The following is a 144,179-nucleotide window of genomic DNA, read 5'->3' as shown; positions in this document are numbered from 1 at the left end:
TAACTGCGTCCTGACGGTCACAATAAAAGCTATAGTGAAGCGCACTGTAGGGGCAAAGATGAGGTACAAACTAAGACCCTCTAAAAGCTCTAGTGAAGCTACAGAACAGACGGTGGAGATGAGGACTCAGTCGGTGGGGTAGAGAAGGAATCCGGTGAAGATGTTGAGGTGTCTGTTGGAGTCGCACATCTTGCAGCCGGCGGGCAGTAACACGTACACCTGGTACCCAGCATAGAGGTGCATGGCCAGCACTGAGGTGGTGCTGTCTTCCTGGTCCTGGAAAACAAGTAGTTAGGGAAAGTTAGCCGAGTCTGGAGAACAGACTTTACTATACACAGCCACAGAGTGTATAGTAAAGTCAATGAGACGCCAACTTTGATTGGCTCCCACAAAGTTTCCCAAAGGGAGACAAATAAGAATCAAGCATTCAACCAAGCTGTGTAATAACCACACACACACACACACACACACACACACACACACACACACACACACACACACACACACACACACACACACACACACACACACACACACACACACACACAAACTAGAAAAGCAGTTCCTGCAGAAACTGCGTGGGCTAGCTGAAAACACGCACAAAGTATAATACGTAGCCTATCCATTGTATATGGAAATATGGACATATTGGTTGGATCGGCGGTTCTACAAAAATAAAGTTGTTTTGTACATTGTGCAAGTACAGTAATGGCAGGGGAAGCAGCTAAGAACAGGCAAAAATCTGAGCTAACCGTGTGCAAAAGTTGGAGTCTGTAGAACCAACCGTGTGCTGTGAGACCCCCGACATGCTTACTCAGTTATGTGAAAGTCCTGGATGGAATACCTTTTATGCCCATATATGGAGATCCCTATCTGTAGAACTAGCCACACTGGTTAGACTGACATGTAATTAGTTGTGTTTCCATAAAGCCTGTTAATGCGCATTAAGAGTTTTGCGCAAAAATCTTTTTATGGAAACACTTCAAAATTCGAATGAACTTTCATTATCCGCAAAAACTTTATCCGCTTGGAGGAGGTGGATTTTGAGGATTTATCGAATAAACCAAATGCGCATTAGTGAATGGAAACGGGTCAAACCGTCTGAACTCCGTCTGTAAATTTCTCCCGTTTTCACAACGTGCCAGCTCAGCTCAGTCTTTACAGACTGTAGTGCAAAGACAACCTCCGACAGAACTTAAAACGAAGATTTGTTCAAGCTTTGTTCATGACACCCGCAGATGGAAACAGGCTAAATTAGCTTTGTCTTGATGGGTATTTCTGATAATTTGCTTCCTATTTTCGAATAAGTTTATGGAAACCCAATTATAGTCTATACTATAGACTATACGTCAGTCTATTAGCTCTATATACTGTTCTTGTTTGTTATTCCTTCCAGTGGAAGGTATTTTGCACATCTTGCTGTCTTCAATAGGCAACAGGGTTATGAAGAAAGCTGTACGTAAGATTTGTATTAAAAAAAAAAAAAAAATTAACGTTTAGCTTTCTAGTCTTGATGAATTCTTGTTTCACAGATATGGGCTTAATATTGATGACATCGGGGATCTCCATATATGGGCATAAAAGGGATTCTGTTAGTGTGGTTCCCCTGACATCACAGTGATGTCAGAGCAAATCTTCATGTTTTTTCAAAAATAGCTAAAGTATAAAATAATTCCAGGCCTAAATGGCTCAAAATAGCCAAGGAGTGTCGTGGCTGGCATGCGGACAGACCTGTCTGTAATTCTCGCTGGGGTTGATCACGGCCACCCCGTTGACCATCAGCTTGGCACAGAGGTGCAGCTTGGTGAAAGGCTCGCCCGTGTTGCTGTAGACGGTGAGCGACAGGAAGTAGACGCCCGAGATGGCCACGGTGAACACGCCCGTCACCGTGCTGTAGTCGTCGCCCAGGTTGATGAACACGTACTTGTAGACCACCACAATATCATTCGTCTTGTTAACCAGGCACTCCAGGTGCTCCGCGTCGTTCAGCGACACTGAGAAGGCACTGCGACTGGCTGCGTGGAGGCAGGGAGGTGCAGAGAATGAATGAATGAATGATCAGCTAACACAGGGATTGATGACAGAACCCTCGCTAAACACCCCAGGACAAAAATCCACTCGTCCTAGACTCTTCTCGCTCCTGGTCCCCAAACTGTGGATTCTAAAACGGCTATTTCCATTCCTTGATTCTGATTGGCTGGTTTCCCTTAATTGATGTGGTATATGAGACTATAACCCACACCTTGAATCCGTTTATATCAAACCCAGGTGCGTTATTTCTTAAACTCATCTCTGTCATGGTTGTATTAATAAACTCCCCTCTATCAGGTTGTTACATTAATAAACTCCCCTCTATCAGGTTGTTACATTAATAAACTCCCCTCTATCAGGTTGTTACATTAATAAACTCAGCTCTATCAGGTTGTTACATTAATAAACTCACCTCTAAGAGGTTGTAACATTAATAAACTCACCTTTCTCGTGGTGTAGATAATTCCACACGCTGGTCAGGTTGGTCTGCAGGTCGGTCAGGCTGTGGTTGAAGGACCTCGCCATGGCTCTCCGCGCTGTCCCCCAAAAACACCACCAAAAAGGTTAACAGGGTTCACACACATTTTTAACAATGAATTTTCAAAACTTTTCCTTAGTGTTTCCGAAATATTTCAGCCCATTACCGGGCCAATAGCAATCGTACGGCTCAATAATGAGACTCTTAAACCAGTGTGTTATTAATGCAGTGAGCGAAGTTGTCATGTGACAAAAAGAATGTACATTCTACACACTGCATTTTACCATTTTACACATTTCACCTAATGTTGGACAAAAGGAAAAAAAGAATATTTGGTTGCTGTCGGGCAGAAACCTCTTATCTCCATATAGTACGCTTCTACATTATCACACTACAGCGTCTCACAAAACAATCTAAAGTGCAGTCAGTTGTTTGCTTGTGCCTGCGGTAAAATAATACTATCCACGGATAGTAATCATCATCATCATGCCTGTTGCTAAGGTATGGCAACATGACCTTAGCTTTTGCTGAACCGACGCTACTGATCCCGAACAGTAACGATTTAGCCATTATGAGGTTTCCATCTGACAGAGACGATATTCTAACGTCCAAAACATTTGATCAATTCCAAACCTTTTCCGGGCCTGGAAAACATTTTTTCTAATTTCTAAATAATTCCAGGGATTTCACGACCTTGGGAAACTCGTGGGAGTTAAAAATATGGAGACTAAAAACAAAATACATTTTCACAACTGAAAAAGTCATATTATGTGATCTGTGAAACAGTGTGAAAGGAGCTTTCTTTTGGAGCGGCGCTAACTGCTCCTACGTATGGCTTTGTGTATATGTACTTACCTACAGTATGTCCCTATGTCCGCATGAGCACGAGACTAATGTCATAGAAAGTACGCAGAGACCGACATCACTGGACAGAACGGCCCATAAAAGGAGATATCGTCACGGTCGGGTAGAAACCTCCTATCTCCAAGTTTCAAATGTGTAATTTTTTTTTCCGTAAAGTAAAGCATCGCATCATCATACAAAAACTGTCGCACAAAACTAGTGAAGATAACCGATCTACAAGCACACAACGCGGCTTGTAGATCGTCTATTTTCACTACTTTAAAATTGTTTTTGAAATAACAACAAGGAAAGGTTTTAATTTTATTCTTCTTAAAGTTTATGTGAGATGAATTCACCGTCAGTGCTCTGTGTCCTCAGGGCTGACAGCTCCTTCTGCAAGTCTGGAAACACAATGAATGGAGACTTAGACATTCACTTAAATCAAACCAAATCTTTAAAACAGTATTCATATCAAATAGATCATGCAGCATGTCAAAAAAGACTGGATAAACAATGTTATTCTCAGCAGAACCATCTGTTAAAGTTTAAGTGACGTGAATCAGGTTATTCTCATCAGAATCATCAGAAAGTTTTTGTGCGCTGAATTCACCTGCGGTCGTGGCTTGCAGCACCCACACGTCATTGTGAATTGCTGTAATGACACGAATTAAAAACATTTGCGTTAGTCATTGTTTTATAGTAATAAATATAAACACACGGCAGATGTGATCAAGCAGATGAAGAACGATTGAATGGCCATTAAAAGTTCACCCGCCAAAATGTTTTATTTTTTTCCTATTGATTACTCACCGCATGGAGACTTGAATTCATGGATATTTTTTGGCTTTTTTGTCGCATTCCTAAGCTGATAATTTGCTGATAATATAATATTAAAGAACCTCTTCTATCCGGTAGGCGACACAAAGAGGCTCCTTTTTGTGACGAGGGTCTTTAATATTATCATCAGATTATTGGCTTAGGAATGCAACAAGAACAAAATAATATCCATGAATTCAAGTCTCCAAAACGATGGAAATGGTTCCCATGCAGATTCTTTAGACCCAAACTAGCAGATGCTATCTTCACTAGCAGTGAAAATGCTAAGCAGTTCTACAAGCACACAACATTTCTGTTCGTGCCACATTCTGAGCTTGTAGATCAGCTATTTTCAAAACGTCTTAAACATTTGTTTTCTAATTTATGGAATTTCTTTGATTCTTTTTTCTTTCATTTCTTCATGAAATTATAAAAAAAAAGATAATCCTGGGAATTTTGTTTTTAATTCATTATGTTTTTTTTAATTTGTTTAGTAGCTTTTTTGGTAATGTTTTTTGAAAATGTTTTGAAATTAAATAACAATCAGTGATGTTACTAGGTTTTCAATGTAATGGGTCCCGGGACCCACAGGTGGTCATTCAAATGGGTCCCAGAAAAGTTGTATGAGTCCTCAATACAATGTTTTCGAGCACTGTGAGCTTGTAGATCGGCTATTTTCAAAATGTTTGCCTATTTCTTATATTTATTTTACAATTTGGCTAATGTTTGAACTTAGAACTAGGATTTCTAAATACACTATATGCTACAGACACCCATTTAATTATATTTATATCACTGGGACCCCAATTTATATTAAATGTTAAAATACTAGAGTACAAATGGAACAGGTCCATTTGGTTCCATTTGTTCACCGAGTTACAGACCCATAAAGTTCTATTTGGTTCCTAACTATCATTTATCTGGGGACCCCCTGGAACTCCCTCAAGGACCCAGGACCCCACTTTGAGAACCACTAGTGAAAATAGTTTTTAGCTGTTCCAGGTTCAACTGATAATAAATCTTTACAGTGTTTATCTTACACAATACATTAAAAAACGAATTAAACTATCTAAACTAATATAGCAACTTAAGTAGAAGAAATAAATTATTTTAACATGGACTCCAATGGAGGCGCATCCCCGGGACCCCAGGACCATGACATGAATGAGTCCCTGGGCGACTTGAATGAGTTTTTGATGCGGGATGCGCACGTAATGACATCACTGAACAATTCAAAACTAAATGTATAGAAAAAAAAACAAAAAAACAGGACCCATAAAAATGTGTCCACGACCCAAACAAATATTTGAATGTTTACCGGCGCTCCTGCTCTCCAGCCGATCAACCAGGGCTGTCCAGAGATCACCGGTGGACACGGGCTGATCCATGCGGTCGGCGGCCGCGGGTCCGTCCACGGTCCTCGGTCCGTCCACGGGGCCGGCCGTGGTGGTCACCGGTCCGTCCACGGGGCCGGCCGTGGTGGTCACCGGTCCGTCCACGGGGCCGGCCGTGGTGGGGTTCCACTTGTAGGTCCCACCCTGTCCCCGGACCACCGCTGTCCCGGACAGACACAACAGCACCACCAGGTGGAACAGCAGGGTAACAGCAGCCTTCATCCTCTCTCTCGTGGTGGATGTGAATGCAGCACTACAGGCAGGATGGTTCAGCTTTATATACTGCATAAGGTCATGAATATTTAATTTTTCTACCAACGTGTATCAGTGTTTGGGGGAAAGGCCTGCCTCTCTGCCTCCTCCAATTGGCTTTAGTGAACACTTTGCTCTGAAAAGCTGCCACGTAATCCATGGCTCTTCAAAAGGTGCCCTAGGGAATCCCCTAGGGAATGGTTTCTCAAAGTGGGTGCCGTGATGCCAGTCCAGGGATGCCGCAGAATAATTTGATAATATTTGGAATTCATCATCACTTCAGTAAGTTTAACCAGTTAGGCCCTCTATATGCTTTAGTAAAACAGACCTGATTTGCTCTGTAGGCCTACTTGATGAGTTCTTTTTCCATCTACCCAATCTCTTTTCACCAAAAATAGATGATCTATTAGATTTGGTGAACCTTCTCCCCAGGATAGGGATGCTGGGGTTCGAGTTGTTAGATAGATAGATAGATACCTTTATTATCCCACGGGAGAAATTCAGTTGCCTAGAGGCAGCACAGCAGTTTAAGGTTACAAGTTACAGAGAAGTACGAAAAAGAAAAAGAGTACTGTAGTGTACAGTCCAAAAGAACAAGCACAAAAAAAGAAAAATATAAACATAAGGTGTCGAAAAGCTATTGCAAAAAAAAGAAGAATATACATAAAGTGACCACGAAACATTCAACGCTCATAAGTGACACAAAAAAAGCTATTGCAAAGAAGAAGAAAATATACATAAAGTGACCACGAAACATTCAACGCTCATAAGTGACACGTCGCACATACAAAAAAAGCTATACTCAAAGCATAACTTAACAAACAGTGCCAAAAAAAGAAAGTGCACACAACAGTCAATGCTAGTCAATGCAACACAAGTATCACACCGCCATATCAACAAAGCAATAGTACACAGTGCAACCAACACAACCCAATAGTGCAGGGCCAGAAAAAAGTGTCAAAAAAAGTGACCAAAAGTCGGCCCAGCGTCTAGTCGGCGACCTGGCCAACTCGGAACAATGTAAATAGGGAATGAATGCCCCGCCCTTTAATGCAAACCCCATTATACCTGTTTTCATAGGACCCGTTTTGACCATCTGTCTGCCTGTGTCCATTTATGCCCATATATGGAGATATCTGTATCTGTCTGTCTGTCGGCGTCCATTTTATGTCCATATATGGAGATCACTGCAGTTATAGTTCTGGGTCCATTTTATGCCCATATATGGAGATATCTGTCTATCTGCGTCCATTTTATGCCCATATATGGAGATCTCTGTATCTGTCTGTCTGTGTCCCTTTTATGCCCGTATATGGAGATCTTTGTGATTCTGCGTCCATTGTATGCCCATATATGCCATATATGGAGATATCTGTTTATCTGCGTCCATTTTATGGCCAATTATGAGATCTCTGTCGCTTTTTCAAACAGATGGTCAAAACGGGTGCTATGACAACAGGTATAATGGGGTTTGCATTAAAGGGGGAACCGGCACTGTGTCTGCAACACAGTCGGAGGCACAGACAGATACAGAGATCTCCATAATGGGAATAAAGGGACACAGACAAACAGATGGAGGAGGAGACAAACTTAATGCAAACCCCATTATACCTATTGTCATAGGATCCGTTTTGACCATCTGTTTGCCTGTGTCCATTTATGCCCATATATGGAGATATCTGTATCTGTCTGTCTGCGTCCACTTTATGCCCATATATGGAGATCTTTGACCATCTCTTTGCCTGTGTCCATTTATGCCCATATATGGAGATATCTGTATCTGTCTGTCTGCATCCATTTTATGCCCATATATGGAGATCTATGCAGACACAGTGCCAGTTCCGGAAAATCCTGATGTCAGACATCAGAATCCGAACCTTTCGTGCTGGTTCCAGAAAAACGTGTATCGGGTCGGGTCGAGGCCGAGCACTGCACTACCTGCTGCGGTGGGGAACGCGCGTGCCGAATTTGAAATAGGGAATGAATGCCCCACCCTTTAATGCAAACCCCATGAATGCCCCACCCTTTAATGCAAACCCCAATATACCTGTTGTCATAGGACCCGTTTTGACCATCTGTTTGTCTTTGTCCACGTATGCCCATATATGAAGATCTCTGCACACTTGCGGAAAACTCTGATGTCAGACATCAGCTCCGCATACGGGCATTCATTTTATTCCCATATATGGAGAACGCGCGTGCCGGTGGGACGAACGAGAGATTTTTTGTTGACTCATGTACGTACGTGATGTCAGAGCCTTTTATGAAGTGATGTCACAATGAGTCAGCGCTTGCGCCGATTTCCTCCGGAACAGCCTGATGTCAACAATCAGACCGCATAAGGAGATTCCGAACGTTTCGTGCCGGTTCGGGAAAACCGCGCGTTGGGTCGGGTCGAGGCCCGGCACTGCACTCCGTGCCGCGGCGGGGAGCGCGCGTGCCGAATCTGAAGCCGGTGGGACGAACGGTTCTCGAGATACGCGGATTACAGACATGCAGAGACTTCTCGCATTTATAGATAGATAACAAACAACAGACATAGATATACACAAGTTACACAACACAATTCATTCAAGCCATTGGTCGACGCCAAGGATTTGAAGACTCTCCGGGGGATGGAATTGGTTTGTCTTCAAAGTTGGGAATCAATGAAGTATAAAAGTTATACTTTATTGATTCCCAAAGGGAAATCTGGCGAATGCATTTTGTAGCTATTAGCCGCAATAGGCACTGGCAGACACATTTTCTTTCTTGCTGTGTATTAAAGGGATATTTCACTTTGGTAATTTTATCGTCTAATTAGGCTTTTATGAACACCCTGAACAGTTTTTAATTTGCTTGATTCAATATTTAGATATTTGATGTAAATGTTATCAGGCCCTCCAGGCCCAGGGCCTCTCCCCACACACACCCATTGTAACGTCAAACTTCATTTTAACCGTGATAGATTAATTAAAAACACCCATTATTTTTTCTGGTGACTCATACACTACCCTCCTAATACGTGAGCAGGCCGTGTTTTATACATAACGTTTTTCATTTATTTTTAATAATATTTTTTTGTATTTCATTGTTTCCATTTCCCCAAATCATTATTACAAATAAATGAAGAAAGTTATCGATAAAACACGGCCTGCTTACGTTTTAGGAGGGTAAAATTGAGCCACCGGAAAAAATAATAGGTGTTTTTATTCTTTTTAATGAATCTATCATGGTTAAAATGGAGTTTGAAGTTACAATGGGTGTGTGTGTGGAGAAAAGCCCATAAGCTGTTTCCCTGTTGAAAGTGGAATATCCCTTTAAAGAGACGGTGCCATAGTTTTGTACTTTTTCTAGTTTTCATGTGTCTAGGAGGTTGACAGTACTTCATTAGACCCCCTGGTGTCGTTGATATGAGCAATTAAGTATTGCCTTTCTATTTGGGTTTTAGCTGTAGGCTGCTACCTTGTGGGGTCAAACGTGCCGGTCCAAAAACACAGATACTTATTACATCACAGAATCAACCCCTCCCCTAATTCACCGTTTGTCAGCCTTCTGATTGGTCCATGAGACTCCCTGACTGGCCAACCAGAAAAATACATTCACTTTTTGCAAGCGGGGGTGGAGTTCTGCAGTCGGAGAAAGTGGGAGCCGTCTTTCACCGGCTGTCCGCACTGCGGAGCACGGCCAGGCCGCTCGCGACCATAGCGTTTGCGATCATTGTAATGAATAAGCTTCAACAGACTAGTTCACCTGGACCTTATCAATGGTCTAACTTGTTACGTTTGGGTACATATATTTTAAATGGGCAGAATTACGAAAAGCCAGCCTATTATGTGAGGAGATGTTGGAGGAGAACAGATTATAGTTCTCCTCTTCCTACCCAAGATGCAATGCGCGATTTCTATTCTCTCTCTGATCCAGAGGATTAAACTAATTAAAACATATTTTCGGGGGAAAATTACTGTTTTGCTATGTAATTACTGTACCTTTTTCTTCCCTTTTTATTAATATCACGTAGATGTGTTTTTTTTTGGTTCTTTATATAGCTGTAATGAGGCTATGAAGGAAAAAAAAATCCCATCCACTTCCACTATAAAAGAATCTGCAATAGTGATTCTGTCCCACTGGGATTAAACAAATTAAAACATATATTTTCGGGGAAACCCCCTGTTTTGCAATGTAACTACTGTACCTTTGTCTTCCCTTTTTATTAATATCACCTAGATGTTTTCCTTTGGTACTTTATATAGCTGTAATGAGGCTATGAAAAAATAAAAAATCCCATTCACTGCCACTATAAAAACAATCTGCCCAGGGTTAATGTCCCAGCCTAGTAACAGGGCAGAATGGGGCGGGATTTGCAAACTAGTGAATTACCATTCACCCAACATACGTGGGTGTTGCTAACTTCAGCTGGGTCACCACCCACCATTACAACCACGCATACCAATGAACTGGTGGGTGTGGCCACATAAAAACATAATTTTAACTCTTTCTGTACACTTTTTTGGGAAAAATCTTCCTCCTAGTATAATCATAATAGTAGATAATCATGTTTTATAGGGGGGAAAAATCATGGCACCCCATCTTTAAGTATAATTACCGGTATATTATTATTATTATGTGTTTGTTTCATTATAAAGGAAATACACATACATGATTGAAATGAGTTTCCCCCCCTTTATTGTACAGGTGAATAGCTTCTATTTTACATGCTAAAAAAAGGGTGGAAATGTCTGTAAACAACAGGGACATAAAACATGTTTTGACTCAATAAAGTATTCCAAAAACATAACCAAAATAGGCTGCCCACTGATCCCCTCTATATTAAGAGTTGCACATTGTGCGTCCATTAATGCTATCTCTGCACGAGATATGCGAGCACACATTCGCACAAACGCCCTGTTCGCCGAACAGAAGAAAGAGCACACATCAGTCGCACAAGAGGCTGGATTTGGCAGCTCCGAGGCATCACAACACAACACAGCAACAAATGTGAGAAGGAAGGCACTGGAGCAACTCAGATAAACTTACTGCCTATTAGGGATCAAAGAACTCAGATAAGGGACTGCCTGTGTCTTGTCTTTGTACTGTGCATCTTAGAAGAAGGAGGATGCAAGTTAATTGGAATCGCTTCAGTGCCTTCTTTGTTGCCTGTTGTTCACTCACTTTCTTGTAAACGTTGACTGCTAGGATCAGATAAGATCACCTTGGCTGTGGTACAGTATTCCCATGAAAAGTTGAAATATCACCCCAGCCTTTTTTTTGCCACTAAGTATTTAATAACCTCAACACACCGCTGAATTCAGCGATTGACAAATCAGAATCAAGCATTCAACCAAGCCGTGTAATAATAATTTATATATATACCAGTGATTATTGTGGGCTCGCCTGGAAGGCGAGCACACGTATGTTATCTTCATTATTTATCTATCAGTCAGTCAGTATCCTCAAAACTTTGGCGCGATTCATCTCTTAAACGCTTACACCTTTCAACACCATTCAAATTTTTATGTGTTCAGCTTACTGAGGACACGTGTGCTTGTATTTTTGGTTTTGAAATGTTTTGTAGTATAAATATAAAAAAATAAAAATGTTTAACTTTAAGCACCCAATGCATTTCCAATGGGTTTAGTGAGTGGAGAGAAGGATAATAGACCCATGTTTATGTTAAGGCGCTGTGGCTGCAGTGTTCACACTTCAGATATGCTATCTATATCATTGCGTTCACACAGGTCTGCTCTCTGATTTGATCCAAATGTCTAAGCTGTGTGATGTATAAAACTATAGTTATAGTTAAAACTATAAATAAATGTCCCTCTCCACTCTACTGATTACACAGCTGTGATCAAGAATCAAGTCCGGGCGATGGGATGTAAATCCCATAGCCATATATCCTAGAGCCCGCAGGGACAGTCAGCCATATTAGTGGTTGTTGTTGGTTGTCAGGGAGATATCAAAACCAATGCATTTCCAAGTCAGATCCACAAACACAATAAAAGCCATGCTCCACTCCTCAGTCTGGAGTGGCCACATAGAAGAACGCCTTGGTTATAGACATAGTGGAGGACAGATGTGATCTGGGATTGTTAGCCTACAGTATATGCACTCAATATACTCCACTACAGTTGGAGTCCATTTGACAGTTGCTGGTTCCCAAACACAGAATCAAAAATGTAGATCTAGAACACATAGAATATGTACAGTACAGTAAGGTTCAGTAGAGTACAGTAAAAGTACAGTAAGGTTCAGTAGAGTACAGTAAAGTACAGTAAGGTACAGAAAGGTACAGTACAGAAAGGTACAGTAGAGTACAGTACAGTACAGTAAGGTACAGTAAAGTACAATACAGTACAGTAAGGTACAGTAGAGTACAGTAAAGTACAATAAAGTACAGTAAAGTAGAATAAAGTACAGTAAGGTACAGTGGAGTACAGTAAAGTACAGTAGAGTACAGTAAAGTACAGTATAGTAAGGTACAGTAGAGTACAGTACAGTAAGGTACAGTACGGTACAGTAGAGTACAGTATAGTATAGTACAGTAAGGTACAGTACAGTACAGTACAGTAAGGTACAGTAGAGTACAGTACAGTAAGGTACAGTAGAGTACAGTAAAGTACAGTAAGTTACAGTAGAATACAGTAAAGTACAGTACAGTAGAGTACAGTAAAGTACAGTAAGTTACAGTACAGTACAGTACAGTACAGTACAGTACAGTACAGTACAGTACAGTAAGGTGCAGTACAGTATAGTAAGGTACAGTACAATACTGTAAGGTACTGTACCTTACAGTACCTTAAAGTATCCTATTTGTTGGGTTGGAATCGAGCCCACACTGTTTCGAAGGAACAGTATTTCTAGTTAGGGTTAGGGTTTGTCCTCAAATCAACAACAATACAAACTCAAAAGGCCACTGAGGCCCCCCACACACACACACACACCAGGGAATTAGTGCATTGTCCAGTCAGGAAGTGAAGGTTAGTGGCATTTTATTTGAAAAGTGAAAGTTTTATTTTTGACTTAAGTAAAAGTATCAATGCAATGCCGAAATACCCTGTTACAAGTAAAAGTCCGGAATTCAAAAATGTACTTGAGCAAAAGTTCAAAAGTATTGGTATGAACATGTACTTAAAGTACCAAAAGTAAAAGTATCCTTAATAAAACGTATCATGCATAACTGTATGAAATGTATATTTTGCAGATTGTAGTTGTAGATTTTTAAATGGCCGAAATGTATATGTAAGTGGTTAATGTATGTTTTGTAATAATAATCAAAATTCTACAAAGTAAATAGTAACTAAACATGTCAAATGAATGTAGTGGATTACAAAGTACAACATTTGCCTCTGAGATGTATTGGATTAAAATTCAAAGTATAACAAATTGGAAATACGCCAGTAACGTTAAAAAAGTACAGACACTATAAAAGCTATAGTGAAGCCATATGTGGTGCAAAGCACAGACCCTACAAGAAGCCCTAAGGTCAAGAAGCGACCGCCAGTGCACAGACTGCGTGTTGAGAATCTGTGAAAGCCACAGCCATCCATGTGAATGAGTGTTACACCTGCCTTCAATGCTTTAGTGCCCCCACGTGGACTGTGTGTGTGTGTGTGTGTGTGTGTGTGTGTGTGTGTGTGTGTGTGTGTGTGTGTGTGTGTGTGTGTGTGTGTGTGTGTGTGTGTGTGTGTGTGTGTGTGTGTGTGTAGCCTATGTATTTGTGTGACTCACTGACTCACAGACATGAGCTGGACGCTTTCACATTAACTGCGTCCTGACGGTCACAATAAAAGCTATAGTGAAGCGCACTGTAGGGGCAAAGATGAGGTACAAACTAAGACCCTCTAAAAGCTCTAGTGAAGCTACAGAACAGACGGTGGAGATGAGGACTCAGTCGGTGTAGTAGAGAAGGAATCCGGTGAAGATGTTGAGGTGTCTGTTGGAGTCGCACATTACGCAGCCGGCGGGCAGTAACACATACACCCTATCCCCAGCATTGAGGTGCATGGCCAGCACTGAGGTGGTGCTGTCTTCCTGGTCCTGGAAAACAAGTAGTTAGGGAAAGTTAGCCGAGTAGAACAGACTTTACTATACACAGCCACAGAGTGTATAGTAAAGTCAATGAGACGCCAACTTTGATTGGCTCCCACAAAGTTTCCCAAGGGAGATGAATAAGAATCAAGCATTCAACCAAGCCGTGTAATAACCACACACACACACACACACACACACACACACACACACACACACACACACACACACACACACACACACACACACACACACTCGAAAACTAGAAAAGCAGTTCCTGCTGAACTACGTGGGCTAGCTGAAAACACGCACAAAGTATAATACGTAGCCTATCCATGTATAAGGAAATATGGACATATTGGTTGGATCGGCGGTTCTACAAAAATAAAGTTGTTTTGTACATTGTGCAAGTACAGTAATAAGCAGCTAAGAACAGGCAAAAATATGAGCTATCCGTGTGCAAAAGTTGGAGTCTGTAGAACCAACCGTGTGCTGTGAGACCCCCGACATGCTTACTCAGTTATGTGAAAGTCCTATGACGTCCATGACGTCTGACATCAAACATACAATACCTTTTATGCCCATATATGGAGATCCCCATCTGTAGAACCAGCCACACTGGTTAGACTGACATGTAATTAGTTGTGTTTCCATAAAGCCTGTTAATGCGCATTAAGAGTTTTGCGCACAAATCTTTTTATGGAAACACTTCAAAATTCGAATGAACTTTCATTATCCGCAAAAACCTTTATCCGTTTGGAGGAGGTGGATTTTGAGACTTTATCGAATAAACCACTAAGACTCCCTAATCGGGAGATAAGCGACCGTCAGGTCGCAGCGTGATTTTAGGGCAAAATGTGTAGGAGCAGTGTACAAAAATGTGTTTGAAAAAATCTGCCTTATGGTGGCGCTATATGGGACAGATCCAAGTTGATGACATGAGTGTAGATATACTGTGTACCGATTTGCGTGATTTTAGGGCAAAATCTGTTGGGGCAGTGTCCAAAAATGTGTTTAAAAAAATCTGCCTGATGGTGGCGCTATATGGGACAGATCCATGTTGATGGCATGAGTGTAGACAAACTGAGTACTGATTTGCGTGATTTTAGGGCAAAATCTGTAGGAGCAGTGTCCAAAAATGTCGAAATGCCAGATGGTGGCGCTATATGGGACAGATCCATTTTGAAGACAAGAGTGTAGACATACTGTGTACCGATTTGCGTGATTTTTGTGCAAAATCTGTTGGAGCAGTGTACAAAAATGTGTTTGAAAAAATGGGACTGATGGTGGCGCTATATGGGACAGATTCATGTTGACGGCTCTCTTGGCACGGCCGAGGCGGACGTGTGGGTACCGGCCGCAGCTCTCCTGGTCGCTCCTAGCCCAAGTTACGGCATTTTATGTTCGCTGCAGTGGCGGGGGTCCTCCACTAGGGGTGCGACCAATTTTGCATCCATTCTGGAGCACCAGGAGTTGGTGGTCCCCGGGAATTCCCTGTGTACAGCCGCGTTAGGGTGGTCATTTGGTCATTTTTGCACTTTTTGGTGGCGGTGGAAGGGGGTCCCTGGGGGTCCCTGGAGCTCCGGGGGTCCCTGTAGGTTGTGGAGGTTGTGGATTGGCAGGCAAGGAGTGTGTGTGCAAGGTTTGGCATGGATTGGGGCAACGGTGGCGGAGATATGAGTTGGTGAAAAGTGTGACGTGACGGACAGAAAATGCGCATTAGTGAATGGAAATGGGTCTGCCAATAAATGTGAATAAATGATGACGTTCTGGTCCATTGTATTAGCATTAACCCACAAAACAAACCGTCTGAACTCCGTGTGTAAATTTCTCCCGTTTTCACAACGTGCCAGCTCAGCTCAGCTCAGTCTTTACAGACTGTAGTGCAAAGACAACCTCCGACAGAACTTAAAACGAAGATTTGTTCAAGCTTTGTTTATGACACCCGCAGATGGAAACAGGCTAAATTAGCTTTGTCTTGATGGGTATTTCTGATAATTTGCTTCCTATTTTCGAATAAGTTTATGGAATTGCAACTATAGTCTATACTATAGACTATATATGTCAGTCTATAGACTCTATATACTGTTGTTGTTTGTTATTCCTTCCATTCAAAGGTATTTTGCACATCTTGCTGTCTTTAATAGGTTATGAAGAAAGCTGTACATAAGATCTTTATTTAAAAAAAAAGAAAATGAACGTTTAGCTTTTTAGGCTTGATGAATTCTTGTTTCACAGATATGGGCTTAATATTGATTACATCGGGGATCTCCATATATTGGCATAAAAGGGATTCTGTTCCCCTGACATCACAGTGATGTCAGAGCAAATCTTCATGATTTTTCAAAAATAGCTAAAGTATAACATAATTCCAGGCCTAAATGGCTCAAAATAGCCAAGGAGTGTCGTGGCTGGCACGTGGACAGACCTGCTTGTAATTCTCGCCGGGGAAGGTCACCTCCGACCCGTTGACCATCAGCTTGGCACAGAGGTGCAGCATCATGAAAGGCCCGCCCGCGTTGCTGTAGACGGTGAGCGACAGGCCGTAGACGCCCGAGATGGCCACGGTGAACACGCCCGTCTCCGTGCTGTAGCCGTCGCCCAGGTTGATGAACACGTGCTGGTAGGCCACCACGATATCCTTCGCCTCGGGACCCAGGCACATCAGCTGCTCTGCGTCGTTCAGCGACACTGAGAAGGCGCTGCGACTGGCTGCGTGGAGGCAGGGAGGTGCATAGAATGAATTAATGAATGATCAGCTAACACAGGGATTGATGACAGAACCCTCGCTAAAAACCCCAGGACAAAAATCCACTCGTCCTAGACTCTTCTCCCTCCTGGCCCCCAAACTGTGGATTCTAAAACGGCTAGCTCCATTCCTTGATTCTGATTGTCTGGTTTCCCTTAATTGATGTGTTATATGAGACTATAACCCACACCTTGAATCAGTTTATATCAAACCCAGGTGCGTTATTTCGTTCCACAGCTAGTGCACCAATTATCTGCACCTGTGTTGTTGACAAAAGGCTGGGAACTACTTTCTTGTAGCTGGGGACTACTTTCTTGCAGAGCAGACCTTATAGTGAATTATTAGTGAAATAGAACAGTTTTAATTGGTACATTTCTATTATTTTTCATGTTGCCATATTGTAACCGTTTTAGAAAAGCAATAAGCCACGCAAGGCTTGTGGTTACCTGTATTTTACACCGGCTGAGAGGTTTGGAGACACTCGGCTACGCCTCGTATCTCCCTACGCCTCTCAGCCGGTGTAAAATACCAGGTAACCACTCACCTCTTGTGGCTTATTGCATCATTCTAAAACAGCTAGTTCCATTTCTTGATGCTGATTGACTGGTTTCCCTTATTTGCTGTGATATATGAGACTATAACCCACACCTTGAATCCGTTCATATCAAACCCGGGTGCGTTATTTCTTTCCACAGTGTTCCACAGCTAGTGCACCAATTATCTGCACCTGTGTTGTTGGCAAAAAAGCTGGGAACTACTTTCTTGTAGCTGGGAACATTCCTGCAAGAAGGTTCCCAGCTAGTTCACCTTGTAGTGAATTATTAGTGAAATTGGTACATGTCTATGATTTTTCATGTTGCCATATTGTAACCGTTTTAGAAAAGCAATAAGCCACGTGAGGCATGTGGTTACCTGTATTTTATAACGGCTGAGAGGGTTGGAGACACTCGGCTGCGCCTTGTGTCACACCACACCTCTGAGCTGTTAAAAAAACAGGTAACCAACCACATGCCTCTTGTGGCTTATTGCTTCAATAAACTCCCTGTCACACTTAAAACAACAGACTCACTCCCAAGCTTCCGCCGTGGCCCTAAGACCCACCTCTTCAGACTCCACCTTAACCCATAGCATTTACCATAGCACTCACCTACCCCAAAGACCATACATGAAAGCTACATGGCTTTTTATTTATTTTTTGTTCATATAAAGCTTTTTTACTGGAGTATTATTGACTTGTACTGTTCTCCATTTTTGTCTAATAAAATATTCAATCAATCAATCAATCAATCAATCAAGTGAAAACTCCTTCCAGGGTGGAAAGCTTTGAGAACGCTCTCCTCAAACCAAAAGACAACTAGACAAGTCATTCCAAACTCCCCTCTGTCAGGTTGTTCTATTAATAAACTCCCCTCTGTCTTGGTTGTATTAATAAACTCCCCTCTATCTGGTTGTTACATTGATAAACTCCCCTCTATCTGGTTGTTACATTGATAAACTCCCCTCTATCAGGTTGTTACATTAATAAACTCACCTTTCTCGTGGTTCAGGTAGGTCCACACGCTGGTCAGGTTGGTCTGCAGGTCGGTCAGGCTGTGGTTGAAGGACCTCGCCATGGCTCTCCGCGCTGTCCCCCAAAAACACCACCAAAAAGGTTAACAGGGTTCACACACATTTTTAACAATGAATTTTCAAAACTTTTCCATAGTGTTTCCGAAATATTTCAGCCCATTACCGGGCCAATAGCAATCGTACGGCTCAATAATGAGACTCTTAAACCAGTGTTTTATCAATGCAGTGAGCGAAGTTTTCATGTGACAAAAAGAATGTACATTCTACACACTGCATTTTACCATTTTACACATTTCACCTAATGTTGGACAAAAGGAAAAAAAGAATATTTGGTTGCTGTCGGGCAGAAGAACCTCTTATCTCCATATAGTACGCTTCTACATTATCACACTACAGCGTCTCACAAAACAATCTAAAGTAGCATTTAGGACTAGTAGCTTTGCTGTTTTATTTTTAATTTTTATTATAATTATTTGAATCCTGAACAAGCGTCAAATGGGTATGGTATGGAAGCTGCCATACCATGGCTCCAGGGGGGAAACAATTTAATGTAGGCCTACACATTACTTTAAACTAAACTACAATGCAAATTAGAATAAAATGATTGCTTTCACAAGATATTATATTCTCCAGAACACTTGTATCCCCCTCTATCTTGACAAATGGTTTATTCCCTGGTTCAGAAGATCAGCACAGGTGCATTGTATTATTGTTAATTAGCAGCAGCAGCAGCACATTATTTTCAAGTGCAGTCAGTTGTTTTCTTGTGCCTGTAAAATAATACTATCCACTGATAGTAATCATCATCATCATGCCTGTTGCTAAGGTATGGCAACATGACGATTTGGACATTATGAGGTTTCCAGTCGACAGATGATATTCAAACGTTGTTCAAAACATTTGATCAATTCCAAACCTTTTCCGGGTCTGGAAAACATTTTTTTTTTCTTCTAATTTCTAAGTAAAAAATATGGAGACTACATTTTCACAACTGAAAAAGTCATATTATGCGATCTGTGAAACTGTGAAAGGAGCTTTCTTTTGGAGCGGCGCTAACTGCTCCTACGTCTGGCTTTGTGTATATGTACCTTACCTACAGTATGTCCCTATGTCCCCATGAGCACGAGACTAATGTCATAGAAAGTACGCAGAGACCGACATCACTGGACAGAACGGCCCATAAAAGGAGATATCGTCACTGTCGGGTAGAAACCTCCTATATCTCCAAGTTTCAAATGTGTAATTTTTTTCGTAAAGTAAAGCATCGCATCTTCATACAAAAACTGTCGCACAAAACTAGTGAAGATAACCGATCTACAAGCACACAACGCCACTTGTAGATCGTCTATTTTCACTACTTTAAAATTGATTTTGAAATAACAACAAGGGAAGGTTTTAATTGTATTTTTCTTAAAGTTTATGTGAGATGAATTCACCGTCAGTGCTCTGTGTCCTCAGGGCTGACAGCCCACTCTGCAAGGCTGTAAACACAATGAATGGAGACTTAGACATTCACGTAAATCAAATCAAATCTTTAAAACCGTAAACATATCAAATAGATCATGCAGCATGTCAAAAAAGACTGGATAAACAATGTTATTCTCAGCAGAACCATCTGTTAAAGTTTAAGTGAGCTGAATTCACCTGCGGTCTTTGCTTGCAGCACCCACACGTCATTGTGAATTGCTGTAATGACAGGAATTAAAAACATTTGCGTTAATTTAAATAATCATTGTTTTATAGAATACAAACACATGACAGATGTGATCAAGCAGATGAAGAATGATTGAATGGCCATTAAAAGTTCACCCCCCAAAATGTTTTATTTTTTTCCTATTGATTACTCACCGCATGGAGACTTGAATTCATGGATATTTTTGGGCTTTTTTGTCGCATTCCTAAGCTGATCATTTGTGACTGAGCATGACACTGGGGCAGTCATTTCGGAAGCCACTACTTTAGACCACAGCTGAAATTACTTTTTTCTTTTTTTTTTCTAAAATGTGATAAAGTCACAAAAGCATGTCATAAATATCAGGCTACATTTCACTTAAACGCCAGAGCTTAACTCTGCATGTCAATAAGACTTTTTTTTAATTAATGTGAGAGATCGGGACATAATTCTGTTGGTCCTCCCAAATTTAGAACTTGAATATCTCAAAAGTAGTATTTCAGCATGGCATCATTCTATAAGCCATATCTTCAAAACTGTTGGGTCAATCTCCACAACCAATATATCATTTTGTAGCTATGACATTTTTAGCCGCGCTGGGACACATTTGATGATAATATAATATTAAAGAACCTCTTCTATCCGGTAGGCGACACAAAGAGTCTCCTTTTTGTGACGAGGGTCTTTAATATCATCAGATTATTGGTTTAGGAATGCAACAAAAACTAAACAATATCCATGAATTCAAGTCTCCATGCGGTGAGTAAACGATGGAAATGGTTCCCATGCTGATTTTTTTTAGCTCAAAGACGAAAATGTGATGTTCGCCCGAGACCCAAACTAGTGAAAATAGCAGATCTACAAGCACACAACATTTCTGTTCGTGCCACATTCTGAGCTTGTAGATCAGCTATTTTCAAAACTTCTTAAACATTTGTTTTCTAATTTATGGAATTTCTTTGATTATTTTTTTCTTTCATTTCCTTATGAAATTATTTTAAAAAGATAATCCTGTGAATTTAGTTTTTAAAATTCATTAAGTTTTTTTTCATTATGTTTTTTTTGTGCTTTTTTGGTAATGTTTTTTGAAAATGTTTTGAAATTAAATAACAATTCAAAACTAAATTTATAGAAAAAAAAAAAAAAAAAAAAAAAAAACAGGACCCATAAAAATGTGTCCACGACCCAAACAAATATTTGAATGTTTACCGGCGCTCCTGCTCTCCAGCCGATCAACCAGGGCTGTCCAGAGATCACCGGTGGACAAGGGCTGATCCATGCGGCCGGCGTCCACGGGTCCGTCGTCCAGCGGGCCGGCCGCGGGGCCGGCCGTGGTCGTGGTGGTCTGACTGGTCTCGGGGTTCCACAGGTACTTGTAGGTCCCACCCTGTCCCCGGACCACCGCCGTCCCGGACAGACACAACAGCACCACCAGGTGGAACAGCAGAGTAACAGCAGCCTTCATCCTCTCTTGTGGTGGATGTGAATGTTGCACTACAGGCAGGATGGTTCAGCTTTATATACAGCACAAGGTCATGAATATTTAATTTCTCTACCAACGTGTATCACTGTTTGGGGGAAAGGCCTGCCTCCTCCAGTAGGCTTTAGTGAACACTTTGTTCTGAAAAGCTGCCACGTAATCCATGGCTCTTCAAAAGGTGGCCTAGGGATACCCCTAGGGAAGGGTTTCCCAAAGTGGGTGCCGTGATGCCATCCAGGGGTGCCGCTGAATAATTTGATAATATTTGGAATTCATCATCACTTCAGTAAGTTTAACCACTTGGGCCCTTTATATGCTCTAGTAAAACAGACCTGATTTGCACTGTAGGCCTACTTGATGAGTTCTTTTTCCACCCAAACTCGTTTCACCAAAAATAGACGATCTATTAGTTTTGGTGAACCTTCCCCCCAGGATAGGGATGCTGGGGTTCGAGTTGTTAAACATCAAGTATTACGTTATTTTCAGTCACTTCTGATGGAAACAGATATATCTCAGTATACTGTATCTTAGGGAGAAATATTTTCATATTTATGTAACGTAATATGATATAAGATTCTAAAAAGTAACAAAAGTAATTCTAAAAGTAATTCAAGGGGTGCTGTGGATTAAAAGGTTATTTAGAAGAATGACCTGAGTCTGAAAACCCCTGCCCTAGGGGGTCCTCGAAGTTACAACAGGGGTCCTCAGAGTCACCACCCAGTCTATAGTTTGACATAATTTCATTTTCTTCAAGTTAGCGTAAATGTAAAAATTCAACATTTTAATATAGCAATGATAATTCTTATACATAACAAACAACAGACATAGATATACACAAGTTACACAACACAATTCATTCAAGCCATTGGTCGACGCCAAGGATTTGAAGACTCTCCGGGGGATGGAATTGGTTTGTCTTTTAAGTTGGGAATCAATGAAGTATAAAAGTTATACTTTATTGATTCCCAAAGGGATATCTGGCGAATGCATTTTGTAGCCATTAGTATTAGTATTATTATTATGTGTTTGTTTCATTATAAAGGAAATACACATGTATATGATTGAAATGAATTTAGAAATGAGTCCCCCCCCCCCCCCCCCCCTTTATTGTACAGGTGAATAGCTTCTATTTTACATGCAAAAAAAAAAAAAAAGGGTTGAAATGTCTGTAAACAACAGGGACATAAAACATGTAAAAAAAAAGGGATTGTCATAACATGTTTTGACTCAATAAAGTATTCCAAAAACATAACCAAAATAGGCTGCCCACTGATCCCCTCTATATTAAGAGTTGCACATTGTGCGTCCATGAATGCTATCTCTGCACGAGATATGCCAGCACACATTCGCACACTCGCCAAACAGAAGAAAGAGCACACATCAGTCGCACAAAAGAGTCTGGATTTGGCAGCTCTGAGTCATCACAACACAACACAACAGCAGCACAAAGGCAACGAAGGTGAGAAGGAAGGCACTGGAGCAACTCAGATAAACTTACTGCCTTTTTATTAGGGATCAAAGAACTCAGACAAGGGACTGCCTGTGTCTTGTCTTTGTACTGTGCGTCTTAGAAGAAGGAGGATGCAAGTTAATTGGAATCGCTTCAGTGCCTTCCTTGTTGCCTGTTGTTCACTCAATTTCTTGTAAACGTTGACGGCTAGGATCAGATAAGATCACCTTGGCTGTGGTACAGTATTCCCATGAAAAGTTGAAATATCACCCCAGCCTTTTTTTGTCACTGTAGGGATTTAATAACCTAGAATATTTAGTTTATCATTGTTTATCACCGGGCCGCTGTAGCCAACTGGACAGGGAAAAGAGGGCCTTTGGAGCTCAGTGATGGCACAGAGGAGGGTCAGGGCTAGGGCAGCGCACCCTCTGTTACCTCCTGAAGGAAATATCCACAAGTTTCCAACGTCCCATCATGCATTGCGCAGAGGTAAGTGTGTGGCAGCTCCGGTGTCGCAGCCGAGTGTGATCTACAAGCTCACAAAGGTTGCATCAGCGACGCGACGTGAGCTTGTACCGGTATGTCTGTTCTCCGGCTGTGTCCCACACATAATCCTACAGTAAATTCTCGCGGAAACAGGTGGATATATGAACATATATTTTTTATATAGGCCTATGCAATATGTTTATCAATATCATATATGTAACATATTATTTGAAATTGTCCAACTGCATATACTGTATGTCTCTATCTCTACATATTCTGTATGTACAGTATGTCCTATAAGTATATAACACAGTTTGGGATTCCCTGGGTCAGGGTGTTTAGGGACTTGCTGAATGTAGCAATATACTGTACGAGATGTCCCCTCAATACTAACACTAAAGCCGCTTCTCCACTCCAGGGCCGAACCAGAACTAGAACCAGAGAACCGAGAACTTTCAAAATGTTCCGGGACCAAGTTCTGCTTACGTTTCCATATATACTGATTTCTTGAGCGCTGCCCCGTGCCGCCATGACTGTGATTTCAACCCTATGTACAACCAGGGAAACCAATACAAAACACGCATGGCTTCCTGAGGCTGCATGCGAACATTAGGAGTGAGTAGCTATTACTAAAAGTTCCCAAAACCTACTGTGCTGTTCTTTGTGGGAACAAAGTCCTTTAGGTTGATAGTTTTTATCCACTTCTGGCGAACATCTTTGTAACTCCTCACTGAGCACATCGGCAGACTAGAGTTGCAGACTAGAGTCACAAAAAAGAGCAGCAGTAACACTAACACTAACCCTGACCCCAAGCCTAATCCTAAGGGAACACAGGCAGAGGACAGAATGCTACAGGGCAGAAACTCAAGGCTGGGCAGGAAGATTACAGTGGGAAGAGCTCAACGAGTACATGGAGACAGAGGCTGAGCCGGAGTCCATGGAGTCCCTGACACCACAGCAGAGCAGAGCGGAGCAGGGACGGCAGTGGCTCAAGGTTAGAGAAACCGTCATTAGAACAAAGAGGGTTTCCGAAGGGTTACCAGTTCGATCCCGAGCTCCTCCACAGTTGGTGTTGAAGTGTCCTTGAGCAAGTAAAATAAATGCACATTTACCATTTATCCACCATTCACAGCGCCTCACACTGCGAGGTGTTGTGAGCTTGTAGATCGGCTATTTTCATAATGATTGCCTCTTTCATTATGTAATATTTGCCAATTTGGTATTAAAAAGATCTTAAAGATCATTAAATTGTAACTTTAGGAATGTTGTGATACCCTGTATACTCTTATACTGCATGCATGTAAAGTTGTCCGAGTGGCCAAGGCTCCAAGAACAGTCCAGGATTGTCTTTAAGGGTTTTTATTTCTCCCAATATCTTCACCAATCTCCCATGCAGCTTTTTACACAAACAATTTTGGTGCAAACAACATTTTCAGGCTGAGGACCCCTTAGTTGAGAGAGAGATGAAGCAGGGACCCCCACAACCTTTTCATAGATTCCATACAGTTTCATGGTTTAACAGCAACAATCATCAGTGTATTTTGGGTTCATCTCCATATGCTGTTGGAACAACAAAAGTTCAGGAGCATATAGACCACACCGGAGAACTATCTCCCCACTATGTTATTGCCTTCAATCTGGCTGACTTCCACTCCTCCCAAGCTCACCTGCTTGTGATCCCACTGATTACAACTCCTCCCCTATCTCCTCCCCCAAACCAACCAAGAGTTGTATTTATACACGACCACCTCCACCTACTACCCTCCGATCCGTTCTCGCATGGACACACACAAGCTCAGGCTCACCAACGCGTCCCTGGGTCAACCGAACCGATTAAATAATATTAACTACAAACTTAGGCCTACAATTCCTCCTCCTACAACCCACAACAGATGCCAGCTCGTACTACTACAGCGATGCCATCACTTCTATCCAGCACCAGCTAGCGAGATCAAACACCAACCTCACAGTCCTGTTTTCATTCCGTGGCCACTAACTTTAACATGTTTCGCCAGCGGCCCGGTTCCACACGCCGTCTCGAGGCAGTCCCGGTTCGGCACATCACAACACCACACCAGTCCTATCCTCACACAACCAGTCAGTCCAGTCCCGACCGCCACGGTGTTCAAGACACCTCCGCGGCTAGCGAAATAGCCTATTTCTCCCACGCCGCCATTCAAAGCCGGCTCGCTCCACGGGACGCGAGTTTCTAAATTCTAGGAGAGCTAAGGCAAGGAGCGCTCGTTTTCAACTACGGGACCTCCGCTACAACTCACAGCGATGACGTCACTCCCAGATCCAGAGTTGCTCAGCCCTGCCTATGATTTTCTGTCCAACACTCAAAGCTAAGTATCTTTCCACACACCCGACTCCCATACCCACAGCATATCCTCACCTACCCATTCGTCAACCTCCACCATTCTACATTGATTCACCGAATACTATCAGTCCCAACAACAATACAGGCTAGAGCAATGGTACTTTACAATGATCATTTCTACCAGAGCTAGATCATTTCCTTGCAGCCCTACATTCACTGTAATCCAACAAAGCGGCTGAACCATATTCATCCATTCATCTATCTGTCCATAGTCACCACTCCTCCCCCATCGTCCTCACCAGCCCACCATCTTGTTCTACATCTAAACGGTGCTTAAAAGCTAACACCGTATGATCCTAAACAGCCTACCTAATCATCCGTACATCCACCCATCCCTTCGGGTTATTAACCACTTCCCACACTATGCTCCCATCAGCGTCCCATTGCTCTTTTGATTAAAACGTGACGTTTTACCTCAAGGCATGGAACATCATCCATTTGCAAAGCAACCCTCACCTCCCCACATTCTCCACCACCTAACCTTCATGCATCCATTTTTATGCATGGCTCTGCCACCTCCACGTGTTAATTGTCTTGCAAACGTAGGTCACAGTTAACTATGAAAACTGTCACACCTTGTCCACATGCATGTCTGAGTGAGTAATGCCTCAATGTCTATAGCTGATAACCCGTCATGACATCCATTGTCGTGACATCTCATTGTGACACCATATTCTGCCTGTGTCCCTTGCATGCCCTTGTATGCTATACCGCATGTCTAGAGCTGACCCATGACATCACATTGTTGCGACATCACACCATTGTGGAATTATTCTGCTAATGTCCCTCGTATGCCCATTGAATGCTATGCCGCATGTCTATAGCCGACCCATGACAACACATTGTTGTGACATCTCATTGTGACATCACATTCTGCCTGCGTCCCTCGTATGCCCTCGTATGCTATTAGAGGTTCGCGGCCCTTCGGGCCGCTCACATCTAGAGATCGTGCCGGCGATCCACATCCATCCATCCACATCCATCCATCCATCCCAACACATTGTCGCGACATCACATCGTCGCATTACATTCTGTCCCTATCCTCGTATGTCCAGGCAGAATTCCACAGTAACCATTGCACCATTTAAGGCAAGCTCAGCATTTATTCCAAACTACATCTACCAACATTGCATCCATAGCTGGTCTAGGCCTCTAGCCACAGCCAGCGATTGCCCGCCTGGCTTCCAGTGCTAACCATTACAACATCCCCCTCTAGCCATTCCTCCACGTCTGCTTCAGCCCAGTAACCATAGCCAGCGACTGCCTACTTGGCTTCGAGTGCTAAACCATTATAACTAGTCACTTACCATTCACTCCAGTATTCACTCCCGTATCCATTCCATAATTCACTCCAGTATTCATTCATTCCAGTATTCATTCATCCGTTAATCACGGCTCTTTTGGGGTCTCGGTCCAGGCCCAGCCAATCGAGGGCCAGAGCCACACAACCCAGGGCTCATGCCCCGAGCACCCTGCCTCCCCCCCCTCCTCCCCGCTCTGTGCAGCACCGCCCTCCCAGACCCTCCAGGGCCCGTGCGCCAGGCACCCCACTCCCCCTCCCCCCCCCCCCCGCTCCATTCACTGCCGCCCCCCTACTCCCCGCCATATACCGGCACTAATGTCCCTCCGGTTCCCTTACCCTCCTCCCACGTCACGCCCTCCCACGCCACACCGACGCCGCCGTCGTGGCTCCCGCCGTCCCCACCCTTACCTGCCACCCCACCTGTCATCCATCTCCATCCCCGTACGGCCTCCATCCTACTACACCTCCCACCCAACGTCCGTCCCCGTCGTCCCCGTTAAACTCCCCCATCACTAACATTTTCTCCCCCTGCTAACCAAGCCAGTCACTTACCATTCACTCCAGTATTCACTCCCGCATCCATTCCATAATTCACTCCAGTATTCATTCACTCCAGTATTCACCCCTACTCCCACTTCAGTCCTCATTCCATTATTCACTTCACTATCCATCCGCCTCCTAAGGCACAGCCTTCAGTCACCAAGGCACTGCCCCCTCTCCCAATGCATTCCATGCCACAACGTTTTCTCTGCCACAACGTTCAATAAATGCAACTGCTATACCACTACAACATCCCCTCCTAGCCTTTACTATCACGGCTGCCTTTAAGCCTAGCAGCCATAGCCTGCAACTGCCTACCTGGCTTCCAGTGCTAAACCATTACAACATCCCCTCCCACCCACAGCTGCCTTCAGTCCAGCAGCGATACAGCCAGTGACAGCTACTCGGCTTCCAGTGCTAACCACATTCACAACTGTTCCCTTGTTTGTTTTGTCATACAATTTCCAGGTATGAAGTGCCTCCTCCTCCCTCCGACCGGCACAGCGTGCCTCCCCCAACCGGCACAGCGTGCCTCCTCCAACCGGCACAGCGTGCCTCCTCCTCCCTCCGACCAGTCCTCCCTCCGACCAGCACAGCGTGCCTCCTCCTCCCTCTGACCGGCACAGCGTGCCTCCTCCTCCCTCCGACCGGCACAGCGTGCCTCCTCCAACCGGCACAGCGTGCCCTCCTCCAACCGGCACAGCGTGCCTCCTCCAACCGGCACAGCGTGCCCTCCTCCAACCGGCACAGCGTGCCTCCTCCTCCCTCCGACCAGTCCTCCTCTGACCGGCACAGCGTGCCTCCTCCAACCGGCACAGCGTGCCTCCTCCAACCGGCACAGCGTGCCTCCTCCAACCGGCACAGCGTGCCCTCCTCCAACCGGCACAGCGTGCCCTCCTCCAACCGGCACAGCATGCCTCCTCCTCCCTCCGACCAGTCCTCCTCTGACCGGCACAGCGTGCCTCCTCCTCCCTCCGACCGGCACAGCGTGCCTCCCCCAACCGGCACAGCGTGCCTCCTCCAACCGGCACAGCGTGCCTCCTCTAACCGGCACAGCGTGCCTCCTCCCCCCTCCTCCCTCACCAGCACGCTGGCAGGTGTGGCAAGAACACCCCGCCCAACCCCGCACACCCTCAGCAACCAGCTCGCTGCCACCCTCCCGTCTCATCTCCCCTCAGGTCGCCACGTAGGCGAATGTCCCCCTGCTCCTCATCCTCATCCCCTTCGCCTCAGCGCCAAGTACGGCGCAGGGTCCGTGACGCCCCTCCCCCGACTGCTCAGGCAGCTTCGTCCCAGCGACGCACACGTCGCCGGGACCACAACATTTCCCCCTCCCCTTTACCCTGCTTGTGCAGTATCTCCCCGGCGCCAAGCGCAGCACAGGGACCACCACGTCCCTCCTCCTTCCCCACCACCTGCTCCAGCAGGTCCCCTCCAGCCACCGGCACACCGCTGCCCGCCCCCCCCCCCCCAGTCTCCATCATCCTCCAAGTCGCCTCGTCGGCGCTCGCCCCCTTCTCATCCTCGACCACCTGCTCTAGCAGGTCCCGGTCCCCCCCCAGCGACCGTTACGTCGCTGCCCACCCCCTCAGTCTCCATCACCCTCCAAGTCGCCTCGTCGGCACTAGCCCCCCAACCCCTCGTCTCCTTCCCCCGCCCGCCGCCAAGCTCGGCACAGGGACCATCGCACTCCTCCCCCACCCCCACCACCTGCTCACGCAGTTCCGTCCCCGCTAACCGCCCGTCCCCGTCAACCGCCCCCATTTCTAACCTACATTCCCCCCGTCAACCCACGCCGGTTAACTCCAGCATTCACTCCAGCATTCACTCCAGCATTCACTCCAGTATTCACTCCAGTATTCACTCCAGTATTCACTCCAGTATTCATTCCAACACCTGGTCCGTCGCACCCGTGCCATCCGAGATCCACCAGATCTCGTCGCGGCTTCTTTTGGGCCCCTGTACCGTCCAGCCGCTACTTCCTCATACACCCGTACAACCAAGAGAGAGATGAAGATTTGGAGTTCTTGCCCATACAAGCAACCCCAGTACAGAACTCCACCCACGTGCCTGTTCGCCACGACGACTCCACCCACGTGCCTGTTCGCCACGACGACTCCACCTGCGTGACAGTTCGCCACGACGACTCCACCTACGTGCCTGTTCGCCACGACGACTCCACCTGCGTGACAGTTCGCCACGACGACTCCACCTACGTGCCTGTTCGCCACGACGACTCCACCTGCGTGGCAGTTCGCCACGACGACTCCACCTACGTGCCTGTTCGCCACGACGACTCCACCCACGTGCCTGTTCGCCACGACGACTCCACCCACGTGCCAGCTCGCCACGACGACTCCACCTACGTGCCTGTTCGCCACGACGACTCCACCTACGTGCCTGTTCACCACGACGACTCCACCTACGTGCCCGTTCGCCACGACGACTCCACCCACGTGCCTGTTCGCCACGACGACTCCACCTACGTGACAGTTCGCCACGACGACTCCACCTGCGTGACAGTTCGCCACGACGACTCCACCCACGTGCCTGTTCGCCACGACGACTCCACCTGCGTGACAGTTCGCCACGACGACTCCACCTACGTGCCGGCTCGCCACGACGACTCCACCTACGTGCCAGCTCGCCACTGGGACACCACCTGCCTGCCTGCTCTCCACTGGGACACCACCTACCCGCCTGCTCTCCACGGGGACACCCTGCTCTCCACGGGGACACCACCTACCCGCCTGCTCTCCACGGGGACACCCTGCTCTCCACGGGGACACCACCTACCCGCCTGCTCTCCACGGGGACATCACACACAAACCTGTTCAGCGTGATGACGTCACCCATCAGCAAAGTCACCAGGACCACATCCGTTCCAGTGGTCCAACCCTGCCCATGCCATGTGTTCGTGACAAAGCAAGCACCACTTTTGGGGCCTTAAAGCGGAAATCGGCACCACTCCAGATCCATGGACCTCGGTGCCACTCCAGGTCCATGGACCACGGCGCCACTCCAGATCCGAGGACCCCAAAGCCAAACACCCAGGGTTCATCGCCCCCTGGAACCACTAACTGCTACCTGCTAGCACTCAGATCAACAAGCACCCATGCCTCTTCAACCCATCTACACCACACAACTCATCTACACCACACCATCCTCAGTACATCCCTCAATCAGTCTTCATCCATACACACCGTATCCATTCAATAAATACAACTCAACTGGTTATCTGTTTGATGGTGTGGTCTTTGCTAGTGAAATGCTGTTGGAACAACAAAAGTTCAGGAGCATATAGACCACACCGGAGAACTATCTCCCCACTATGTTATTGCCTTCAATCTGGCTGACTTCCACTCCTCCCAAGCTCACCTGCTTGTGATCCCACTGATTACAACTCCTCCCCTATCTCCTCCCCCAAACCAACCAAGAGTTGTATTTATACACGACCACCTCCACCTACTACCCTCCGATCCGTTCTCGCATCCCTCCACCACCCCAATCTCCACACTTTTCTCATGCGCTCCACTAACATTTCCTCATCCTTTCCTTCAGGTTCCAGGGGGGGCCTTAAAGCGGAAATCGGCACCACTCCAGATCCATGGACCTCGGTGCCACTCCAGGTCCATGGACCACGGCGCCACTCCAGATCCGAGGACCCCAAAGCCAAACACCCAGGGTTCATCGCCCCCTGGAACCACTAACTGCTACCTGCTAGCACTCAGATCAACAAGCACCCATGCCTCTTCAACCCATCTACACCACACAACTCATCTACACCACACCATCCTCAGTACATCCCTCAATCAGTCTTCATCCATACACACCGTATCCATTCAATAAATACAACTCAACTGGTTATCTGTTTGATGGTGTGGTCTTTGCTAGTGAATTGTGTTTTCAGATATTTAACCACTCGAACCGTCAATACTTAATAAACTTGACCTTTCACTATGTACTAAGCTTTTTGCCAAGAATTTTTGCTATTTTTGGCTAAAGTCCTCCTGGAGTACTGTTAGATATGAATTATGATACATAATTGTATGATTCATGTATGAGGACCATATGACCATAAAGGTTATATTCTGTGAACTACTGTCTGAACTTACAGTACAGGTTACCCTGAGACCATGTTTTGGTTGTACTGTAAATTCTGGTTAGTGGAAAGTCACCAGGACCCTACGTATCTCTGTATTCTTGTTATGATCTGTGAACCAATCAACGAGTCCCACGGATATTGTACTTCATATACTGTAAGTCTAAACCTTCATTTTAGGAGAGAGAGACTAGAAAGCTGCCACTAGGATGGCAGCTCACTGTTTTGTCCTCTTTGTCTGATTCTCTTCAAATACAACAATGTATTGATATAGTCTTTTAGCTGTCTTTGAGTCTTATTTGGTTATGGATTTATAGATCCATATTTAAGTTATTTAACAGGGACCCCCCAAAATCATTTGAGGGTCCACCTGGGTACCGACCCCCAGTTTGAGAACCAGTGCTTTAGGATATACAGTAGATATTTATCTATCTGTGTCCCGTTCATCTTTTCTCTTTTCTCTGAATTTAGACGCCAGTTCCAAATTTTTTCCCAGAGGAACATGTTTGTCTTTGTGAGGGGGAGGTATTCTATTACATGTCCTTTCTGAGTCAAGGACTGTAAGTAAGGTGGTTTGGGTTTTCAATCTTCACATTGATAAGATCTTCATAAAAGAAAAAGGTGTGACAGCAGCAGGTTGGTCAAATAATCTATCCTAAAAAAAAAAAAAAAAAGTCAATGAGACCACCTGGGTGCAATGAAAAGTAGGTGGTTGGATGACACCATGTTTGGTGTAACATCTTACAATGGCCAGTCACGGCTATTAGAGTTACAATTTATATTCCTTTTTAGGCTATTGATCTATCAATTATTGATATAAAGAAGGCTAGAAAACACAATGCACCCTAAGGACTACAAACCATGGAATGACATCTAGACCATCTGCACAGTATGAAACAGAGCTGCTACCTTTAAATGCATTTTGAGAAAAAAAATAATGCTGCTATTTGTTCCAAAAGCTTTATATAAAATATATAAAATGTGACATAGCTCTGTTTACACAATGCTGTACCCCCTCCATCTGTATGTATGTTCCCCATTTTCAACTGTTTTTATATATTTTTGTGACACTTGCTTTGGCAATGTAAACCTATGTTTTCTCATGCCAATAAAGCTCCTTTGAATTGAATTGAATTGATATAGTAACAATATATTTAATATTCCTCTTACTTTGGTTATATTAATATATGACTGTATGCTTATGTGTCTGAATATATTGTCCTAGCAAGGGAAGTAAATGAGTAGTTAATGTCATGTTTAGTACACCCTCAGTGTACTGTGTTATGAAGCAGCAGGCTCATTCAGCAAGGTCAAGTGCACTAGCTATTCCCCTGTAGGCAAGCGGCAGACCCAGACAGCAAGACGACAAGTTCTAAGGTGTTATGAACGCAAGGAGAATGCTTCTTATATCAGACGTCAGTATTCTGGCTAGGGCAGTGACAATGGCCTCGGCTTATAGCAGTGGGCCTTCCATTATCAGTTGATAAGAATGGAACACATTAGTTAGTAGTTGGTCAGGGTAGTGTCGCCTCTCTTGGCCACCGAGCGTGGAGCAGCACATTTCATAGTCAGGCATAATTGACCTTCCATACTCAAGTGCCGAGAGAACACATCTTTTGGTCAGACAGAAGGAATGTCAGTCCTCAGAATTATCTTAACAATATTGTGTATGTATCATTGCAAAATATAGATCGGTGTCCGATTCCCGTTGCCTTCCGAGACAACTGGACCCTGTCCACCTTTCCTTCTCTCATCTCTTTTTCCTTTCTCCTTTTCTATTCTTTACTATTATGTTCTCATTATATTACATAGGAATTAATGTCATATTATTGTCATCTGTTGTATTGAATAAATCATCAAGACATATCAGTGTCTAACTATTGATTCTCTCAACAGGTAGTGGTAATAGGCTGTATTGCCTAAAGAGAAAAAGTTATTAGATTGATTTCGTTCCCACATCTGGGCACTACTTGTTCAATGCATTTTTGCATAGCCAATACCCTTGTGGACTTAGGGTTAAAATATCTCCGTAAAACACCTGTCCGATTTTTGTCACCAGTCAGAATTGTATATGAAAGTGAATAACAAAAAAAAAAAACGAAACTCAAAATCTTTCTCAAATGTCATATATACATCTACCTAACATCTGAAACAAGTATTGGTGCCTTAGTATGCATGTGAATTTAGATCATGATTGAAATGTAGCACATTTGAAGAAAATGCTTCAACGTAATTGATTGGCCCCCAGAACAATGAAACATACACATAGTCAATTTTGCTAAAAGCTTATGTTTTATACATAAACAATTTCACAACCTACTGTGTAATGAAAGGTAGGAAAAAAGGAACCGCACACCTTGGCCAAAAATGGCTGAAAATCAATGAAATGGCTACCACACCTCCTAAATTGGAATAATGCCACAAATGGACAAAACTAAAATAAATACACTAAAATGTCAGAATCATTACAACATATCGTATACAACATTTATTTAAGTACCACAGTGTGCACAGCATCTGTCATTTGTACATCAACTCCCTCAGAATATGAACACACAGACCAAAACAAAAACGCATAGATGCATCACAAAAAAAGAAAAATCATCATCATCATACCAACATATAACTTTCTTCTGCTTCCTTTGAAACATTCTCACAGTTCTGGCTCCGACATAAAATGTCCTAATCTACTCTGCAGTGACAGAACATTATGAACCTGTTAAAAGGCAAAAAGTCAGTCCAAGACACAATGACTTTAAACACCCATCATTTTTTGACTTTGGGAAGAAAGTGATTGCTTCGTATCAAGCGTTCTGAGAGGCCGAGGACATTGGCAATAAGGCAGGATGAAACATCAGTGTTAGGAGAGTAGAGTCGGGTAGATATAAATAAAGGCAGATAAACATGACTTACAGAAACATGTCTTATGAATGATATGAAATGAATCTGAATGGTTCTCCTGATGAGCCGATGATGTGGATCTAGCGACCCCCAGTGGAGAGGTTCTGTCACTGATTGACAGATTTTATAAGAGAAATCAGCAAACCAGGTCTCTGAAGCCCAAAAGAAATAAAGAAGTGACTAGCCTACTATGAGCTCTTTAAACCTGTACACATTGGCAATTTGGAAATAGACGATCTACAAGCTCACAGCTTGAGGTGTCCGTGGACAAACACATATTCATTTGGTGGTTTGCATCTTAGATCCACTAGTTTGGGTCCCAGGCAAACGTTTGATTTCTCTTTATGGACCTTGAGCTGTTTGGGAACCTCTGGACGAGACGACTGGTGCCTCAGTGACCTTCGAGTTTTCATAGTTGTTGAAAAAAATACACTTTCCCCCATTAATTTCTGTACTTTTAAGGCCTAATCTCTCTGCACATGCTACACAACCTGTGTATTCACTCATATATAAATACAAAATAAAAACAGATCTACAATAGCAGATCTATTCAAGTGTTGTGAGCTTGTAGATACTCAAAACATTTACTGTCCACCACTGGTCACTTCGGGCCGATAGGTGGAGACTCTTTTGGTCATCAAATTATTAGGAATTTAGGAGTGTGTGGTTAATTGATAACAAATAAATAGCCATTCTTACGGTATGTAGACTATATACACAAACATTACAATATAAATTTCTTTGCATGGAAGCTTGCCTACATTTAAAAGATAATTATTGTACTGCTGCTGAGAATGTGACAATAGAGAGGATTCGGACAGCATTGAGACACTTTGACAGTGGTTTAATGTACAACACCGCCTCTCTGTGGTCTGCGTTGGCTACAGCAGCTCGGCAGCCCTGAATCATAACTGACATATCTTCATGACAGTCATGGATCCACCATAACCTGGTGTTGAGACATTTTACCAATTTGCCACTAACGTAGATAAAAGCATTAACATTTCAAAAATAAAGTGTTTAACGAAGGCTCACACATATCACAATATAGTACGCTTAAGCAGAATTACCCTTATTCTCTGTATTGTTTAATAAAAAGCATTTTGATCCGATCGGAAGCCATTTTCTCGAATCTTTCTCACGTGACCCTATTGGTCAAGAGGTGTACTGCACTCTGATACATTACAACTTCTTTAGAAAATGGTAACCAATAAGATTGAAATGCTTCTTATTAAGCAATGGTGACAATACGGTTAATTCTGATTAAGCGTAATATATTGGGACATCAATACACTTTTAATATGCACCTTATTTTTGAAATATAAACGTTTATGTAGACGTACGTCAAAAATTAGCTAGATTGCTCCACAGCAAATTGAGGTGCATCCATGACTGTAATATTACGCACGGCTATCGCGGACCAATCAGACGACACGCTTTCACGGCGTGCGTCGTCGACGTTGCGTGACGTAAGCGCGTCTCGCTGCGTGGCTTGTGTTGTGGAAGAAGAAGAAAAGATGAAAGCCAGCAGCTAACTTTAAACTTTAACACCAGAAAACACGCAAATAAGGCGTCCAAAGAGGCCGTTCTCAACACTAAGGTAACCATTCTGACCTCCTAACGACTTGACGTGACAATGTAAAGTGTTGTCGTGTGTTTTGGTTTGGTTTTAAATGGTGTTTTTATAGTTTTATTGGTGGCTAAAGTGGTGACAGACAGCTATGTTGTTAATGTTAGCTTTGATTAACAGCTCAGCCATGAAACTACACTCTGTTTACACTAGTAGATATAGTGTTCATTTAACTTTGACCGTGTTCATTTAACTCTGACAGTGTTACAAATGCAGTTTACATTAGTTGTTAGTATTAATTTAGCTCTGTCAGTGCGGTTCCATTTGTAACACTGTCTGAGTTTAAGGGTTGCTTTTTGACGTTGAACTTGAGAAAAAGCTGTAAGTAAGTAAATTGAAGGTTGTCATTTTTGAAGTGAACCCCCATATAGAGCTAGCCATAAATTATAACTCCGGAGAGGATGCTAATATGCGGAGGTTATGTCAGTTATAATTTATGGCTAATATAGAGCAGTGGTTTAATACCACACTTTTATTTTAAAATGTTATATATTATTTCAAGGACCCTCCAGTTTGATAAGAATTAGGTAGGTCACCCCCTTCTGATACTGTATATAATATATTTCTGATATTCATACTATTATGGGACCCTAATCGAACCTCTGGAGTTATAACACTCAATATTTTGTCAACTTGAACTTGGGCTCTGTACTTGGTCTGCTCTTTTCCCCTCAACTCCCAACTATCAGAGAATAGCCAATCTAGTTACTCTCAGGACCCCCTAGGGGTCCCGGACCCCCTGTTGAAGACCCCTGCTGTAAAGTCCTCAGTGATAATTTAACTGAGAGTGTAGGGGTATTGGTGGAAGAGAGGAGATGTATGTCTATATAGTGTGATGTGTGTGGGTGTACATGGTCTGGATATACTGTATGTATTTATTTACTGTACATGTGTACAGTACCCTCAGGGCTCCTCGAGGGGACCCAAAATGTGCCCTTACATGTCTCTAACTCTGAGAGATCTAAGTTCCAGAGATATGGGGGTCCTTGAATAAATAAATGCCATTCACATTCACAACCATTAAAGTGTTGTACAATAATAATGAAAATAGTCCATAGATTAAACGGCAATTCAACATCAACTGAAGCAAGCATTAAAAAAAGAGATACTGTACATGAAATATCATATTGTGATAAATGATTTGGTATTGGATTAGCATAGACTGGAGCATATTCACCATTATCAATACCAGGGTTTCCATAGTCACAAAATTCCTGGAAATTTTCTCTTTTTTTCAGACCTGGAAAAGGTTTGAATTTATTAATTAAATGTTTTGGAAAATGTTTGGATATAATTTACATAGTTTTACTTTTTGGCTTTTGATTTTGTTTTTGTAAAATAAAAAAAATAAAAATAAAAATAGTTCTCGAAGCTAGAAATGTGCCGATTGATCGGTGAGTGATCGTGATTGGCCTTTAATGCCTCTGTCGGCTTTGATCGGTATCGGCTTTGCCGATCTACAAGCTAGTTCAGCTATTTTCACAATATTTATCTGTGGGACTGAATGTAACCTCAGCTTCAACTCCTACAAGTTGATTTGGAAGGTCCTCAGCCTGCAATCTCCTAATGTTTATACTTAATATACAATGTCAATGTTCTGTAAGAAAAATCACTAAATATATAGATGCTGCTACAGTAACACAATAAAAATAATAATTTATGGATTTGACGCTGTGATCGGGAATTTCGGTATCGGCAGATACTGATTCCAGGTGATCGGTATCGGCCCCAAAAATCACAATCGGAGCATCTCTACTCGAAGCAACATATCACGTTGCACTGTGACACATTGTTTGCTTGTAGATCTGTCATTTTTGTCACGTGAGTGTCTAGGGCCGGGGAACTGATAGCACACATGTTTAAGAGCCTCATTATGGCAACATTGCTATAGGCCTGGAAATGGGGTAAAGAAAAATATATAGGCTACTTAAGTTACGAAAAGGTTTTTAAATTCATTGTTAAAACCCCTGTAGGGCAGTCTGTGCAGCTTTACAGATACTAGTATCGGTATCGGAAAGACTCCGCGCCTGATGTCATGCAGAGAAAAGAATAGAATCGTCTTCAATTTCCTCAAGAATCCAACCCAATGTTTAGCACAATTTAACACAAACAAACTGGATGCTATCTTCATCCGCAAGCCATTCACATAGAGGATGGGTGCCTAATATAATAACTGACCTCAATCAGTGTATTTATTTCATTGTGGGCTGAACTGCTCTGACATGCTTCATAATAATACCACCAGTAAGACTCCCTAATCGGCATACACAAACTTTAGAAGGCAATCGTAGCCAATCGGGAGGGAATATGGGAAATGGGACAGATCCATGTTGATGACATGACTTTAGAGATACTGTGTACCGCTTTCCGTGATTTTAGGCCAAAATCTGTAGGAGTAGTGTCCAAAAATGTGTATTGCACAAATCGACCTGATGGTGGAGCTAAAAGATGGCCATGTGAGGAATCAGGGGTGGAGGTAGTCAGGTCCCTTATACTTTTGTTGGATTTTTGTGAAGATTTGCAAAACTATACATTTTTGGAAAGGTTATTGTCTAAGGAATCAGAAAATCAATGTTTCCATTTGCCCAGATGTGTTTATGGTGGCCATATTGGAAGTTACAAAATGGCCACCATAAAATTACGGTTTGTAATATCTCAGCCTCTAAATAAGCTGGAACATTGATTTTAACTGCTAAACCTACATTTTCAGGGTCAAGGAATCCAATGGTGGTAGTTATAAAGCTCAAATAATTACAACATTAACCCTTAGATGCATGACTGGGTCCAAAACGGCCTGGCGTGGTTGTTTTCTTGCAATATTATTATTATTATTATTTCTGAAGATTTGCAATATACATTTTTGGAAAGGATATTGTCTAAGGAATCAGAAAATAAATGTCCCCATTTGCCCAGATGTCTGCGGCGGCCATATTGGTATTGACAAAATGGCCGTTGTAAAATTTATGTTTTGTAATATCTTGACTTAAATAACATGGAACATTGATTTCAATGGCTAAACCTACAGTTTCAGGGTCAAGGAATCCAATGGTTCAAGTTATCATTCATTATTTTGTAACATCCCATTGAAATGCATAATCCACCATATGGGTAAAAAATGGCACAGCTCAGGCAGTAAGTCAGATAACTCTATCTTGAGTTATTTTTATTGAGATGTATTTTAGTAGTGAACTTTGGATGTTTGTGTGACCATTTTGAACATCATGACATGTGTAATCATATACAATTTCTATCATCATCATAATAATTTTCATCACTTCAGATTTACACTTGTATTGGACCATCTCAAGGATGGCCTTTGGGGCTGGGAGGACCTCTGTGGTCGTTGGTTTCAGCATGCCAATCAAGTGTTTGAAATACCCATTTCGCAGGGGATCTAGCTGTGGATCCTTCAGTGCAATGGCTGCTTGTGTCCATGCCCTTGTTTGGACATGGACCCTGAAGATGCTCTGCTTCAGAGCTCCAGGTGTTTGCAGAACAGATGCCATGGCATTGCAGGGATTGTCTTGATGTTGATGCATATACAAAGGACTCCAGTGTTGACAGCATTTCTTCCATAATTTCAGCTTCATCCAGTCTGCAGAGCATTGTTAACATCGTCATGTGTTTTGAGGTAGACAGGGAAATCTTGCTCTTTCGACAACGCAACATTTCGACAACGGAGCGTCGGCAGGATATTGCCTCACCCCACGGAGGTTAGGGTTTGGGTTAGGTTTGGTTGTCGAAAATATGACATGTAGAAACAGCGACATATGCTCCCAAGGTAGACTCTGCAGCTAGGTTGCCTTGCCTATACAGGAGAACCTCCCTGTGTGACAGGGAGCGTGTCGCTATTTCTACAAGTCATCTTTTCAACAACCAAACGTAACCTCCGTGGGGTGAGTAGCGATACCTGCCGACTCCGCTGTTGAAATGATGTGCGTTCGAAAAAGCGAGATTCCACCTGTGTGACAAGAGAAGATATGCCCCATGAAGACCAGCCACCTCAAGCTGGAGATTCTACCCACCAAGATGCAACAGATACAGGGTTTACAGTCATTAGACAGCACTAGTGGATGGCATGGTGTTTGTGCAGAAGCTGAGCAAAAAAAATTGCGACTGTAGTGACAGTCAAGGATCTGAGTGGCTTATTCAACGACAGACTGATGCAACTAACACAAGATTATGACAAAAGATTCTCTGAAGAGTGCAACCAGAGATAAACCAAGACAAGTAGAAGCTTCTATTCAAGTCTCAAGTCAGAGATGACACCAACATCAAACACATATGTGTTATGTGTCTGAGGTTGGTGTCAGACTAAGGCTGATCTATCTTGCTGCCAACACTCTAGAGTACAACAGGGGATCTTCCAAGCTGATCATCACATCTGCTTCTAGATACATTTATACCTGGTCTTTGAAGAAAATAACCACGAAGAAGGAAAACCAAACAAAATGCACAGATCTAGCTCAAAACAGATGAAGACGTTATCAATGCTCTGTAGATGCTTTTGGATGAAGCAAAAGTGACAGAAGGAATGCTGTCAACACTGGAGTCCTTGTATGTGCAGCTTACTCATCCAAAAGAAACAACATCAAGACCATTCCTGAACTGCGATGGCATACTGTTCTGCAAACATAGAGCAGAAAGTGACAAGCTCCCTCCAACACCTGGAGCTCTGAAGCAGCACAATCATGAGAGTCCATGTCTGAACAAGGGCATGGACACAAGCAGCCATTGCTCTGAAGGATCCACAGCTGGATCCCCTGCAAAATGGGTACTTCAAACACTTTATTGGCATGCTGAAACCAACGACTACATAAGTCCTCCCAGACCCAAAGGCCATCCTTGAGATGGTCCAATGCAAGTGTAAATCTGACTGTTCTTCTAGCAGATGTTCCTACAAAGCTAAGCCTGTATTGACATGTATCATTGCAGCAGCCAGTTCCAGAACGATGATGATTCCCAAGCTCTGATGCACAAAAGTGATGATTGTTGTTGCGACCGAAGGTCGCAGTATACCATGAGAAATGTTGCAGCTTGTCTCCCTCTGTGTCAGTGCTTCCTTCAGTCAGTCAGTATCATCATGCTCTGATGTCACTGTGATGTAGAGGAACCACTCTTAACTGAATGGGTTTGCTGCTCTGACATCACACTCCTGGCTTCATGTCCCTTTTATGCCCATATATTTTATACCCATATACATGCCCATATATGGGCATGTTCTGACATATGGGCATTCCCATATCACACTTGCACATTAATTACGTCCTTGTCGGGTCTATGCCCATATATGGAGATCCCTGCCCCGATGTCATCAATATTAAGGGCATATCTGGCAATGCCCATATACAGTATGGGCATGTTCTGCCAATTTCAACAGGCACTGTTGAGATTGGGTAACTGGTCCGATATAGATCACTGGCCAGATAGCCAAGAATTGGCCTTTAGGGCAAGGTCGCATGTCGCCCTGAGGCGTCTTACTAGTAATGATTATGATGATGCATAGAGACTGTCTATGATTTTACACGTCATGGTGTTTAAGATGGTTACACAAACATTTAAAGTTTACAGTTAAATATAAAAGAACTCTGAGTTGGTGTCTGACTTACTGCCTGGGCTGTGTCGGTTTTTTACTCATATGGTGGATTATGTATTTCAATGGGATGATACAAAAATGAAATAATTGGACCATTTGATTCCTTGACCCTAAAAATATACAGTAGGTTTAGCCATTAAAATCAATGTTCCGTCTTATTTAGAAGCCAAGATATGACAAAACATATTCCAATATGGCCGCCATAAACACCTCTGCATGGGCAAATGGAAACATTGATTTTCTGATTCCTTAGATAATAATCTTTCCAAAAAAAATATAGTTTTGGTAAATCTTCAAAATAATCTGACAAAATTACTTGGCCGTTTTTACTAGGCCGTTTTGGACTCAGTCATGCATCTAAGGGTTATTTTGTAATTATTTGAGATTTATAACTACCACCATTGGATTCCTTGACCCTGAAAATGTAGGTTTAGCAGTTGAAATCAATGTTCCAGCTTATTTAGAGGCCAAGATATTACAAAAAGTAATTTTATGGTGGCCATTTTGTAAATTCCAATATGGCCGCCATAAACACACCTGGGCAAATGGAAACATTGATTTTCTGATTCCTTAGACAATAACCTTTCCAAAAATGTATAGTTTTACAAATCTTCACAAAAATCCAACAAAAATAGATAAGGGACCTGACTAGGTTCTGATTTGCCATCCAAGGAGTGTGTGTGCAAAGTTTGGCATGGATATGGGCAACGGTAGCAGAGATAAGAGTAAGGAAAAGGTGTGACGTGACGTGACGGACAGACGGAGGGACTGACTGACGGAGGGACAGACGGTGGAGCTTTTCATAGTAACTTGCACAACAATGTGCATCGGCCCAAAGGGACTATTTATTTTTTCCTTCTTTTTTCCCCAAGGTTTCTTCATTGGTATTTTCACATAATCAATAACACAAAAAGCATACACATGGGTTCTAACTACTAAGGGACTACTTCTCCCAGAATTGTGCACCCGACAAACGTTTTCTATTTATTAAACCCACAGAGTAAAAAAGAAAAGAAAGAAAATACTACTTTTGTGTGACACTGTAGTGTGACGAAATAGAAGGGCATCACGAGTTGGTTGGCATTTTTGAGATACGAGACCACAACCAAACCAGTTCAGTAGCCAGCAGGGCTGTGGTGGTGACATTTACATGGAACCAGTTTGTTTGTCTCATGCACGCTCGCACGCGTGCGTGCACACACACACGCACACACACGCGCACGCACGTGCACGCACACACGCACACACACACACACAACAAAAGCCTTGTCATAACAATCATTGTGTGTGTGTGTGTGTGTGTGTGAGTGAGTGAGTATGTGTGTGTGTGTGTGTAACATGAGTGATCATCCTCACACCCATGCTGTTCTTCTCTCATCACATGGCTCTGGGCTGCAGGTTGGTGTCATTTCACACGACTGTGACGGACAGAAAATATGTGTCACCTTTGTAGATCAGAGGTCTTCAACTTTTTTTTGTCTTTGTAGGCCGAGGACCCCCTTATAATTAGCTGAGCGAGAGATGAAGCATATTGTATAAAATTGTGTTGCAGATTTAAACTTTTCATATAATTTCACACAATTCACAGGTGGCTTTAGACTATCACTGTTGTGTTTTTTTGTTTGTTTCAGACATTTAACTTGACCTTTCACTCTGTACTTGATCTGCTCTTTTTTCCCTCTACGGCTACCCCGAACCTCTTTGCCGAAGATAGTACCTGATGTTGCGAGGCATTCGTAGAACTTATTGATCTGATATTTTCAACTAATGTTCCCCCCAGAATAATAACGAATCTAGAGTTGAAATGGTTGAAACGATAAAATCCATATCCCCTGTAGTAACTCTTGTTGAAGACCCCTGTTGCAGAGGCTGGAACGTCAAGCTGCAATAATTCATAACTTAATTGAACTTTATGCGCTGTTATCTTGACTTTGTGCAGCTGTGGTATCCTTTTACATTGGAGACTTGTGGTTAGAGTGTCTGCCCTGAGTGAGCATCATGGGATGTCCGGTTCAATCCCTGGCCGGGTCATACCAATTAAAGACTCCGAAAAATGGGACCAAGTGCCTTTCTGGAGTCCCTGCTTGGCACTCGGCATACAAGGGTTGGGGTCTACTTGTACATCAAGCTGCTTCACGCTACAGAAACAGGAGATTGGCTCCTGCCCTATGGGACTCATACTTACTTATGTATAAGCTGGAAACAGCACTGCCCTGTGATAACCTCTTCACATTAGTATGTAGTCCTGAGTAATGAAGTATGAATTAAGTGATAATGGAGCATGTACAGTTAATTTCACTCTTTGTGACAGCCGGTCACAACTCCTCACTGAAGTTACTGTACGCTGTGTTCACACACACTGGCAGCTTCAAAAGACCCGTAATAACGAAGCAATGCAGAATATCTGTCTGTCGCTGAGTTGCTGTTTTAGGGTGTTTTGCAAAACACGCTCGTTAATATTTCTATGACTAGGATTTAAACCCAAGAAAGCACTATGGCTTGTTCCTGGCTTTGTACTCAATTCATTGAGACATGAAATGACAGACAAATGTTACTATGCAAAACATCATATAACACTCAGAAATCAGGAAATGAAAAAGTACAGTAAACATGTCAGGGGGGGGGGGGGTCGGCTCTGTCTTTTGTTTTTTTAAATGGGCCTGTTTCAGTTTAACAGTGTCATTAAGTGAGCGTCCCAATGAGCGAGGAAAGATATAAGGAAAAATATAAAGGCTTTAAAAAGAACAGGCAGCTGATGGAAATCACATGGATTCAAGTTCTCGTCACCACTCGTCATTTAGATTCCATAGAAGCCAGCATGTCCTCTATAGCAGTGGTTCTCAACCTTTTCAGGCCGTGACCCCCAAAATAATCATATTTTAACTGGGGACCCCCACTCTGAGCACTAAAAGTCTAGGCATTATATTTGGTATAACACGGTTCCATTGTGAAAATAGCAGATCTACATGCTCACAACGCCTCGCAATGCGAGGCGTTGTGAGCATGTAGATCGGCTATTTTCACAATTTCTGCCTCAAATATTTGACAGTTTGACCAATGTTTAAGGTATTGTTTTAAGGTAATGTTTTAGGTATTAAAAAGTCCTTAAATTGTCACTTTAGAAATGTGCATATATCCTCTACACAATTAAACTTTATGTGGGTTTGTTTATAGTTGATTGAGGAAAACAATTTTGGACATTAAGCTAATCATCTGGGGACCCCCCACAATAATGTGTGTGGGAGGGTCCCGACCCACTGCTGAGAACCACTGCTCTATAGAAGCATGTTGCACACTGAAACTGTCCGATCTACAAGATCACTTTGAGAGCATGTACAGATGGTTGTTCGGTTGGCCAAACTAGCAGCACCAGCAAGCTGACAGTTATCCCACTTATTACATGGATACTTAATAAATAAATGTAATACAGTATAAACAGAGCTGCTACCTTTATAAACATGTTTTAAATTTGAGTTTTTTTTTCTTTTCCTTCTTTTCCATGCTATTGAAATTGTATCGAGAAAAAATAAATGCTGATATCTGTTCCAAAAAGCTTCATACCCTGCCTTTATATACATAACGACACAATGTGACATAGCTCTGTTTACACAATGCTGTTCCCCCTCCAACTGTAAATATGTTCCCCATTTTCAACTGTTTTTATTGTTTTGAAACTTGCTTTGGCAATGTCAACGTATTTTTTCTCATGCCAATAAAGCTCCTTTGAACTGAATTGTAATACATTGACCTGTAAAAGTAACAACAAAGCGGCTACTTGTCTTGCGCTGGCCGCTCGCCCAGCACAACACGGTTGCGACTGGTCAACCACCTTGAGAGCAACGTTTGCTGTAAATGATATTGAGTGTTTGACACTCTAAAAACACGGCCTGCGCAGTGCGCACGTATGAGTCACCAGAAAAAAATAATGGGTGTTTTTATTGAATCTGGTTAAAATTGAGTTTGAAGCTACAATGGGTACAATTGGCTCCTGGGCCTGGAGGGCCTGATAACATTTACATCAAATAACTAAATATTGAATCAAGCTACTTAAAATCTGTTCAGGGTGTCCGGTGTTCATAAAAGCCTGATTAGACGATAACATGACCAAAAGTTCTTTTTTAAAGTGAAATATTCCTTTTCCATGCATATTGTGATTGATGGTGTCCCATCATATCTTCCAGATAACTCTACTGCTCCTTATGAAGACCGCTCAGCTCCTCTGCGTTGACACCACCTCCTCCTCCTCCTCTCCACCTCCTCCTCCTCTGCAATGACACCTCCTTACCTCTCCTCCTTCCTGGTCCTCCTGCTCCTCTCCCTGGTGGCTCTGCTCCTTCTCACCCGGCTCCCCGCCGCAACGCCCTCTCTCCCCTCCTCCTCCTCCTCCTCCTCCTCCCTCAGCCCTAGCGGTGGCTCCTGCGGTCCCGGTCAGTCCTGGGCGGTTCGAATCCACGCTGCAGCAGCGCGCCAGGAGGAAGGTCTGGGTGATGATGATGAGGAGGAGGAGAGTGGACCGGTGGACCTGGATGTGATCGCGGACAGGGTGAGGCCTTTTCATCACTGCTCTCTGTTTGAATACTTTAATTAGTTAGAGATGTAAAACGGCACAAGGTACAGTCAGACATTAAAGCTAAAAGTTTAACACTAAAAAGTGTTTCCATATTGGTCCTACAGCATGTATCCAATCAACATAGCATACAAATCAACGCGATAAAACATACAAATTCAAAACACAAATGGCATTGTTGAATGCACTGATTATTGATTTTGTTGTTGTTGTTATTCTACTGTTAGACTGACAACGAGCTCTGAGGTTACTGCTAGTGTCCTCACAGTATCCCACCCAAAACAAAATAAAAAGTGTGGTAAAACTTTCTATGAAGCCCACACTAATAATGCATTATGAGGGCGTTCATAATGCATTATAATGCATTCATAATGCTTCATTACTACACTCATAAACACACATAATGCGTGTGGTGATTGCCTCTGAGATCTTGGGGCACTTTTAATTACACAAGTACGAATTGCTCTGACTCCGCTAAACTAAACTATTGATACGGCGATATTGAGATTTCGATTTTTTTTTTTGCTGTAAATATGCATTTTGCGTGAATTGGTGCGTTGTCATGTAAACACACCAACCCTACGGACAATACGATTATACAATTGGGTTGAGGTCTGGACTCACGGCAGGTCATTCCATCCTCTCCACTCCCAAATTCTGGAGATACTCTGATGATTCTGGTGCTGTGGAGGTGAGCGTTGTCATCCTGGAGGATAGCATTGGGTCCCAAATTATGGCAGAACCCATGCTCAGGTGCTCCTGCTAGGCACACACCTGTGACTGGCACACACCTGCCAGCACTTGGAGCCCAAAACGAAAGTGAATGCCAGCAGAACAGCATTAAAGGTAGTCGGTGCTACCCTACACATTTGGCCGGGTGTCGCTCTCCATTCCAACATGTTGCTACTCCGAAATTGACTTCTTATTGTCGGAGTGGCGACACTTCCATAGGGGTTAAGTTTTGGGTAAGGGTTAGAGATAGGGTTAGTGTCGGAATGGAGACATGTCGTAGTGGCGGGGCGGGGTGTAACCGCTCTAGCCTGGCTTGGCTACTAATGCAGCTAACTAACTGCAGTACATATACATCCCCACCTTGTTTTTAACATGGGTGGATTGTTTAGCTGTGCTAGGCTGGTGTTGCTCATTCCACGAATACCCGATTCTTGCAAGGTGACTAACCAACGATACAGATTATATAAAACACAATACCAATTGGTATTATTAAAGGGGAGATATAATGGACCGAAATCAAGTCTTGGCTTATGTTGTATTTTTATTGTTGTTAACTCTATAGTGTCTGCTCTCCACCAGGTGGCAGCACAGGCGGGGCTGGAGAACCAGGGTCAGATCGGCCAGCTGGAGGGACACTACCTGCTGTGCTCCGCTAGCAGCAGCAGGCCGGGCTCCAGGCCTGGGGCCGGAGTAGGAGCCTCAGCCTGGAGGAGGAGGGTGCAGCCTGGGGACGTGCTGGCCGCCCACCCCCACGTCCTCTGGCACTCCCAGGAGAGGCTGCTCAGCAGGTCCAAGAGATCCATGGCCTTCAACGACCCCCGATACCCTAACCAGTGGCACCTGGTCAGTCTCTGTCTGTCCTTTGGTCTCTATGTCAGTGGTTCTCAACCTGTGGGTCGGGACCCCCAGAGGGGTCCCCAAATTATTTTGGGGGGGGTCCCCAGATGTTTAGCTAAATTTTAACGCAGTTTTCTCACTCAACTGTAAACATACCTTGTAGTGTATACAGGGTATCTGCACATTTCTAAAGTGAGAATTTAAGGACTTTGAAGACAATTTCAGTACCTCTGGTCAAACATTGGTAAAACTATCACATATTAGAGGCCGAAATTGTGAAAATAGCCGATCTACATGTATGTATGTACATGTATGTAGATCGGCTATTTTCCCAATTGGAATAGATCGAGTAAAACTAAATGTAATGCCAACTCCTACAATTCCTTGTTCAAGTGCTTGTCAGGGTGGGTGGTCCCCTCTTCAAATATGATTATTTTGGGGGTCACACCTGAAAAGGTTGAGAACCACTTCTCTATGTCAGTCTCACTCTTGGTCCTTTGGCTTCTTTAACTTCACGTAGCCAGGCTTACTCATCTGCCAAGAGAAAAGCCTGGTCACGACATAAGGCAGAGAGTAGTTAGAAAGGGCCTTTCTGTGTGGAGTTTGCATGTTCTCCCCGTGTCTCCTAGGGTCGGCTCCCTCACAAAAACATGCAGTTATCTTGGTCTTTATACTGCTTCCCCCTGGCCAGCTGGGGTGCCTGATGGAGGGGAAAGGAACTGGTTGGAATAACGTGTTCCTTACTTCCTTCCACGCACTATGTCCAGCCAGGGAAACTCCCCCCGTGTCACGTGAAAAGAAGCGACGACTCATGCATAGAAGGAAGCATGAGGTCAGTCCGTTGCTCTCCCCAGGTTGGCAGAGGGAGTGTAGCGCCCAGGATTACATAAAGTTTGGATATTTGTATACCTTTTATTCCCTTTTTAAATTGTGCCCCATTTGCATTTGTGGGAAGAGCAGCACAGCTGAACTAAAGCCAAACAAGGCAATTTTCACAAGAAATTTGTACTCTCTTTATTTTCTATTCTTTAATCTAATTCTCTTTTTACTCCTTGAACTGCAAACTTGAAAGCCTGCATAAACATCCCACGTTCACCAGTTTCATCCTACTGTTTTATGACGATAAAGTTCATTGATTGATTGAAAAGATTTTTCAAGTGTGCAACAACCCACATACTCTTTCCACCAATGCATATTCCTTGAAAATATTTTTCAAGTGCGCAACAACCCACATACTCTTTCCACAAATGCATATTACTTTAAAAGAGGACTAAACAGGCTTTCCAACGGTATGAACGTTATTGCCAAGAAGCACTGTATTACAACAGAGAATTCATTTCTAAACTGTTCAAGGTTTATTATCTAATGTCGTTTCCGGTCTGCGTGTTCTCTCTGAAATGTTGACACTTGTTGACACTAGAGGTGTGGGTGGTTTCTAAGGAAGACGGAAACAGTGACGCGCACGCACACACACACACACACACACACACACACACACACACACACACACACACACACACACACACACACACACACACACACAGCTGTGATGATGTGTGGAAGAACAATAAAAGACTGCCATAAAAGAGCACCTCACTTAATCAAATTCAACATTTTTACCTGCAGTTTAGACAATTTTAGTTGTCTTTACTTTGTTTTTACACATTTTTGTTTTTCCTCTTACTAATTTACTGTATAAACCCCAAAACATTGTCCAATGTCCTTGTTGCGGACCTGCCGCCTGGGGAGAACATCCTGTCTGTCTGAGGCTGTGCTGTCAGACCATTATTGTCACTCAAATAATTGCGATTAACGATTTAATTGTTTTGTTGAACGTTGGAGCATTTTGAATAAAAAATTTAATTTCTGTTTGGCTTTGAACAAAAGGTGTACTAGACAGATATGACAAACACCTTAAATAATAGAATAATTTAACACTTTATATGAATATGAATAGTGGAAATAGCCAATCTACAAGTTAAAAACGCGTTAGTCATTTGGATTCTGTAGGTGTGTCATTCACTGAATATAGGCTATCTACAAGCTTGTAGATGGCTGTGTAATAAGGATGATTTATTTTAAACCCTCTATTATTGGTAAAAGGTACTTATATAATGTACATCGTCTTTTGTATGTCTTTGCCAAAAACAGTCAAATGTCTTTGCCAAAAAAATAGCTGATCTACAAGCGTTGTGATCTTGTAGATCTGCTATTTTTTTGCAAATGTTCCGCCCCAGGACAATGGATTTTGATTATCACGATAATATCGTAATTCACGATTTATTTTGTCACAATAATCGTGATATGACATTTTCACATCGTCCCATCCCTAGTCGGGGGCTATTTTCCAGAGTAACGACCAGCGTGTTGACGATTATCCCTTGCTTTAATCCATGTACTGTTCTCCTGGGTCTCTGTTGTCTTTGACTTGCTCCTTGTCTCTGTGTCTCCTGTCCTGTCTGTCCATGCAGCACAACGAGGTCAACGTGGGCATGGACATCAACGTGACGGGGCTGTGGGAGAGGAACATCACTGGACAGGGAGTCACTGTGGTGGTGGTGGACGATGGAGTGGAGCACACGCTGGAGGACATCCAACCCAACTATGTGAGTCACACGCACTCTGCAAGACATCCAACCCAACTATGTGAGTCACACGCACTCTGCAAGACATCCAACCCAACTATGTGAGTCACACGCACTCTGCAAGACATCCAACCCAACTATGTGAGTCAAACCAGGGGTGGGCGATATGGAAAAATACAATATCACAATATTTTCCCAAGCTGTATCACGATACACGATTTTATCACAATTATTTTTTATGGTTATTTTTCAAGTTACTTGACAAAAACTAGACTCTCTGGGTTCCTTTTGGGAGGTCTAAATTGAACTTTACAAGTATGTAACTCTGGCAGTATACAAATGAAACCAAATGGATTTGGTTCCATTTGTATACTGTCAGAGTTAAGTGGAGACCTTGACATTTTAAAGTTTGAGAACTACTGATTTAGACCAAAATGCAGGTTTAAATTGAATTCTGCAATGAATCTCTGTATTAACGTAACAGATTAGTATGTAAACGGTCACATCTCATCCGTATGTCTGTCTGTCTGTCTGTCTGTCTGTCTGTCTGTAACGCCTGACATTGTGTTTTTCGCTCTGACATCATGCTCTGATGTCAGGGGAACCACTCTAACAGAACTGGGCTGTCCTCACTTGCTGCTTTGATCGTGCTACGATTTTATACTGTTAAACAACAATATTCTGTAGAACTAGTCCCCTTGTAGTGGTCTAGTGCAGTGGTTCTCAACCTTTTCAGGCCGCGACCCCCCAAATAATCATATTTGAACTGGGGACCCCCCCACCCTGCACAAGCACTTGGAATAGTAGGAGTTGGCATTACATTTAGTTTGACTCGATCTATTCCATTGTGAAAATAGCAGATCTATACGCTCACAACGCATATAGATCTCAATAACCCTTTTCATTTATTTTTAAAAATTAAATAAAAAACAAAATTATTACAAAATAAAAGAAGAATATTACCGAAAAAACACGTGGAATATCCCTTTAACTAACATTTAGCTAAACATCTGGGGACCCCCCAAAATAATTTGGGGACCCCTCTGGGGGTCCCGACCCACGGGTTGAGAACCACTGGTCTAGTGGACAACGACTCACTGCTGTGTGCAGACACGGACTTTCACACTTTGGGTGAACTCTGGGTGAACTCAACTGTCTTTGGGATTATTAACCCACGGTAGGGAGATGCTGCTAGATGTGTGTGTGACTGGATAATAATATTCAGTTTATAATGGTTGTTAAAAATAAAACAATAACTATAATCGAATTGAAATTAGTTCATTAGGCCTTCATTTAAAAAAAAAAGAAAAAATGCTTTTTTTCTTAACGACTTTTCGACTAGTTCCTACAAGATCGACTAGTGGTTATACGAGTCAACTAGTCGACTAGTTGGTGAAAGCCCTAGTAGAGAGTTATGTCTTAAATTCCTCTAGTAAGGGTCTTTATAAGGGTAAGAAAAAGGAGCATAGCATAAAACCTGGATGGACTGAGCATGTGGCTGAGCTACAGACTGCTGCTAGAGATGCTTTTAAAGTTGGCCAGAATCAGGAAGGCAGAGAAAGGGGCCCTTATTTGAACAAAAACAAACCTTGAATGCCAAATTTAAATATGCTGTCCACTTCATAAAAAAACAAAAAACAAGACGATAATATGAGAGCTGACTCACTTGCCAGAAAGCTGCGCAACAACAGCTGTGTTGATTTCTGGCAAGAGGTCAAGTTGTTAAATAAAAAAAATGTCATGTCACGATTATTCTGACCAAAAACATTGCAATTTACGATATCATCGTATATCATCGTGATAATCAAAATATTCCCAACATCCATTATCCTGGGGCGGAACATTTGCCAAAAGAATAGAAGCTCACAACGTGTCGTGCTTGTTGCATCTCTCTGCTCTATTTGGTAGAGAGTGAAAAAAAGACTGTATCAAGTACATTATTTCCAGGCCTGTTTTACCAAGAGGGTTTTAATGGTACTGGATTTACAGCTCGGCAATATAAATAAAATAATAATATAAAAAGGCTGTGACCCCCAAAATAATTCCAGTTAAACATTTATTAACTGGGGACCCCCCCCCCCCCTCCCCCCCCCCCCCCCACTATGACGAGCACTAAGAGTTGAGGCAGTACATTTTGTATAACACGGTTCTATTATCGGCTATTTTCACAATTTCTGCCTCTAAAATGTTACAATTTGGCCAATGTTTAATTTGTAATTTTAGAGGTATTAACAAGTCCTTAAATTGCCACTTTAGTAACGTGCATAAACCCTCTATACACTTATACTTTATGTTGGTTTATTTACTGTTGAGAGTAAAAACAATGTTGCACATTAAGTTATTCATCTGTGGACCCCCCAAAATAATTTGGGGACCCCCCCCCTCCCCCACTGACCCATAGGCTGGCGAACAGCATAGTGATATGGATTATCGAGCCAGCCATGACTTTAGGAGATTTCTTCCCTTTTTGTTTTTTTCCAGAGTCCAGAGGGCAGCTACGACCTGAACAGCAACGACCCCGACCCCATGCCCCACCCTGACAGCCGCAGTGACAACCACCACGGCACGCGCTGCGCCGGAGAGATCGCTGCTGTGCCCAACAACAGCTTCTGTGCTGTGGGCGTGGCCTATGGCAGCAAGGTGGCAGGTGAGTCCACGCCATCTGATTGATTGATTGATTGATTGATTGATTGATTGATTAACTTAACCCATTTAGGCCTAGAATTATTGAATGCTTTAACTATTGAAAAATAGTGGAAATCGTGAAAATGTGTGCACATTTTTCAATATATATTTTTCAAAGCAAACTTTTGTAACTGAAATCTCTGCTTCTGGGGGTCCCTGGAACAACATATTTTGAGATGGGGGTCCGTGGCCAAATAAATTAAATTTTGGGGGTCCTTGACATGAGAAGGTTTGAAAACCACCGACTTAGAAGAAGGATTTAGAAGTCGGGTCAAAGATATTTAAGACTTGCACAAATGTTCACAATTTTTCAAAAATAGCAGATCTACAAGCTCGCAGCGCGGCACTCGGTGCCGCGCAGTGAGCTTGTATATCTGCTATTTTTTAATAGTTGAAGCATAAAATAATGGTTAAAGTGGTTCAAATCTAAAGTGACACAGATTTGCATTTAGGCCTAATTAACACAGTCTCTGCCATAAATCAAGATCGTCTTTTGGATTTGACTGTCATACTTTCCTTACCTTTTAACGTGGGCGTGAGCGTGTCCATCGTGCACGATCGTGCACGGATCATGCACCGGGCAGGGATGCTGACAGAACCCTCGCTAAAAACCCCAGGACAAAAATCCACTCGTCCTAGACCTAGACAATTTGCCCTCCTGGCCCCCAAACTGTGGAATAAACTCCCTGAACTACAGACTCACTCCCTAGCTTCCGCCATGGACTGAAAAAACTCACCTCTTCAGACTCCACCTAAACCCATAGCACTACTGTAAGGCCCTCCCCTCGATGACCACACATGAAGCTAGATGGCTTTTCTCTTTTTTTGGGGAGTTTTTTTTAGATGTTTTTTAGAAGATTAGGTTTGTGGTCTACCTATGTTATTAATACTTTTTTCTAGATTAATATTCCTATGTATTTGTTGTATTGTTGTTGATGTACTGACATATTATCATGCTTATTATAGTGATGTATTACCCGCTTATTGTAAGTCGCTTTGGATTAAAAGTGTCTGCTAAATGCCTAAACTGTAAACTGCACATGAACATTAACTATACACACTATAGGATGCCAGGCGGATCGTCATGTTGGCTTGTGGTGGACATTTTGGGGCAAATTCCTTTGTCACAGACATACAAAATGAGCAGATAATGTTACCAAAAACACATAGAGCTCTAGCCCTGAATAACCATAACAGTTCTGTGACTCTGAGTGTACAAACTGATTGTTCTTGAGTACAAGTTCTCTCTGCTGGTCCTTGCAAATAAAACGTTTGAGAAGCAGTACTAGTGGACTCATAATGTGTCCATAGTGTCATAGTAAATCAGTGTCATACATATTCTGAAGAAGACCTGGATACTTCTTTGTAAATGTATGTCTTAGCTGTACACATTCCAAGTTTAATTCTGTTCTGTTACTCAATGAGGCCACTAGATGGCAGTGCAGGACTTATATAGTCATTTATTTGATACACTACACTGTCCTGTCACTAATGTATATCTGACTGTGATACTACATTTAGATTTCCAACAGTTAATCAAACTAATCATTTTAATTGATTATAGCAATAATGATTGATAAACTCTATTGAATCAAATGATCGATTTACAATAGATCCCTATTTTGGGCATATCATTTCAAGGATCAGAAATTTAAAACAAAATATCTTATCCATGACCGTGGCCAAATTCATATCATTTTTGATATGAAAAAGATTTGACTGTTTTTAACTGTTAGGATTTAGAAGACATTCGTAAACTGAGCCGCAGGTCTTTATAGGTAACCCCCAAAATGACTTTTCTTCTATTGATTACTCACGCTATGGAGACTTTATTTCAATAATATTTTTTGGTTTTTGTTGCATTCCTAGGACAACAATTTGATTGCAAGAAATGTACCCTCATTGATTCCGGATAGTCGGGTCCCCATCCGGAATCAACGGGGGTAAATGTACTATAATCACATGTTTGTCTTAGGAATGCAACAAATACAAAAAAAAAAAACATTATTGAACAGCAGTCTCCATGGCGTGAGTAATCAATAGAAGAAAAGTCATTTTGGGGGTGAACTACTCCTTTAAGTGGTTAATTCATAATGTATTCTTATACGTTTGTCCCGGGAAGACACCAAATTGATATTTTTCGGGGTCTGCAGTCGATATAAAAAGGTTTAGGGAACTGCTACCAATAACCCAATATTATAGTATAAACATAGAGAAGCATAGGGCTGGCGTTGAATCAAGGGATGGGACGATATGAAAATTTCATATCATGCTTATTGTGACCAAATAAATCACGATTTACAATATTAAATAATAGCTTGTAGATCGGCTGTTTTTTGGCAAAGACATTTGATAGAGAGTGAAAAAAAAAGACTGTATCGAGTACGTATATTATAAGTACCTTTTACCAATTATAGAGGGTTTAAGTGGTACTGGATATGCAGCTCGGCAAATAAAAGGTGAATTGATCCCAGTGCATGACGGAGGACGATATCACGATAAATTCAATCTCCACGATACGATTATCGTGAGTATTTTTTAATCACGCTAAACGATAATATCGTCCCATCCCTAGTTGAATCAGAGTCCAAGGCACTCTTCATCGTTAAAAAACCTTTTTAATGTCAGTCAGGCTAGTTCCTAATGGAACCAGTTTTAAAAGTGCCTTTTTATGTGGAAAGGCTTTTTTAGTTTATGATTGGTTCCCTCCTGACATCCTGACGTTACATTTACAATGTCGGCATTTAACAGAAGCTCTTAATCCAGGGAGATTTACAGTAAGCAAAGGACAACAAGAGGTAATACATCAAATGTATGGAAACAGCCTAGTAATCTAAGCAAACCAAGAACCTACTGTATCATCAGTCTAAACAGTAGAATAATAATACCTGTAAGACTCCCTAATCGGGAGATAAGCGACCGTCAGGTTGCATACACAAACTTTAGAAGGGAATGGTAGCCAATCAGGAGGGAATATGGGAAATGGGACAGATCCATGTTGATGACATGACTTTAGAGATACTGTGTACCACTTTGTGTGATTTTAGGGCAACATCTGTAGGAGCAGTGTTCAAAAAAGTGTTTAGCAAAAATCACCCCTATGGTGGCGCTAAATGGGACAGATCCATGTTGATGACATGACTCTAGACATACTGTGTACCGCTTTGTGTGATTTTAGGGCAAAATATATAGGAGCAGTGCCCAAACATGTGTTTTGCAAGAATCGGGCTCATGGAGGGCCATGTGGGAAATGAGTGGAGGTTGTGGTTTGGCAGCCAAGGAATGTGTGTGCAAAGTTTGGCATGGATAGGGGCAACGGTGGCGGAGATATGAGTAGGGCAAACGTTTGACGGACAGACTGACAGACACACTGACTGACAGCCGGTGTAGGTTTTGATAGTAACTGCGACCTGACGGTTGCAATACAATAATAATAATAAAAAAATCTATACGTGTACGTATATTGAAACGATACACACTATAGGATGTCAGGTATAGAAATGACCTGGCATCGGTCTACCTCTCCAGTTTTTGACTGGAGTGGGCTGTTAAGACAAATTAATTTTGTTGTTGTGAAGTTCACTTCAATAATAATAATAAGTGTTACTTCATCATCATCATACCCAGAAGTTATGCGGGAAAAAAACTACTTTCTGACCTTGACAGCCCCATACATCCAAACAGAAAATTCCTATCTGATTGCATTAAACAATGTTAGACTACGTTAAACTCGCTTTGACACTCGATTTGCCATTCACTTCATGCATGCGCATGCGCATACCCTCTATAGTAATACAAACGTGTGTGTGTGTGTGTGTGTGTGTGTGTGTGTGTGTGTGTGTGTGTGTGTGTGTGCGTGTGCGTGTGCGTGTGTGTAGGTATCAGAGTTCTGGACGGTCCTCTAACAGACAGCATGGAAGCCATAGCCTTCAACAAGCACTACCAGATCAACGACGTCTACAGCTGCAGGTCAGTCTCATACAGGGATAATAGGTTTCTGCCCCACAGTATTATGCATAGTGGCCCCCCTGGAGTGAGTGTGGAAATATAGTGGTCCTCTGGAGTGAGTGTGGAAATATAGTGGTCCTCTGGAGTGAGTGTGGAAATATAGTGGCCCTCTGGAGTGAGTGTGGAAATATAGTGGCCTCTCCATCGTCAAAGTTGCCCACCTCTGATCTATGCCATCTTAGATTTACGTACAGACCTGTAAGGGGCCGTGTCCTCAGAGAACACCTTTGGTTTTGGCAACGCCAGTCAGTCTTCTGTGCAGTATTTCTATAGAGTAGTGAAGTGTGACGTAATTTACACATCCTACCTGGTTCGCGGTTTTCTTCCCCCATTCTGAATTCCCATAGACCTTTTTCATATCGCGTCATATAAGAACTGTGTTCCAATTATAAACAAACTATCTCAGCGGTTTGACTCATATGGATATGAAGAATCAACTGATGGTGAGAAAACGCTAATGTTACTGTCGCCGAATTAGTTACATTTTCGCTTGAAACAGGCTTTATCAAATATGAGTGACTGACTATCATAAAACACACAGAGCCACCTCGCCGACAATATCGCAAAGACCGTTTGTTTATTTTTGGACCCAATGCTTATATGAAACGATTTTAAGACGACTCAATGTTATTCTCCATAGAGAATTACTTCCTTGGAACCGGGGGATGAGCGAGTCACGTCATGACTTTGTTACTCTATGGTGAAGACACACTGTGTGTGCGCTCCTCTTCCCAGCGCAGAGCATTCAGGGTTTTAAAAGTAAAATACCCCAAGTGAAAGTGATGATCTTCGCCTGCTAGCAAAGTGCCTAGAATCAGAAAAGACATAAAAGGAAATATAACCCCGCCCCCCCCAAGAAATACCCAACGTTTGGGTGCACACAAGTCCATGTGTTTGTTGTGTGGAGATAGCATCATAAAGTATGTGTTCCTTTTAAATCAGACTGTGGTCTCTTTCCAGCTGGGGTCCAGATGATGACGGACACACCGTGGACGGACCTCATCCCCTGGGCAAGGTGAGAGGGAGGGAGGGCCTCTAATGAGGGCCCAGCACTGGTGGAAGAAGTACTCTAAGTTTTAAATAAAAATATCAATACTGCAATGTAGAAATACTCCTACTTAAGTAGGAAGTAATTTGTTTTGGCATCAAAATGTACTTAAAAGTAGAAAAAAGTATAAAGTGCTCATTATGCAGAATGTCCCATTTCACAAGTTTTCAAATATATAAAATGTATACACGAAAATAGCCGATCTGCAAGCCCACAATGTGAGCTTGTAGATTTGCCTATTTTCAAATGGCCGAAATTTATATTGGGCTGATGTGGTTGATGTTTTGAAATAATAATCGACATCTACAAAGTAACCAGTTAAGTAACAAAAAAGGAGAAATACCTACACATTGTACAGTAGAAAAGAAGTACAGCACTTGAGTAAATGTATTTTGTTTTGCCACTATTTAGTGCCAAGCCACATGGGGTGCATTCAATGCTAAAATAAATGTTCATAACATGTGCACATCAATAGACAATCTTTGAATACATTTTTCATACATTTTATTTCCTCTCCCAAATGTTATAATAAAAAATATAAACAGCCTATTTAATTCAAGCTCTCACACTGCTTGTTCCTGGTCCAGCTGTCGGCATTTGAAAAGGCCGGCTAGAAGATTATAGAGAAATTAAATTAAATTGGGTGTAATACATCCTCTCCCCTGCAGGCGGCACTGCAGCACGGCGTGATCGCTGGCAGACGAGGCTTTGGCAGCATCTTTGTGGTTGCCAGCGGCAACGGAGGCCAGTACAACGACAACTGTAACTACGACGGCTACGCCAACTCCATCTACACCATCACCATAGGTAACTACTCCATCTACACCATCACCGTATGATATGATATGATATGATATAGTACTTTATTGTCAGCTCACACTGAAATTTGTCTTGCGACACAGCAGCGACACAGAAGCGACAACATATACAGATCCTTCTCGAAAAATTTGAATATTGTGTGAAAAAGCATCATAACTGACTTCGGAAACTTCCCACTGTTTTCAAACAACTCTTCAGACTTCAGATGGTTGACATTTTGCTATTATAAATCCTTGTTTTGAGTGGTCTCGTGTAATAGTGTAATATTTTGAAATATGGACTTTTGAAATTCATGTTCAATGAGATGTATGCCATAAAAATTCAAAATTTGAACAAAAAAAGGGTTGGAATAATTCACCGAATGTCCAATGTATCTAGAATATATGAAAGTTTCAAGAAATATGACAGTTTCAAATTTTTCGAGAAGTATCTGTATACAAACAATTGACACAATGAGGATTACATACATAAGGATAATACAGGAGCAAGAGCAATGTCCACACCTAGCCTACCGGCCAAACTCCTGATTAAGCCTTAAAGTCGACTGATGGACAAATTACCTTTTTAGCCTGACCTTATTGTATGCTGGAACACCGTATCTCCTTCCTGAAGGCAGCAACCTATATTCTCTATTTTCCACCTGAGTTCCTTTCCCCTCTTATCAGGCGGCCCGGCTGGCCAGGGGGAGGCAGTAGAGACCAGGATCACTGCATGTTTTTTGTGAGGGTACATGCCCTAGCCTAGGGGACACGGGGAGAACATGCAAACTCCACACAGAAAGGCCCTTTCGCCAAACCCCACCTAGGGTGTGGGCACTGATGACGCAGAGGAGAGAACACGCCCTCAGCCTCCCCCGGTGGGAATTGAACCCTGGACCTTCTAGCTGTGAAGTGATAGAGCCACCGTGCCCCTTGATTGATTGATTGATGGGTCATGTGTTTCAGGTGCGGTGGATGAGAAGGGCAGGATGCCGTTCTATGCAGAGGAGTGTGCCTCCATGCTGGCTGTCACCTTCAGCAGCGGAGGAACCAAACTGAGGAGCATAGTAAGGGGGTCATTACATGAGGTCGATTTTTTTGTAGACGATAGTTTTTACTATTGATTCGGCCATTTTGACACACGGAGACGCGGTTTCATGACCCTAACCGATACTTTTCGGAATTCGGCTCTGAAAGTGCATTTCTGCGGTTTCGCATCAGTTTCGCAACGGTGTAATATCGGAATTCGGCCGTGAGGGAGAGTGCGATGATGTCATAGCACCCCCTCCTCTGCTCCCCTTCCCCTGCTGCATATAGTGTCAGTCTGTCAGACAAACCGAAAAAACCCAGAAAATAGCCCAGTGATCTATTAGCACAAACCTCATTTGAAAAATGTCAGGAGTAGTCTATATGAAAGCCTTTTAAAAATGTCTAATTACGCACAAGTCGTCGCACCTGGGCTGGTACCCTAGCTGGCCTGTCGGAGTTGCAACAGCTCTCCTCTCCGCAAAGTTAAATTAAACCATTAGGCTATGGTATTCCATTCTAAGCAAAGCAAACCAATGAATAATGACTATTTTGCGTTCCCCTTTTTCAACTTCTCACCAAAAAATACTGGATTAATTCTTCATGCACCGCGCCACATCACAGACGCAGCGGACTTCAGGTAATGAGTGAGTTATTGTAATATGCTGAGTCTTGCTGACAGACAGACAGACAGACAGACAGACAGACAGACAGACAGACAGACAGACACACACAGACAGACAGACAGACAGACAGACAGACAGACAGACAGACAGACAGACAACATAACTGTCCAGTCAGTCAGAGACTCATCACAAAAACTTCCTCCATATATCCTCGCTCCCTCTCCTCCAGTCAAAGAAATCATGTCGCTTTTTCTCTCCAGTGCGTCTAGCCTCCTCTAAAGGCACGCATGTTGCTTCCAAAGTAGGCAATTTACTTAAAGCCATAACGGAAGGCTATGATTGTGACTTCCAGTGAAATAACAGACTGCCAGTGGCGTATGGCGTCAGTTCATTAATTTATTCCGTTAGTTTATTTTGCGACGGCGACGGCACATCATCCTCCATTGCGCCGCATCTCAGTGCAGTGCGTCAGTTCAGTAAGAGCTAAGGTATGGCAACATGACTGTTGTCTGGTCTTGCACGTGCAAGGCACGCATGCAAGACAGTCATGTTGCCAATACTTAGCAACAGGCATGATGAATTTATTTTAAGAAGTACATTTTATTATTTTCCCTTGTAATCAAGGTGGTAGACTACCATACCCATATGTGCCTCTGTAGGCTATACTCCGTTAGCTGCCTCGCATGGTGCGTTATACTTCTGTGTTGCAGATAGAAGACAGAACTCACTTTATATAGCCCATCCCCGTAGATAATGTCCAGAAATATGCTCCATAGGCTATAAATGTTCCGACCTTCATCTTCCAGGTGACTTTTGTTGGTGTTTCACTTCACCTCGCTAAAAACCTCCTTTTGCGGGACTCATTGAATATGCGAACAGACGATAATAATATGGATTTGGGAGCATAGCCTAAACAATATATATTTTATAGTTGAAGGGTAAATACACAGTATAGGCCTATGTAGGCTGGGAACATGACACATTTTGCTTGAATTCATGCGTTGTCAACTTGTAGTATAAACACAGAAAAACGAACCAACAACAAGGTGTAAACGTGACGTTTTTTGGGTAATAAATCCAAAACGAGACCGGCAGCGTTTCCAATCGTCCTGGTATAAAGACCCCCTAAGAGACACACACACACACACACACACACACACACACACACACACACACACACACACACACAGAACATAAAGGAGAATCATTTAGGATCTGGATATCTTTGCTGACAGGTGTGTGTGTGTGTGTGTGTGTGTGAGAGAGAGAATGGGTGAATGTGTACTGAATGTGAATGTGTAATCGAATTGGGATTTTCTTTTCAGGGCGGACGGTCATTTATTGACGTCACGTGCACGCGCGTGCGCGCACCTCTAGAGGCTATTTAGAAAGAAAGGATGTCAGCAGATCTAATGGTGGGAAAACAATAGTTTTCTAGTCTTAATTACATTTGCATTGTTACTTAAGATTTTATGTTCTACTTTCTTTTAATTCATTTAGAAAATACAGCGCTGCAGTAGGCTAGAGAAACAAAGTTTGCCTTGAACGAATCTCAAACACTAAATATCACAGTAATGGAGCCATGTATGAGAGGACACACACACACACATCGACACATGCACATGCAGTCACAGCTGGAAACCTATGTGTTAAAGTAGGCTATATATCCATTTGAATAGAGGGGGCTTGAGGACGCTCACACATTCACCAGTCACCACTAGAAACCTGTTATGCAAAGTAGTAGCCACTGATTAAAGTATAGCTTGTAGTTATCGCGGATTCACGGGGTGGGGGGTTGTCGCGGCTCTCACGGGGGGTGTGCACGCGTTTACACGCTCGTGCACCGTTTATTGACCACACGGCGTCCGGTCGTGTCCGGCCTCCAAAGCACTACTGTGTATGAACAGTTTGGCAAAAGTACAGCGGTACAGTTAAACAATAATGTTAAAAGGATGACAAATCCCAGAGTTAGGGCTTGTTTCTATTGTGGTCCTGTGTATTCAATTCATCAGTACATATAAAGACAATACTATACAAGAGATCATCAATACTAGGAGCAGTAAAAGTGTATTTACAGATAAAAACAGTGTGTGTGTGTGGGGGGGGGGGGAGGGGGGGTTATTCATTTTGGCAAGCTTGAAGACTAGAAGTCGAGGTCCAGTTTCAAACTGCAGACAGGTGCTCTTTTATGGCTGTTTTCAAGGAGGGTAGGGATGGCTGGTGGTATGGGGGCATTCCACAGTAGAGGTGGCATAACACTAGAATGAATTCATCACCGTGTTTGTGCCGAATCTCTACATGCATTCCATGTATACACATTAGGCAGGTACAGTGTGCAAAAAGTACTGTAAGTGAAAAGTTACCAAAGTTTAATTACTTGCGGCATAGGAGTGCGCAAGTACTGCATTTGGCTACGTATGTAGGTAGGTAGGTAGCTGTGTGTGTTTAAGCCTGTAGCCCAATAAGGGACCAGCATATCTGTCAACAACGTCATAATTAACAGCCAATGAGGGACCAGCATTCCTGGTGATGCCGGTGGTGATGTCACCGGCATCGCCAGTGGTGATGCCAGTGGTGAGCGCACCTCATGGAGCGCTCTGCTGGCTTGGCAGCAGTTCTAGTTCTACAGAATTGGATAAAGTTTTATATATATGTATATATATATATATATATATATATATATATACACACAGTATATCGTCGTTGTCGGGTGAAAACCCTGTATGTCCAAAACCGTTCGTTTTGTGTTTATCATTTTAAAAATGATCTAAAATAGTGAAAATAGCTGATCTACAAGCATCGCGAGGCGTTGTGCTGATCTCTTGCTGATCCTTGAGCCCCGGGCTTTGAGACACTTCAGGCGCTCTGCCTGACCGCATCACAATGTGACATTTGTACCTTTTTTTTTAATCCTTTTCCTGGTGTGTGCGTCCTGAATGGAGCTCCCTGTGGGTTGGTTCAGCTGAGGGGAGCACCAGCTTCCCCTCTCTGCTCACCAGGCACATAGACATCAAAGGGGGGCTTGAGCCCCTACCCTTTTACCTGTCTGTAAAAAGTGCCCTCTCCAGACCATGAATGCAGTTTTTACTATGGTGAAAGAAATGCAAATGCCCTCTTTCCAAATCCATGCCATACCTGAAGGCAGCACTCAAGAGAATTGCCTTGTCCAAACTCTCCTGAACTTGAATGCAGCGTGTTATGTTGAAAGAATTACCCTCTCTGTGTAGAAATCCATGCCGTTACACCACATCTCCAGTATTAACTTACTCATCCTTAGTTCAGTCTGGTATCAAGCACCGACCGCTGCGACGCGTTGTGAGATTGGAGGTCGGCTATTTTCGATATTTTCACCAAAAGGCCCTTTTAGAAAGACCCTGCCTCTCTTAACATTCTCTGCACGTCCCTGGTGCTCACACACACACACAGGTCCCATGGCAGCAAGTGGAAATGAGTCAGCCATGATAACAGCTCCCACCGGTCTGTCTCGTCACACTATGCAGGCCTCTCACCAGTCTCTCTGACGTGACATCATGCAGGCTTGACATGCTTTGATCCCTCGCATCAATCTCCTGGACTAGGGATGGGGACAATAAACGATATTATCGTTTATCGTGATAAAAAAACACAACACAATAATCGTATCGTAGAGATTTAATTCATCGTGAAATCGTCCTCCATCATGCACTGGGATCAATTCGCGTTTTATTTGCCGAGCTGCATATCCGGTACGATTAAACCCTCTATAATTGGTAAAACGTACTTATAATATACATACTTACAGTCTTGTTTTTTAACTCTCTACTTAATCTCTTTGCCAAAAAATAGCTGATCAACAAGCTCACAACACGTTGCGTTGTGAGCTTGTAGATCTGCAATTTTTTGGCAAATGTTCCGCCCCAGGATAATGGCCGGATGTTGAAGATATTTTGATAATCGCGATATCGCAAATTGCGATTTCTTTGTTCAAAATAATCGTGATATGACATTTTCATATCGTCCCATCCCTAACCTGGACAAGAGTGTAGTCCCTCAGCTGTGACACGCTGGCCCTTCTGATAGTGATGTTATCTGGTTCCGATGTCTAGGGCTGTCACAGTATGACATTTTACATGATGATTAATTGTCACTCAAATAATTGCGATTAACGATTTAATTGTGTTTTTGTCGTTGACAATTACATTTCTGTTTGGCTTTTAGGCTTTGAAGTTGCACATGGTAGATATGACACAACCTGAATATACAAAGAAATTACTATTACTATATTTGACAACTTTATACTTGAAAAGAACATTGATAGTGGATATAGCCGATCTACAAGCTCACAACGCGTCATATCGTGACGCGCTGTGAGCTTTTAGATCGGCTATTTCCACGATGATTATGAAAAATAATCGCGAATTTGTCAAATAATTGCGATTAGACGATTATGTTATAATTGTGACAGCCCTACCGATGCCGTGTTCACCGTTTACACTGGCAGCTTCAAAAGCTGCGGTATAGACTAGAGGCTACCATTCATTTTCAAAGGAAGCCAATGTGACATGAAGATATTATACTACGGATGCAAGCTACATGTGATTTATGAGTGAGTTTAACACAGATTCATAATCTTTCAATATCATTCACCGTTCTAAACATCAGTCCAACTTGGTGGCCTTGTGGTTAGCGTGACCGCCTTGTGATTGGGAGGTCGAGGTTCGGGTCACACCAAAGACTGTAAAAATGGGACCCAATGCCTCCCTGCTTGGCACACACTCTGGGCGGCAGGGCATACAAGCAGAGTGGAGCGCGAGCGGTGCGTGGAGCGGAGCGTGACGTTTTTTAGTTGAGCGTGAGCGCGCAACTTTTATAATGGGTCTGAGCACCGACCCTCCTCCGCTTCGAGCCGATCCTGTTGGGGCCGTGCGCCTAATGTTTCCAACAAAACAGTGGCAAGTGGACGGCTCTCCAAGTCTCCATCAAGCCAAGGCTCATTTGTGTTGGGAACACACTGGCAAAGGAGAAAGTGTTTCGGACATGGTAGCAAACTACGTTTTTGACTCTGATTGACGACCCTGAGCGGAGCGTGGAGCTAGCGTGGAGCGAGCGCGGAGCGAGAGATGCGGAAATAAAGTTGAGCGACGGAGCGGCGGGGAGCGGAGCGGCCCGGTGGCCGACCAGAGTGACGAGCGAGTGGGACAAGAGCCCTCTGGAGCGCGGAGCGGCTTTTGTCACCGCTCCACTCCGCTCGTGTGCCCTGCTGGGCGGTAGTGGCTTAGAACACAGAAGGTTCCTGAAGCGTTTCCAGGTCAATCCCTGGCTCCCCCAGAGATATTGTCCAAGAGTCCTTGAGCAAGACTCTGAACCCATAGTTGCTTTCAGTGAGCAGGTTGGTGCCTTGCATGGTTTCCTCTGCCATCGGTGTGTTTGTGAATGGGTGAATGTACGTAATGCACAATCTCTGTATAGTTCCTTGGATAAAGGCGCTATATAAATGCACCCTTTAACATTTACTCATCGTGGACATACTAGCGTCACGTCCAGGGGTTAGGACTTGTACATCAAGCTGCCTCACGCTACAGAAACAGGAGACGGGCTCCTGCCCTTTGAGGCACGTGGCTTACATAAACATTCAGCGAGCTGAGATCAGCATGCCAATATGAAAACAATGCATAACTAACGCCATCTATAATGCATTACCGCAGTAAAACAAAGTGCAGTTATTTCTCACCTTGAGTTCCGGGTATTCTAATGAAGTGAGACTGTGGTTTTATGGCCAAGAGATTAGTGAGAGCAAAGCCCCCTTCATTACATTTAATTACAGTTGATGTTGTAAAACAATGGGGCAGAGCAGCTGTTCAGGACATCTCACACCCATGAGGGAAGCAGAGAGAATAGACGCGGAACATTTGCCAAAAAATAGCAGATCGGCTTTCCAAAGAGATTTGATAGAGTGAAAAAAAAAAATCTGTCCATTTTACCAATTGAGTACCTGAGACGAATAACAGTATAAGTCCATATTAGATTTTTTTTTAATATAGATATTTTTTGATTTACCAGACTGTAAACCACAAACTAGTAATTTTTAATCTGTTAAATTGTTAATGCACTCCCCCCCTCATTTTGTTCAGTTGTCTGTTTTAATGTTATCTGCTCCCTTTGTCTGCTGAATATTGCTTGTACGGACTTATACTGTTGTTCCACAAACTGTTGGAGATATACTGTTTTTGAGCGGTGGTCCCGCCGCTCCTGTGATTCGCTTTCAATATGTTACTGGCTGGCTGGCTGGCTGGCTGGCTGGCCGGCCGTGTATGTCTGTCGCCTGCAGTAACCTCTCCTGACCACACACACAGACCACACACACACACACGTTAAAGGAGGGGCGCTAGTGAGCAGGGCAGGCAGACAACACACTCTCTCTCTCTCTCTCACACACACGCGCACACACACACACACACACACACACACACACACACACACACGGGTAGCAATGAGGGCGCGCACGCGCACACACACACACACACAAACAATGGCGACCGAGTATTTCCCGGTGAACCTAAGCGCAACGGTGTTTATTAAGTTTGCTGGCTGAGTTAGTTATGCAACACACATCCTCACCGGAGCCCCCGATCGCTCGCGTGGTTCCACCGATGGGATTTTATAGTAACGTTCCCACAGTGTTAGTAGTTCGGTCTGGTATCGACACGCCGCGCGACAGTGAATTACCAGCAAGAGACACACACACGGACGGAAATAAGCTTAGTCTTTTCAGGATCTCCTTTTAGTAGACCTTGTACCAGTGAACTGTACCGTCATGAAACTGTACCCTTTCCTATGCAAACTTCTAATAAAGCCTTCAATCGGTGACGGACCCAAGCGGGCGACGATTGCCGTGCGCAACTCGCTCTCAAGGAGTAGCAGCAGCAGCGCACCGCCTTCGGCTCGTCGACACTCAGACACACACGGAAGACAACCACGGTTCGTCCCCGGACCGGCACGCGATGGCCGTGCGTGGAATCCGTAAGAGAGGACGCCGCTACGAGCCTGACGTTGGTCGGGGCTTAAGCTCCACTCGGCCACCGACCGGGTCCTCCTTCCTCCATGGTGCTCTAACACTAAACATGTGGGCCATTGTGGAAGTCCCCCCCCCGTGGGGGGGGACTTGGAAATACGAGGTTTCTGCCCGACAGTGACAATATTTTAGTGATTATGTTATGAGGAAAACGTTGAGATAATAGCCATTTTGGTTAGAACTGACTGAAAACAACTTTTTACAAGTTTAAAATGATACTAAATATATATCAAATACATTTCAAATATTATCAATGTATCTCGAGGCACAACTGGACTGCCGTCACGGCACCCCAGGGTGCCCCGTCACCCACTTTGAAAACCCCTGATATAGAGTACTAGTCTCTCTCCGCTTCTTCCCTCTCTCTCTCTCTCTCTCTCTCTCTCTCTCTCTCTCTCTCTCTCTCTCTCTCTCTCTCTCTCTCTCTCTCTCTCTCTCTCTCTCTCTCTCTCTCTCTCTCCCTCTCTCTCTGCCCCCTCTCAATCTGCCTGTCCCTCTATTTATTTGTTGGGATATGCTGTAGTTTTATGATCTCCACTACATTTCTGGGAAAAGTACAATATTTGTCTTTGGAATGCAGTGGAGTGAAAGTCAAGTATCCAAAAACTAACACAAATACTCAAGTAAAGGGCAGACCCTCAAAAACAAAAGTACTTAAGTAATGTACTCCAGTAAATGTCTTTACCATCGACCACACACATATTAAAGACTTTGATGATGGAGATCAACTCGCTCTCAAACCAATCGGCTTGTGTCGGTGTGTGTGTGTGTGTGGGTGTGGGTGTGGGTGTGTGTGTGTGTGTGTTTGTCGTCGTTTACTGCCGTCGCCGTGGCAATGCCTCTCCGGGCCGTGGGATGCCACAGCCTGGCACAGTGGGGATTGGTTGGTGGCCTTTTGGAGGAGAAGCCCTGCCCTCCCCTCCCTCCTCCCCGCCCCCCCAACCAGAAACCACAGCATGCCTTGCTTAAAAGCCTGGTGGTTTCCACACTGCTAGCCTGCTGGCATTTCCTCTGTGTTGAACCCGGTGGTGGAAAGTAGCTATGTTAGGAAAGGAAACCTCGTATGTCCCAGCAGAGTCCCTCTGAAAGTAGCTACGTTAGGAAAGGAAACCTTGTATGTCCCTCCAGAGTCCCTCTGAAAGTAGCTACGTTAGGAAAGGAAACCTCGTATGTCTCTGCAGAGTCCCTCTGAAAGTAGCTACGTTAGGAAAGGAAACCTCGTATGTCTCTGCAGAGTCCCTCTGAAAGTAGCTACGTTAGGAAATGAAACCTTGTATGTCCCTCCAGAGTCCCTCTGAAAGTAGCTACGTTAGGAAAGGAAACCTCGTATGTCCCTCCAGAGTCCCTCTGAAAGTAGCTATGTTAGGAAAGGAAATCTCATATGTAGGGCTGTCACAATTATTACATATAATCGTCTATTCGCAATTATTTGAGGTAATCGCAATTATTTTGCATAATCGTCATAATCGTCTCCATGTTGAGAAATGTTAATTTATAGTTTCAAACACTTTCAAAAAGTAGTGGAAATGGCAGATCTACAAGCTCACAACGCGTCGCATCATCAATGTTCTTTTTAAAGTGTAAAGTTGTGAAATATGTCCTTCATTTCTTTGTATATTTAGGTTACGTGTCACATTTGCCATGTGCAATTTCAAAGCCTACAAGCCAAACAGAAATGTAATTGTCAACGACAAATACACAATTAAATCGTTAATCGCAATTATTTGACTGACAATTAATCGTCATCTAAAATGTCATAATCGTGACAGCCCTACTCATTATGTCCATCCAGAGTCTCTCTTTTTCTTTTCCTCCGTGTTGATCTGTGACAGATCTGATCTGGTCACTTGACAGTGCAGTGTGAACAGTCGGGCCAAAAGATCAGATTTGAGAAACAAATCAGATTTGACTGCAGTCTAAACTGGGTCTTTGACACACAGGGGCCAGGAGTCAAAGCGGTGACTGCCAGACAGTCTTCTCTACAGCAGGGGTCTTCAACGTTTTCAGGCCAAGGACCCCTTAGTTGAGAGAGAGATGAAGCAGGGACCCCCACAACCTTTTCACAGATTCCATATAGTTTAATCGTTCGACAGCATGATCATCAGTGTATTTTGGATTCATGTCAATTAATGTTTTCAGATATTTAACCGCTTGAACCGTCAATACTTAATAAACTTGATCTTTCATTCTGTACTTAGTCTGCTCTTTTTCCCCTCCACACCAAACCTCTTTGTCAAAAATAGCCGAGCTACAAGTTCGAGCTTGTAGATCTGCTATGTTTGGCTAAAGTTATCAAAATATGGACACTAGGGTTCAAGTGGTTAATATAAAAAAGGGGAAAATTGTTTCTATCACACAAAGATTTGGAGGACCCCCTGTAGTAACTCTGAGGACCCCCTAGGGGTCCCGGACCCCCTGTTGAAGAACCCTGCACTACAGTCTCTACTGGTCTACGGTCACTCCTGTTCTGGTGTTAGTTATTCACAGTAACTGGACACCAAAACCCTGACGCACTTCACATGAAAGTTAGAATTTATGGCAAGCTGTCTGTCTTAACCATGACGGTGAATGATTTTTTCTTTGCAAAAGTGCTGCGTCATTCTTTATGGAGATGTATTACATCTGCACGCACGCACGCACGCACGCACGCACGCACGCACGCACGCACGCACACACACACACACACACACACACACACACACACAGCGAAAGTAGCAGTTAAAATATGGAGAAAAGAGGTTTCTGCCTGACTGTAACTGTTATCTTATGAGGTTGTCCCCAGAGACAGCTGGGTCACTGTCACATAGAAACCTGGTATCTCCAGTATGTCACACCTTTTACGGTTTCATTTTTCTTTGCATGACGATGGCCAAAGTGGCGGGAATGAATGCTGTTACTGTATTATGTTATGGGTTAACGGAGTAACCCAACCAGTTAGTTTTGCACGCACATGATCACTCGTACATGATCACACTACAACAGTGGTTCACAACCTTTTCAGGCCACGACCCCCACAATAATCATATTTTAACTGGGGACCCCCATCCTGTCAAGCACTTGAAATTGTATGAGTTGGCATTACATTTAGTTTGACTCGATCTGTTCCATTGTGAACGACACCTCGCGTTATGAGGCGTTGTGAGGTTGTAGATCTGCTATTTTCACAATTTCTGCCTCTAATATTTGTCAATTTTGCCAATGTACAAAAAATGTCTTAAAAGTCCTTAAATTGTCACTTTAGAAATGTCACTTTAGAAATGTGCAGATTAAACTTTATGTTGATTTGTTTACTGTTGAGTGAGAAAACAATGTTGCACATTAAGCCAATCATCTGGGGACCCCCTGGGGGTCCCGACCCACAGGTTGAGAACCACTGCACTACACTACAATGTCGCACAAAATCAGCAAAAGTAGGGATGCACCGATATGGAAATTCTTGGCCGATACCGATGTTTAAAATAACAAGTTTTGTTGGTGTTATTATTTCCCCTTTTGGGCCAGGGAAACAAATCAACATTATCAGAAATAACTCTTCAGAATCTACTCTCTTGGTAGGCTGCAAGAAACCTACACACCAATATGGCCAGCGCAAAATGTATGCTTATCAACAACAGATCAAACATCAGCTACTGCCATCGGTTAATGTCAGCTTGTGTGCGTATGTGCGTGCGTGCGTAACATTACACATTGTTCTTTGAACTGACGCTGCGTTCCTGACTCAGTGATCCAGACAGAACGATGCTGATAGACTGAATAAGACTCTAGTGTTTTTCCTCCCCTCTCTGTAAAGTTCAGGTCCCCCGTAAATATGTCCTCCTCTCCTATAATCTCTCCTCACCCCTCTCCTCTCCTCCTCTCCCTCCCCGCACCTTATTCTCACCGCCTGTCTGTCTGCGTCTGTCTCTCTCTCTGATGTTATCATCACATCAAGCCCCTTAATTCTCTCCCTGCATCTCATTCTGTGTGTGCGTGTGTTTGCGCGAGAGAGAGAGAGTTTGTCCTAAAATTCTTGAACCGTACCATAGGTCGTACCCCTAAATACTTCCCCAGATTCTTTCCTTGGATCATGATGCAACTCCTGATTTTCTGTGACCATTTTTGGCCCATTTGCTGGCATTTGCACCAGACTAGATGTTTTGCGATTTCGTCAAAGCCCACTTTTTGCGGTGCCATGGCATTGGTCCCAAATCTCATTGCTCCTACATCCCATTAGTCAGAATCTGGTGATGTTAACCTGGTGAAAAATACTATGCCTAAACCTAAACCTAACCTCAGTAAAACTATGCCTAAACCTAACCCAAACCCTAACCTCAGTAAAACGATGCCAAAAACCTAACCCTAACTAAATTCGGACTAAAACTTAGCCTCTATTCCCTCCTGTTCAGTGTGACTGACTGGCAGTGTGATTGAGTTCACTTTGTCTACAAGCTACCATTTTGCTTCCTAACTGTCAATAGTTTTAGCTAGAGGACCACTGTGGAAGCCCTTCCAGGACCGCTGGGGGGGTCCCGGACCCCTCCTTGGAGAACCAACGACTGCAATAGCCCTTGTCCAAACAGTGTCAGACTGGGAGAAGCAGCACTAAATATGTTAGAACTCTGTGACGCCAGAGCCAAGGCCTCCAGTCACTCTGCTCTGGTGACTGTGATGGACTGTTGGTGTGGGGAAGAAAACTCTTATCTCCATATTCTAACATTTTGTTTTATTTTTCTCCTCTAAATCAATGTGCTACTTGATCATACTACAGTGTCACACAAAAGCATCAAAATCATCTGATCTACAAGCTCCAAGCGCGTTTTTATGATTCGTGCCGTGTTCAGAGTTAGCAGATCTTGTAGATCTGCTACTCTAAACACGACACGAATCATAAAAAAATCGCGTTTAGAGCTTATAGATCTGCTACTTATGCTGCTGTTGAATTTTAAATCCTGAAAAGTACCAGTTTTGGACATAATGAGGTTTACACCCGACATTGCCGTCAATGTAATGTAAACTCTGGTCTGTGTGCGCGGATGCGTGTGCACATACGTAAGTTCCAGTGTGTGTAACCCAAGCTGGTGTTGGCTCCGGTCGGTTGCCTCTCCATCAGAGAGTGTTTGTGTCTTGGTGACTGGCCAGTTCTAGCACCTCTTTAACTGGCTTTCATCACCGTCCACTGGAATCCTCGTACGTCCAAGAGACCATAACTCTGTTCAGGAAAGATGGTCATTTGTGTGTGTGTGTGTGTGTGTGCGTGTGCGTGTGCGTGTGCGTGTGCGTGTGCGTGTGTGTGTGTGTGTGCGCGTGCGTGCGTGCGTGTGTGTGTTTTAAAAAAAAAAAAATCGAGCCGGGCCGCCGGCCGTCATCTGTTTACACGGCCCGCGAGAGCGTCGCGCCGCCGATATTTGCCATCCACTCCAATGCAATCCAGGATCTTTAGAGCTCATTTGAAAAAAATGTTACTTTTGAGCTATTTACATTGTTCTTGTATGATTTATTTATTTAATTCAGTTGTCAGTTTGTGAATTTAGCCAATAAACCAGAGAGGAGGGGGGGGGTTGAATAATTTTGAGAACAACCGTAAAACTTGCACATTTTCAAAGATGGTGAAATTAGAACGGCTAGTTTGCATTATTCTCAGACAACACTCTTATCTTGTACGATTAAGTAGGGCATTAATTTACGCAATGAACATGAAAAAAGGTTTTAAATGTGGAGATACAAGGTGTCATGGCCGACGTTGGTGGTTTGATGCCTGGCCAGTGGCATCACCTCTTCAGTTGGTCAGGTTTTGAGAGCTTTCCAGAGCTCGCACCTCTCTGACTATGTTTGGGCACGTCTCCACCAGGCCTGTCTGTCACAGCAATTATTCGGCATGATAATAATCGTTAAGGGCTGTTCAGTGTTCACAGTTCACCCTGAGCACTGTAACGATAATTGTGTTTTTGTCGTTGACAATTACATTTCTGTTTGGCTTTTAGGCTTTGAAGATGCACATGGCAGATATGACACATAACCTAAATACACAAAGAAATTACTGACTTATTTGACAACTTACTACTTAAAAAATAACATTGATAGAGGAAATAGCCGATCTACAAGCTCACAACGCGTGAGCCTTTCTTTGACCGCTTGTGTGCGCGTGTGTCTCTAGGTGACGTCAGACTGGTCCATGCAGCAGGGTACAGGCTGTACAGACGGACACACGGGCACCTCGGCCGCAGCGCCGCTGGCCGCCGGCATGGTGGCGCTGATGCTGCAGGTCAGACCCTGTCTGAGCTGGAGAGACGTACAACACATCATCACCTACACTGCCACCAAGGTAACCCTCTTTCTACACCAGTGGTTCTCAAGCTTTTCTGGCCGTGACCCCCAAAATATTCTATTTTAACCCCCACCCTGACAAGCACTAAGAGTTGAGGCATTACATTTTGTATAATACAGTTAGTTCTATTGTGAAAATAGCCGATCTACAGGCTCACAACGCCTCACAACTCCAAGTGGCCATGACCCGAGGGCAAGTAGAACTTGACCTGTACTTGCCCGACAGGCAAGTGCCTCTGAGCTTAGAGTCAATGCATGTTATTATTATAATTTTTTTTATGTGTATGTGTGTGCGTGTGTGCGTGTGCGTGTGCGTGTGTGTGTGTGTGTGTGCGTGCGTGTGTGTACAGTATGACAGCAGTGCAGACTGGATGCAGAATGGAGCAGGCTTCCATCACAGTCACCAGCATGGATTTGGTCTCCTCAATGCCTGGAGGCTGGTCAATGCTGCCAAGGTACACACGCACACACGCACGCACGCACGCACGCACGCACGCACGCGCGCGCGCACACACACACACACACACACAGTTTAACGATTGTTTTATGTCCACACAGGGAAAGCATACATGGACACAAATATGATAGGTGTACAGGGTTCCCACGGTCATGAAATTCCTGGAAATATTTTGAAATTAGAAAAATATTTTTCCAGTACTGGAAAAGTTTGGGAATTGATCAAGGGTCCCGGAAGGTCCTGGACAAAAATATCTATGCATTGTTTTTGGTTATTGATTTTGTTAACTCATTTAACTTGTGGCGTGGGCACGTGCGTCACGTGTCCATCATGCATGATCCGCATGCACGCCACGGCCCGTTCGCAGCGTGCACGCTTTATTTTTGCTACACTGCCTGTCTTTGGGCATAGGAGTAAGCAACGTGTTATTGCGCTGAATTGTTGTTATATAGTCCTGGAAATTGGCTTAAATATTCTGGAAAAGTTTTGGAAAAGTTTTGGCAATTCATTGGTAAAAATGTGTGGGAACCCTGGGTGTAGTAGTATAAAGGTTACATTCCCTAACTCATGGATACGTCCTCGTAAAACAACTCACATCACGTCACTCACAACTCCATGGGCACAAGTAGCAGCGTCTCCACCATACAGTATATGGCAGCGGAGACGGCTCAATACTTTAAGCAGCAACCAGTGTGTGGTTATAATGTCCTAGGCTGGATCACCAGAGTAAACCGGGTTGTGTACTGCCAATTACTGTTCAGAAGAAATCACTATTATTATTCTCTCTCCCTCACCCTCACCCTCTCTCTCTCTTTGTCTCTCTCTCTCTCTCTCTCTCTCTCTCTCTCTCTCTCTCTCTCTCAGGTGTGGGAGGCGGTACCATTCCTGGTGTCCTATCAGAGTCCAGTGATGAAGGAGGAACACCTCATCTTAACCTACCCTGACAAGCTGCTCCGCACCTGGAACGGTACTTAAACCTGTCTGTCTGTCTGTCTGTCTATATCTATCTCTATCTCTCTCTCAATTCAATTCAAATGGCTTTATTGGCATGTAGTCAGGGACCCACAAGCCCAAAAGCTCAAGGAATAGGGGTGATACCTGTGACGTCTTGCCGTACTTTTTATTTCTATTTTATCTATTAGTTTGGTCATTAAGGTCCACAGAATGACAGGCCTGCTCTGCCGGAAACATCGCGAAAAAAGGTTATGGCCATTTGTATATTCACTGTCCCATCGACTTCACTATACAGGAAAAGAAAAATATTAAAAAAAGAAAATAAATGTGCTTTAAGTAGCATGTGAGGGGTCAAAATAGGGGTTCTTCATGATTCTGAATCCATTGCAAGCATTTGTTTGCATGAAAAACATTCCTAGGGCAAAATATCGGCCCCCCAAAACTATGAAAAGTGAAGATCTTTTGATGACTCATCACTTTTTACAATTTTGGGGGGCCAAAATCTAGCCCAAGGAATGTTTTTCATGCAAAAGAAATGCTTACAATGGATTCAGAATCATGAAAAACCCCTAGTTTGACCCCCCACATGCTACTTAAAGCACATTTATTTTTTGTATTCTTTTCCTGTATAGTGAAGTCGATGGGACAGTGAATATACAAATGGCCATAACTTTTTTTCGCGATGTTTCCGGCAGAGCAGGCCTCTCACTCTGTGGACCTTAATGACCAAACTAATAGATAAAACAGAAATAAAAAGTACGGCAGAACATCACAGGTCCTCTCCCATTATCAGGGACTGGGTCCCTGACTAATGAGAAAACATACGTTTACATTGCCAAAGCTGAAGTGTACACAGTACAATACAATCGATCATTATAATACAATGACAATAAAATATGTACAATTGAAGGAAGTGAAGCAATTTTCATGTATGGATGTTACTCAATGCAGACAGTGCAGGGATATACACACCAGTAAGACTCCCTGATCGGTAGATAAGCTACCGTCACGTCGCAGATTATGTGTGCCGCTTTGCGTGATTTTAGGGCAAATTTGTAGGAGCAGTGTCCAAAAATGTGTTTTGCAAAAATCGGGCCTGATGGTGGCAACAGAAGAGGGCCATGTGAGAAATGGGGGTGGAGGTTGTGATTTGGCAGCCAAGGAGTGTGTGTGTAAAGTTTGGCATGGATAGCGGCAACGGTGGCGGAGATAAGAGTAGGGGCAAAAGTGTGACGTGACAGAGGGACAGCCAGTGGAGCTTTCCATAGTAACTTGCGACCTGATGGTCGCTACAATGATTAGTAGTTTTAAGGTGGTTGTGTTCCATTTGATATCCTTCTCCTATCACAGCAGCATCTTGCTGCTGTGTTTTCACATTGTTGTACTTCCAAATATGGGAGTTTATTTTTTAATTTTTTAATCATTGGTCATGTTTTCAAACTTTCCTTGGGTGGTTATGATCCGTGGTCAGTAGTATGTGTCTCTGATGTCTTGGCACAGTGGACAGCTTCCACTGTGTTTTGTGTGCAGTGGGTGCAAAGTCTTTTTTTCCCCTAGGGAGCCAGGTATGCCTGTGAGTGACGTTCTTTCTCGATCGCAAGACTTTGCTCACTGCCTCTCTCTGTCTGTACCCAACTGTCAGCCAGCCTCCCTTTTTTCTGTGTGTGTGCGTGTGTGTGCATAGAGTTAACAGTACAGAGTTCATATCCAGCCCCTCCTCCCTCCCTCCCTGCATGTCCTTATACGGTCATGTTCTCTGCTCTGTGAAGCTGTCTGACACATCCCTGCTCTCACTTCATCCGTCTTTCTTTCTTAAAGATTGAAAGAAAGACTTAAAGGTTTGTGGGACATACAGTATGTACAGTATGTCTTTCTTTCTTTCTTGTGTTCTTTTTACTTTCTTTCTAGTTTCTCAACTCTCCCTCTGATTCTCCCTTGTGTAATCGCTCTCACACGCACGCACACACGCACACACACACACAGTGACCTCATCGCGATATCCACTCATCTGTCTTTTATTGCATCTCTGTGGTCAGGAGCACTGCCAGAGACGCGTGTGTGCGTGTACTTTATGTGTGTGCCATTTGCCAGTGGCAGGCAGCGTGCATTTCCACATAACGGTGTGTGTGTAGAACATATAATTCAGGGCTGTGTTCATGCAGCAGTTTGTCAGGAGACTCAGAGTTAAACTCTTAACTCTGCTTCATTCATTCCAGCAACGGAAAAACGTAATCTCAAACACAATCGCCCCACCCTGACAAGCACTTGGAATTGTAGGAGTTGAGGCACTCCATTTACTTTTGACTCGTTCCCACAGATAAATATCATGAAAATAGACGATCTACTGGCTAATTTTCCAATTTATGCTTCTTTCTTATATTATTTCACAATTATGGGGAGTTTCAGGCGCCCAGGGGCAGCACAGCAGTTAATTTGATGGCCGGCAGAATCTCCTACTGAGTCTCCTATTGGCCGATGAGCCACTCATCATATGATTGGCTGTCTCAACTTGGCTGCTATTGTTTACAGCGTTGGTTCTCAACCTTTATTGGCTGCGACCCCCAAAATATGATATTTTAACTGGGGACCCCCCACCCTGACGAGCACTAAGATTTGAGGCATTACATTTTGTATAACACGGTTCTATTATGAAAATAGATCTACATGCTCACACCGCCTCTCATCGTGAGGTAGTTTATATTTTCACAATTTCTGACTCTAATATTTGACAATTTGGCCCATGTTTAATTTGTCATTTTAGAGGTATTAAAAAGTCCTTCAATTGTCACTTTAGAAATGTGCTTAAACCCTCAATACACTTAAACTTTATGTTGGTTGGTTTACTGTTGAGAGAGAGAAACATTGTTGCACATTAAGTTAATCATCTGGGGACCCCAAAGAATAAGTTGGGGGTTCCGGCCCACAGGTTGAGAACCACTGTTTTACACAATGAATGGTTCATCCGTGTGTGGACCGACCCTTACACCATGACAGTTCTAGATGGACCCACACGGACCTGTTAGGCTCCATTTGTACCCTGTCACCGTTAAATAAACACAGAGGATGTGTATACACTTTATATGTGTTCTCCCTGGGCGTGTGTGTGCGTGCATGCGTGCGTGCATGCGTGTGCGTGCGTGCATGTACGTCCCTACATGGTCAGGGAGGACCGGGGAGACCCATTAGCAGAGCAGCAGGAAATACCAGCAGCTGTATTGGAGCAAAAAACCTGGAACTGGAATACCAGCTACACTTACTGAACTGGAGCACAAAACCTGGAACTGGAATACCAGCTACACTTACTGAACTGGAGCACACAAACTGGAACTGGAATACCAGCTACGCTTACTGAAGTGGAGCACAAAACCAGGAACTGGAATACCAGCTACACTTACTGAACTGGAGCACAAAACCTGGAACTGGAATACCAGCTACACTTACTGAACTGGAGCACAAAACCTGGAACTGGGGGGAGGCAGTTGAACTGTAACAATGGATACAATGGATGGATGGATGAATGGATGGTGATTACTATGGCAATGTCTGAGGGAAGGGAGAAGAGTCTAGGACAGTGGTGCCTAAAAGTTAGATTGTGATCTACACTGTACAGTACCGGTAGATCACAGTGGCTGTGCATGTAGACTAGCCTCGCAGGCCATCCGGAGCTTGTTTGCGTCGAGGCGACGTTGCGCTCGTAAGCAAGGAAATATTTCGTTTTTTTTTTTTACTTGGGTCAATGTATTAATTTATTTAGTAAGTAACCGTGCAATAAGCGTCGCGTCGGTGGCATATCAACCTGTCAGGCTCCTATCACTCGATAATGACCGCTGAGCGAGATGTTATCCCTTACATATTCGATTGTGTGAATATGTTTTTTTCCTTTTCTTTTTTTTTTGCAGTGAGCACCGCCGACCTGAACGAGTCGGGCATGCAGACCCTGGAGCACGTGTCGGTCACCCTGACCATCAACCACCCGTGCCGTGGGAACGTGGAGATCGTGCTGGTGTGCCCCAGCGGCATAACCTCCCTGATTGGTGCACGCAGAGTTGTAGACAGGTACACATCACCTCTGATTGGTGCACGCAGAGTTGTAGACAGGTACACATCACCTCTATGATTGGTGCACGCAGAGTCGTAGACAGGTACACATCACCTCTGATTGGTGCACAGAGTCGTAGACAGGTACACATGTCACCTCTGATTGGTGCACAGAGTTGTAGACCGGTACACATCACCTCTCTGATTGGTGCACGCAGAGTGGTAGACAGGTACACATCACCTCTGATTGGTGCACAGAGTTATAGACAGGTACACATCACCTCTGATTGGTGCACAGAGTTGTAGACAGGTACACATCACCTCTGATTGGTGCACAGAGTTGTAGACAGGTACACATCACCTCTGATTGGTGCACAGAGTTGTAGACAGGTACACATCACCTCTGATTGGTGCACAGAGTTGTAGACAGGTACACATCACCTCTCTGATTGGTGCACGCAGAGTTGTAGACAGGTACACATCACCTCTGATTGGTGCACAGAGTTGTAGACAGGTACATATAACCTCCCTGATTGGTGCACGCAGAGTTGTAGACAGGTACACATCACCTCTGATTGGTGCACAGAGTTGTAGACCGGTATATATAACCTCCCTGATTGGTGCACAGAGTTGTAGACAGGTACATACACACACATACACACATGACTTCGTTCATTGGGGCACGCAGTCGACAGGTTGAATCAGTTCAATTTGATTCCAGTGTCAAATCACAACAAGTTGTCCGCAGTTATACAGTGTGCTACAGAGGTACTACAGGGGGGCACACATCTTTGGGTGATAGGGACTTTTGGTTTTTCTTGTTTCATTTTTTAATTTTTTATATTGGGAACCCTAAGCATCCATATATTTGCAACTAGGGATGGGACAATAATCGTTAGTATCGTTTATCGTGATAAAAAAACACTCATAATAATCGTATCGTGTAGATTTACATTTATCGTGAAATTATCCTCCCTCGTTTTTTGTTTATCTTTAAAAAATTCTTTGGGAAAATGGAAACAATTAAATACAATAAAATAATATTAAAAACAAATGAAAAAAGTTATCGAAAAAACACGGCCTGCTCACGTATTAGGAGGGTAGTATGAGTCAGAGTCACCAGAAAAAATAATAGGTGTTTTTAATGAATCTATCATGGTTAACGTGTTTTTGAAAGTGAAATATCCCTTTAACGTGTGTGTGTGTGTGTGTGTGTGTGTGTGTGTGTGTGTGTGTGTGTGTGTGTGTGTGTGTGTGTGTGTGTGTGTGTGTGTGTGTGTGTGTGTGTGTGTGTGTGTGTATCATGGTTAACGTGTTTTTGAAAGTGAAATATCCCTTTAACGTGTGTGTGTGTGTGTGTGTGTGTTTTCCAGGGACTCCTCAGGGTACCAGGACTGGACCTTTTCCACTGTGCGCTGCTGGGGGGAGCGAGCTGAGGGCCTTTACAGGCTGCAGATATCTGACCACAGTACGTCACACACACACACACACACACACACACACACACACACACACACACACACACACACACAGTGACAGAAGCAGCATTGTTTAGGGTGTTAGTAATGACAAGGGGATGTCAGGGATTGCAGGTTCTGTCAGCACGACAGCACTATGGACACACACTGCGGTGTTGTGTCCATACACACAGTCAGACTAGAGGAGAAGAGTCAGAAGGCCTTTATTTTTTTGGTTGGAGGGCAGTGTTTTGTGTCCGGTGTTGGCATTTCACACGATCTGCCCCATTGGCTCCTAGTTACTGCCCCATTGGCTCCTAGTTACTGCCCCATTGGCTCCTAGTTACTGCCCCATTGGCTCCTAGTTACTGCCCCATTGGCTCCTAGTTACTGCCCCATTGGCTCCTAGTTACTGCCCCATTGGCTCCTAGTTACTGCCCCATTGGCTCCTAGTAACTGCCCCATTGGCTCCTAGTTACTGCCCCATTGGCTCCTAGTTACTGCCCCATTGGCTCCTAGTTACTGCCCCATTGGCTCCTAGTAACTGCCCCATTGGCTCCTAGTAACTGCCCCATTGGCTCCTAGTAACTGCCCCATTGGCTCCTAGTTACTGCCCCATTGGCTCCTAGTTACTGCCCCATTGGCTCCTAGTTACTGCCCCATTGGCTCCTAGTTACTGCCCCATTGGCTCCTAGTTACTGCCCCGCACAGAGTGCACAACACTGATGTTGGCCTGCAAAGCAACCAAAGCTATGGGTGGCACCTCCATATAGGGCTGTCACAATTATTAAATAATCGTCTAATCGCAATTATTTGACATTTAAAAAAATAGTGGAAATAGAAGATCTACAAGCTCACAACGCGTCGCGTTGTGAGCTCAAGGACCAACAGGGACCACCAGTGGTCCTTGAGGGAGTTCCCGAGAATTTCCCGTTTTTGAAAAAAAAAAAATGTAGTAGGCATGATAGCAATCGCGAAATTGCATGTTTAACCCCCATAGTAACCCCATCTTTCAAACATGGCAGCCATCTTTGTTTACATTTTAGGAAAACATAATGGCTGCTAGTTCGTGAATGCCTGAACGGATTTCCATTCGGATTTTTTTGTTTGAAAGCTGTGAGCAATCTGCACACACGTGGTGCATGATCTAGGCATGGACGTGACATTATCAGTGCACTATGAATTACATGGAAGTCTATGGAGACAGATGGCATATGAAAGTACGAAGGTATTTGCAAATGGCGGGGTATGTGTTAAAGACTTTATTTCATTTTTATATCAGTCAAGGGAAAAGAGAGTGACACAGAGACATGTATAGTATGTCCAACTGCCTTTTGAGTGTGTGGGACAATGACTGTGAGGACAAGCCAGACACTAAAATAAATAATGGTCCTTGATGTGAAAAAGGTTGAAAACCACTACCCCCATTTGATCTCGCTCTCCCTCTCTCTCTCCCTTTCTCTCTCTCTCTCTCTCTCTCTCTCTCTCTCTCTCCCCCCCCCCCTCCCCCCCAACAGAAGAGCCGTCATCCCAGTGTTCTCCAGTAGGAGTGCTGAAGCAGTGGAGACTCACCCTGTACGGATCATCATTCTCCTATGACGACGTCAAGGACCGACAGAGGTCAGAGAGTTACGGACCTGGAAGGGTCCATTTGGTTCCTTTTGTTACACTGTCAGAGTCATGGACCGTAAGGGTCCATTTGGGCACCTGGTGGTTCCCAGAACTCTTGGGATTTAGATTATTTATTTCTAGATCGGTAGTTCTCCGTAATAGCAGATATACAAGCTCGCCTGGGGTCCTACTAATTGCACCACAATACCCAAAAGTACACAAAAGTACACAAAAGAACACAAAACTACCCAAAAGTATACCCCAAAGTACCCAAAAGTATACCCAAAACTACCCAAAACTACCCAAAACTACCCCAAACTACCCAAAAGTACACAAAAGTATACCCAAAAGTACACAAAAGTACACATAACTACCCCAAAGTACACAAAACTACCCCAAACTACCCAAAAGTGTACCGAAAAGTACCCAAAAGTACACAAAACTACCCCAAAGTACACAAAACTACCCCAAACTACCCAAAAGTATACCCAACAGTACACAAATGTACACAAAACTACCGCAAACTACACAAAAGTACACAAAAGTAGGCAGGGACCAGCACCCAGGGGGTCCCTGGTGGCCGCCCCACCACGGGGGACCCCCACGGACCCCCAAGGACCCCCACGGACCTCAGCAGCGCTGGAAAAAGCAAATGAAAAAATAAGCGAATCTAGCAGATCTACAAGCTACGTGCTGCTCACATGCCGTGGCTTGGCCCCACTCCTCAGGAAGGGATCAAATTCAGGTTTGTGTGTCTTAGACAGTACATGTGTTTATTATAGATATCTGGCATATGGTTGAAGCATTCCATTTCATTGTGATTATGATATGATTGTGCCATGCTTTCAACAGGTCTGAGCTACAAGCTCACAACGCGCTTTGAGCTTGCCTTGCCCTTGTAGAACTGCTATTTTCAGAAAGACAGTGTATAAAATAGGGCTAACGTGTATGTTTTATAATATTTTAATTTATATCCGCAAAGTAACTATAGTAACTTCAACTAAGTTTTCAATTAAATGTAGTGGAATAAAAGTAGAATATTTGTATCCCGAGTAGAAGTAAAATTATTGGAAATTGGAATTACTCATGTAAAGTACAAATAACTCAAAATTGGACTTATACCCAACTACCCTAAAGTATACCCAAAACTTCCCAAAGTTGATTGATGGGAAAATATGATCAAATTCAGGTGTGTGTGTGTCTTAGTATGTGTTTATTATAGATATCTGGCATATGGTTGAAGCATTCCATTTCATTGTGATCATTATGATATGATTAGTCTATGCCATGCTTTCAACAGGTCTGACTCAAACTCTTTTTTTTCCAAAAAAGAAATGGATAATCAAAATGATGTCAAGCAATAGTGAAGCAAAACAGCATACTTTGAAACACACTTAGAAATGCAAAGCAAAAGTTATGTTACACTGGTTGATCATTTGAAATCATATTGCAGTAAGATTAACAATATTCACTACATTGTAAATGAAAATACAAAACAAGAATTGCTTGTTTTACACTCACACATGACATCTCAGATTAGGACATCTCCGGAAACATGTTCAGTCGTAACATTTTATTTTGCGTTAATCCATGTAGTCTACAAACACTTCAGTCCCTTAGACAACTTGTAATGTAACTGCTGTACAGTCATACTTGAATGTACATGTACCTTCTGGATTAGCCTTTTTTTCAGAAATCAGTCTAAGATACATGTTCTGATAAATGCCTGAAATGTGACAAACTCTTCCAAAATAAACATGACTGCATTTAGCAGACACTTTTAATTTACAATAAGCAGGCAATACATCAATATAAGCAAGATCATGTCAGTAAATCAACAATACAACAAAATACTAAATTATATATAAAAAATACAACAAATGCATATCAATCTAGAAAACAACATAGACAAAAAAAAAGAACTTAACAGTTTGGCAGCAAGCGTATTTTCAGAGTTCTTGGATTATTAAGGGCTGTCCATACATCATTTTAACCTTTGTGTATCCATAACTCCAGTATATTGTACTTAATTTACTGGGGATCCCTCTGCCTGGGTCTTTACTTGGTCCACTCTTTTTACCCATTGTACAGCAAATGTATTTGTCAAAAATAGATAAGGAAAGTCTCAGTTGGAACTCTTAACCCCGCGACCCGATTCCGGGTAAGCGGTTCAAGATGGGTGGATGGATGGATAGCTTATCTAAAAACTCACAATACCATCATGAGCTTGCAGATATGCTATTCATGCGGAATGTTTGCTTTATTACAACATGCCTTGAAAAGGGATAGAGCTCAACTGGTTAAAATGGTTAGGATACCCTTTTCCTTCCATTTGATGTAACATTCTCGGGGGGCCAGGCTCATTGGACATCATTTTGCCATGGACATGAGTGGACAATAATATTTCTTACCCCATGGCCATTTCCTCATTTATGTTTATCTCATTAAGATGTTGGTCAAGGCACAGGGTGGGGTGACACAAGGTGGTTTCCCCTTTCTTGATAATATCAAGATATCTGTTGGACAGTTATAGTCTTGGACCGTGTTCATAAAAAAAAGTCATGGGCTATAATTAAAAATGAAAATCTCACTCACAGCACATGTGACCTCATCATACAGCACATGTGACATCACATGTATTTGTGTTAATTCTGGGCTCTAGACCAGGGGTCTTCAATGTTTTCAGGCCAAGTACCCCTTAGTCAAGAGAGAGTTGAAGCTGGGAGTCCTGGGACCCCCCACAACAGATAGTTTTGTTTGACATCACAATCAGCATATTTTGGATTAATGTACATTGTTTGATATTTAACCACTTGAACAGTCAATACTATAAACTTGACCTTTCACTCTGTACTTAAAGGGATATTCCACTTTCAAAAAAACGTTTTGTCATTGTATGGTCTAATCAGGCTTGTATGAACACCCTGAACAGTTTTTAATTTTCTTCATTCAGTATTTAGGTATGTGATGTAAATGTTACCAGGCCCTCCAGGCTCAGGGCCTCTCCCCACACACACTCATTGTAACTTCAAACTCAATTTTAACCATGATAGATTCATTAAAAACACCCATTATTTTTTCTGGTGACTCATACTACCCTCCTAATACGTGAGCAGGCCGTGTTTTTTCCATAACGTTTTTCATGTATTTTTTATATATTTTATTGTATTTAATGTTTTCCATTTTCCCAAAGAATTATTAAAAATACATGGAAAAACATTATGGAAAAAATATTCTATCCCGTTTCAAGGCATGTTGTAATAAAGCAAACATTCCGCATGAATAGCATATCTGCAAGCTCATGATGGTATTGTGAGTTTTTAGATAAGCTATCCATCCATCCACCCATCTTGAACCGCTTACCCGGAATCGGGTCGCGGGGTTAAGAGTTCCAACTGAGACTTCAGATTTCCTTATCTATTTTTGACAAATACATTTGCTGTACAATGTGTAAAAAGAGTGGACCAAGTAAAGACCCAGGCAGAGGGATCCCCAGTAAATTAAGTACAATATACTGGAGTTATGTATACACAAAGGTTAAAATGATGTATGGACAGCCCTTAATAATCCAAGAACTCTGAAAATACTCTTGCTGCCAAACTGTTAAGTTCTTTTTTTTTGTCTATGTTGTTTTCTAGATTGATATGCATTTGTTGTATTTTTTATATATAATTTAGTATTTTGTTGTATTGTTGATTTACTGACATGATCTTGCTTATATTGATGTATTGCCTGCTTATTGTAAATTAAAAGTGTCTGCTAAATGCAGTCATGTTTATTTTGGAATAGTTTGTCACATTTCAGGCATTTATCAGAACATGTATCTTAGACTGATTTCTGAAAAAAAGGCTAATCCAGAAGGTACATGTACATTCAAGTATGACTGTACAGCAGTTACATTACAAGTTGTCTAAGGGACTGAAGTGTTTGTAGACTACATGGATTAACGCAAAATAAAATGTTACGACTGAACATGTTTCCGGAGATGTCCTAATCTGAGATGTCATGTGTGAGTGTAAAACAAGCAATTCTTGTTTTGTATTTTCATTTACAATGTAGTGAATATTGTTAATCCTACTGCAATATGATTTCAAATGATCAACCAGTGTAACATAACTTTTGCTTTGCATTTCTAAGTGTGTTTCAAAGTATGCTGTTTTGCTTCACTATTGCTTGCCATCATTTTGATTATCCATTTCTTTTTTGGAAAAAAAAAGAGTTTGAGTCAGACCTGTTGAAAGCATGGCATAGACTAATCATATCATAATGATCACAATGAAATGGAATGCTTCAACCATATGCCAGATATCTATAATAAACACATACTAAGACACACACACCTGAATTTGATCATATTTTCCCATCAATCAACTTTGGGAAGTTTTGGGTATACTTTAGGGTAGTTGGGTATAAGTCCAATTTTGAGTTATTTGTACTTTACATGAGTAATTCCAATTTCCAATAATTTTACTTCTACTCGGGATACAAATATTCTACTTTTATTCCACTACATTTAATTGAAAACTTAGTTGAAGTTACTATAGTTACTTTGCGGATATAAATTAAAATATTATAAAACATACACGTTAGCCCTATTTTATACACTGTCTTTCTGAAAATAGCAGTTCTACAAGGGCAAGGCAAGCTCAAAGCGCATTGCGATGCAACGCGTTGTGAGCTTGTAGCTCAGACCTGTTGAAAGCATGGCACAATCATATCATAATCACAATGAAATGGAATGCTTCAACCATATGCCAGATATCTATAATAAACACATGTACTGTCTAAGACACACAAACCTGAATTTGATCCCTTCCTGAGGAGTGGGGGTCCGCGGACCCCTTCCCGGCCAAGCCACGGCATGTGGAGTGGAGCAGCACGTAGCTTGTAGATCTGCTAGATTCGCTTATTTTTTCATTTGCTTTTTCCAGCGCTGCTGAGGTCCGTGGGGGTCCTTGGGGGTCCGTGGGGGTCCCCCGTGGTGGGGCGGCCACCAGGGACCCCCTGGGTGCTGATCCCTGCCTACTTTTGTGTAGTTTGGGGTAGTTTTGTGTACTTTTGTGTACTTTTGGGTACACTTTTGGGTAGTTTGGGGTAGTTTTGTGTACTTTGGGGTAGTTTTGTGTACTTTTGGGTACTTTTGTGTATACTTTTGGGTACTTTTGGGTAGTTTGGGGTAGTTTGGGGTAGTTTTGGGTATACTTTTGGGTAGTTTTGTGTACTTTTGTGTACTTTTGGGTCCAGAGACCCTTCCAGACGGTCTAGTTGCTGGGGGACCGCAGTGGGAGTCCACGAGGGGCTCCGTGGGGCCCCGGTGGAGGGACGGCGGCGAGGGACCCCCTGGGGACCCCCCCTGAGGAGTGGGGGTCCGCGGACCCCTCCCCATCCAAGCCACGGCATGTGGAATGGAGCAGCACGTAGCTTGTAGATCTGCTAGATTTGCTTATTTTTTCATTTGCTTTTTCAAGCGCTGCTGAGGTCCGTGGGGGTCCTTGGGGGTCCGTGGGGGTCCCCCGTGGTGGGGCGGCCACCAGGGACCCCCTGGGTGCTGATCCCTGCCTACTTTTGTGTACTTTTGTGTAGTTTGGGGTAGTTTTGTGTACTTTTGTGTACTTTTGGGTACACTTTTGGGTAGTTTGGGGTAGTTTTGTGTACTTTGGGGTAGTTTTGTGTACTTTTGGGTACTTTTGTGTATACTTTTGGGTACTTTTGGGTAGTTTGGGGTAGTTTGGGGTAGTTTTGGGTATACTTTTGGGTAGTTTTGTGTACTTTTGTGTACTTTTGGGTCCAGAGACCCTTCCAGACGGTCTAGTTGCTGGGGGACCGCAGTGGGGGTCCACGAGGGGCTCCGTGGGGCCCCGGTGGAGGGACGGCGGCGAGGGACCCCCTGGGGACCCCCCCTGAGGAGTGGGGGTCCGCGGACCCCTCCCCATCCAAGCCACGGCATGTGGAATGGAGCAGCACGTAGCTTGTAGATCTGCTAGATTCGCTTATTTTTTCATTTGCTTTTTCAAGCGCTGCTGAGGTCCGTGGGGGTCCGTGGGGGTCCCCCGTGGTGGGGCGGCCACCAGGGACCCCCTGGGTGCTGATCCCTGCCTACTGTACTTTTGTGTAGTTTGGGGTAGTTTTGTGTACTTTTGGGTACTTTTGGGTACACTTTTGGGTAGTTTGGGGTAGTTTTGTGTACTTTGGGGTAGTTTTGTGTACTTTTGGGTACTTTTGGGTATACTTTTGTGTACTTTTGGGTAGTTTGGGGTAGTTTTGTGTACTTTTGGGTAGTTTTGTGTACTTTTGGGTATACTTTTGGGTAGTTTGGGGTAGTTTTGTGTACTTTTGGGTAGTTTTGTGTACTTTTGGGTATACTTTTGGGTACTTTGGGGTATACTTTTGGGTAGTTTTGTGTTCTTTTGTGTACTTTTGTGTACTTTTGGGTATTGTGGTGCAATTAGTAGGACCCCTCACATCTGCTAATTGTGAAACTTTTTTTTTTTTTATATTGAAAGTGTTTTGAAAAAAGTTGAATAACAATTTCTCACCGATGAGATAATAATACGTTTTTTTTTTAACACAAATATTTTCTTCTGGGAGTCCCTGGAACACTCTTCTCAGATGGGAGTCCATGGCATGGTAGCATTGGTAGATCAGTGTCTAGTTTTAGTCACGTAACCACTCTTTTTATACTTTGGCTATTCAAAAATAGCAGATACACAAGCTCATAGTGCGGCACTGAGTGCCATGTCATGAGCTTGTAGATCTGTGCAAAATGTTTGCAAATCTTTTAACAAATATTCTTTTAAAGCGAAAATGTTTAACTCAAATCTTTGCTTCTGGGGGGTCCCAGGAACAAAACATTTTGATATGGGGGTCCACGGTCAAATGCATATAATTCTAGGTTTCCTTGACATTGCACAGATTTCAGAAAACCATTAGGATTTTTAAAAGATTTTCTTTAGGTATTTTTCACGTCTTAATGGGTTAAGTCCACACCTCTCTGCTATTGGTCGCCATGGCTACCAGTTCCCACCTGACGTTGTGTGGTAGTCCAGACTTCTTCAGGCGGTACTGAATAACTGCTAGCTTGCATAGCGTCTTCAGACTAGGACTTAAGTCCAACATGTACAGGTCGTCAGGTGTGTGCAGTCCTCCAAAGACAACGACTCGATCTCCCACCATGCAACAGTACATGGATGTCAGCATATCACACGGGCCTTTCCCCTTGGGCTCAACCTTCCTCCAGGAGAAGGTCGCTGGACTGAATTTCCACAGCTCATTGTCGAAGGTCTGGGACGTGGCATAGCCACCGAATATGTACAGCTCTCCATTGTAAGCAAAGGCTGAATGAAACCTTTTGCGTTCTGGATGAGAATGTGCGGAAGGCATGTCCAGCCAGCAGTTGGTCTCTGTGTCAAACACTCTGATTCTATCGTAGTGGATGCGGTGGACCCCTTTGCGGTGGACCCCTTTGCCCCCGAACACAAACATATTTGTCCCGATGATGGTGGCAGAGTGTCCCCATGAAGCAGGTGGTGATGTGCCTCTGGTGTTAATTAAAGACCAGACCATGGTGGTGGTGTCCAACTTGTACATGTCATTAGTGAGTCCAGTGACAGTCCAGTATCTTCCAGTTTCCAGCAAGGTGTATCCTCCATGGATATACATGACTTTCTTCAAAACACAGGCTGAGTGGTGGTACCTTGGCTCCGGAACAGTCCCGGAATCCTCGTGCTTGAACCATATGTGGGTGTCGACGTTTAACGCGTAAAGCTCTTTGCAGAAAGGATCCCCCCCCCAGAGGTAGACGATATCTTCTATCAGCACAGCTGTGTGGCCCCAGTAGCGTTTGGGAGGAACCATGAAGCTACGTTCTCCTCTTCTGGCTGTCTCTGGGGGCAATGCCATCCAGCACAAAGACACTGTGTTGAAGATGTGCACGTAAATCTGATCCGTGTTGCTGTAACGATAACCTCCAAAGGTGTACACCTTCTGCTCCACAACAACGGCTGCGTAACCAAATCCTTTTTTTTCTCCAAAAGGATCCCGACTCAGACGCACCGCCCAGCGTAACATCGCTCACACCGTCAATCAGATGGATCTGATGTGTCGCTCGAATGTCACACAAAGGTTAACCAATCACAAAGTTGATCTCCTTGATATGTCAGATACTGTAGACCACGAGTGCAACCAATCTCAGTCCAAGAAGGTTCTGGTAAATGGCTGGTCTAACACAGAGATGCAGTCCACTCTGCAGTGTTAGGGTTAGGGATAATAACTGGGCTACACAGAGGCAGTCTGCTCCAATGATGTTGACAACAGATGGGTTGGTAAAAAAGTCGCTAAATGACACTTGGTTTATCTGATCGTTCCTTTTTAAAGGACATGGCTGAGATGACAATGTTGTTGCATCGTAGCGTGATGTCATTACCTTTCTGATTGGTCCCTGACTGACCAACCAATCAGCAGGCTCCTTCCACTCTGGCTCTTCCCCTTTCTGGTCGTTTATGCGTACCGTAAATAACCAATTAGTAGCCCAGGCGTTTATTTCGCGAAATGGGGTCGGACCCCGGGTGCTTAAAAGAGGCCAGGCGGCTATTGGTAACAGGCTTTTATTTATTTTGGCACTGGCCAGCACTGGGCCATTATTTGGTTAATTTTTCTTTCTCAAACTATATAATAGTATTAATAATCAAAATGTTATAATACATGTTATAATTATTAATATTATTTTAATTGTTATGGACACCCAGAAAATAGCACATTTCGATGTTGATTGACCCAATAAAGTATAAAAAAAAGAAAAAAAGCACATTTCAATCTATTAGACCAAACCTCATTTGAAAAATATCAAGAGTGTATGAAAGCCTTTTAAAAATGTTTACACTATGGGAATCTTTCTCCAAAATAATCAATTACCGCATGCCAGCAAAGACGCATCTATCAACGACCCAATTAGCGCAGAAATCCAGCTGGTGCTGTTCTGACTGGACTCGCTGACGTGACCACTGAACAGCTCCACTATCCTGATATTAAACCATTATGGTATTGCATTATGATTAAGCCTTCTGCATTCCCCTTGCACCTCAAAATAATGGATTACTTCTTCAAAATGCGGACTGGATAACATCGCAGAGGCAGCAACAGTAGGTAATGAGTTATTCTGATCCAGCTGGTCTTTATTGGCCAGTCTTTCTCCATCTTTTGCCATTAAAGTACTCAGGCAAACTTTGCATTGTAACATCGTTTTAGACAGTAATGAATGATGCTCAGTGCGCAGAGAGCAGCAGACTCTTTTTCCCTTTTTCCTCTTTTTTTGGTGTCCTTTGGCAATCTGTTCCCCGTCGCACAGACAGTGCGTTGTGCGTGTCATGGTAGCGCAGCACTGGGCTGGGCACCATATACATTTGGCTTAGAAGTGTCTGTCCACAGGGCTGTGAGCTTGTAGATTTGCTGTTTTCGGCGCACTACCGTCATGCAACATATGACCATAGCAACGCACAGCGAGTGCGGTGCGTTGCAACGTGCTGTGAGCTTGTAGATTTGCTGTTTCCAGCGCACCACTGCCATGCAACATAAATGACCAATTAAGTTAAATAAATGGCAAATAATACCAAACAACCAAACAAAGATAAAATAAATGGCAAATAATAGCCCGGGCTGTTACATAAAACCAAATCAGGATAATATTAATTGCAAATAACGGCCCAGGCGAACCTGACGCTTATTTGGGACAGGCGCTTATTGCGCAAAATGGGGTCGGACCCCCGGGGGATATATGAGGCCCGGCGGCAGTTTGCCACCGGGCTACTAATTGGTCATTTACGGTAGTTTGGTTTTTATTGTTTTTAATTGTTGTTATTTTTGTCCAACCAAGCAACAGCGAGATGGGCGGGGACTAACGGGTGGAACTTGACAAAGGTGCTATCGAGTCCGAGAGTTGTTCCGCGTGCTGATTGGCTGTGCGTTGATTGACAGGTTGGTGGAGGAGGCTATGAGTGGCCAGTATTTGGACAGCAGTTTCTCTCTGCCCTGCCCCCCCGGACTGGACGTCCCTCCCGAGATAGTTAACCCTTTCACATCCAACGGCCTCAAGGTACACGCACGCACACACGCACACGCACGCACGCGCACACACACACACACACACACACACACACACACACACACACACACACACACACACACACACACACACACACACACACACAACTTAAAGGAGCACTCGTACTACAAAGCTATTGTGTGTAGTTTCGATGTACTGATTATTATGTTTTTATTGTTTTGATTTGTATTAATAAAAGTCGCCATGTGGCAGAAAATGAGTTAAAGGGATAGTTCACCCCCAAAATAACTTCATAGTAAATTTAGCCTCATTGGTTCCCGAATGGGGACCCACTCACTCCTCATGTACTGAAGTTCGGGTCTCTCTCCAGGCGCGGCAGAGGGAGAGCAGAGCCCAGGATTACAGCATGGGGCTTTTAAGCCGTGACATCATTTTGTAGGCAGAGGAGAACTCTGCCCCCAGAGCATTTTCTGTCCCTCGCTATTTCGACAGATCCGAGACAAAAATAACGACTAAAGTATAATTCTAACACTTTCCTTTCAACAACAAAGAGAAGAAAAATGTGTAAATAGTAAAAATAGTAAAAAGATTCACGGAAACTGGGGGCAGAAATTCTCCTCTGCCTACAAAATGATGTCATACTTAACAGCGCCATAGGCAATTGGCATTGGGTGAAAAATGGGTTACAAAAATAGTGGGACAAAAAAAAAATGTAAAAAAGAAGGAAAAAGGTCTCCATGGTGTGAGTAATCGACAGACAAAAAGTCATTTTGGGGAGCGAACTATTCCTCGCTCAAAGGTCAACTGAAAATTGTAATTGTTTTGTGTGTGTGTGTGTGTGTGTGTGTGTGTGTGTGTGTGTGTGTCCGTCCGTCCGTCCGTCCGTCCGTCCGTCCGTCCGTCCGTCCCCCAGTTCCTGCTCCTGTTCGGCTGCTTCGCCCTCTTCTGGTCCCTGTACTACACCCTGGAGGTGACCCTGGCCCACCTGGAGCTCAGGGACCTGCTCTGTCTACGGAGGAGGAGGAGGACCACCCAGCAGCAGCAGCACCACCCCAGGGCCCGGCGGGGGGGGAGGGGGGGCCGGGGGAGGGGGGGAGGAGCAGGGGGGGTGGAGGCGGTGCTGAGAGAGGAGGAGGAGGGTGAGGAGGAGGAGGAGAGGGCGGCGTTGAGCACGGAGCTCCACACGGTGCTGGACTGCGAGGCGGAGGAGGTGACCAAACTCATCAGCGTGGACGGATCCTCCACATAACAGCGGCTGTGCTGTCATCCTTTAAAGTTGCTATATGTATTTTTCTGCTGACGTAAGCAGGAAACAGGCAATTGCTTATTTTAATTTTTTTATTTTATTTTATTACATTCAGACAGCTAACCATGCTTCCTAAAGAAATGTTGTCTCTGTGACACGTCCTGCGGCCACAATCTGCCTCCAAAACTATTCTTTTTATTTGTGAGAAGTTCTGTCATTGGTCGATAGACAGACAGCCTGCCCTGGTTTTAAACCAATCAGGGTTGCCTATTGTTCGAATTGGTTAGACCTGTTTGTCAATCCTTTTAGCCCCGGGTCGGCTGGTTCATGCACCAATGAGCTGCTAGTGACAGAGCTTCTTACAGATAAAATAATAGTTTTGGAGGCAGACTGCGGCTCCTAGAAGCAGAAGAAGAAGAAATAAAAATAAGCAATTGCCTTTTTCCTGCTTATGTCAGCAGAAAACTACATACTGTATAGCAACTTTAAAGGACAACTCTGCCCTAAATTAGCCCGGGTTGACCAGCCTGCCGCGCTACGTTCCGTGGGTCTTGTTTTGTCACTCCGCTTCTCGGTAGGGATGGGACGACGTGAAAATGTCATATCATGATTGTCGTGACAAAATAAATCGCGATTTATGATATTGATAATCACGATAATCAAAATCCATTATCCTGGGGCGGACGCAAATTTGACAAAACGCAAACTCACAACGCGTCACAACGCGTCACAACTTGCAGATCGGCTATTTTTTTGGCGAAGACATTTTATAGAGAGTGAAAAAAAGACTGTATCGAGTTCGAGTACGTATATTATAAGTACCTTTTACCAATATAGAGGGTTTAACTCAGTCGGTGCCATATTTAAGGTGGGACCTCTTATATTGCCGGTTCGCCAACAAAGGGTTAAAAAAATAGTGTGCACGCTGGTGCACACATTCGTGCACAGATCATGCACTATGCATGTGCATGCTTTTCACAGCTTTCAAACAAAAAAATCCGCTTGGAAATCCGTTCAGGCATTCAGGAGAAGGCAACCCTTATGTTTTCTTCAAATGTAAACAAACATGGCTGCCATGTTTGAAAGATGGGGTTGGTATGGGGGTTAAACATGCAATTTCGCGATCGCGATCATGGCTAGTACACTGTTGGAGGTCCATTTTTTTTTTTTTTTTCAAAACATTTTTTTTTTTTTTTTTTTTTTTTTAAAGACGTCCAGAAGACGTCTGGCAGGGAGGTCCATAGTTAAAAAGACGTTTTTATTATAGAAACGTCTTTTTTGGCAGGGTATGAGTTAAGTGGTACCGGATATGCAGCTCGGCAAATAAAAGGTGAATTGATCCCAGTACATGACGGAGGACGATATCACGATAAATAAAATCTCACGATATGATTTTCGTGAGTGTTTCTTTTTTTTTATCACGATAAACGATAATATCGCGTATCGTCCCATCCCTACTTCTCAGTCTGGACAGCTTCCCATCGTCATAGAACACGGCTGGAATCCAACTGCGGGACAAATACACAGGTGTGTATTGGCTGGCTGATGACGTAGCTACCCTAACCCTACTCTGATTCGTTGGAACAACATCCAGTCAGCAACGGCGATGTCACCTACGTCACAACTGACGTGCGGAAATACGAGTCAACTGAATCATGTCCAGACTGAGTAGTGAAGTGACAAAACAAATCCACGGAACGTAGCGTAGCAGGCTGTATCCCTAAATAACATCTACTTATATTGATCCCAAATGACCTGTTGTCCAGTTTCCCCAGGAGAACTCAGCAGCCCTCATAGCATAGAGCGGAGCCTATAAGCCTATCGTTTTTATGCTATTTGTTGCGGTCAGAAGTGATTATAATATATTTTTCATGAACGTGTTACTAGTTGTCATTACAAACACATCCATGCCATTGTTGTCCCACACAAGCCGCCGTAGTCTGCTAAACAGATGTTATGCTTTAACTTGTTTTGCCAAGTCCGAATGCTCAAACCCAAAACATGATTTATGAGACTGTGGCAGCTCGTGGGTTACACACCTCTTTTCAGAAACACCTCTATTCAGAAGATTGACTTCCATTATTCTAAATAGAGGTGTCACCTAAACCCTAACCTCAGTGGGGGTATTTCTGAATAGAGGGCTAGTGTTTGTTATGACAACTAGTAACACGTTTATGAAAACAAAAATCAATTTTGACCACAACAAATAGCGTAAAAGCGATAGGCTTATGGGCTCCACTCTATGCTAAGAGTTCTGGGGAAACTGGACAACAGGTCATTTGGGATAAATATAAGTAGGAAAATGAGCCTAGATGTTATTTAGTCTGGAGTTGTTCTTTAAGCCCTGATTCATACTTCGCCTACTACGCTGTCATGCACCAAAAAAAAAAAAAAAACAGCAGACTAACAAGCTCACGACGCGATGCGGTCGCATCGCATCCTGAGCTCGTAAGTCTGTTGCTTTTTGGCGCTTGTCGCGGGACAGTGGATCAGATGGGGGCGTTATTTCTCAGGCCTTCCCGGGACTTTCTTTGTTCCTTTGCCGTTGGGACTCATCGATCGTCGATATCACGGGCGTGGTCAATATGGTGGTGGGGAGGGGGGGACGGAGGGGGCACAAAGACAACTGCGGATTGGACGTGACTGTGAGAGACGGGACTCTTCTTGATTGGTCCATTCTCGGCGCTTCCCCCGAAACATGTGGCCTTTTATTACACTGTGTGTGTGTGTGTGTGTGTGTGTGTGTGTGTGTGTGTGTGTGTGTGTGTGTGTGTGTGTGTGTGTGTGTGTGTGTGTGTGTGTGTGTGTGTGTGTGTGTGTGTCAGTGGTTCTCAAATGGGTGTCCAGGGACCCTCTGGGATTCTCGACAGGGGGTCCAAATGGAACCAAATGGACCCTTACTGTTACGGAGGTTCCTTGAAATGTAAAAATTTTGAGAACCACTTCCACAACATCAATGGTTTTTGATGAGAATGAGTACTGCTGTCACTCTGTCGCTTACAGCTGATGTGCACTATATTGTGTGTGTGTGTGTGTGTGTGTGTGTGTGTGTGTGTGTGTGTGTGTGTGTGTGTGTGTGTGTGTGTGTGTGTGTGTGTGTGTGTGTGTGTGTGTGTGTGTGTGTGTGTGTGTGTGTGTGTGTTACTATACTGCATTGATAAAATCACCACCCCAAAAGGACCTTTTTTTCTATTGATTATTCACGCCATAGAGACTTGTGTTCAATAACATTTTGGGTACGCAAATGCATTTGTCTGGAATCAATGGGGGTAAATTGACTACAATCAAAGTTTTGTCTTAAGAATGTTACAAATACAAAAAAAATATTATTGAACTCAAGTCTCCATGGGGTGAATAATCAATATATAAAAAAATCTTTTTGGGGGGTGAAATACTCCTTTAAAATGTTGATGTTCTCACAAGTATAGTAATTCAAACGTACGTCTGTACGTGCACGCATGCGTGTGAGTGATTGAGTGTGTGAGTGAATGTGTGTGTGTGTGTGTGTGTGTGTGTGTGTGTGTGTGTGTGTGTGTGTGTGTGTGTGTGTGTGTGTGTGTGTGTGTGTGTGTGTGTGTGTGTGTGTGTGTGTGTGTGTGTGTGTGTGTGTGTGTGTGTGTGTGTGTGCGCGAATACGTGTGTGAGAGAGGGAGAGCTGTGTGCACCTTATGTACGGTATGACAGATCTAAAGGCCAATACATGCTCATTCCGACCTGCTCATCTCCCACCTTCCGAACTAATAGTTTGTAGAGTCAGTAAATCTGGAGGTGAAGGAGTTCCGAGGAGAGAGCAGCCGTCAGGACTGACGTCAGGTTACTAGTTACATCACGTCACTCTCTGAAGAAGAGCTGGGAGGTGGGAAGGAAGGAGCATGTATTTGGCTTAAAGGGGAACCAAACCCCAGGCTGATTATGTACCGTTGTTTTGGGTTGAGATTGGCACATTTCAGTGTCTTCTTCTTTTGTTTTTTACTCTCAAAAAAGCATCTGCAATGTAGTTTGAAACTACATTGCAGTGCACATCATGGGGTGATCACTGCTTGCCTCCTTTGAATTGTTTTATTTTAATTTTTGTTTATTTTATTTTTTATTTTGTTGCTGAGTGAGGTCAACAGACAAAGTGACATGAGTGAGATGAAAAAACCTGAGTGAAATGTGCCAATGTGAACCAGAGACATTGGTAGTTTGTTTTCCCACACTTCTGGTTAGAAAAAAAAAAAAGAATTACAGCAGGGTAAAAAAAATAGACGCCTCCTCCGGCTCTGGGGCATTGGTAAAAAAAAGGACTGGCATTTTTTAAGGCAAACAACCTCTTTCCCAGAGGAACTTGCTTTGGCAATGTAAACGCTTGTTTCTTCATGCCAATAAAGCTCCTTTTAGTTGAATGTTAGTCCCGGAAAAAGACACACTCACTATGATTGGTCACTTTGAGTGGCAGAGTGCCTTCCACACTTCCGCCAGACCTTGTTTTACCAGTTGCGCCAATGAACCGCAGCGGCGGATGAGGTATCTAGCTTTTTATATCTGTGTTAATGTGATGTAAGCCAGTGGTCCTCAACCTTTTCAGGCCGCAACCCCCAAAATAATCATATATTATCTGGGGACCTCCCACCCTGACAAGCACTAAGAGTTGAGGCATTACAGGTACATTTTATATAACACGATTCTATTGTGAAAATAGCAGATCTACATGCTCAGAACGCCTCGCAAACGCGAGGCGTTGTGAGCATGTAGATCTGCTATTTTCACAATTTCTGCCTCTAATATTTGACAATTTGGCCCATGTTCAATTGTCATTTTAGATGTTTTAAAAAGTCCTTAAAATGTCACTTTAGAAATGTGCAGATACCCTCTATTAACAGTCTATACACTTAAACTTTATGTTGGTTTGATTACTTTTGAGTGAGAAAACGATGCTGCACATTAGGTTAATCATCTGGGGACCCCCCCCCCCCCCCCCCCAAAAAAAAAAAAAATTGATTTGGGGATCCCCCTGGGGGTCCCGACCCACAGGTTGAGAACCACTGATGTAAGCGACACAGCTGCATAAGGCTGACCTTATCGTACACAGTGACGTAAGCAAAGCGGCTGCACAGCTAATCAAATGAATAATGGGAGTGTTGATGATTTTAGGTGTGTACAAGACTGTCTAGCATGCTTGCACATTGGCCCTTTACTTGGCTCTGGACATCTATACAACAAACACGCATTATTAATGTGTTTTTTGTGCAGCTGTTTTGTTGACTTGCTGTCGTTTTTTTCAACCTCAACTGTAAAACAAACTACTAAATCAGCCTGTGGTTTCATGCCCCTTTAAAGGAGAATTCCAGACTGGCCCTTTTTATTACCGTAGTGTGATGTTATGATATTCCAGAAAGTCCACCGCAGCTCCGAGTGTGAGCCGTGGGGTTTGACTCACTGACTGCGCCGATTAAAAGTCGTCTTTTCCGCTTCACTGACTGCCGAGGTTTTCATACCTTTTAGAGCGCGTGTGCGTGGAGATCGTTCACGCTGTTCCACGGATTGTTTTAGAGTTAATCTAATTAATTAAATGGCCGTCAAACTCGTCACTTTGTCAAACTCGTCAAACTTGTCATATGGCAGTGGGTGAGTTAACAGTTAATGGCTTTAAATACTGTCCATAGTGTTTGTATTTCCTGAATTAATCCTAACCCTGATTTCTACGGCAGCCCATTTGGGACAGAAACTCTGGAGAGAATTTAGTCATTATGAACAACACACATCTACCAAAAATAAAAAAAGAAGGCGATTTACCGTTAAACCCCAGCACTCGCGCTCTGAGCTGTGTGAGCTGGAGTTATGAATAAATAAATACAACCTGTAACTCTTGTTCTGGGATCTTATAACAATCAGATTATGGAAAGAATTCTCCTTTTAATAAGTGGGCTGTTCATGAAAGACACTTATTTCACTCCATGTATTTTATCTGGCTAGTCGTTGGGTTATTGTATATCATCGCTGTCAGATTGAAACCTTCTATAGCCTCAAAAGAAAGTGTTAAGAAGAAAATAGGGGCACAGAAAGAAACGTTTTTTTTTTTTTTTTTTTTTTAAGAATCCAGTCTAGTTATTATTTATTAACAAAGCTCTTGTTAATACTTTACATCTCGGTTCAATATTTACCAGTAAGACGCCCACGGGCGACAAGCGACCTCACCCTTTAGGTTACCCATATATGGAGACCCCTGGTACCCATATATGGAGATCCACGTACTGTATATGGAGATATGCTGTGAGAGCCTAAACATGCTTACTCAGTTATTCGTTATGTGAAAGTCCTATGACATCTGACATCATACATACAATCCCTTTTATGCCCATATATGGAGATCCCTGCTCTGAGTATCTGACATCACTGTGATGTCACATGTTTATGCCCATATATAGAGATCCCTGCTCTGAGTATCTGACATCACTGTGATGTCACAGTGATGTGTCCGGGGAACCACAGTGTCAGGCGTGGACGTCCGGACACGGACAAGCTTAATTTACAAGAAGTCTACACAATTAGAGAATGTAGGTGAATTACATTTTTTTTTAATCAACGTTTGCCTATTATCTCTCCACAAAATATTCCAAGTTTTGGGCTAAATTGTTATTTAAATCATGTCCACATTGATGCATCCATACTTAAAAATATGAAAGGCTGAGATACCGGTTTTCTTTCTGACAGCGACAACATGTGGGTTATTATTTTCTTTCATTGCTTTAAAAAAAATAACTTGAAGTGGGTTTTTCTACTGTTTTTGGGGTTTTGACCGTTTTTATTTTTAATTGTTTAAATATATCTATACACAACGTGTGCCTGTTGTACAGACATATATCTAAACACTGAGTGGAGTGATTTCTATCCACTTATTGAGGGCATTCAAGAGTTTAATTTTTATATAATGTGAAACAAAAAAAAACCTATCTATTTGGTGTGTGAAGTTGGGAGCTGTGTTTTGCTGTGCAAGTCACAGATGGTTAATGACGATTAAAGAGTGTTTCTGGACTGTTTAAAATTAACTCAGGGTTCTCATTGCAGAGAATACTTAGTGAAATAGTGAAAATAGAAGATCTACAAGCGACGCACTGAGCTTTTAGATCTGTTTTCACATGTGTTTTAAAATTAAGATTAATGTAACTTTATGCTTCTGCCCTGGATTTGAACCTGGATTCTTGTACAAGTGCTGACAATTTTACCATTGGGCTATGGTGTAAAATAACAGTAAGACGTACAGTTACTTAAAGGGGTAGACCACCCATTTTCAATATTGAAATATATCATTAATATACCTTAGAGGAGTTGTGTGGAAATAGAAAAAAAGTTCCCCCCCTTCTGTGTTGCCTAGAACTGGAGGAATGATTTTGGGGTTTGTATTGTAAAGTACAATGTGTGATGTCATCAAGTTGTAATTTACAATACAAACCCCAAAATCAATCCTCCAGTTCTAGGCAACACAGAAGGGGGGGAACTTTTTTTCTATTTCCACACAACTCCTCTAAGGTATATTAATGATATATTTCAATATTGAAAATGGGTGGTCTTCCCCTTTAAGTACTTAATTTTTACTTCTACTCCACTACATCTCGGATCCAAATATTGTACTTTTACTCCACTACATTTATATGAGAACTTAAGTTACTAGTTACTTTACAGATATAAATTATAATATTATAAAACATACATAAACCACTTTATCCCTATGTTATACCTTGGCTATTTGAAAATAGATGATCTACAAGCTCACAACGCGTCACATCGTGACGCGTTGTGAGCTTGTAGATCTGCTGTTTTCAAACATTCTGTACTTTTAATTGTGATACTTTTAAGTACATTTTGATGCCAACACGTCATACTTTTATTCAAGTACATTTTTAATTCTTAACTTTTACTTGTAGCAGAGTATTTCTATACTTCAGTATTGATACTTTTACTTAAGTAAAAGATGTGAGTACTTTTTCCACCACTGCTAATAGAGCCTGCCTGCTTGCTCAGGGGATAAAGTGAAAATTGACCTTCAGGTCAAAGTTCATGTCAGATCCTGTGTCTATAGGTGAGACATAACCTCGCCCACCAGGCTTTCAGAGAGAAAGCCTGGTGTTTGTTCACAACAGGCCGTTTGGTTTCCGCCTAAAGCGCGGAAACCACTAGAAGAAGCGGCGTCGCTTTGATTTGGTTCCCTCCGTTTGTTTCCCCAATCTCTATTAAAATGCTCGAGTAGCCTAGTGTAGTCTTTCCAGTCGCTACGAGTTGGACTAAAAGATGCATATACCAAACACATTTTTCAAAAGCAAAATTACTCCGCATCAAGGACTTTATTAGGTAGGCCCTAAAAGTATGTCCTTGAGCGCAGGGGAATTATTTTGGGTTAAAACTGTTTCCGGTGGATTGTTCCGGCCAAATTGTAGTCCTTTGAGTACTACAATATGACGTTTTGTGGTTTCCGCTCCAGACCGGTTACAAGCCCGAAAAGTGAAGTGATCCCAGACTAGGTGAGACATGACCTTTGACACGATTTAAATGTCTCAGTAGAAGAGCGAGTGAGACAAAACACAACCACCCCAGTTGTATAAGTTATATTGTATTCTAAAACGGCTAGTTCTATTCCTTGATTCTGATTGGCTGGTTGCTGTGGTATATGAGACTATAACCCACACCTTGAATCAGTTTATATCAAACCCAGGTGCGTTATTTCATTCCTCAGTGTTCCACAGTGCACCAATTATCTGCACCTGTGTTTCTAGAAAGGCAATAAGCCACGCACGGCTTGTGGTTACCTGTATTTTACACCGGCTGAGAGGGTTGGAGACACGAGGCGCACGCCTCTCAGCCGGTGTAAAATACCAGGTAACCACTCGCCTCTTGTGGCTTATTGCTTCATTAACTCACTGACTGCGGCGATAAAAAATCTTCTTTTCCGCTTCACTGCCGAGGTTTTCATACCTTTTACAGCATGCGTGCGTGTAGATCTTGCACGCTGGTCCACGGATCATATATCACACGTGTGCACAGCATTCGCCGTTAACATAATAAATAAATAAATAAATAAAAGAACAAAATCCATGCAACCTTCTTGGAGCTACGAGCCTCCGTGTTTTCTCTGTAAACAAATGAAAACTGCGGATTCAGAAATGGATCCGTTTCCGGTCTCAGACCAGAAGTGTTTTTTATAAGGTGAAATCGGAATCGTGGAGCGGTAATCAAAGTTGGATTGTTTTAGCCTTAAGCCCTTTGCACACAGGACAGTTGCGTTTTTTTTCGTTTGCGGCATGAATAAAACGCATTGGATTTGGTGTGCAAGGCTGTGCGGAATCGGCGCTGCGGATCCAAAAAGGAGTCATAAAAGTAGTGATGAGTTTTTTACCGCATGCGACAAGACGCACGAATCGAACTGGGTTCGATCGAGAAAAAAACGCACGGCGGCAGCCACTCGTCGCACGGCTAATTCGGAGCCGGTGTGCATGAGGTCATAGAGAATCATTGTTTTCTTTTCAAAAAAATATATTGTCCGCTTTATCCGTGCGGTTAAACGCGCCTGTGTGCAAAGGGCTTTAATCTAATTAATTAAATGGTTGTCAAACCTCCAAAACTCACTTACATGCCATAAAGATTGGACAAAATGATATTCTATTCATTAAAAAGAAGTTACACAATGCTCATGGAATATATAAATAACTGAACAAGAAAAAACACCCATGGAATCACTAAAGCCACGCAACAGTGATGTATTTCAAAGTCATTATTTTATTAAGACAAAATTATACAAAAATACTGGAGCTGATACAGCGGGCGTAGCAAGTGTGTCGATAATGATAATAGTCAATATTCAATAACTGACCAGTATGTATTTATCATATTGTAGAATGAATGGCCGTCTGCATGGGGGGGGGGGGGGGGGGGTGGGTCGGGGGCTTCGATGTAAAGCAGGTCGACTACAACTGTAACTACAAACTTAAGCGGCTTAAACGGTTTAACCACATAAAAAATTCGATTTTAAGCATGTGATGTATGGTATTGTCAAAACAATACCAGATTACAACATTTTGATCTGCTATTTTCCGCTGTTAGTCGCTACGAGGGCTTTACGTGGTTAAACAGTTCTTTTCTCTCTGGAAACCGTTAAGACTTCAAACATTCTTGCTTCCTGCTCCAAACCTTAGTTGGTGAGGATTAAGGGGAAAGGAGCAAAGCGGGGTGAGCTTTGCTATTTTGAGCAGTGCAAATAATCTCTACGGCCAAATTCCAATACTCAAAGAATCCTTCTCTCATCGCGAGCAAGGAGGCACAAAGACAGCAGGGGAATCAATTTGAGTTGGGGTTTTGAGAAAGGGGAACGTTTCCTCGCTAAAGTCGTGTCATTTTTTTAAGCGACAGCCCGCAATTATGTATGAATGACATTGTCACAAAGCTAGATCGATCCGGAGGCCTGTTTATGCCCAAGAGGAGGGTTTATTTGACACGTATTCCGAAGGGGAAAAAATAAACCTATGCAAACGAGACATGAAGGACACTGAGACCTGCTTGAGACCTGCTGTCTCCTCTCTCATCTCCTCCAAATGTGTTACATTTGAGTGTTGGGATTTTAGCCTGTGAGGGTTCAGATAAACCGTGGAGACTCGGGGGCGTACGGTACGGTGCGGTGCGTAGCTCGGTCATGAAGTGGAGACGGAGAGAGTGCGGAGCAGCTTGGCTTTTTAGACATAAAGGAATAATAGTTTTTTTCAGGGACTAGTAATGCAGTGTTTTTAGAGGCTTCTGGTGGGGGCTCCTCTAAGGCAGTGGTTTTCAACCAGTGGTTTCCGGGGACCACCAGTGGTCCTTGAGGGGGTTCCAGGTGGTCCCCTAGCGAAGTGTAACCAAATGGACCCTTAGAGATAATATTTTAACCCCTGAGAGTGTAAAATTAAACCAAATGGACCCGTAAGGGTCTCTCAAGAGTTAAATTATAGTTAAAGATCTGCATTACTTAATTTACAAGAAGTCAACACAATTAGAGAATTTCTTTTTGGTCAACATTTGCCTGTTAACGGTACCAACATCAAAATACAACCTGGAATTGTGGACAAAAATCTTATCCAACGACAACATAATCCCAAAAGTTATGGGTCTGAGTGGTTAAATCTCATCAAACGGTGGTCCGCGGCTCAAATGCCGAATAAATAATGGACCCTGACATAAAAAGGTTGAAAACCACTGATCTAAGAGGCAGATGGGCGGGACTGTTTTTTCTTTTTTTTTCTTTCTTTTTTCGGGGGTGTTCGTTGTCTTCACAGGATCTGTCGGGTTGCGCCGTAGCTCATGCCCTGCTGAGAAGCTCCCTTATTGGAACCCATCTGTAGACCAATCACGTTCTTCCCCGCCTTCAGTTGGTCGTCGGAGAATTCCCGCTTGTTCTCCTGGGCTTTCCTGCAACGGAAGGAGCGGGAACGGCGGTCAGAGTCCATGCGTCTAAGGTTTTAATTTGTTGACATAATTACTAATTAGCCAGTAGCTATGCCCCTCCCAAAAGCTTTTGTCCAATGCTAGCTTAGAATAACTTCCTGCTTGCCAAGGTTTGCCTTGGCAACAGCCTTGGCAAGCTGCCGGTTGCTAAGCTAGCATTGGACAAAAGCTTTTAGGGGAGGTGCATAGCTACTGGCTAATTGTCAGTGTATCTAGTCATAGTTTTAGTCATAATGGCTTCAGTTCTATTTCGTTTTTCTGTCAATGGGAAAAATTTCCCGGTCATAATTTCAGTTGACTGAATGAGCAGGGGTCATCTCCCTGTTGGCGTCTGGTGGACATCTTTGACAATGACAATTGACGATAATAACAGAAAGACACAAAGAGTCTGGAACCGTTTGGTTCCATTTGTAGGGCATTAACGAAAAAGTTGACAAGTCGACTCAGTCGACTTCATTACACAAGTCGACTCCCACCAGAGAAAGTCGAAGTTGAAAAAAAAAAAACGTTCTATTGTGAAAATAGCAGATCTACATGCTCACAACGCCACAATCCTGAAAAGTAACTTTATTTTTTTCTTTATTTCAAATGCATTTATATCTTATGTTAACTTTATGAACTTAAATACAAATACATTGGACATAAAAAATACACTAACATTTTAACACTAGTCATTTAGCTACTAATATCAGTCTATATTATTGACTGAAGTAATTAAAGCGGGTCATTTTTCCATGTTTGGAATTGTAACAGCTGAAATCAATAATACTGTATATCGGTACTCCAATATCAACCTGCGGGCCGCATTAAGTGAAGGTGGGGGCCGCCAGTTGCCCATGTATGATCTAAAATGTGCCACTGACAAGGCCTAGTCTTTGCCACATACACATGTGTCCGCGTACGGACATGATGAAGACCCCTGAGAATATGAGATCCTACTTGAAGAACCAGTTGAATAAAACGGACAGCGCATTGAGACTCACTTGAAGAACCAGTTGGGGTCTCCTTTGTACATCCCCTCCTCCTTAGTGACTGCCAGGCTGCCCAGAGCCGACAGGGTCCTCTGTACCGCCGCCAGGTCCTTGCCTGTATATATATATGTCACAGTTAGTTTGAGATTCAGTTAGATTGAGAACAGGAGCGCTCATTTTTGGGCACAAGGTGGAGCAGGCGGTGCCTCCTTCGGGGAACTAGGAATAGTTTGACTGAGGTTAGGATTAGGGTTAGATTTAGGCATAGTTTTACTGAGGTTAGGATTGGTGTTAGGTTTAGGCATAGTTTTACTGAGGTTAGGGTTCGGTTTAGGCATAGTTTTACTGAGGTGAGGGTTAGGTCTAGGCATGGTAGCATTCACCAGGTTAGCATTCACCAGCGTGGGACTAATGCATGGGCTTCTTCCACATCCAGGTGAACTTCTTCCATATCCAGGTGAACAAAACAAGCGCTCCTTTCCCAATCTAACTAAAAAGTGATGACTCATCACTTTTCATCATTTAAACCATCGTTTTCTGGGGCAATTTTTTGCCCAAGGAAAACAAAACAAATGCTTGCAATGGATTCAGGATCATGACAAACCCCTAGTTAGACCCCTCACATCCTACTTAAATACCCAGGAAAAAAATGTTTTTCTGGGTATTTTCCCCCTGTAGTCGATGGGAGCCCAACTTCATTTGGCCGCTGTGGCGACCCCGAAAGTCACAAACTTGGGCGCCCTACCTAAATCATTAGAGCATGCCCTGGGCTACATCTGTGGAAAATGTGGCGCTTTTAGACTGATTAGCGCAAAATTACCATTCTATCTCCCTAAGGCCCCCGACTATTCGTCATATTTAACAATTTAGCCCTTATGCCAATTGATCACTCCCTGCACATTGATTTCTCCTTGCTCTTCCTCTAGCCCTCCTCCCTTCTCACAAAAAAACTGCAAAATGAGGGTCCCTTACCTTCCCAGAGGTCCACGGTCTGGAACATGTCGGTCTTGGTGACTCCGTACTTCTCTGCGGCGTTGAGGAACTGAGAGATCTGCTCCATCTGCTTGAAGGCCATGGTGGAGCTGGCGATCTTCTTCACCGGCTTGCTGCCGCCAGCAAACAGACTGTTGATATGCTCACTGAGAACCTAGGATGGATCCATGGATGGAGAAGACACAGGGTGTCATTAGGATGTTGTTGCAGTCAGGCAGAAATCTGTTTGATTGATTGATTGATTGATTGATTGATTGAAGACTTTATTAGAAGTTTGCATAGAAAAGGGTACAGTTTCATGACGGTACAGTTCACTGGTACAAAGTCGACTAAAAGGAGATCCTAGAAAAGACTAAGCTTATTTCCACAGGAAACCATTTAAGTATCTCATATAACATTGAATGACAGATGAATAGAACACAGTACTATGCAGTAGATATAGTCAGGAAAAAAAATAAAGAACAAAAAACAGTAAGTTTATACAAACAGAAAGTATATACAAAGAACGGGCAGGGGAGGGTAGGGCTGGGCTGGGCTAGGTTTGTTTTTACCAGTTGCGAACGGCTGCTGCCTTTAAGTGTTTTTTCAGGGTGATTTTAAAAGATGCTAGTGATCCACACTCCTTTAAGACCTTCGGTAAGGCATTCCACATTTTTGTGGTATAGCAGAAGAACAAGTTTGACCCTTTCTTTGAGGTGACTCTGGGTTGAACGTGATCTGTGGCGCTGCCTCTGGTGTTGTAATTGTGGACATCCTTTGATGTTTTTGAAGTATTTTGCCTGGTACATGGGTATCTTAGTGGTGTAGTGTATCTTGTACACCAGGCCCATTGCAAGTTGCTGTACTCTGTCATCTACTCTGAGCCACCCCACTCTTAACTGTACATTTGTAATGCAATGCCCTAGCTATTACGGTGGTTTTCAAGGTCCATTTATTTAGGTGTTTGAGCCACGGGCCACCATTTGATGAGATTTAGCCTCTCAGACCCAAAACGTAGAATAGGCTATTTTGCTAGCATTGGATATTGGTCCACAATTTCATGCTGTATTGATGTTGGTACAATAGTAGAGATAACAGGCAAACGTTGATCAAAACAATTCTTCTGCATTCTCTTTATTGTGTAGACTTGGCCATTTGGTTTCATTATACACTCTCAACAGTTAAAGGAGCTATAGTCAACTTATTCTTGAAAAACGGACGCCAAAATAAAAATAATGTCGAAAATATTCAAAAATGACCACAAAAAGCGTAAAATAATGACAAAACAATCATTTTGGCCATTGTCAGGCTGACTTTGTTTACATCCCTCTTCTATTTTATATGGATTGATAAGGGATGTAAACAAAGTCAGCCCGACAATGGCCAAAATGATACATTTATCATTATTTTTTTCGCTTTTTGTGGTCATTTTTTTTTATAGAAACACATATAGCCTATGAAGCTTAATCTTTTTTATAAAATATTTTCAAAACATAATTTTTTATTTTAGTGTCCGTTTCTCAAGAAAAAGTTGACTATAGCTCCTTTAAAGGTCTATAAGCCAACTCTCCATCTTTTAGCTGGGGACCACCTGGAACCCCCTCAAGGACCACTGGTTGAGAACCACTGCCCTACTTAATCACACTAAAGTGTCACAAAAAGTAGCAAAAAATAGATGTCATTTGTTTACTTTACTTTGTCATCTTTATCACATAATGTTTGGCTAAACAAGAGAGTCCAAAATTAGGCTATTGAATTTGTGGCTGAGTGAATGAAAAGAAGAAATAATAATGAAAAGAAGGTGCGTTATTTAAACCATCCAGCGTAACTCACACATCCGTCTTTGAGCCAGGCCTGGAATCCCATCTTGCCGGCCTCGGGTCGGCCCACACCGGAGCCGCACTGCAGGACGATCCATTCCACCAGGATCTGCTCCAGCTCCGGGTCATACTTGCTGTCGATCTTTTCCTGAACCTGCCGGCTCATCCCGTACGACGGACCCTTGTTAGCCATACCGACCACGCCCTGAACAGAGTGCATCATGGGAGATGGAGGCAGATGGGTAGGAGAGAGAGAGAGAGAGAGAGAACACCCGAGATGGATGGTGGTGGAATGGAGAGAGGCAAGGCAGAGAAAGTACGTGTTAAAATATGTTTCCATAGTAATAACTGTTATAGTTTGTTATAGTGTGTTCAGTGACATGTCTCCTCTCTGTTTCTTCAGTTCTTTAGTAAACCAGAAAGATACATTTTAAGTTTGTGACACCGATTTCAGCCAACCAGAGGAGAGAACTCGTACAGGATGCAGTACAAAACTGGTGAAATTGGAAGTGAGGAAACCAAAGGGAGGGGGGAAGAGGGGGGCTAATAGGGCTGGGCGATATTCGGAAAACCCTCGATATTTGATAACATTGTTGAATACCTCGATATCGATATTACTCACGATATTAGTAAAAACAATTGCATTATATAGTTTTATGTTTTTTTTCTGCTCTAGGTCCACTGCCTGCTTAACCCAGATAATGAAAGCATATCCATGCATGCACAGTACACATAGAATAAAGAAATTAAATGCCTTATTTCCATTTTCCAACAATGGTTTTATAGAATTAACCACACCTGGTTACAAATGGACTGCTTTTTTGCATGTGCTACGTGCATGCATTAGTGTGTCTGTTAATTCATTTTGACACATACACCAATACCTCATTTAAAGCCGTCTTCGTCGATATGTGTACCTCGCATGTTGACACCTCGATATCGATATGTTTTCGATTATATTGCCCAGCCTTAGCGGCTAACTAACAAAATTGAAGCTGATGAATGGGTACTCTCTCCTGACTGGATGACATCGGTGACCCACATTGGCACGTTTGTGGTTGATGCCAAACAATAGCCGCCTGTTGTAGCCAACACAACATGCAAAAATGCATGCAAATAAACACGTTGGCACATGAAGATAAATGGGACATTCGACCACAGACACACACACATCGTCGTTGTCGGGTGGAAACCTTGTACGTACAAAACAATTCGTTTTTTTTATATCATTTAACAAAATGAACTAAACTAGTGAAAACAGCCGATCTACAAGCACACAACGCCTTGCGGTGCGAGGCGTTGTGTGCTTGTAGATCTGCTGTTTTCACTACTTTTGTGCGACGGCCTTTTCTGATGAAGCAGGGCTTTACTTTGCGAAAAAACGTACAAATGTGAAACTTGGAGATACGAGGTTTCTGCCCGACAGTGACGACATATTATAATAATAATAATACTCAACACATAGCCGTACATAAACATACTGCTGACATGCAGGTATCAAAGGCCGTGTGTAATAAAAGCATCTTCCTTTATTTATTCACCTCCAAAGTTAAAACACAGGGAAACAAAAACGCACACAAACATGTCAACATTCCTTTGTTTCAGCCTCTTTAGCTTCTGCTGCTGCTGCGGCTGCCAGGACCTGCGTGACGTCTCCCAGTGCACACCACTACAATCCTGTCAGGACCTGTCCATGTGTGTGTGAGTGTCCCAAGGCTAAGTGGTGTACAATGGGAGCTCTATGATGGCTATAGCTGCGTTCACGTTGACTCAGTCACTTACAGTACATTCTCTCAGTCGTTCTCTCTCTCTCTCTCTCTCTCTCTCTCTCTCTCTCTCTCTCTCTCTCTCTCTCTCTGACACTTTATAGATTTGGGGAGTGAATCTGTTTGGTTGTTGAGGTTGATTTTGTAGTTTGTTTTCCAGTCCAGGTTTAAAAACTACAGCAGGGTAAAAACATGGAAGTCTCCATGAAGGCTTCGGCGGTGCCCTGATCTACAAGCTCACAACGTGTCGCGGATGCGGCGTGATGTGAGCTTGTAGATCGGCTATTTCTGGGACCATAGAATTTGTCTTAAAGGACTAGAGGTCCATTTCACAGCACACCCCATGACACCTTGAATTGATAGAGATGTGTTGTTGTTTGTCACATTCCTGAGACGATAATTTGATGACCGGCGTGAGTCTCCTATTGAGCAATAACCCAGTCATCAAATTATCATCTCAGGAATGTGACAAACAAACGAAGACACATCTCCATGGATTCAAGGCTTCATGCGCTGTGTTGTTGATAGAAAATGAGTCATTTTTTAAGGGGTGAACTACTACTACTAGCTTATTGTACAGTCCAAGACGGAAACAGCAAGACACGGTAGCCCTGAAACATGACGGTCGCTGATAACATGACGAACAACCATCATGGATGAGGATTTACCTCGGTTGGAGGATGCGAATTCAAAAGTGTCACACAAACATTCAAAAATCACAAACAAAGTGCTTAATAAATCACAACCCATTGTAAATCTTGGCCGGCATTGTATAATTACCTGGGACCTCCCTGTTCTTTCCACTATTTTTCTGCTTTTCCATGCATTTCCTGGTGTTTATTATTAAAGAACACGGAGGTCCCAGATAATTATACAATGCCGGCCAGGATTTACAATGGGTTGTGACTTTATTAAGCACTTTGTTTTTGAAATTTGAATGTTTGTGTAGTTTGTAGACGCCTTTGAATTCGCGTCCTCCAACCGAGGTAAATCCTCATCCATGACGGTCGTACGTCATGTTATCAGCGGCCGTCATGTTTCAGGACTAAAGACACGGCATCTCCGGTTTACTTCCCGTATATGTGTGACGACGTAGGTGGACACCTTTTTAGGAGGCGGAAGCCAATGGGAGAGTGAACTTGAACACAGCTTCTGAACCATTCTTTATCCCCATGGTCACTGAACTAAAATTGCCATACTAAAATGGAGAAAATGTACTTTATTATTGATGTTTCTCTCTCCCAGCAACACACCCTTGCGGGATCTACTGTAGCACAAACATGTGGGACGTGGGCGAGATCTGAATGGTCTTCCACTTAGGAGACCATTATAGGATGTGTGTACCATGTCGCTTCTAATGTCTCCAACCAGGTTGGCATATCTTGGTATGTTAAAGATCTTTGACACAGTGATGTAAGCAACATCGCTGCAGCAGCCAATCAAGTCAATACTGTCAGCTCTGGACACACACAAATCAAACACACCCATTGTTGAATTAATTAGCTGCAGCCGTGTCTTATTGTCTGCCATGTTTGTTTTTTTGTAGTTGCTGTAGTTTTTAAACCTAAACTCGAACCTAAGTTCGAATATGGAGATGTCTTCCACCACAACACACACACACACACACACACACACACACACACACCCACACACACACAGCCCAGATCAAAGTGCTCTCAGCACCGTCACCTTAGTTGCCATGGTGATGTCAGGTCACTTCAAATTCCTGTGCCTGAAGGTGGGGAGGGGTCAAAGTTCAAAGGTTAAGAGTCAAGTCCCAGAGTTACCCCGATGATGAGTCGCTCTGTCACAGCCCTGATTGGAAGTAAATGTGGTATACTGTACAACATAAGCCCCTTTTCCACTGCAGCTTTAGCACCACATTACATGGCACTACACCGCACCAAACCACACCGCACCGCACCACACCACACCACACAAAATGATCTACATTTTCCACAACACAAAAGTACCCCTTTCGGTAAGAAACAAATTGACCCTTTTTAACTGTGATTATAATACAATATAAATTTGTATTACAACTATCCTAATTATAATGCACTATAGTGGATTATAACGGTGATTATAATACACTATAAAGTATTAATATATTACCGGTACTATGATAACTATACTATAATAGATTATAACAGTGATTATAACGCAATAGAATCTATTATCATGTATTACAACTATATCCTGGTGGTCTAAATGAAATGTCAGTGAGTGATCAGTCATTATGAAGTGTTAAGGCCTGTCCATACTTTGACCGAAACCGCCGTTTTCGGTCAAAAGGTCCTTTTCAAATATAAAATGTAATTCCTCGAAAGTTCTGGAATGCTTTTTCTCCGAACAATAGTTCTGAAATTTGCACAACGAGATGTTGTCACTCGCCGAAATCAGGTTCGGTGAAACGGCAAACGTGATTGGTCGGTTGGACCCCCCCCCCCCCAGCTACTGTACACTGGAAAGCCTGGTGACGCGAGGCTACTGTACATTGCTTTTGTTTTTGCTTTGCGACCCACGAAAACTACTATAACTGTGTGTCGGTGCATGCTCAATGAACGGCGCGACACGACGCAGAAGGTCGTCAAAACGACTGGCAGACATTCTCATTATTTCAAAATGTTTCTCCTCGTCCATGCCCCTCATCCCCTGAACGAGAGTCTGATACAGGCCATCCCGGGGCCTTGTCGTAGATGTGCTTGCCTCCTCCTCAGCCGCACAAAGCAGGGCAAAATCCTCCTCCTCCTCTGCCTCCTCTAACATTTCCTCCTCGTCTTCCCCCTCCTCCATAACCTCCACAATACGTGCCACCGCTTCCAACTTCCAACGTGCCAACCCTCCGAACAGGAGCGAAGTATGAACATCCGACGCTTTTTTTTCGGAAAAAATAAATAAAAAAGTTTATTTTTCAACCGAAAAGTTCGGTTCTGTCGAAGTTTGGAGAGACCTTTAGGCCCTCTCTGGATTGGATACTTTTTAGTACCACGTTTAACAAGCATGATTTTGGCTGCTAAACCGCCGATTCATGTGCTCAGCTCCAGACCAGAGAAACAGTCCACTCTGTGATCTGGAACCAGGCAAGACCATAAATGCAGTTTTTACTATGGTGAAAGAAGTGCAAATGCCCTCTTTCCATGTCATAACTGAAGGCAGCATTCAAGAGAATTGCCTTGTCCAAACTCTCCTGAACTTGAATGCAGCATCTTATGTTGAAAGAATTGCCCTCTCTGTGTAGAAATCCATGCTGTACGCCACATTGACTTTTTTGTATGCTTAGTTTAGTGTGGTATCAAGTATTGAAAATAGCCGACCTCCAAGCTCACAACGCGTCGCAGCGCGAGGTCTGCTATTTTCTTGGAGGTCTTCTATTTTCTACATTTTCACCAAAAGACCCTTTTAGACATTTCAGCCCATGCCTCTAACATTCTCTGCACGTCCCTGTGCTGTGGGAAAAAGACTTAAAACATGTTGTCAGTATTGTTTATAGTGTTTAATGTCTGTGGACTACGGATGATTAAGTAACGTTTGCTAACTCCAGCAAGTTTACACTTGCACTCAAGTGTTTCATACTCATGTTTTTGTGTTCCTCAACTGGCATTGTTCGGTATTAAACAAATAAAGTAAAGCAAAGTAATTGAGAACAATAAATCCAAGTGTAGAGTCGAGTCAAGTCACTTTGACGACAATGGAAAGAATATTCTTTTACTGCCTGGAGGACGGGAATCAGCGCCACCCTCTAGGCCAGTAATGAGAACTGCAGCATGCTCAGTTCTTCCTTATTAGCACTCATTTCCATGCAATGAATGCTTGTTGCTGCCTGGTGGTGGTTAGCCTTAGCGATGACAAACTGTTGTTTTCATTCAGGGAGGGAATGCGTGTTCCCCCCATAGGCCTCTGTGTCACTTTGATTCATGACATCTGTCTAGCTGTTTGTGTGTGTGTCTGTGTTGTGTGCATTTGTGTGCGCGTGTGCTTGTCTGTCCGCCCGGAGTTAATATCGCAACAAACCGCAGGAACATTCATTACCACATGTCTTGTGCAACACTGTCTGTCTGGGAGATAACTGAGTACGAACACTAATTGTTTTCTCACATCTGAGGAGAAAAATAAGAGGTTCTCAACATTTGTCAAAGAAACTCCAGTAAACATACTCCAAAAGATGTGTAAAAGTTACTGTTAGTCAGCACATTTAATCCAATAAAACCAGGAGAGCTTCTGTGTCATTATTTAGATTTTAGAACAGTGGTTCTCAAGAATAGCAGATATACAAGCTTGTATATGGAATATCAATATCACACTGCCTCAGACAAAACAAGCGCTTCTTGTCTACTATCCATTCATTGTATTCCCTGTGGTTCAAACTACAGAACGCAGTAATCCAAACATTCCGTTGGCCTCATAGCATAATTGCCTAAGTAATGTTTTGTTTTCTGCCTAACTCTACTCTCCTAACACTGCTGCTACATTGTGCCTTATTACCTATACCCTCAGCCTATGAGAATGCTTGTTACATTCCAAAATGACTTGGGCAGAAAGTGCTGAAACCTTTTTGACTTAGGGGAGAGTGGGGTAAAGTGAGATAATTGTTACTTTGCTCACCTCAAGGCAAGCTAAAAGATATATCAGTAAAAAATTACACATTTCCCATTCATTCTGGATGTTTCCTAACAATGGAAATGATCAGATGTCAGATCACTTTACCCCAAAGCATTTGTCTCACTTTACACCACAGCCACATTTTGGGGAAAAGGACATCTCTTAGCAGTTCAGACTAATCTTCAGCTAGCATTTATCACATGGATTTATATGTTGGTAGTTCATCATGTGTGATATCGTCGCTGTCTGGCCAAAACCTCTTAACGCCATTTTTGAGGTTTTAGATTTTTTTGGCATAAATCAGGGCTATTGAACACCCTTTGCGTCTGAGTGTTGGTTAAAATAATATTGAACCAATGGAAATTAGTATAAAGTGCTTGGGACAAAACCTCCTAACTCCACACTTTCTTCCAAACCAGCTAACCCCAACCGATTGGCCCTCTCTTTGTTCATAAATATGTGCTATTGAACACCCTTTATGTCTGTGTGTTGGTTAAAATATTATTGAACCAATGAAGAGTAGTAAAAAGCCCTGCAGTCAAAACCTCCTAACTCCACTTGAGCTCATTTCCCAGAAAATTTACATTTTGGAGTTAGGAGGTTTCGGCCCGACAGCAGAGATACACATTTTTCTACCTGAATCAATTTGCTTTGACACAACAGCTGAATAAGTTGACAGCAAGACATTTTACTGTTTACTGTTATGCAAAAGACATATTTTTGTGGGGGGGAAAAAAAGAAATAAAATAAAAAACATGTTTTCCACAGCACTATGAGGTCCTCTCCTTCATGCCAAGGGGGAAATTGGAGGAACTTGAAATTATATAATGGTCAAATGACCACAAAATGTGTTCCCATGCCTAGATACAGGGGGTGTCTCACTTTACCCAGTGTCTCACATTATCCCACGCTCCCCTACTGTAGGGCACGGTCACATCACACTTTTATTCTACCCATGAGGGCAGATTTTGCCAATGCATTTCAATGGGAATGGAGCAGTTTGCTGCCATTTGCGGATTTCAGCCACAAAAGAAAATGCTCCATTCCCTTTGAAATGCACTGGCAGAAACCGCCCTCACAGGTAGAATATGAAGTGCGGTGTGACCGTGCCCTTTGGCAGAAAGGATTTTGGAATGTAACAAGCATTCTGATGAGAACATTTGGCAATAAAGCAGGATGAATCAGCAGTGTTAGGAGATTAGAGTAGGCCCTTATAAATAAAGGCAGATACAAGACAGATGCAAAATCAGTTATTTTGCCATTGATTTCCTATGTCACCTAGATCAGTGGTTTTCAACCAGTGGTCTGGGGACCACCAGTGGTCCTTGGGGGGGTTCCAGGTGGTCTCCAAGGGTCCATTTGGTTTCATTTTACGCTCTCAAGAGTTATAATATTGTTAAACATCTTCATTACTTAATTTACAAGAAGTCTACACAATTGGAGAATGTATAAGAATTGATATGTTGATCAACGTTTGCCTGTTATCTCTCCTATGGCACCAACATCAACAGAGTATGGAATTGTGGACAACATTTTATCCAACGACAAATAAGTATATAATCTAAGTCTTGGGTCTGAGAGGCTAAATCTCATCAAATGGTGGTCCGTGGCTCAAATGCGCAATAAATAATGAACCTTGATATGAAAAGGGTAGAGAAAATGACTTAGGTAGTTATGCTATGAGGCTAAGGACATGTTGCATGGCAGGGGTCATTGACATTTTTGTATAAATTCAATTTTTGCCACGGACATGAGTGAGAAATGAGTGGACAATAATATTACCAGAAAAACCGCCCTGAATGACCATAACAGGTGTAACTCTGAGTGTGCAAATGGAACCAAATGGACCCGTAAGGGTCCATTTGTACACTCTCGAGGGGGTTATTACAAATAAAACACTTGAGAACCACTAGCAGTTACTAGTGTTGGACTCCTAAACATGTTCATATTCTGAGGAAAACCTGGAGAGTTGACATTCAGTAATAGGGTCTTATGATCAAAATAAGCCAATTATAATGGTGTGTAAAAACTAAATCTAGTAGAGCCTATTTGCCACAGACCAGGACAAGTCTTGCCACGGACACGTATGTCCATGTACGGGCATATTGAAGACCCCTGTTGCATGGTAATATGCTGACTCACTGACACAAGGTCTATGAGTAGAAGGAGGAAGGAAGGAAGGAAGGCACTGGAGCAAGACTGGGACAATTACAGACGTTTTGTATTTACAGGGTTACAAGTACATGGACTGAATTTAAAATGTACTTGAGTGAAATTATAAAAGTAGGCTTATTTATAGGTACCAAAATGTACTTAAAGTACCATAAAGTATCAAATGTAAAAAGTGGACTAGGCCTACTCATTATGCAAAACGTTTTAAAATGTATTAAATGCATAAAGAAATGTTTTGAAGATCAACTGTCTACATGCTCACAACACATTGTGATGCATCAAATGGCCAAAATGTATAGGTATAGGGCTGATCAAGTGGTTAATGTATGTTTTGTAATAATTATCAAAATCTACATAGTAACTAGTAACTAATCTTTTCAAATTATAGTAGTGGAGTAAAAGCACAATGTTTGCCTCTGAGATGTTGTGGAGCAGAAGTAAAAGTACTGAAAATTGGAAGGGCTCAATTAAAGTAAAAAGATACCTAAAAAATGTACTTCAGTACAGTGCTTGAGTAAATGTATTTATAGTTACTTTACACCACTGCAGCCAAATAACACGACGACCTTTCCATGTGTCAACACATCTTCATCAGGTCATCGTGACCTTTGTTGTCGGGGCAACGATGCATTTTATTGAAAACATTACAGAGGAATGTTGGTCTGGTGTGTAGTTGAAGTGTGTGTGTGCGTGCGTGCCCATTGACCACACACCAGTCCTCTCAGAAACAACCACACGCTGGTCCTCAGTAAACTGACGTCATGTTCACTACAGCACTGTGTACCCGCTGACCTGTCTGCCTGCCTGCCTCAGTGCCTGTCTGTCTGCCTGTCTGTCAGTGTTGAGGAAGTTAGTTACATGTAACTGAGTTACGTAACTAAGTTACATTTTGCTGTAACTTGCTGGTAACTGAGTTACATTCATATTTCTGTAACTCGTCAAGTAACTAAGTAACTAACTTTTTGCGTCATTTTTGGCTCAGTTACAAGTTACAAGAAGTTAGAAGCGAAGTTATAATTTTACATTTAAGTTTTGTTAAGATTGACGATATTTTAGGAACACAGATGTTTTCTAAAGAAAATGTCAACCTTTTTGAAATGAAACATAAAACTCAGTTGAGAGGCATATTTCTGCTGGCAAGTGATTTTTTTTGTAGGATATTATATTTTGTTTCATGTACACTAAATATACATTCTCAATTTAACACTGAAAAAAAGTAACTTGAAGTAACTCAGTTACTTTTTCTATGCAACTTGAAATGTTATAAGTTATATTTCTCCAGGGGTATAACTTTAACTTGATCAAGTTACTGCCATGGTGAGTTACTTGTAACTGTACAAGTTACGCTTTCAAAGTAACTTCCCCAACACTGCTGCCTGACTGTCTGTCTGTGTACATGGCTGTGAACCCGTTGACCTCTCTATCCAGCATGTCTGGAGGAGAACGGAGGAGGAACTACACATTTAAGGCATCTCCATATTTCACAGTCCAACCCACGTAGCCTCGCGTAGCCAGGCTTTACTCATCTGCGAAGAGAAAAGCCTGGCAGTCACAATATGAGGCGGAGAGTGTTCTAGGAGGTGGGACAGCGGAGAGTGTTCTAGGAGGTGGGACAGCCGCTGTGTGAATCTTTCACGGTGCAATGTTCCTGCAAACGTCCTAGTTATGGCCTACATCTCGGCGCACACGGCTCAAAGTTTGTTGTATATATGCCCAGGGTCCCACTGGCTTCGCAGGACGATTGGCCAGCGGGACGCTTGATGAAATTACTGTAAATAGCACTGCTCACTTCACACAAGGTGTGATTTGTACACATTTCACGGAGAGTCCAACAACCCAACAGGACAACATCGGGTGTTTTCATTGAATTCGTCGTGGTTAAAATGGAGTTTGAATGAAGTTACAATGGGTTTGTGTAGGAAAGGGGCTTGTCCGATAAAATGAACTACAAATCATCTAAATACTGAATCGAGCAACTTAAAACAGCCTGGGGTGTTCACAAAAGCCTGGGTAGACTTTTAATATTTCCTGTCAGACAAAGATTTGGCAGCCACCCTGTAGCCACTCTAAGGCATAATCAGAGTCTGAGGTGAAGAGCTATCACCTCAACTTTTAGGTGATAAGCTATCATAGTGATGGCCATCATAGTCACAGACTCACGGTGAAGTCCTATCACCGCGCCTCTGTGCCTCTAAAACCAGGGGGCACTCTGATTGGTCTAGATCGACCAATCAGTGAACGGAGTGATGGGGAGATGTCTGAAAGTAAAACAGAGGAGAGATGTCTAGGTCCGCGGTGACGGCTCTTCACCGCGGCTAATGACGTAATGTTGTAGTTTTCTGACTTTAAAAGACTACACCGCGGTGATAACCCATCACCGCAAACTACACTATGATAGGGCCATGAGGACCCCCTGTTGAAGACCACTGCTGCTTTAATTCCCCCCCCCCCCCATGCTAAATGTATATCTGGATCATACCGTCATCAGAACAGCCTAAGAGGACCCCAGGGGTCCACTGTTCCATTCCTGTTGTTCCAGCCTCTGGCATTTCAACATGCGCCCAGGGACCTGTTGTTATGTTTGGGATTTGTCCCAGAGCTCTTAACTCAAGAAAACTTTTAATCAAGCTTCTGTTGGAGCCTGTCTGTCTGTCTGTCTGTCTCTGTCTGTCTCACCGTCCGTCTGTCTGTCTGTCCCCAAACTGAGGAATAAACTCCACGTTGCAGTTAGAACTGCAGACTCAATCCCAAGCTTCTGCTGTAGTTTGAAGACTCACCCCTTCAGACTCCACCTTAGCCCTTGGCACTGAGATGAGGGTGTCTAGATGGTGCATTTATATATGGCTTGTATCCAATGTGCTTTACATAGATTGTGCATTACATTCGCGCGCGCACACACACACACACACACACACACACACACACACACACACACACACACACACACACACACACACACACACACACACACACACACACACAGTCTTAAAGTTACCTAATTTCCCTTTAAAATGACCCCAGACCTTTTCCCTCAGGGTCGATAATAAAGTTTGAATTAACGTTGAATGTAAAAGTCCTATTCCCTCTTTTTATTGGTGGTATAAGCTATGACTTGTGTTGAGGTCCTGTTCTGTTCTCTCTGTGTGTGTGTGTGTGTGTGTGTGTGTGTGTGTGTGTGTGTGTGTGTGTGTGTGTGTGTGTGTGTGTGTGTGTGTGTGTGTGTGTGTGTGTGTGTGTGTGTGGGGGGGGGGGTGTGATAGCATCTCTCCCTCATCTTTTACATCCTGCCCTCCTTCTGTTTGTCGCTGTGTTTGTCCGCGTCGCTACGGTAACGCCAATCTGAAAACCACAACAGGAAGAGCGTGCGAGGGCCTTTTTGGCGCGTGTGCGTGCGTGCGGGTGTGTGTGCATAGTTACATCTCGTGGTTCGTTGCTAAACTCCAAACTGCGCTGTGGTTTGGTGTGCATGTGCAGCATGGTTTCCTGCCAGTGAGCTGAAGCTGTTCTAGATATTGTATGGTGTTGTTTGGCAGAGTGTGGCTCTATCCATGCTCTCCTCTCTAATCACATTCCCCTGGATGCTGACAGAAGGCTCCATTCAGGACTTTATTGGTAGCGCAAGTCAGTGTCGGGACTTTGAACCTTTATGTGGGGGGAAAAAAGCTTAGAAACGGCTAGGAGCAGAGGCAGTTTTACAGCAAATTTAGGGATTTTGGTTTTAGTCAAAGTCTTTTGAATTAAATGTCATCTGGGTTCAGTCATATTTTGGTCGACTGGTTTTAGTTTTGGTCTCAAGAGGACAAAATAAATATCATAAGATTTTAGGTCTAAATCCACAGTTGATTATGTCGACAGGAACTTGGTTGCATGCTGAAAATAGCCGATATCACAGTCGCGCTGTGAGCTTGTAGATCTGCACCAGAAGTGGATAGGGAGACCAGATGTCCCCCTTTGTGCCAGTCCCACAGGCTCCTGTAATAAATCAATGTGCAGGTGTTGATTGCGACCGTCATGTCGCAAGGTACTATGAAAAGCTCCACCGGCTGTCTGTCCGTTCGTCCGTCCGTCCGTCCGTCCGTCCGTCCGTCCGTCCGTCTGTCCGTCACGTCACACTTTTGCCCTACTCTTATCTCCGGCACCGTTGCCCCTATCCATGCCAAACTTTGCACACACACTCCTTGGATGGCAACTCAAAACCTCCACCCCACATTTCTCACATGGCCCTCTTCTAGCGCCATCAGGCCGATCTTAGCAAAACACATTTTGGACACTGCTCCTACATAATTTGGCCTAAAATCACGCAAAGCGGTACACAGTATCTCTAAAGTCATGTCATCAATATGGATCTGTCCCATTTCCCATATTCCTTCCTGATTGGCTATGATTGCCTTCTAAAGTTTGAGTATGCAACCTGGTGGTCGCTTATCTCCTGATTAGAGAGTCTTACTGGTAGGTGCTCTGATTGTTGCTGAAGCTCTTAACGTGTACTCAAAGCAAGCTAGACTGGACCACACTGGACACAGCACTGCTCTAGTGGCACGTGAATAAATGATAGGGTAGGCTATGCTTTAATTGAATAATGCGGTCATAATGGACACATTTATTTTGTTGAGAGACAATATTCAGAAGGAAGTGCTGCAGCATCGTTGATCTAAACAAAAGCGAAATGGTATAAAGATGTGTTTTTAAGCCAATTAAAATAAATATCAATATGAAGTATTAGGCCTATAGTCGAATATGACATTAAGGCATTTCATCCCACATTGTCCCACACAAGCAGTACTGCTGTCCCTCAAATGAACAGTTTGAATCTGGTCACCCTAGAAGGGGAACCAAACATGAAATGTCATTTAGTTCTACTGGATCTCTTCTCCACTAGTCCCTCCCTAACATTTTAGTCTATTTTATTGATTTAATTTTTATCAAAATTGTAAATACATTTAGTAATCATAAATAACTAAAGAGCTGGGGAGACAAGGAGAGACCTGTCACTGAACCAATATTAGCAATTTAACACTCATTTTAACAATATAAATATCACTTACTGGCAGCACCTTTTAAAACGCAGCGATGACGCTATAGACATTATTCGATTTTTTCTTCCTTTCTTTCTTTTTTTTTCCTTTTGGCCCAAGACTTTCAGGCCCTGATCGTTAAAGACACAATCATGCAGTTAATGAGAGTCTGTCTGGCCAGAGACCAGCTAGAGTTAACCACTGCTCCAGATGTGACTGGATGTCGCTGGAGTTAAGTCCCAGCTCAAGGCAAAACAAGTCAAAATGTCAGGCAGTTTTAACGTCATCTGGATGCAGTTATGACGGTTAAGTCTTAATGGCTTTACAAATCCTTTTAGCATGACTCTCTTACGATTTAAACGGCAAGTCTAAAATTATCCCTAAACACTTTCAACCTCTGGAACCGACTTTAATTAACTCACTCCATTAGCATTGTTGCCATGTCTGCTTATTATAAGCACTTTTTTTTTTAAATATGTCTTTTGGGAAATAGCAGAAGTACTAGCGAGCTGAGGAAAAAAGCTGAAAATAGCCGACATATGAAGCATCAAGTCAAGCTGATCGTTTTGAATGTACCATGTACCATAGTTTAAAGGATGGTTTTGGACAGCTTATTGAAGTGTTAGTTTAGTGTTCTTAAAGGCTGGTTTGGTCAGCAGTTGGAGTTTTAGTTGCATGTACGTGCAGAGAATGGGCACTATTGGCAAAACAAATGTGAAAATAGCGGACCTACAAGCTTTCAACGTGTCGCAGATCTGCTATTTTCAGGGTGCAACCCCGCACTCTTTAGTTAGTGCATGGACTCCTAAACAGAGGATGAATTCTTTCAACGCAACATGCAGCGTTCAAATTCAGGCAAAGGCAATTCTCCTGAATGCTGCCTTCGGTATGGCATGGAAAGGAAAAAAGGGCATTTGTATTTCTTTCACCATAGGAAAAACTATACATTCATGGTCTGGAGAGAGAGGGCAACAGACGGGTAACATTTCAGCCACTAATATTTGACAATTTGGCCTAGTGTTTGACTAGAGGTACTAAAAAGGTTTGAAAAATTCCTTAATTTGTCACTTTAGAAATGTGCAGATGCCATGTATACACTTATACTGTATGTTGGTCTGTTTACTGTTGAGTGAGAAAACAATGTTAACATTAAGCTAAACACCTGGGGACCCCCCCAAAATAATTTGGGGACCCACCTGGGGGTCCCGACCCACAGGTTGAGAACCACTGCCATATAGCCTACTGCAGGGTTCCCCAATAGGTGGCCCGCGGGCCATTTGCGGCCCGCGGGGGGCTAGTGTCTGGCCCCCACCAACCCCAGTAATAATGGTGGAGCAGCAACAACACTAGTACAGTATATCGTCGTTGTCGGGTGGAAATCTCATATCTCCAACTGTGTACGTTATTTCGCAAATCATACAAGGCCGTCGCACAAAAGTAGTGAAAACAGCAGATCTACAAGCACACAACGCCTCGCGGTGCGAGGCGTTGTGTGCTTGTAGATCGGCTGTTTTCACTAGTTTAAATATTTCTTCAAATGATAAATGCAAAACGAATGGTTTTGGACATACAACCCGACAATGACGATATCTGAGCTGTCGCAGTCGCTGGAGTAGCGGGAACGCCGCCGTCGCCCCCTGCAATGCTGTGGCCCTCGGCTTGGTACCCTAGACATAATTCGGCCCTTGGGGAAAACTAATTGGGGAACCCTGGCCTACTGTAAAGGTTGGTCTGGACAGTGTCTGGCTGCCATGGACCTGATACCACTGTTATCTGCTCCAGATGTTGTATCTGCTCCACATGTGGCTGCTGAGCTCCCTGTAGCTACTGCTGACCTGCCCTGAACCCAGTGGGAGAGCTGCTCAACCTGACCCAGAGAGGTAAGCTATACCCAACCCCAGTACTGGAGGCAAAGCATAGATGGAGATAGATGTTAAAAGCCACTGCCACAAATGTGTCCTCCGCAATTTCTATAGAGGGTTTGTGTGTAACCAGTGGTGGAAAAAGTACACACATTTTCTACTTAAAGGAGCTATATAGTCAACCTTTTCTTGAAAAATGGATGCTAAAATAAAAATTGGCCATTGTCGGGCCGACACTTTGTTTACATCCTAGTCTAATAGACTAGAATGTAATAGACTAGGATGTAAACAAAGTGTCGGCCAGACAATGGCCAAAATGATTATTTGATCATTATTTTACGCTTTTTGTGGTCATTTTTGAACAGAAACACATATATGAAGCTTATTTTTTAATAAAGTATTTTCGAAACATTATTTTTATTTTAGCATCCGTTTTTCAAGAAAAAGTTGACTATAGCTCCTTTAAGTAAAAGTATCAATACTGCATTGTAGAAGTACTCTGTTACAAGTAGAAAGTCCAGAATTCAAAATTTACTTGAGTAAAATTATGAAAGTATCGGCATCAAAAAGTACAAAATGTTTGAAAATAGCTCACAACGTGTAGCAACGCGTTGTGAGCTTGTAGATCGGCTATTTTCAAATAGCCAATGTATAAAACAGGGCTAAAGTGGTTAATGTATGTTTTATAATATTATAATTTATATCTGCAAAGTAACTAACTAAAGTTTTCCAATAAATGTAGTTGTAGTGGAGTAAAAGTATTATCGTTCAAATTTTAGCCCAAAGACAGCGCCCCGTTGCCAACAAGCATGGTGTTTTTTCAAGCATGGTGTGGCCCCTTTAAATAAGTAAAAAGGTTAAAACGTAAATGTAAAAATGCCTAATGTTGATGTCACTGGTAGGCAGGTTTCTGAACTGTCCACAGCCCTCCTCTGAGACACAGTAGAACAAAATTATACCATTTCATCTTGAGCATTAGTGAGGACCTATTATATGAAGATTTGAAGATAGGTTGGAAATGGGTGAAGTGCTCCTTTAAAGTCCAGTAGTACTCAAGTAAATGTACTTTGTTACCAGTGGTGTGATATGGATTTTAGAAGTGTGGGTCCTCTAAATTCATGACGTCATGCGCGCACGCTGTTTTTATTGTTAAGTGTGTGTTTAGTGTGTGCATATGAGGCGCGCGTACGTGCAGCAAAATAAGTGTGGGCTCGCCGATGGCATCTCACCCCTGTTTGTTACTGTCCATGCCCCTTAGCACACCTCTGCATCCATGAATTAGTAATGTACGGTTATTTCATGAGAAAATATGTAAAATGCTGCATTTGTTTGTTTACAGAGCTTCATGTCAACGACCCCCAAATGAAAATGCATTTGGCCCACAGGACCCCCATCTGAAAACATGCTATATGCCAGGGACCCCCATCTGAAAACATGCTATATGCCAGGGACCCCCATCTGAAAACATGCTATGCCAGGGTACCCCATCTGAAAACATTCTATGCCAGGGACCCCCATCTGAAAACATGCTATGCCAGGGACCCCCATCTGAAAACATGCTATGCCAGGGTACCCCATCTGAAAACATTCTATGCCAGGGACCCCCATCTGAAAACATGCTATGCCAGGGACCCCCATCTGAAAACATGCTATGCCAGGGTACCCCATCTGAAAACATTCTATGCCAGGGACCCCCATCTGAAAACATGCTATGCCAGGGACCCCCATCTGAAAACATGCTATGCCAGGGACCCCCATAAGAGTACATCTGTCAAGATGTGTCAACATTGTGCAAAAAATAAGCAGTGAGGAGGTACTAACTCCTTCACTCCATTTCTTACAAGTAAGGTTAGCCTATACAATATTCTTCATAAATAGGGTAGGTTATCATTCATTATATAGCTATAGTTTCATATTGTAAAGAGCCATTGCACACTGAGCACTATAACTATAACTATAAAAATATAGTTTTAAAATGGTTCTAAGTCAAGTGGATAGCAGTGTTCACACCAACTATAAATAAAATACAATGTCGAAATATATAGCTATCTCCTTTATAGTTACCGTGCCTAGTAGGAATGGCACTTAAAGGAGTAGTTCACCCCCAAAATGACTTTTTTTCTATTGATTAGGCATGCCATGGAGACTAGAGTTCAATAATATTTTTAGTTTTTTGTCGCATTCCTAAGACAAACATGTGATAACAATAAATTTACCCCCATTCGTTCCGGATGGGGACCCGTTTCGAAACGGGTCCCCATCCGGAATCAATGGGGGTGAATTTACTCGAAACAAACTTTTGTCTTGGAACTTTTGGAATGTGACAAAAACAAAAAAATATTATTGAACTCTAGTCTCCATGGCGTGACTAATCAATAGGAAAAAAAAGTCATTTTTGGGGTGAACTACTCCTTTAAGTCACGTAACTTGGGTTCCGAAAACAGGAGAATGGGGGTTAAACAGCTTCTACGGAAGGCCAGGAACGTGTGTGTGTGTGTGTGTGTGTGTGTGTGTGTGTGTGTGTGTGTGTGTGTGTGTGTGTGTGTGTGTGTGTGTGTGTGTGTGTGTGTGTGTGTGTGTGTGTGTGTGTGTGTGTGTGTGTGTGTGTGTGTGTGTGTGTGTGTGTGTGTGTGTGTGTGTGTGTGTGTGTGTGGTCATCACACTCCACCAAGGATGACAGCTCTGCTGATGTCCATGTACGGTAGCACTGGATCACCAGCTAAAGCAAACAAACACACACCTCACTGTTAACTCTGGACAACAGGGGCGTCACAAGGGGGGGGAAAGTGGGACTGAGTTACTAGGGCCCAAGGTGGAGGGACCTTAATTATTTGATACTTTAGGCATTGAAAAATAGCAGATATACAAGCTCACAGCGCGGCACCGAGTGCCGCGCTGCGAGCTTGTAGATCTGCTATTTTTGAAAAGTCGTGAAAATGTGTGCAAATCTTTGAATATATGTACTTTTTAAGCGAATATTTGTAACTCAAATTTTGCTTCTGGGGGGTCCCTGGAACTAAATATTTTGAGATGGGGGTCCGTGGCCAAATACATATAATTTCAGGGGTCCTTCACATGAAAATGTTTGAGCACCACTGGCATTAGAAACATAGGTTTAAAAAAAAAAAAAAACCTTAGAAGGATTTTAAATATTCAGACAAACGTTCACGATTTTTCAAAAATAGCAGATCTACAAGCTCGCAGCGCGGCACTCTGTGAGCTTGTATATCTGCTATTTTTCAATAGTTAAAGCACACAATGTGAGTGAATCCTTGTACCCAGGGCCCAGAAGTTTGGTGTGACACCCCTGCTGAACAATCTATCATCTGTGTCAGAGGTAGAACCTCCTATGTTCACAATGTTACTCTGGCCAAAACCCAGCATCTCGATCTGTCAGGGAGGGAAGTATGTCCCAAACTGCTATTTTTCAGGAAATACAGGGGGAGAGGGAGATGACCTTTTGTTCCAAAAGATCCAATTTAGTTGTTATTTAGAAATAAACCTCCTGTTAATACTTTCCATTGGTTCAGTATTTATAAATGGACAAAAAGAGATGAATCTACTGTCAATAGGACACCCTTTAATCACTTTCAAACTGGTCTGCCCAATTTTATGGGTATGACTAAAAGGCTTGTTTGTGTATTTTTTCCAAAATAGTGTAAATAGCAGATCTTATACTTAACTGTTAACTTATTTTTGAGTGACATAGCCCTGAAATAACACAATATTATGCATTCATTTATGAATATGGAGATACAAGGTTTCTGCCCGACAGCTACGATATGAAAGAACGTCTCCCTCCCTTGTCATTGTCGTCATCATCATCATCATCATCATCTCCATTCCTCACGTCGGCCTGATGTCACACTTATTACCAAGGACGTAGTCACAATTATCTTGTCATAATCGTTTCCATGTTAAATAATGTTCATATATTTTCAAACATTTTCAAAAATAGTGGAAAACGCGTTATGAACTTGAGGATCGGCTATTTCCACAATCAATGTTCTTCTATATGTATGAAGTTGTCAAATATGTCAGTTAATTCTTTGTATTTTTTAGATGATGTGTCATATCTGTCATGTGCAACTTCAGAGCCTAAAAGCCAAAACCGAGATGTAATTGTCAACGACAAAAACACAATTAAATTGTTAATCACAGTTATTTGAGACAGCCCTAGCCTCACTGCATGCGAGACCCATGGAAATCCATTCCTATCAGACTCACTGCATGCATGGAAAACCCAGAACACGTCTCAGGGAGGAATGACACTCACTGTTTGGCTAAAGTGGAGCTTCTTCTCTGAATCATAATCACACTATAAACAAACACAGCATGTGAAGCTGTTATTATCCCCAGGCTACTGTTAATAAATCATCTTTGAGTATTTCATCAATGCTGTCGTCATCGTTCAAACGTCTCACAACACACCCACTGCCAAAGAACACAATTAACATAGACCGTTTCACAACATAAATATAATGTATATACAAAAGCACAGCCAAAAAGACTGGCTTTAAAACATCATTTTGGACCCTAATACATTGTCACAAATGTATTTTAGATATATTTTTGTTTGCTCAGAAGTATATCTAGTCCCATTTGCTTTAGGAATATCCCCACACGTATTTCTGTCCACACTCACAGGAAGGGGCATGGATGTTACAGTAGGTGACATGGTTTAGGGACACCCAGGTTGGACAGACAACAGACCGTGTGATAACATTAAGAAGAACACCTCACAGTAGACACAACTTGAACTTGACTTTGCTGAATTGCTTCTCTTCCGAATGCACGCCTACATCTGTTATGTTTGGATGACTAGTTGGACAAAGAATTAACCAACCCTCAACTATTTACTGACTGACTGACTTTTTTGTCCCAAAGCGACTGCAAATGACTGCTGCTATTTGTTCCAAAACACTTTATAACCCTGTATTTACAATATAATAACATGTACATAACGCCAACATGTGCCATAGCTCTGACATAAAGTTGGATACAGTTGAACCGTTTTTATTATATTTCGACATGTGCTTTGGCAATGTAAACGTATGTTTTCTCATGCCAATACAGCTCCTTTGAATTGAAAATGGACTGGCAGCCAGTATAAGACATTGCTCCAAGAGTTTCTCAGTCTATAGCAGTTTATAACCGAACAAATTCAGTGTTTCTCAAAGTGGAATCCAGGGACTCTGTCGGTTGCTTTAGGGAGTGTCTAAAAGGACCCATACAAGTATGTAACTCTGACAGTGTACCAATGGAACCAAATGAACCCTGACGGGTTCATTTGGTTCACTGTCAGAGTTAAGGGGAGACCTTGGAATTTTAAAGTTTGAGAAACATGGCTGTGGTTCATAACAGAAAGATGTTTCTACTCACTGTGAGAGAAGAGTTGGAGAGTCAGAGGTGTGTGCAGGCCTCCTGTCTGTAGGTGTGTGAGGGAGAGAGAGAGAGGGTGTGTGTGTGTGAGAGAGAGAGTGACTGTGAGTGCGTTGTGTGTGTATTTGATTGAGCCAGACAGGGTTCCGCCCTCCTAACTGTAGCTACCGGCTTTACAAGGGCCAGATACAGCAAGATGACTTCACTGGTATATGAGAGAGAGAGAGAGACATAGAGAGAGAATGAGAGAGCGGGGAAGGAAAAAGGAAACCGCATCCATAAAAGGGCACGGCCTTTCTGCCTCCCTCTCTCTCTCTCTCTCTCTCTCTCTCTCTCTCTATCTCTCTCTCTCTCTCTCTCTCTCTCTCTCTCTCTCTCTCTAAGCCTGGTAAAAAAGCCCAGCCTTATTTGGGTAGAGTTGTTCCCTGCAGTGAGCAGGCAGACAGACAGACAAACAGACAGACAGCGTTGGTCGGGTCAGCAGGAATTCTCCAAATTCTTTTCATCATAACCTCCTCCTCTCTTCTCCTCTCCTCATCATCACAGACGGTTCCCAAGCCGTGGTCCGTGACCCCCTCGTTGGGGACGTGCAAAGGACCACACAGGGTTGGGGAGAGGAGGGGGGGATGGGTGGAGGTCTGGGTGAGGTTCTTGTCTGTTTGGAGCTGATCCAACATTTTCGACAATATCACAGGTTGCCTTTTCATCCAGTGTCTGTTCTCTCAAAGTGAAGGGAATATCCACCCTCTCTTGAGTAATTTCTTAAGATGTTTTTTAATAAGCACAGCAGCAATCAGTTTGTATATATTATTAAAATAACTTCTTAAGAAATGTCTCAAGAGAGTGCAGACATTCCCTTCACTTTGATACAGTATCTACTAGAATAAAGACTTCTTCACAAGACTCCTGCAGAGAGCGCGGCTTCTCCCAACGGTATTGAACCGGATAGGAAGGAAAGTTGTCCTGCTCTCTCAATGTGACATCAGTGCAACTTGTCAATCAGTGGTGGGACGTGTAGAAATACTGTACTCACTTTAATCACTTACAAGTAGGCTAAGTAAGTCCGGAAATACAAAAGTTAACTGAGTTAACTGACTCATTACGCATTGCAAGCTTGTAGATTGTCTATTTTCAAATGGATGGAATGTTTTGTAATAATAGTCAAAACCTACACAAACCTGTACAAAGTAACTGTCTAACTATATTTGGCGTTAAGGGTGTGTGTAACTCAAAAACTAAGGCATTTGGAGACTTGAAACTCCACTGGGTTATAGTTTGCAGCATTCTGGCCAAGCTGGGCTGTTTGGAGCCATCCTTGGGGCTGTGCCTTTATAAAGTGCAAAAATGTTACTTTCTTAGGCTGAGAAGCATGTTTTTGCCTAGTGTCATTTTAAGGTAAGCAGTGTGTGTGTGTGTGTGTGTAACTCAAAAACTAAGGCATTTAGAGACTTGAAACAAGCTGGGGGTGTTTGGAGCCATCTGGTTGTTAGAAAGGGTTTCACTTTCCACAACCTGGGAAACCCAGAAAAGAGGCAGGAGGGCAGGCAGAGTGCTGTGCTGTCTCTGCTATGATTGTCAGCCGCCATGTATGGCAGAGACCCTGCTTCTTGTGCCCATGGAGTGCTGGGTGACATCACATGCATGATGCTAGTTGTATCATGACTGAGGACTGTATGCCTTGATTTTGTGGATGTAACTTTGCTGCACCTGAAATGTTTATGCCCTTGTATGCAATTTCCTTTGTGTGGACTGTGGACATAAATAAACTACCCACAACAAGTTCAGAAACTTAACTTAACGGTCCATTTTATCTCCCGTTTAATAATACCAATTGGTATTGTGTTTTATATCCTTTTTATCGTTTATTAGTCAACTTCACAACGAAGTACAGCTTGTAAGCTTTCGTGGAATGAGCAGCACAGCTAAACGTGTGGGTATGAACTGGTGCCACGGAGGTGCCAGACACATATTGTTTTACTATAAAAAAAACAATGTTCCCCCTCGTCATTTTCCATCTGCCCCCTCAGTCATTTCATCCTGGAGCCGAGCCTGGTAGCACCCCAAAACAATATGCCAACATGGCCTGCAATACTGTTCTGCTGGCCTTCACTCTCGTTTTGGGCTTCCCTGACACTGAGCTTAAAATGAATAGCATGTAAACATGTTGGCGCTACCCACACGTTTAGCTGTGCTGCCCGTTCCATGAACAGCGACGCCCGATGCTTACAAGCTGTACCTCGTTGTAAAGGTGACTGATCAACGGAGATAAGAGTCTGTGAAAAGCAACCTCATGGTGGCGCTAGAAGAGGGGCATGTGAGAAATGAGGGGTTGAGGTTGTGGTTTGGTAGCCAAGGAGTGTGTGTGCAAAGTTTGGCATGGATAGGGGCAACGCTGCCAGAGATAAGAGTCTGCGAAAAGCAACCTCATGGTGGCGCTAGAAGAGGGCCATGTGAGAAATGAGTGGTGTGTGTGCAAAGTTTGGCATGGATAGGGGCAACGGTGGCAGAGATATGAGTATAGGGCAAAAGTGTGACGTGATGTGACAGACTGACAGCCGGTGGAGCTTTTCATAGTAACTTGCGACCTGACGGTCGCAATAACACAATACCAATAGGTTTTATTTAAGGGGAGATATGATAGACCGAAGTTAAGTTTAAGAACTTTTTGTGGATAGTTTAAATTGTTCAAATGCGTGTGTGCATTTCTCTCACACAGTCTGCCAACACTATATGTGCTCAGGTAGTGTTGACTCACACTGTGGTGAGAACAGAACAGAACATAATACCCTGCAGGGCAGGCAGCGATGCCAACACCAACTGTGTTTCTGGAGTTCAATGATTCTCCACCTTTTTCTCATTTCAAGGACCCCCAGGTTGATATGCGTCAGGCCACAGACCCCCATTTTATTACACACCTTTATCTCCCAAGAACCAGCTCTGTGCTCTTGTTATCAGAGTGTCCTCCCTGAGACCGGGAGGTCTGGGTTTGATTTCCTGGTTCGGGTCATACCAAAGCTATAAGAAATGGGATCCGATGCCTCCCTGCTTGGCACCCAGCATCCATGTACTAGCGTCATGTCCAGGGGGTGTACTTGTTCATAATGTGACATGGAATTATTCTTTTTTTTTGCTAATCTTTGAATATGCCTATATTTTCAGAGCAAACTTTTGTAACTCAAATCTCTGCTTCTGAGGGTCAATGGAATAACATATTTTGAGACCAAAACCCGACAGCAACCATATAAATTATTAGACATTAGTGGAAAATATAAATATTTATCATACAGTAAAGCCACGGTCTGGGTCATCTTTCATTTCTAACAGTTTCACAATCAGCTTGTGGGCTTAGAAGAAGAGGAATGACCGATATGTGTAAACTGTGCGTGCGTACGTGTCAGCGTGTGTGTCGGCATGTACGTAATCTTTAAAATATGAACTTGTGTATAGAAGATATATGCATTGCAAACATTATATAGCCTAGGATTTTCACATAACGAATTATTGAGTAAGCATGGGCTCTCACAGTATATCTCCATGGATCTCCATTATGGGTACCAGGGGTCTATATATGGGTAACTGGTCCGATATAGAGTACATCACTGGCCAGATGGCCAAGAAATGGCACAACCTCGCCCCTTTAGGGACCTGAGGTGTCTTAGCCTACACTGCATGTGAGTGTGTGTGTGTGCACACGCGCGCACACATATATGTGTCTTTCTACGTGTGTGTGTGTGTGTGTGTGTGTGTGTGTGTGTGTGTGTGTGTGTGTGTGTGTGTGTGTGTGTGTGTGTGTGTGTGTGTGTGTGTGTGTGTGTGTGTGTGTGTGTGTGTGTGTGTGTGTGTGTGTGTGTGTGTGTGTGTGTGTGTGTGTGTGTGTGTGTGCGCGCGTGCGTGCGTGCGTGCGTGCGAGCGAGCGAGCGAGCGTGTGTGTGTGTGTCTGTGTATGTGTGCGTGAGTGCGCGTGCGTGTGTGTGTGTGTTTATAGCAGTGAAGCGGTGAAGCCAGCCCCTATGTGCGCTGCGTTGTTTATAATCATTCATGATGGCTGTTGGAGAAGACATTTGTTTACTAAGTTACATAATTCTGTCATACATACTGTATACAGACAGTAGCCTGGTGGTGACATCATTAGCATATCTTTAACAAATGCCAAACACTGCATTTAACATTTAGCTCATGACATGACTAATGGAAGAACAAAGGTCTCCCCATTCAAGGACAATACCAGCCGCCAGAAGCAGAGACGTGTGTTTTCTCTGTACTCCATATCAGGGGTCTTCAATGTTTTCAGGCCAAGGACCCCTTAGCTGAGAGAGAGATGAAGCAGGGACCCCCTCTACATATTGTATGAATGCGTTATGCAGATTTTCATCGACTTGTTTGACAGCACTGTCATCAGTCTCTGTTGGATTCGTGTTAATGTGTTTTTCTTTTCTTTTTCTTTTTTCAGACATTTAGCCACTTCAATCGTCGATACTTAGTAAACTTGACCTTTCACTCTGTACTCGGTCTGCTCTTTTTGACCTCTACAACAAACCTCTTTGCTGGAAAAAAGCAGATCTACAAGCTCTCAATGACTCACGCTGCGAGGCGTTGAGAGCTTGTAGATCTGCTATTTTTTGGCAGAAGTTCTCCTCAGAATAGGGATGCGAGGGTTCAAAGTTTTTAATTGAAAATAATGATCCTATCACACAAGGATTCGGTGGCCCCGCTGTAGTAACTCTGAGGACCCCCTAGGGTTCCCCGGACCCCCTGTTGAAGACCCCTGCTCAATAACATTCATTATACAACAGGTAGTTCTGACGAAGGAATCTGATTGGTTGAAATAGCTTTCTACCCTTGCGAATAATGACGCTAAGCGGCACTGGTCTAATCAAATGTAAACATCAGCTGTGCCGGGTCCTGTCCCAGCACTATGCCAAGTGTCTTCGCTAGCAGTTTTCATGGGAGACTGAGGGACATAGTGGCGAAATCTGGCATTAAAAGATATATACATTTATATCGAACATCTTAATTAAAATAAAATGAAGCTGAGGTGCTTTGTTTGTTTTAAGGGTAACTGTTGTATAATCGCAATATTACACTCGAGGGTCGTGCTTTATTGTGGTTATTGGCACTTGCCAACAACCACGATAATGCACACCCTGTAATATTGCTTAGAAGGACAATATACCAGCCACCAAAAGCAGGGTGTGTTTTCATTTCAATTAGTCTAGCATAAATTAGAAGGACAATATTGTATGATCAAATGAACATTAAATATCTAATAAATAATGCCTCCCCCTGGCCAGCCGGGGCGCCTGATGGAGGGGAAAGGAACTGGTTGGAATAACGTGTTCCTTCCACGCGCTACGTCCAAACCAGGGAAATCCCCACTGTCAGGTGAAAAGAAGCAACTTGGACTCCTCATGCATAGAAGGAAGCATGAGGTCAGTCCGTTGTCTCCCCAGGCACGGCATGGGGGAGAGCAGAGCCCAGGATTACATAGGCATTTGGCACTGGGTGAAAATGGGTTACAAAATCGTGGGATAAAAATTATAGAAAATTAAATATCTAATAAATATTGAATCAAGCATCTTAAAACTTCCTGAGGTTAGCACAAAAGCCTGAGTAAATCTTATGTACTGTATTTATCATGAGGATTAATTTATATTCAGTAATATATATACTGTACATTTGTGTGTGAGTGCGTGCACGTGTCAGCCAGGATTAACACACATAATACTATGCAAAGCAAATAAAAACAACGTCACACAATTTACTGTATCAATAAATCATAATTTTATTATGTCCATAAACCTATGTCACACTTTACATAAGTGTAATGGGTGTGGTACTTTTACAAGCACATTTTTCTATATATTATACATTTTCGATATTATAAATACCCCTTTGTGCGTGAGTGTGTGTGCGTGTGTGTATGTATGTGTGCGTGTGCGTGTGTGTCTGTGACTACTATAGGGCTTCTTGAAGCCTATATGAGTTGACTTCCCAAACTGGGTTTCAAAGCGACAACATGTTTAGTGGTCTTGTATTAGTACTGCATGTTTCCCTGTGGTTGTGTGCTGTGTTCAGCTGTGTAGAAACAACACGTGATAAAGATGGTGAGTTAGTCCAGTACAAAGTTAGTTAGCCTGTTCAACTAGAATAACTGAGTTAGTTGTCAGTACGACAGTCAGCTAGTTCGGGGTAGAGGGAGTGTAATGAAGATGGTGAGTTAGTCAGCAGCGCTAGTTATTCAGTTAGGTCGGGGTAGAGGACATAGTTAGTAGTTAGTTATTACGTTAGTTCTGGGTAGAGGAAATGTAATGGTTAGTTAGCAGTAGTTATTCAGTTAGTTCGGGGCAAGGACATGTAATGGTTGTGTAGCACTACTAGTTTATTCAGTGAGGTCGGGGCAGACAACATGTAATGGTTGGTTAGTTAGCAGTGCTAGTTAAGTTAGGTTGGGGAAGAGGACATAGTTAGTTATTCAGTTAGTTCAGTTCTGGCTAGAGGACATGTAGGCCTAATGATAGCCTGGGTACCGCCCTCCATTACATTAGCCTCGCTAATGTAATGGTTAGTTAGCAGTAATTATTAAGTTAGTTGGGGGCAGAGGACATGTAGCTAATGGTTGGTTGGTTAGCACTACTAGTTTATTCCGCAAGGTCGGGGTAGAGCAGGTATCCAGAGAAGAAGTTGAACTCCTGGGCGTTTCCACACAGGTTTCTGCCTGACATCAGCTCCACGTACACTTGGCAGCCTCTCTTCATATGCAGAACCACCACCTGTACACACACACACACACACACACACACACACACACACGCACACGCACACGCGCACACACACACACACACAGAGGAGAAAATGTTTTAAAACAGCACTGAAAAGCCACTAGAAGCGGCAGCTACTCGCAACTGGTAAATGAAAACAAAGTCTACCTCCCCCTGACCTTTCTATGGTAAATACCACTTATTTAACATTGTCTATCCTTACCTCCCCTGACCTTTCGATTGTAAATACCATTTATTGTTGCATTGTGTTTTATTTTACGACAGTTTTTCTACTTTTTTGGGTGTATGCTTTTAGTTGAACACTAAAAGAAGAAATTCTTGAACACAAACAATAGTAGATGCAGCCAACTTGGGAAACTCCACATCAAGTGTTTCAGGATACAGGCCACTGATACAGGAAGCATCGCCTCCTCCATTATGTGGCGGACTGAGAATTATCGTCACAGACACTGAACAGAATTCAGCCAATGCCTTGTTAGCTCTCAGCTAATTGGACATTCCTCAAATCTGAAGGCCTCTCACAGCTTGGCGCAAAAAGGGCGCAAGTGACATTCTCAAATATTTTACAGGACAGCTTTCCATTGATTGTAATATTTTAAGGTAATTAAAAACATTAAAAAAGTATTTTTAAAATATATTCATTGAAGCCTAATCTGTATTAAAGTATAGATTGCTTAAACATATAGCTTTCAACTAAATCATTACAATCAATTGAAAGATGCTTAAACATATAGCTTTCAACTAAATCATTACAATCAATTGAAAGCTGTCCTGTAAAATATTTGAGAATGTCACTTACGCCCTTTTTGCTCCAAGCCCTCTTTGTGGACATATATTACAGAGGCTTCCAAATATGAACACAAGCAGCTTACATTTGTAACCAAGCTGTGCAATAGCAGTCCATTGGGAGGTACTTGAGCACCTTGGTAAGGAATGCCTTCGACTGTGGTCAAATCATACAACCCGCTTCTAAAATGGTCACTTATCTACTGTCCTCATCAACAACATCTGTTGTACACACACATGCATGTATAAGTACTAGTGGTAGTATTAGTAATAGTATTAGTAGTAATAATACTGCTACAGTATTAGTAGTAGTAATAATAGTTGCGACCGTCAGGTCGCAGTTACTGTCAAAACCTCGACCAGCTGTCCGTCAATCTGTCAGTCTGTCTGTCACACGGCACACGTCACACTTTTGCCCTGCTCATATCTCCGCAACCGTTGCCCCGATCCATGCCAAATTTTGCACACACACTCCTTGCCTGCCAAACCACAACATCCACCCATCAATTCTCACATGACCCTCTTCTAGCGCCACCATGAGGCTGATTCTTGCAAAACACATTTTTGGACACTGCTCCTACAAATTTTGACCTAAAATCACGCAAATCGGTACACACTTGGTCTACACTCATGTCTTCAACAAGGATCTGTCCCATATAGCTCCACCATCAGGACACATTTTTGGACACTTCTACGCATGTTGCTCTCAAATCACGCTGCGATCTGACGGTCGCTTATCTCCCGATTAGGGAGTCTTACTGGTATAAGTACTATTAGTAGTAATAATACAGTAGTGGTTTCATACCTGAGAGCCACTGTCTTCCATGTCCTCCCGGTTGTCCTCCCACATAGAAACCACCACCTGACCGTTCTTCATCATTTGGACCTAAACAACACAAAACCAACAACCATCACGTCATAAAAACCCATTCATTAAACACAACAGAAACAAACATCACGTCATCAAAACCCATTCATTAAAACAAACATGCTCTGAAAAGGCACACAAACATTTTTTTTTCTTTTTTTTTTTAGATATTCAAGTGGGCCCTGATCTAGAAAAGGATTGTCTTAGAGTCATTCCAATGAGTGCAGGTGTCTGTCTGGCCTTAGAGCAGCGTCAAAGTGGGTGTCATGGCACCCCAGGGTGCCATGATGCCAGTCCAGGGGTGCCTCAGAATACTTTGATATTTGGAATTCATCACTATCACTTCAGCGAGTTTATCCACCATACGGGGGCCACATTCGGCCCTCATCTTCATTTAATGCGGCCCGCAGGTTAATATCAGAATACTGATATATTATTGATTTTAGCTGTTCCAGTGTAAGCATGCAAACAATCACGCTTTAATTACTTCAATCTACTGTGTATTAGTAACTTAACATTTTTCCACCATTACAGTTAAAAAATAGCAATAATAGCTGATCTACAGTACAACGCATTGTAATCTGTGCAAATATCTGACCTTGTGGTAGAATCTATTATGGTTAGGTTAGTGTGTCTGTTAGGGTTAGGTAGGTGTCTGACCTTGTGGTAGAGTCTGTTGGCTTGTCCTGCTTCGTTGAATCCCACGTTGGAGTAGGCTGTGAAGGTGAACACGTAGACGCCCCCACGAGGTGCGGTGAACACACCTGGACACAGAGAGAAGACAGAGACAGTTAACAGGAGGTGAGGTGATCACACCTGGACAGACAGAGAGACATCATGTGTTATTACGTGTTATGAATTCAAAGAATGAGTGAATGAATGAATGAATGTAAAAGTAATTTTAGTTGGATCACATGTTGTGTCGTGTTGTGTGAATTTGAAATTTACAGTACAAAAAAAGCATTGCGGGGCGCCCGCTGGCCTAGTGGTCAAGGCGCAGACCACATACTAGGCTATGATGCCTGCTGCCGTCGCTGGTTCGATTCCCGATCTGGACGACCTTTGCCACATGTCATTCCCCATCTCTCTCCCCATTTCCTGTCAGTCTACTTTTACTGTCAGTCCTTTATTATTCTCCCTCTATATACTGCCGCTGGGAGAACTTATTTCCGCTCACGGTGTGAATTTCCATTTCTATGCTGATGACACCCAGTTGTACCTTTCGGTGGCTACGGACGACCCCTGTGCTCTAGACCCATTGCTGACGTGCGTGTCCAGCATAAAATGCTAGATGAGTGAGAACTTTCTCAAGCTAAATGAGGACAAGACAGAAGTTCTCATAATAGGTTCTACTGCCCAGAGAGAATCAATAATAAATAGACTTGGTAACCTGGCTAAAGAAAATAACACCTCTGTTAAGAACCTGGGGGTGATCATTGATGCTGAATTAAATTTTAATACACACATTAATCATGTCACGAAGATTGCCTTCTTTCACCTTAGAAATATTGCGCGAATTAGAGCCTATCTGTCGCTGAACGATGCAAAAACGCTGATCCACGCTTTTGTTTTCTCTCGGCTTGATTACTGCAACGCACTTCTCTCTGGTCTGCCAAAGAAAACAACTGACAGATTACAACTTGTTCAAAATGCAGCAGCCAGAGTTTTAACAAAAACTAAGATAAGAGAACATATTACTCCAGTTTTAGCGTCGCTACACTGGCTCCCGGTTGTTTTTAGGATTGATTTTAAAATTCTTTTACTTGTTTATAAAGCTCTAAATGGTCTGGCACCTTCTTACCTCTATAACTGCCTGCATAGATATGTTCCAACCCGCCCACTCAGGTCCTCTAGTGCAGACCTACTTGAGGTGCCAACAATGACATATAAAAAATATGGTGAAGCAGCTTTCTGCTTCTATGGACCGACAGCTTGGAATAAACTACCACTACACCTAAGACAGGCAGCCTCGGTGGATAGCTTTAAAGCACAGCTCAAGACCTATTTCTTTACTCTTGCTTTTAGCTAAATTTTTTAATCCCTATGCTGCTATTGACGTCCGCACGGCTCTGAAATTGTTCTTCAATGTTCTATGCTTTTATTTTTTCTTGCTTTATTGTAATCATTTTACTTATCTCTTTTTTATGTATTTTTTATTTCTATTTTACTTTTTCTCTGTTAAGCACGTGTGCTTCATTTTATGCTCTGTAAAGCACTTTGAGCTGCATTTCATGTCATGAAAGGTGCTATACAAATAAAGTTTTATTATTATTATTATTATTACTACAACATCAATTTGGCCGACACTGATACAGATATGTGTTTATATAGTTTATTTCCCCCTTTTGTGGCAGGGAAACAAATACATCTTCATTATAAGAAATAACTGTTCAGAATCTACAGCTTGGTAGGGGTAGGCTGCAGATAACCAACCCACCAACATGGCCAGTGCAAGATGTATCCTTATCAACAAAATATCGGCTAGTGCCATCGGTTAATGTCAGTCTCATTTGCAGATACCGATGTTGACCGAAAACTGTCTGGCCGACACCGATGGTGCTTTCCTTGTGTGTGTGTGTGTGTGTGTGTGTGTGTGTGTGTGTGTGTGTGTGTGTGTGTGTGTGTGTGCGTGTGCGTGTGTGCGTGTGTGCGTGCGTGCGTGCGTGCGTGCGTGCGTGTGTTACCCAGGGAAGGGTTGTATCCGTATCCCTGGTTGAGGCGGACAACGCTGTAAGGGATGGAGATGTTGGTGGTGAAGGGACCGTAGCAGTCCTCACTGGGAGCCATGGAGGCCGCAAACGATACCTGAATGTTCTCTATGGGAGAGAGACAGAGAGAAAAAAAGTAGAAAATCTAAAACAGAGCAATTGCATTTAAACACTTTTGAAAGAACTGTCAAGTGTAGATACACTGTACATACAAACAGAGCAATTACCTTAAAGGGGAAGACCACCCATTTTCAATATTGAACTATGTCATTAATATACCTTTTAGAGGAGTTGTGTGGAAATAGAAAAAAAAGTTCCCCCCCTTCTGTGTTGCCTAGAACTGGACGATTGATTTGGGGGTTTGTTTTGTAAAGTACAACGGTGTGATGTCATCACGTTGTGATTTGCAATACAAACCCCAAATATTTGGTGAATATTTGCCCTAATGTACACTGTATAATTTTATAGAGGTGTTAAGCATCGCGAAACTGTACGCCATTTCCTGTCTGACAACCAAATTAGATGCCTCAAGTACTGTGTACATCGAAAAGCAAGTGATTGGAGAACAACCTGTGATATGTCTTCTTTTTAGGGATGTACCGAAAGGAAAATTCTTGGCAGAATACTGAATATAGGAAACATTTGACCAAAACCGAATACCGAATAGCCGAATTCTTAATTATATATACTTTTGTACCATTTCTGTCATGGCTGTGCCTCTGTTGTAGAGCTACATGATTATGGCAAAAAGTATAAGGGTCCATCTTGAGTTATTTAAAACATATATTTATTTATTGTATAGAATTATTTATTTACTATTGTGTAGTATCTTTGTAATAAAAGACAATATGACTCATAATATTAACATTCCATATAGTTGAATTATTGCATTATAAAGACATATCAATGTAAAAAATAAAATAGATTAACAATAAAGAAATGAAATAAATTACATTTTGAATAGCCTACATTATTTGGTAGTATTCGGTAATATTCGGTATTTGGTATTCGGTACTATTCGGTAATATTTTATTCGTCCGTAAAATCAAACCGAACCGCAAACCGAATATATGCACTAATATTCGGTGCATCCCTACTTCTTTAAGTTACTTTATATTCCTGAACCGATTATTAACAAAGGTCTCAGTCGTGTAAGCCATTTACCATTCGAGGGCCGTGGGTTGTTGGCTGATTTACCACTGTTTCAGGTTTCGCCTCGTGCCAAACAACCCACGACCCTTGAATGGTAAATTGCTTTTCTACCACTTCTACCATATAAATGATAGAACCAGAGTTGGGAGGCGCATTGATCTTGGAAATGTTACAACTGCAACACAACAGTGGGCGGGGTCCATGAGCTAACTCAAGGTTCTTGACTGATTTACCACTGTTTTAAGCCAATCAGAATCCAGTAACTGAACATGTGACCACAAAAAGTGGTAGAATCATAAATAGTGTTTGTTCATGAGCTGATCCAGACGGCTCCATTTCACTGCCATTTCAGTGCGTGTCAGTGTGTCTACCTGTCACTTCCTTAACGCCGGCCTCCAACACGCTGATCTGGTACCAGATGTTCATCATCCTGTGGAAGGTGGAGTTCTCCAGTGCAAACACCTGGTTGGCCGCACAGCAGCACCCCCTCTGGCGGTTGAAGGTACAGTCACAGTCCCACTTACCGCAGGGCAGATCACCCGAGTCTATGGAGACTGTATGGGGGGGAGAGAGAGAGAGAGAGAGAGTTTTTTTTTTTTTAACAAGGCCTACATGCATTGTATCACACAATAGGCTACTTTGTGTGTGTGCCTGCAGGGGCGTCACAAGGGGGGGGGGGGGGGGGGGGGGGGGGGGGGGGAGTGGGACTGAGTTACTAGGGCCCAAGGTGGAGGGGCCTTAATTACTTAATTATTTTATGCTTTTGTATATCTGCTATTTTTCAATAGTTAAAGGCTTTAACTATTGAAAAATAGCAGATATACAAGCTCACAGCACTCGGTGCCGCGCTGTGAGCTTGTGCATACATGATTTTTCAATAGTTAAAGCACAAAATAACGTGTAATAATGCATTCCCAGTCTAAATGGGTTAAACCCCCTATGAAGAACATTCATGGGGGGCCGCAGTGAATCCTTGTACCCAGGGCCCAGAATTTGGTGCGACATCCCTGTGAGCGTGCGTGCGTGCGTGCGTGCGTGTATGTGTGTGTGTAACTTACGTGCAGCCTGTTTCATTAACTCAGCAGTGGCAGAGAGTGGGGCATCGTGGCTGCTCACACTGCCACAGAGAAACAGTGCCCCCCAGAGGCACAGAGCTGACAGAGCCACTAACTGCATGCTCTGGAATAAATACATAAAACACACCTGTCAGTCATAACGTCATCATTCCCAACAATGATATATATATAAAAGTTACTCACATGCTTTTACTTAAAGGGGAAGACCACCCATTTTCAATATTGAACTATGTCATTAATATACCTTAGAGGAGTTGTGTGGAAACGAAAAAAAAGTTCCCCCTCTTCTGTGTTGCCTAGAACTGGAGGACTGATTTTGGGGTTTGTATTGTAAAGTACAATGTGTGATGTCATCAAGTTGTAATTTGCAATACAAACCCCAAAATCAATCCTCCAGTTCTAGGCAACACAGAAGAGGGGGAACCTTTTTTCTATTTCCACACAACTCCTCTAAGGTATATTAATGACATAGTTCAATATTGAAAATGGGTGGTCTTCCCCTTTAAGTAAATCAATACCATAATGAAATATATGTTTTACTTTATCAGCAGTTTGCAGAAAGAAGTACAGGAAAGTGTTCAATACAAGGATTTCTAAACCCAAGAAAACACTATGGCAGTATGGCTTGTTTCCATTGGGGTCCTTTGTACTCAATTCATTAAAAATCCATTAATAATTAATTTAAAAAATCCGGAATTCAAAATGTATCTGTGTAAAAGTATAAAGTTATTGGCATTGTCAAAATGTACTTAAAGTACCAAAAATAAAAGTAGCCTAATCAATATGCAGAAAGTTTTCAAATGTCTAAAATGTATTACAAAATAATTTGAAAATAATTAAAATTGCAGATGTACAAGCTCACAACACTTTGTTGTGAGCAAAGCATTGTGAGCTGTTTTCAAATGGCCGAAATGTATATAGGGCTGAAGTGGTTAATGTATGTTTTGTAATAATTATGTAAATCTACAAAGTAACTAGTAACTAAAATTGTCAAATAATTGTAGTGGAGTATAACTACAATAGGCCTATTTGT

The 144,179-nt window shown here is 42.9% G+C and overlaps 2 protein-coding genes across 2 annotated transcripts; one reads left to right on the top strand and one right to left on the bottom strand.

Annotated features, from left to right (window-relative positions):
* Positions 1 to 35,972: 35,972 nt before the first annotated feature.
* On the top strand, positions 35,973 to 93,770 carry pcsk7 (proprotein convertase subtilisin/kexin type 7; the record flags this gene model as incomplete). Its single annotated transcript, XM_080731109.1, has 17 exons — positions 35,973 to 36,056; positions 45,864 to 46,225; positions 47,561 to 47,824; positions 50,290 to 50,424; positions 52,885 to 53,050; positions 56,967 to 57,057; positions 58,057 to 58,111; positions 58,813 to 58,951; positions 59,908 to 60,008; positions 73,778 to 73,945; positions 74,298 to 74,402; positions 75,269 to 75,371; positions 79,258 to 79,414; positions 80,770 to 80,864; positions 82,371 to 82,473; positions 92,434 to 92,551; positions 93,435 to 93,770. Exons 2-17 carry the CDS (start codon positions 45,953 to 45,955, stop codon positions 93,768 to 93,770), a joined length of 2,409 nt encoding a protein of 802 aa, XP_080587235.1. The 5' UTR covers positions 35,973 to 36,056; positions 45,864 to 45,952.
* Positions 93,771 to 103,551: 9,781 nt separating this feature from the next.
* Positions 103,552 to 129,929, bottom strand: tagln (transgelin). Its single transcript, XM_080731031.1, has 5 exons — positions 129,778 to 129,929; positions 108,992 to 109,183; positions 107,159 to 107,333; positions 106,199 to 106,301; positions 103,552 to 105,179 (listed from the first exon to the last, which is right to left on the bottom strand). Exons 2-5 carry the CDS (start codon positions 109,169 to 109,171, stop codon positions 105,041 to 105,043), a joined length of 597 nt encoding a protein of 198 aa, XP_080587157.1. The 5' UTR covers positions 109,172 to 109,183; positions 129,778 to 129,929; the 3' UTR covers positions 103,552 to 105,040.
* Between the last annotated feature and the right edge of the window lie 14,250 nt (positions 129,930 to 144,179).

This window comes from Nannobrachium achirus (assembly GCF_963921795.1).
Source record: "Nannobrachium achirus genome assembly, chromosome: 8".
NCBI lineage: Eukaryota > Metazoa > Chordata > Actinopteri > Myctophiformes > Myctophidae > Nannobrachium > Nannobrachium achirus.
The sequence above is the reverse complement of the archived record's forward strand: the minus strand, read 5'-3'. Positions and strand labels throughout refer to the sequence as shown.

Excerpts from the sequence above, each read along its gene's own strand:
- tagln (XM_080731031.1), bottom strand. The coding sequence starts at position 109,171 with ATGGCTAACAAGGGTCCGTCGTACGGGATGAGCCGGCAGGTTCAGGAA. Across the intron at positions 106,302-107,158 it reads GACCGTGGACCTCTGGGAAG|GCAAGGACCTGGCGGCGGTA; the intron begins GTAAGGGACCCT and ends ATATATATACAG. Across the intron at positions 105,180-106,198 it reads GACCCCAACTGGTTCTTCAA|GAAAGCCCAGGAGAACAAGC; the intron begins GTGAGTCTCAAT and ends CTTCCGTTGCAG.